Below are 140,007 nucleotides of genomic sequence, written 5' to 3' on the forward strand. Positions count from 1 at the left end.
AATGCTTCCCTCCTCTGTCCACGTGTCCCTTCTTCACCCCATCGTCTTTACCCACTTTGGGGGTTAACGCCTCTTGCTGCTTTCCCAGCTCGCTGGGGGCTAGGCCCACGGCCCACCAAGGGCGTGGGCTCCCCAGCAGCACGGCAGGAGCGAGACTGCGGACACGGCTGCTGAATGGCCAGTGTTAGCAGGGGGCTGTGTCTGCCCAAGGACACTCCAGGCCTGGCTGCCTGCACCTGGCCCAGACACTCACCCCGGGGGATTTGCCATCCTGCAGCTGGGTGAACTCAGTCCGGCATGTCAGAGTAACGCCAGCGCAGGCTCTGGCTTTGAGTGACCTCTAGTGCTTCACCCCATGCACTGCAAGCCCTACACTGGGGGCTGTCCCTCGGGCAGGACCAAAGCAGGAACAAGAGACCCCACTAGTCCCAGCAGGAAGATGAGGGAGGGGTTAGGGATTCTCAGGTGGGCTAGTCCTGCTCACCCCCAGCTCCTTGGGAGGCTGAGTAGAGTCACCATCTTTCCCCACTCAGGCTGCTCAGCGTAGGGCCAAGCGGTCACCCCCCCCGACACACCCACACACACACCCCCACACCACACTGGGCCACGTGACGCCAGTTCTACATTATGAAATTTTATTGCTGACATGCAGGAAGAGTTTTGATGTAGTACAAAAATATGTCTTTATACAAATTTTTTTTTTTTCCATTTTTTACACTAGGATCCTTGTCTACAGCATGTCATATGTCTAATCTACTGAAACCAACCCCAGCAGCTCTCAAACCCGCCCCGGGCACTGCCATCTTTTTCCAGTTTCTTTACTATAAACATGTGATCATTCACTGGTGATTAGTCATTTGCAGGAATACTCAGTATTATACAACTTTGCAGAGTCCCCAGAATATTGCTTTAACTTTGGGAAAAAAACAAAACACGAACAAGTAGCGAGCTAGACCGGGGGGGCGGATGGGGGACGGCGGGGGGGACTGGAGGTGCAACAATCCACACAGCGCTCCTGGGCTCCAGCCTGCCGTGAGAACTGTGGAGGGGAAGAGGAACTGGCAAGAATGGGCCGTCAGGCTGTTGCCCTGAGGCGGTGTGCAGTGCCCAGGTCTCAGAAAGCCCTTCCCGCACGGTGCAGGGCAAGCCCGCAGGGAGGCCTGCCTGGCAGAGCTGTTACGTGGTGGTTGGCTGATATTTTTGAGCAGCCAATGGCAAGGGGCTCCGCATGCCAGCTCTCACGCTGACGGCACTGAAGGGTAGTGGTGCCACACCCGTACGTAGCATCTTTGAACAAAATAAATAAGAGACTAATACGACTTCAAGCTACTGGCTCATCCCGGCGAGCTTGGCGAGGCTGTTCTAGTCCCTGTTAGTGTTCATGAGGAACTTCCTGCACACCGTGAATCTGCTTCAGGGAGTTCGGAGGCAGAACATAATGCCCAAAGCTTACAATTAACATTCCCGCCAAGGAATTTCAGTTCAGCCCCCCAGTGCATCAACAGGCAGAATCCACTGACAGAGGGCTGTAGATTTAAATACAACTGGGAACAGGCTAAGACATCTCCAGCCTTTAGGCAAGAGACGGCAACAAGCTACAAATAAATCCCACGACTCAGGCCATGCTTGCGCTCACTCACGTACTGGGGGAACGAAAAAGCAGGTGCTGGGGACTGCACGGGCTGCGGCCCCTCACTGGATACCCAGTGACACGGGGGCTCAGCCAGCGAGCACCTGTTCCAGGTACTTGGCTGATGTTGCTACTTCTCAGCACAAACCCCTGTATCTAGTGAGAAGTACTTTTGATTTGGCAACCCTGAGCCCAACCTGTGGCCAGCACAATTCCCATCTCCGTGCCAGGGTCCAGGGATTGCCAGCTTCTCGCATCTGTTATTCCAGCATTTCCTCGCACCTGCCCAGCCAGCTCCCAGCTATCCACACTACTGCTTTTTTATATAGCTCCCCTGAAATCAGGTGGTTTCTTTGGTTACCACAACTAAGAGAGACCATTACATTAAAGCTTATTCGCGTGAGTGCTGTGGGGCTCCAAGCTACGGCTGGGAACAGTGTGTGGTCAGGTCTAGGGGAAAAGCAAAACTGGCTTCTGGGTTAATCAGACGCCTGGATCAGGCAGCGTAGGCCATGGGATCTCTCTGGTGAGAACAGTTCTCTGGCAAGACCGGCATCCAGTTCACAAAATGAGGCTCTGAAATGATCTATCCTGTTCTCAACACAGCCCAATGCTTATTTAATGGCATTTGGTGGTGGAAGCTGGGATGTCCCTGTCCACGCTAATTCCCAATGGCCAGACCAGAGGAACAGCACCAGATTCACATGGCAGGACTGGGAGGGCAAGATAAACTAGAGAGCACATACGGTAGAGGCTTTAGCCAACCCCTCCCTCTAATTCGACACAGATTATTCTGGGGAACTTTTTCACATTATAACTCATATTATCTGTGTACCAGGATGAACGGTGAAAATGCTAACAGAATTAATGCAAATTTACTGCACCTTAGATAAGCTACTGAAAAACAGGATCAATCATATATTCTTGAGAGGCTAAAAGAATCCATGAGGGGGAGTCAGGGCCAAGACGGGCTAAATGGGGTTCTGCAAAACCTCTGAATAAGCCTGGAAAGACTTTATAATAGAGCTTTGTAATGCTGGCCTGAAATGGTCATTGGCATCTCCCCCTGGTCCCACTGCTCAGGAAACAGGCTTCATTTCTTAGCTGTCTAAGGTAACCAGGATGTTAATGTTCGTATGATGCTTATTAAAGGCCAAAAGTGCTGTTACGGAGACACCAGCCAGGATTAGACAAAATATATCCAACCCAGGTGTTGTGTTAAAAATAGAACGAAGGTTTCATGCAGATAAGGGGTGGGAGGTTTCAAGAAATTGTTACTTTCATGAAACCCAGATAAAATTAAGCTTATTCAAACCATATGGAGCAAATGCTACCAGCCAACTCTCCATACTGCACTCAGCCACATATCGATTTCACCCTTGGTAATCGTCTCCCTTCCCAGAGGTTTTGCTCCATCCAGAGAACAGCACAGTTAAAAAGACAGAGGTAGATTAAAAAGTCATGATTAAAAGCAGATTAGTCATCCAGGCTTGGATTTAAAAATCGGAGATTCCAAAAGATGCCAAGAGTTTGCTGCTTCCAAAACTACCTTTCTCAAAAGTCTTCTCCCTCCAACAGAGCGAGCATGAGGCGTGTCCCTTAACAGAGCTTGAAGGAGCTGCTACATTAATCTCTATCACAGGGCACAGGTATTGCTGTCGAGCTGTAGTAGCAACGTGAAAGGCAGACTGCAGGATGGTGCTTGTGCTGTTGGATGTGTGGGAAGCTATTTCCGAAGGTATCGCTGGGCCAGGATGGCAGCATCCAAAGGGTTCATGGGCTGGGCATCATGCCCCAGGCGTCGCACGGGCGGGATGTTCCCAAACTGCCGCTTCTGCAGGAAGCTCTTCGCCTCGTGCAGCGTGTTCTTCTCCTCAGCCAGGAGCAGCTGCTGCCTCATGTAGTTCTCAAACTCGTACTGCGAGCACTCTTCGGTCACCTTCGCCTGCAGACAACACAAAGTGAGTCAGCGCTGTGGGAGTGCCAGTCCCGTGGCAAAGCACGCTTGTGCACAGCCAGTTGGTGTGAGCCCCTGAGGCCTAACAGCCAAGAACTCATTAGTCTTGGCACACTCAGCGCATTGATGGGCCTTTGCCAATACCCATCTTAGATAGTCCTGAGCTACCGATAAAGCAGCGAACGAGTTCACCTAACCAAAGCATGCAGGCCTCTGGGCAGCCTGTCTACTAACACAGACACGTGTAGGGTTCCCATGCAGTCACCACCAGGGAAAAGTAGGAATGGGGCAATCATGAGCTGTCCCTTGGCCCCTGCCCACTCAGAATGGGCAAAGGGTGGGCATCTCGCCCCAGAGCTGCCAACTACACTTGATCTGGGAATCTGACCACGAGGTGAGTGGGCCAAGAGGCAGCCACTTTCCCCCAGGCTGGGAACACAGCCCGGGCTGCTCAGTGTGGAGCAGTACCAAGGCTCTAAGAGGTGCGCTGGCGCAGCAAGGTCACCAGCCATCACTTCCCACACAAATGCACTGGCAAAGAGCACAGGATGTTTATTCACGCTGCAGAATACGCGAGAGGTGCAGAGGCCGTGCTGCTACCACTTCCTGGTTCTCCCCGCAGCGACGCTGCAACTCTGGGGACCGCATTTACACATGGGAAATTCAAGCCCAATTGTTGAACAGAAAAGCTAAGAGACCAATATAGCGTGTGTGAGCTGAGCTAGCTGGTGCTGCCAGATGCTTCCTCTGCAAAGCTCCACTGCCACTGCCCTGTTGGAAGGCATCGACAGCTATTCCGTAGAGCACGGGGAGTCAATTATTTGTTGCCAGGGTCCAAATTTCTTGGTCAAGGTATAGTCAAGGTCCAAACTCCAGAGAAAAAAATAATAGAAAATAATGATAATGAGTAAATAAAAAAATTCAGGGGCCGTTCAAAAGCATCTGGCGGTCTGGATTTGGCCCACAGTATGACTGACTACCCCGACCTAGGGTCACTGTTACCGATGGAGACCTGAGAGCTCACGCCACCTTCTGCACTGTGATTCCAGCAGCGCTCCCCTCCCTGTCTAGGGGAGGTGCTGTGGAGGGCAGGGGTCCTCCTGACAAGACGACACAAGGGAAGTGAAGGGACAAGAAAAAGTGGGAGTTGAGGAGAAAGGCAACTGAAGGGGAAGCGTGCTGAGGCCTGGGGGAAAGGAGCTGGCTGTCAGAGCAGGGACAAATTCTCATATGTGCCCACTCGGCAGGACAGCTGGTTATCTGCCCACCACAACCAAAGCCTCCCTATATCTCAACACCGTGTGAAATAAGCTGACCGCCACGCTGCCTTCTTACCTCTTGGGGGGTTTCTGGGTTAGTCACCTGGTCATCAATATCAGGCACCACTTGCAAAGGGCCACTTAGTGAGGACATGGACTGCCTGGGGTGTGGAGAACACAGTGCATTAGCAATTTATGGCACAGACACTAGTGTCACTAAACACACAGACAGGGTACGTCCCACCTGCCACGCAGCACCTGTGTGCTCACTGCAGCTCCAGCTAACCAGGTGTGTCTAGGGTGGGCATCTGTCTCGATGCCTCGCACACTACGCAACGGAAGACGCTACTTCACACTCTTGGTTTTCGCCAGTGCTCTAAGCAGGATGTGGCACTCTTACTGCCTTGTTTAGGCAGAAATGAAAATAGCCCGTGTTCCAGAAATTGCTGAGTTTGCTGCTGACTCACCGGGTGCCCACTCTAGCGCCAGGCTTGGGGCATTCTGCAGCAGAGACTGCACTGCACAGCTGGGGGGGGAGGGGGGGCGGGGAGAACAAGGAACTGTTGCTGGAATGGGCCCTTGGCTAGGGGCTGAGACAGAAGAGCTTCCTCTTGCTCAGTACGTGCACAGTTCTGGAGTCAGATTGATCCTTAAATGGCATCCCTGTGCCCCCCCACGATTAAATGCTCTAATTTAGAACAGAAACATCTACCCTGTGCCCTTTTCAGGGCTCATGCCTGGTTTTACTTAGTTGGACTTCATATCACTGGTTACAACCCGTGGGCCGCCCAAGTCTCAATAGCAATATATTCCTGTTGCACAAGCGAGGTACGCCTGACCCCCAGGAAGCACAAACTCCCCATCCTCCTGAAGCTGGAAGCACTCACCACGATGCTATGATGGAGCTGAGGGATTCCAGTACTTCGGAGGCCGTGAGACGCTGCTGCGGATCCAACACCAGCAGTTTTCGGATCAAACACACAGTGTTTTCAGAAACCCGCCCATCTCTGCCAGAGAAAGGTGCCGTCAGAGCAAGACAAAGGCCACGACGGTTACTCAGCTCAGAGATTGCTGGATGTGGGAGGACTAGCCAGGGGCTGGTGTGGGGCAGGGGACGGGAGAGCAGGACAGCACATGCAGCGCAAGGGCCGTGCTCGGATTCACTAGAGCTCAAAATTAACTACTGGGTTTGATTTCCTTCGGTTCGATTTCCATGTTTCCTTGTTCAAGCTGGGGGCAGCAGTGCTAGGGCCTGGCTCACATTTAGAACAAGGTGCCAGAGCACAGCTCCTGCATCCTTGTAGGGCACTATATGCTGGAACGCTTGCACCCAGCGCCACTGACGCCCAGGGCCTTTCGGTAGCTGGAGCTCCCACAGCCACTGTTCCGCATGCACTAGGGGCTGGGCGTGCCGGGGGCTGGGTCACTCACTCAGGGATGGTGTACTCGGCAGCCTTGATTTTGCGGAAGAGCTCCTGAGGTATGCTGTCATAGAAAGGAAACTGGCCGTACAGCATGGTGAAGAGCACCACGCCCAGTGCCCACATATCGCTGGGTTTCCCACGATACGGCCGACCTGGAGAGAGGAAGGGACAAAAGCAGGTCACGCGATGCTGCGACCTCGGGCTCTTATTCAGTATGGCGCAGCACAGGAACCGTCTCCCAAGCAAGTTCTTCTTTCGGCATTAGATCAGCATGATTATAACCCTTTGGCTCCTGAGCTAGCCAGCCACCTTTCGAAGGAGTCTCCATTAAGACAGTGCATGCAGTGTGCACGTGAACTCCCCTCTGCGGGACGCACACTGATGGGTAAGAAGTCAAGCTGTTCTCTAGCTGAAGCCTTCCCCTGTCTGAGGGGAAAAGTTATTTACCACAGGACCTTGAGATTACATTAAATGTGCAAGTTCTCATGGCCTGACACCATGCAGCACTTCACAGGGGCTTGGGATGTGGCCTATCCTGCTCTCTGAAGATGCAGGTTCATATTCTGGTAGTGCTCCCGCAGCCCTTCCTTTGTCCAGAAGCAGATAGAATGAGCATCTTGAACCCATCTGGGGTTCCTCTAAAGTCCTGTCTCTTCTACATCCTCACCAGGGATGCCCTGAGGGCATTTCTTTTGTTCCCCAACCCCACTGCCATGCACTGATGATCAGTGTCCACCACACTAGGTGCTGCACGTATTGGGCAAAGTACTCCTAGGTGTGTATTGCTCCAACTCCAGTTCATTAGGTTCAGAGGAATTTCATTGTTGGCAAGAGTGAAACGACAGAAGACTAAAGATCTCTGCAATGAGAAGCATGGGGGGGGACTGGGAAAAGAACCTGGAAAAATATCCACCTCAGGTTAGCCCCAATCTGAAAGCTACCACCATACAGCCCCTATCGCCTGGCTGTATAGGACACATCACCATTCATGTGGAGGTGCAGACTCCCAAGCTGGTCACACATGATGCACCCAACTGAGCTGACATGACTCAGCCCTTAGGCGAGATCTGAAATAGATGGTTGCTGAAGTCTGACATTAAGAGGCACAGCTCAGAGAACCTCTCCCCCATGCCTCAGCATCCCGGGAGCCCTCCACTGCAGCCCCCATGGCACTCTGGAATCCGCTAGAGCAGGGGTCGGCAACCTTTCAGAAGTGCTGTGCCGAGTCTTCATTTATTCACTCTAATTTAAGGTTTCACGTGCCAGTAATACATTTTAACGTTTTTAGAAGGTCTCTTTCTATAAGTCTATAATATAGAACTAAACTATTGTTGTATGTAAAGTAAATAAGGTTTTTAAAATGTTTAAGAAGCTTCATTTAAAATTAAATTAAAATGCAGAGCCCCCCGGACCGGTGGCCAGGACCCGGGCAGTGAGTGTCACTGAAAATCAGCTGGCGGGCCGCCTTCGGCCCGTGTGCTCTAGGCTGCCTACCCCTGCGCTAGAGGGAATTGCTGCTTTAGAATCCCTGCAGTCAGTCACCTCATCAATCACGCACAGAAGAGCTTGCAGGAGCTCCTGTTGCTGTACCACAGCACAGGATTAAGGGAACGACTTCCTCTGAGTCACCAGTGAGTCACCACTGCAGCATTTGGTATCGGTACTAATTATTCTTTGCTTTGTGCAGCTCAAGAGGCACCTCACCCTCCTCCTTCCTTGCCGACTTCTGCAGTGACACTGGGTCAGCCATGACATTCAGCCCATCTCTTAGCAGGAGACAGCTCCTTCGAGAGCCCTAAAACAAGGAGTAATGATCCCTGCTGCTTTAGCTCCCCCTCACCCCAGAATATTAGACATGCAGACAGAAGGAGGCTCCACCACACCAAGAACAGTCTCTTAGAAACTAAATGAACATCTAGTTTGGAAGGAAAATCTGATGGCCTTGGGTCTCATCTGCTGCCAGGTTCAGAGGATACTGTGGCCACGGACTGAGTGGTTCCCGAGCTGCATTCTTACTGCAGGCTCCAGCCTGAGGCTCCCGGGGGTGCAGGGTTACACACAGACTCTTCCCTTTCACAGGACTGGCTCGGAAGGTGCTCATGCCAGAGGGATCCATCCCAGAACCACAGGCTTTTGCCTGGGAAGGTCTGCCATCAGTGCTGCAGCTGTGGGCTGTCCCAATATACAAGGCTCTATCCTGCAAGGCCCTTAGCAGCCTCTACTCCAGGGAAGTCAATGTGACTGGAGGGTGCCCAGAACCTTGCAGGGCTGGGCCCACAGATGTGTCATGCCCAAATTTGGCAACAAGGGAGATTTTAGAAGAGCAAAGAAATGCTCCCAGTAGCACTACGCAGCCATGAGTGGCAAGGTCAGGCAGGGCCCGGGCCCAGGCCAGATTACTGCAGAACCCCACCGATGAGTAAGGAGAAGCCCCAGCAAAGCAGGAGGGCTGGAGACAGCAGCAGGGAGTTCCAAGCAACCTCTGTCACAAAGAGCAGCCAATTTTGCTCAGACTGCCCCAGTGCCCTGAAATGTACTTAACTCACTCCACTCACTTGGCCACAGGAGCTCACAATACCTCGAGAAGCAGGCGAGATACTTACAGGCCTGCAGAGCTCTCAGCAGGTTCTGGCCTGCGAGTTTCTCTGCACAGAGGCCCTGGGCGTTTGCTGGCTTAGGACAGATACTGGGTAACATGGACCTATGGGGCTTTGCTTTCTGGAGGCTCACTCGGTTCCTCTGTATCAGGCATTGAGGGGAGAGGATAAGATGAACAAAATTAAAAATCCTGCCCACCTTCCTACCTCCCCCCCTCCGCCCCAAATCTTTGTACTCGCCCCAATTGAGTCAAGAAGCAGCCAGGCATTGCTGCAGCTAGCCACTACATTCTAGTGCAAAGCTCCATGGCAAATGATGTCCCTGGATTACAGCTGACCAAACAATGAAGGGCTCACTTCTCACATGCTGACCTGCTACAATGCTACAGATGTCGCATAAGATAATGACAGGGCCTTAAAACAGGTCCTGGAAGGAAGCAGATCAAATGCCCCAGAGATTTTCAGAAGCCTGCTGTATCTCAGGGCCAAGGCCCGGAAACGTGCAGTGAGGCACCCATGGGAAGCAGACACTCCAGGGTGAACTACCTCACGGCTGTTGCTGATCTGTCTCTGCCCCTGCCCCGGCAGGATGAAGCCAGGGAGAAGAGACTCGAGCCTTGCGGGCAGGACTAAGAGGTGCCTGCTGATAGACAGAACAGCCTGTCTCTGCAGGTTTTGCTGCCTCCGGGAACATAAAAAGCCATTTTTATTGATACTTTAAGAGGGGTCCAACAGAGTCCACAGACCAAGGGAAGTCTCCTAGCAGAAAAAGGCAGAATCCAAACACACAGAAGTCAAGCTCTCTCAAGGTAGTTGTCAAACACCAGCTTGGGCCAGGCCTTGAACCAGCCAGGGCCGACTCGGAAGCAACACCGAACATCACAGCTCACTAAGCCCCGTTCTCTCCAGGCACAAACAGCTCAGCTGTAGTAGCACAGACTTGGGATTCTAGCTTGACACCCTGCTATGTGCCAGGTCCCCTAAACGCTTTAAAGCCGCAGGTCACTAGTGCAGTCACTGCCTAGTCAAACACAACCACCACCTACTACTTCGCTATTGCAGATTCAGCGGCCGGGACGTTGGCCATGGGATCTTTAATTTCCACCAAGGCAGCACCCAGAGACTAAGCAAAAGGGAGCTGTGTAACATCAGACAGCACAGCCAGGGGCAAGTGCTACACTCCTGAGGTATCAGCACTGACTGAGCCCTGGTTCTTGTGTGGGATGTGCTAAGCTGCACAGATCCCTCGCGGGACAGAATTAAGACAGAGCCCAAGAGCTTGTCTACACATGGACTTCGCCAGGATTCCTGACCAACTCCACGTGTGGACATGCTGATTTCAGAGTCAGAGAGCATTGTTCCGGTGTAGCTTAATCCAAGAATTACAAACACTCTTCCCTTCCCCTCCCCACCTGGCTAGTTCTAATATCGGGGTGTAAGAGGATCTTAGGAGGCATGTTACATCTGGGAACAAGACTAGACAGAGTTCTCTTCCAGTAACAAGAGCAGCATACAAATAAAACAAAGCTGACTACATGCGCAGGGCTGTGAACTCCCGCTGAGGAAGGAAGGGGATCGCCTACCACTGAGAACGTCTGGGCTGATGTACGCGGGGCTCCCTCGCTGATCCTTCAGCAGGTCGTCTTCGCTCACTAGGTGCTTTCCAAGACAGAAGTTTGTTATGGTTATTCGGTGAGTCCTGGGGAGGATTACAAGGCATTAATGAGCAAGGAGAGCCAGGTCAGGAGCCAGACAGCGTGAACCAAGGGAATTAACACGAAGGCAGAAACAACTATACTTCTTTGCAGGAAGCCAATAAAACACCAAGCAAAGGCTAGCTTTACATTGGCAGCCGTCGTTATAAACCCAGCCCATTCTGAGGGAGAGGCATTCTAAATATGCTAAAATAGGACTTGGCATCGTATTTGCAAGGGGTAAAGTGCCAAGCTGGACCTCTGCGTTGGGCTTTAAAATCTCTACCACCTCTTGTGAGCACCAAGAAATGGCTGCTTTTTCATTTGAGAAGTTGACCCTCTCCCCCCGCCCCCAATCTTTCCACAGACCCATCTTCAAACAAGTACTCCACTGCAGCAGTGTTTCACAGCACACAACCAGGCTTTCCTGGATACTCTTTACATGGATGTACCCAGTGTGCAGACAATGGTTAATCAATAACTAGGAGTTTCTTTATGGATAACTGTTTCTAGGTAAAGAGGATAAAAACTTTAGATATACACACACGTTTCACACCAAAATACCCTTGTTTCTACAGGATTCCTGATCTGATTTAAGAAATTCTTGGAGTTAAGCTCATTATGAAATTAATTACCTCCATGTTACTTTCAGTCACTTGAACAATCTAAGAATCTTAACATAAAACTCAAAGAATGGAGGCCAAAGCCACTGTCTAGAAGATGACATTATTATACTCTGGGAAAGTATTTCTAATGTAGTGCTGGCAGGTGTGGATTAAGTCAGTCAAAATTATCCATGAAATATTAGAAGAATCAAAAATCAAGTATGGGTTGGCAATGGAGAGAGTTTCCCCATAATTTTTATTTAAGAAACAAGACTGATGTTCAAGAGACTCCCATTAGACTACTGTCAAGAGATTAAAAGTGGAATGTCAAGAGACACGCTGTGGAAGGATAGCAGATCCAAGCTTTGCTAGCGATGTAAAAGGCTCAGTGTTTAGATTAACAGACACGAAGACGTTCAGAGTTGCTTGGCTTTCTTGAGGCACTGAAATCTGATCTGATTTGCAAATGTAGAATCAAGCTGCTGCACTGGCTACTTTGGGGGTGGCCTGAGCTAGCCAGAGGTTTTCATGCTGGGATCGGTTTTCCAGGTGACAACGGCTGCAGTATTTTCATTAGCCTAGGAACGTGATGTCTGTGGTTTGGATTTTATAAAGCGACAGTCAGCCAACTCCACCACTGCAGCCAACAGAGAAAACATGGGTTTTTACAACAGGCATGTCTGGCGCCGAAAGAACATTTCTGATCAGCCCAAATCATTGGCCCTCTCCACAGCAAGCTATTCAAAAGCTTACCTCCCTGCCCCTTTTCAACGACTCGTTGTAGACGATCCAGTGAGTTTCTCTCTCTTCAGTTAATGGCATTCTAGCCATAAAACTCGTTATTTTAGACAAGAGTAAACCTAGCATATATTTGGTAAAACTGTTCTTTATACCCAAGCATCTTGGTGTCACTTCAAATGCCTTTCCCGTCTCGCTAGTAAGGGATGCATGTGCACAGACGGTTTGGTGCCCCCCCCCCCCGGCATGTGATGTTTGTAGCAAGGACCCTTAGGGAAGTCTCATTTTGCCTCTTTCCCGCAACCAAAGGAGTTAAACAGAAAGCTTATCCTGCAGCTGTGATCGTTAAACACAATACAGGGAAAGCAGCTCCTTGCACTGAAAGCCACCAACTCTTGCAGGGGAACCACAGCATTCAGTCGGGGCAGGTAAAGACTTTTCTGTTTGTCTTCAAATAGGAACTGGGAGCTGAGTATACACAGCCAGCATGTATCTAGAGATTCTGCGTGGGAGCAGAAAGGTGGTATTGGGGGAGTTGAGCATAAGACTTTAGATTCCCACAGCTTCTCTCTGATCACATCACCCAACAAGAAAACCAGACAGCCCCAAATCCCCATCCAATGAATCAGATGAGCCGCAGGGCGAGATGGTTAAGAAATGTGCACTCTTGGCCTCTAGCTCAAGGTACAACAGTAGAAGAAATGTGCAAGTGCAGCCCGTGTCATTCCTGAAACTGCTGGATACAGAGCTTCCATCTAATAATCAGCAGGGCAGTAACACACTGACTGCCCAAGCCCCACAGCCCCAACATGAACTACTGAGAATGTGACCACTATTTCCACCCCAAATCAGAGCTTTAGAAATCTGAAGCTGGATAAAAGACATTAATTCTCGACACTTCTGGAAAGTAACTCCAAGGCGTGATGCAGGAGCCATGGATGGCCAAACACATATGAAGCTCTAAGAAGAACATTCCACATGTGGACATTGGAGGCAAGATAGGGACAATACACTAGCAAGGCAACACAAGATGACTACCACAATACTTCACAAAGCTAATGGAAGCACACGCAGAAGTGATGCTCAACAAGTGCCCATTTCCCTGACAAGTTTGGATACAAGTGAGTGTCTGAGATGCGCCACAGCTTGAATGCTGACCATGATATAGACTATGCAGATGAACTATTGCACGACAGTGCTGCCACGAGGTAACAAGAGAAGAGAAGTGGAATAGAAACAGTAGTGTAATCTGAATCACGTGGAAACACGTTCCCCTGGCATCTTGCCAATTCTGGTGAAAGTTGTGACTGGGATTAAGCTATTTTAAAACACTAACACTAAAATCTTAACTCTAAAAGTTACTGTGAAATTCACGTCAGCTTAGTAAAGTGGGAACTCAACTTAGATGGCCATTTTACTTTAAACGTGAATTTTAAACACTGAACTGATTAGTTCAACATTCAGCGAGGTATTTTAAGTAATGGAGCTCACGTTCTGGGAAGATATGCATGGCTAAAAATGAGGAGAGACTAAGAGTGGAAAGAACATGAATGTTTCTCCAAGTTAGTGTATGTTTTGATAGGAATAGCCTAACACTGACGCACAAAGGGAAACCCTAGGGTTTGCTACACAGAATGTGATATACAACTTCTTTGGGCCTAATGAGCACGACTAACTCTTCTCAAAGTGCAAACTTTATTTTCACTATATTAAAAGGCTTGAGAAGTCACCAGCTAAGTTTGTCTTGTTAAGACAAGACTAGATTTTTGGGACAAAAAGAAAGGCCAACAAGGCCGACTGTACGTCGGAATAAAGCCACACGCTGTGTTGGATAATACTATAGGATTGCAGCATTCAGAACTGAGCCACTGGTTACTCAATTAAAGTCCAGTTTTGAATGAGTGTCAGAAAACAGGATTAACTCAAAAGATCCTCCACTTTTTTTTGGCAGACTTTAAGCTTTACTTGGGTTACTGAGACACTGGTGACCAGCTCTTACAATTTAACTGCAGAGAAATGATGGCTTTATTCCCACAAGGCAGTCAATCCCATTCCAACAGGACTGGGAGAGAGAAATAAACGGAGATTTGCATCAGCGCCGTTTGGTTTCAATGAGTCACACTTCAGTTATGAGCCTTCTGGCTGATGGTCTGTTTTTTTCTTTTCTAGGAACTTGGGTTGCACCTCCCACCCATAAAAAAAGAAGAGAAGCTGTGCCAACCTCCCTGGAACAGGAGAGTTCACTTTCTCCAGAGAAGGGGAATGTATCTGGGTGTTTGAATATTTTAGGCTGGGCAGCCCCCTGTTTTTATTTTCCAAACACAACTTAAGGACCAGATCCTGCCCTCTGAGGTATGCACACCACCCGCACTAGAGTTGGTGCACAATGGCTCCAAGATAGAAAATTCTGCTGTTTGGCCAGTGGAAGAGAAATTGAAAGCCTGACTGAAATAAATTATCAGAAGTAATTAACTCCTGGCTCATTTCCACAAAAACAAGGGCCCCTTTCCGCCTTCTTTACACCCACCCAATCCCACTGTCTTCAATGGGGCAGCTCAGGTGCAACTGAGGGCAGAATCAAGTCCCAGAGTTTAAGCAACTTCAAACCAGTTGTGAAAGAAGCAGCAGCAAAATACAATTGAAGCTGGAAAGGGAGTCAGCACAACACCAGAATGAAAGCAGGAAACAGGCTAGGAGCACCCATCTTGCAAGGAAAAATAAGAAAGCACAAACAGGTGTCTGGTGTCAAATACAACTTGGGGAGAGACAGAAGGGTCAGCTTAGCCGGTGAGAACTGGCTGAACATAGATTTTAAAAGGACCACTCAGAAGGCTCCTGGATTGAATATAGAGGGTGGTGCTAGTGAGAAGTGTGACCATGTAAATATGGGACCAATTTACAACTTACTAACATGTCTAGCTCTCTACACATCTTGGGATCTGACTGCACTTTACTGACTACACTTTTACTCCCATTAGCCCTGCAGAACCAATAGGGTTCTAGTCTGCCTTGTGCACCCGAATGGTCAGATAAATCCCAGCTACAGAATCTTTGTTACTAGCGATGAGGTAAGAGGCAATAAAGGTGGATTTTCAGACCGAGGCAGAATATGGTGTCAGCAGTTACCAAAACATCGTCTGATCTGTAAACCGAGCAAGTTTTTTTCCCCTGTAAGTCAGACGATAAAAACCTGCAAAGTAAATGTAGAACTGACTACAGATAACTGTTCTTTAAGGGGGATCTTGCATTAATGCAGTGCTTTTTATATCCTGCTGCAGCCTAGACCCGCACTAATCTATAATTATGAGTGGATCTTATAAAGCTAGTTTGATCTGAGCTATATACAACATGAATAATCCCAGGAGAGGTACAGTTTAGCATCCAAACATCCCAACTCCCACAAAAACCCAGGTGCTTTAGACTTGTCAAACCATCATATCTTTTCTATGCTTACTTGCATTTTGTCTTTACTAGTAAAACCCCAGAACGACAGACAATAACTACTAGCTTACAGGTAAAACCAGCACCTGTTCCCTTCTCTCTTCAATGTCCTACCGAGATAAGATCCATTTCCCAATCCAGTCCCTACCCACTCTCCAGCCTGCAGAAAGGAAGCTGTTTAGAGTCAGAGCTTAAGGCCAGAAGACTGATGTGATAGTCTGGCCTCCTGTCTAGCACAGGGCACCACCACCACCCGCACACTTACGTTCTCCTTGCTATAGACTTTTTCTTTCATAGATTTGTAGAGTTTAAGGCCAGAAAAGACATGATGATCATCTAGTCTGACCTGGTCTTATCGCTGGCCATAGGTTATTGAAAGGTTTTATCCTGCCTTCTATAAAGCATGAAAATAACCCTTAATTGTTTGGCAGTAAGAATGAGATTTTCATGGACTTTGCTCCGGAAGCCTCAGAATTCGTATTAGAGGCTGATTACCCGTTTGAATTTAGCAGTCAGTTAAGCTTTGCTCAAATTGCGCAGCGTAGAAGGGATTAACATTAGAAACTGAAAACTAATCGGCAATAACTCTGCCATGTGTATTAGCAGCCTTCTATGGAACAGCTAAGAATGGAAATTTCAGGCTCAAATCCATCTAGAATTAGGGTATGAAATTCAATCTGGATTATTTGTTTACAAAGTCAAATTAGACAATTTTTGTTCCCCTCGCCTCTCACAAATCATACTCCAAAGGCACTGCCATCAAGATGCAACTGATGGACAGGGACCTGTAACGTAATAATTTAGGAACACTGTATGTGACCTGGTTAGAGAGATTAAGTTATTGTAGCTTGGTTACTCTCCTGTCTGAATGCATGGATCTAGTTTAACAGGGGGCTGTGGGAAAAGCAAGCAGGAAAACAACAACTAGCTACAAATAATCAGCCCCCCAGTAAGGGTTAAGGGGCAAAATTACAGGACAATGGCCTACTTCCAGGCCTAAGTGACACAGCTCTTTCTGCCAATGCTGGGAACTAAGAAATCAAAAAAGACACCGAAAAGCCTCTCTCAGGAGAGGAGGTGGGACCAATTGCCAAGCGCTGTTCCTGGTAATAACAAAGACAGGTCCTGCAAGAGCTGTGGGAGTGTCAGGGAAGTTGGGGAACGGGGAACTCTGAGGAAGGCAGGCAGGCATACCTATGGATTGGTTACTGTTTTCAGATATTTTCTTTTATATGCTTTTGTTCTAAACAAACACTACTTTGCTTTAAGAAGGCTGTTTGATCATTGCTCCCAGAGGGCACTGATCTGTTGAGGTAATCACAGGTGATCTGAGGACGGTGGCCCAAGGGGTTTGGACTGAGAGTGGGAGAATAGTGAGATTCCATGTGGAGAGGGAACAGCCCAAGACCTGAGAGAAATACACTTGAACAGACCAGGAAGGGTAAAAGCTGCAGTTTGCCTATCATCATCACAACTCCCAGGCTCGGAGCACGTGCCACAAGCAGGATCCGGGCACAGGGGTAATGCTCAGTTCTTACACAGGGACTTTCATCTGCAAATCTCAAAGCATGTGACAAACATTAAATCTCAACGTTGCCAATTGGTGTCATCCACATTATACAGATGGGCAAACCGAGGCACTGCTCAGTAGCAGAGCTGAGACCAGAACCCAAGACTCTGCGTGCCTGACGTCTAGACCACAGGGTAACGGCTTGGTGTGGGCAGTGGAAGTACATCTGGGGGAGGGGAAAGAGACTGGGATTGGTTGGGCTCTGCTCACTTTTGGGGGACCACTAAGAACAGAATTTTGGCAGGGGAGGGGACAACAGACAAAAGATTAAACTGTTCCTTCCCCCCTCACCATCTCTGGAATAGCAGCTATGTGTGAACTTAATGATCTGCACCCCTCTGTAGCCCATGAAGGAGATGTCTGCTAGAAAGGAAATCCCTTAAGGAAGCACCAAAAAACAGATGCAAAAAGAAGCCCTCGGAAGGACTTACCTTTTGTTTAGCACCATGTTTCCTAGTTTCAAGTCTCTGTGCACAATATTTTTCTGTAAGACAGATTCCATATTAGATCAGATGATATCATATGAACACAAGCATCCTTAGAATGAGTTCAGTTCTGGCCCCAGCACTCAGAGGATACAAAGCACTAATCCTATTTTAGAGACTGCATCATCCTCCGACTAGAAGAATATTAGAGGCAAATGCTCACACTCTTAGCCTGTTGAATTTGTTATTGTGATATACAATCCAAGAGCTATTCCAGCACACAAGCTGCCCATGGAAGGTAAAGCCTACAATGTAGAGATATAGCTGGATCAGTCTACATTCAGAATAGCAACATAAGTGTCTGCAAACATTGCTGAGGCCCAGTTTGGTATTTTTCAGTTGGTTCTGGGGGTAAACAGCTGTAAAGAAGGCTGTCTATACCCAAATAATATAACCATAACAGTCAGATGTTGAGGGCCCTTCATCTAATGAGCTTGGTGACACCCCCATGAAATTCAAAGTGTTAATTTGCCACTGAGGGTGTATCCAGTGCTCTTGCACTACTCTGTCTGCTTCATTCTTGTTGCCCGGTTCAAAACTGCAGTGTAAGAATCCTGCTAACTCAGGTCTGCTGCAGGCTGCCCAGTCCCGGCAATGCCCCTTTCGACTGAGAAATTCTTCTGAACGTGCATGTTTATTAGCTCACTGGCAAGGCTCTGCTAAGGGAGGCCGGATGTCACTTTTTACAGCCTAACAAGTCAGAAACCTCAGTGGAATCTATTTTTATAGCACAGTAATTTCCAGTTCATTGATCTCAAACTAGCAGCACAGGGTTTTTATCTCACTTATGATTTATATTGCTTCCATGGGAAATGCTTTGGAGTGGATCCTGGATTTGATCAGCCTCAAACCCAGAAAGTTTCTTTTTGTTGAGGTTAATAGTTTTGCTGTTCACCTGATTTACATCTAATCCAACTGCTCTCTCTCCTCAGCCAGCAACTGTTGTGCCATCAATAAACAGCAGGGGAAGAGAGGTGATGCTCTGGTATGGCTCAGAATACCGAGGCTTGCGTAGAGCTTAATGTTTGAAAAGGATTGTGTTATTGGAAAAGAGCTGAGACAGCCATCCTTTGTAATCCTTCAGTTGCTTTTATGAAGTCCAGGATACTAATTTGGGATGAAACTCCCCCAAGACACGTGCACAGGCTACACGGAGACCCTACCTTGTGTAATGCTTCCACCACTCGTACCACATCGTAGAATATAACAACAGTCTCCCGTTCGCTGAGTCTCTTCTCTTTAATGACGTAATGCTGCAGGTTGATTAAATCTGCTGTCTTGTCGCTGAAATCGTGAGCACAGAGACAGTCTAAAACAAGGCAAATGCGCTTCCTCATCTTCCTGACCATTCTGTTGGTTTCCAGATCTTCTAGGATTTCACAAGTTCGGTCCTGCAGTGGCAGACGGAGGGAAGGAATGGAGTTTAAATAAATGGTCTAGTTTGCACATGCAGGGGGCATATGTATTACTTAGGAACAGAGCATTAGAGAATAAGATGGCCTTTTAGATAGTTATAATAAAGTAATAAGCAAAGCACAGATAAGAGATTACCCAGGACACACTTGTTTGATTTAAGATTAGCAACTATAGGGCTTAGTCCGCATTTCCTGGCCTGAGTAGTGCAAAAGCATGGGTACTCGACACAACCAAAACCTACATCAAACGCCAGCATGCTCAGAAACCAGACACGGGACTGGGACTGTAATGTAGCTGGGCCCTCTGGTTTTGTTACAGCATAGACAGAGCCTCAGTTGAAACAGGCTGTTGACAAACATTTAGCCAGCAAGTGAACAATCACCTGCATCAGAGCTAACATCTCTCATCAGCCAACCTGTCACAGACTCAATAAATGACTTATTTCAGAGGTGTTAACAGCCCTGCAATTGGTTCACTTACGGATATTTAATTGCTAATTAGCACATTTACAAATTTATTTTAACATGTTGAAACAGCATCTTGGAAACTTGTCTGCTTCTCCCAATTCAACAACAGACCGATTACTGAAACTGCAAAGCATAGATTACATTCTAAAAAGGCACTTTGCTAATTAGCACAAATATGAAGCAAGGGGCATGGAGCAATTCCATTTTCCTGGCGTGGGATCCAAATTCTAGGTGCTATTGCTATAGCTGTATCATATTAGAAGAGCCTCTTCAGACTGACACTCATGTTTCTAGTCCTTACTTCAGGCTACTTCTCAATGTTAAGCAGCACAGGAAGGCTCACAAGTGCACATATCAAGACCCATGTCCTGTTTTATAATCTAATCTATCACATCACAAGGCTTATTTCATCAGTATTTAACATGAATTGCCTCTGCAATACACTTGCTTGCTTTAAGAGGCACTGATTAATCATGGCTAAGGCTGCGATTTTGTCATGGAGGTCCCAGAATCTGTGATTTCCAAAGACTTCCGTGACTTCAGCCAGCACCATGTGGGAGCTCCCAATCTCCACGTCCCACAGCTGCCCAGGCTACCCATTTTGTCATGGGTAATTTTAGTAAAAGTCAAGGACAGGTCAGAGGCTGCCGTGAATTTTTCATTATTGCCCATGACCTGTCTGCGACTTTGACAAAAACTTAGCCTTAATCATGGCTTGCATGCTGATAATTCTCTATGTGTGAGACTGTCAGTGTGGGTAGCACACTGCACAGAGTAGTAGTTCAGGCCCACTGCAGTTGCTAGTGTCCTCAGAGAGCCTGCGAGGTGGCTGGCGGTACCTGAAAGAGCCCATGATGGTGAACCACTCCATCCTGATTGTGCAGAAGGGAAAGGAGAGAGTACTCTGTGTGCAGCAGCATCTTGCCCTGTCGCTCCTCCTGGGTTTCTATTCCTTTGTCACCCCTTTCCTCCAAGGTAAGAATCTTTGGGAAAGGAGAAAAAAAGCCTTATTCCTTTAGGAAAAACCGAAGTCCCCCCACAAATATTTAGCTACAGCTGTACAAGTTTAAACATTCACACGTGCATTTAACAGCTGAATGGAATTACACCAGTGCTTGATTTATGTACTTGCCACGAAGTGTGTCAACTAACATATGTGCAGAATGATACAGCATGAATTTGATGTGCTGACAGGAAACACACATTGCCCTTTGCAAGCACCCCTGATCCTTTCCCCCTTTGTTGCCAGTACAACAGCTCAGTTCCCTTAGTGGCAGTAGTGCAGAGAGAGCTCCAGAAAGCCACTGGTGTGTTAAGCACAGTTGTTTAACCCTGCTCAGAGCAGCAGCAGCAGCTTTGCTTGAGAGCTAACACTTGCACCAATGTTGCTGCAAGTGGGGGTGAACGGCTGGCAGGAAGTTTTAGCAGCCAATCCCCAGTGTATACAAGGCTTTAGACTGTTGCATTCTCCAGAGATTCAGGCAGTTTCTCTGATGGAGCAAGGGTTAAAAAGTCTCAGAGGATCCACACCCCAGGTGTTTTGCTTACCTTTAGTTGATAGAAGTCATCTGTCCCATCCTTTCTTGCCAAACACTGAACAATACTTGGCACCGGGGAGTTACCTAAACGTGGACCTACCAGCACAAAGCAGAACAGATTGGTTTTCCTTTAAAAAGCTATGATTAATTCAATGTTATGTCAATATTCAGCTGTCATACAGTTTGCATAAGTCTAAATCGAGTTCCTTTTTCAGCAGGGCATGAATATCCACACTGTCCGTTTCTTCCCATAGATTGTATTACTCTTAAGAAAACAAAGGATGCTGGATTCTGAACCTCCGTGGACAATGGTCCATTTGTTCACAGAAGAGCCCTTTGGCAAAACACTGCACAGTGTCCAGCTGTCCCTTATAGAAATACAGATTTCTGCATGCCTAAACCATATAGCTTTTACATTCGCTATCAGCAGCTGTGGCAAGGAATTCTTGAACCTCTGAATCTAGCTGCCACTCCTAAAGGGGCTGCTCAGTTTAACAGTTTATTGAATGCACCAGAATAACCCACTGTGTTGATTTCCCATCTTAACTAGTCCATTTTTAATAACAGATGATCTGATAGGTTTTATACAATGGACTTCACAGGGATATTGGGGTTATGCAAAATAACTCTAAAGACTATACATTATGCAAGTGACAGCCAAGAGCTACTGGGAGGGGCCAGCCAACAGGACACATACCAAGGAGAGAGCAGCCACTGTGTTACTTCAATAAACTGTGTGTGCGCTAATTTAACAGCATATTCAGAGTGAAGTGGGGTTGAACATACACCCCAGGGCTCCTTAGGGGAACCCGTCCTACTACACATCACCCCCAAGAAGAGAGTTTGCCTTTGGATACAATTTAAATATTCAGTCCCCAAATCAATAAAAGCTGGGGTTCACAGTTGTGCCCCTAATGGCTATGCCTGTCCTGCATTACAAACAGCCTTAATTTTCCAGTTACAGGCGCTCCAAGGATTGCTGCTTTGTCAACATCAGATGACGCGAATTTTGCTAGGCACAAAAACCTAGATTACAATTCTGCTTTGACTCATTTTATTGAATCGGTTTTCCTTAAGCTTCGCAACCATTAACATTCCACCTCATACGGCCCAGGGGATGAAGAAAACCTCTTCTGCTTACCTAGGATGAAAGGGCCTGCTCTCTTGGCATTACTTCCAGAAATCCCCGCACAAAGAGCCTTTGCCTTAGCGGATGTTTCCCCAGCTCCTCTGTCTGACGCTCGCCGCTTCATCCTCAGCTCTTGAAAGACAGGGAAGATCACACTTCAGTGAGTAACAAAGCTCTTCTCCTTGCACCAAACCCTATCTTGTGCTGGAAACCTTTGACTGGATGATGCACAGCACCTCTGCCTATTTGTCTAGTAGAAGGCAGTTCCTACTGACCAAACGCTATGGCTCATCTACTGGCGGATGAATTGGGAGCTACAGACGTCATACATTTCAGGAAGGTACAAGGAACAAGGCAGCTTCATTAGAATGTAATGTTCCTAGATCAGTTATTTGACACATGTAATTGGGCCGGGGGGGGGGGGGGGGGAGAGAAGGGGAGAGAGAAGAATCTAAATAATTAAGACTTGTTTTACGGCAGAATAAAGCACATGAATGAACACATTCTAAAAAGCTTCAGAAGAAACTGCCTCTGTTCCTCCAAAAAACTCCGAAGTCAACCCATGAGGCCCTAGGGGTTTATTCACAGAAACACTTATGCTTTAATGATTGTGGCCAACTCACCAGCTATTGAGAAGCACAAGAGTCTTTACAGTTCTCAGCACTTAGCGGAATAAAACTGATCATTTGGCTGAATCACTACATTTCAGCTTTCCCTGGGACAGAGCATTGGGGAGGGAGGGCGCATGAAAGATGCATACATCTCTATTAGTTACTTTGGGATAATTAGCTAATTCATCCACAATTAACAACTTATTTGTAAATGAGAGAGAAAAATTATATACATTTTATAGTTAGTGTAAACTAAAATCCCCCTCTCTTTGTCCTTGTTTACCCTATAACCTAATCTATACTCTTATCCCTTCACTATGTTCATCCAGCTGGACTGAGTTGAATTCAGGCACTTTCAGTCTGCTGTATAAAATCACTGTCTCTCTCGTATTTCTGTGCTTCACACTGTCTAAGGAAAAGCACACTGCCACCAGTTCTCAACAGATATTTTGCGGTGGACAAATTCGTAATGAAAAAACCTGGATGTGAGCTCCCCTGCTCTACCGCCATGCAGGAAAATACTCCTGTCCATCACAGGAATGTCTTGCATGCATCCAAATGTGCAGATAACAGCATTATATATAGGCAGACTGAAGGAATGGATAATCACTCTGGACTAGGCTCTGGAGTGTGTTACCGTCTCCTTATTCAGGTATTGCAGAGATGTTCTGGACTCTTCTCAAATGAACCAGCCTTCTGTTCCTCAGAGCCCTAAAGAAAATGTATTGACGTAGCCCTGCAGCCCCAACAGCTAAAGGTCCAGATTAATCCACGTCTCCGATTGGTCACAATACATTTCTCTCTATAGGGTACAGTCTTGCCTCAGTTCAGTGGCAAGAGAATTTGTCCTCAGGTTGGCTATGAAACTATTGCCGTTGCTACATACTGCGCTCAGTGGGTTCGCTGCTAGTGCAAAGGTCTTACTGCAGCAGCCGTCGTCACTGGCGCGAGCACCAGTCTGCGGAGAGTTCCCCTTACACCGGACTCCCTTCCCTGGCTTAGGAGTCATTTTAAAGAGAATGCGCCAACTCCACATTGATTAACTGGATTCATTCTAACACATTTTAAAAGCAGTTCAAAAAGGAATGACTAAGACTTTCAATAGGAACTGCCTTAAACAAATTCCTTGCAAAGTTTCAATGACTTCTGAGCAGGGGAAGGGGGCTTTGAGTACTTGTTAACAGTGCTGATGTTTAAAAGGTGAGATAGACGGATACATTCTTCCCCCTCTCCAGCCGTGACTAGGTAGAGTGGGAAGTTCACACCTCCGGTGGCATGAACTTTTCACTGACTGCTGACTCAACATGACACCACTATCAATTTATACAAAAGCACTTACCACTGTGCCCAGCAGAGCAAGAAATTTTACAATAGGAAGTGGGATGTTTCCATGAAATCAATCAGCAGGTTTAAACCCCCCCATTACTGACCCATACATATATTTGGCTTTGCCTTTAAATTAAGTATTAACTGAAATTAACTGAATTCAGTTATGGCACCCATAAGGTTTAGTGGTTAGAACCAAGGTCTGGGTGCCACAATGGTCTTAGTTCTGTTCATGCTGCATCATTGACTTGCTACTTGACCTTGCTGAAATCACTCAATTCCCCGCAATGTAATCATTCCAGATGGAAATATGCACAAACAAAATTTCCCCGAGGAAACCCCCAGCTAATACATATGCTGCAACAACTGGTGCTGTGCAATCTGCGTTCATTAGGACTCACTGGTGCACATGGCATTGTCGTAAACAAAATAATCTGAGGACTCACGTTGTAGTTCAGCATCAACCATATCTTTATTCTTCTTCCAAACTAGGTTTTCCAATGCCTCAGGAGACAGCAGGCATCACTCTGGAGAAGGCTGGATGGTGGAAAGGTCCGGGACTCTGTAAATGTAAAAGAGATGCACTTGATGCTATGGTTCTCGGATTATGTTGGACTATGACAACATGGTAGGCACCAAAACTTCTGTAATTTGCAACGTCTATGTTTTGTTTGTCTTGGAATAACCTCCAGATCCCTTTCTAAGATTCTGCTTGTGGACAAGCGAGTATGGCTACCGAAGCTCTGTTACTGGAAAGTTAAATGTACAGATGGTACTGTACAAACTGAAGACAAATACTAGCCTCAAGGATCTTTCTAATGTTATTTTGTGGTGCAAGCCGGATCATTTAGAACTCAGTAAAAACTAGCTAAATGGTTTTCAAGGGATGCCTGACTGTTGAGCTTTTACCTACATAAAAATTAATAATTACCTACCTACCACTTTCATGGAAGGAGAGAAGGAAATGAATTCCTCAGCATCAGCAACTATTTTTGTATTGCTATAAAAGGGTTAATATATGCACAAAGTTTGTACTTCAGACAGTGTATCAAACTTTGTCCTTCCCAGAAACTAAGTTCTTATTGAATCCTGGTTGCACAAGGACCTCTCTTTAAAAGGGCCAAGAAAACCTGTGACAAAAATAATTCCACTAAAATTCAGTATCATTTCCAGTTAATCTGGTCACAACTCAAAGTCATGCTCAAGTAAGGATTGCAATTAGGATTTAGTCAGGCAGTCAGTGTATTAAAAACCAACAGATTATTACAAACATTTGAGGTTTAAATATTGTGTAACACAATTTGTACAGCTTTACTAAACCCCAACAATGTTTTAATCCCCTTGTATTTGTTTAAATAATAAACTGCAGTTGAACCTAAATAAACGCATATGTGACCATATTTGGGACACAACAAAAGTTAATCTCCTTTGAGGCCAGATAAACTGTAAAGTCACAATACATCTGGTTACTGGAACTGGTTTAAAAGGCTACCTGGCACTGTACTTTGAATGTCATCTTCAATTTTTAATATTTTGTCTGACAATGCCAAAGGACTTAGCACTAGGAGCTAAGACCACAATGAACATTTTTCTAAGGGTTGGTCTACACCTAAAAATGTAGGTTGACCTACCATGTTGCTCAGCAGTATGAAAAATTTACACCCCCAAGAGCCGTCGTTAAACCGATCTAAGCTCCAGTGTAAACACCGCTAGGTCAACGAAAGAATTCTTCCAACAATTTAGCAGCTGCTTCTTGAGGGGGCGGATTTAGTATAGCGGTGGAAACCCCCCTTCTGTAGCTGAAGCAAGCGTCTACACTACAGCAGCGTGGCTGTAGACATAGCCTCAGTCACGCAGACTTGTGCCGGATGGGCTGTAGCAGTGCAAAGGAGGCAAGCTCACAAACCTACAAGCATGGTCTACGCAGCATTTTCACTATGAGTTTATCACAAACAGAGTGGGAGGAGTTCTCATTCCTGCCCTGTTAAAGTGACACTGACTTAACGATCACACTCCTGTCAGAAAATTTACCTGCTGTTGTAACAAGCAATGTCCAAAACGGCTGGGACTGAACGATTAAAGAAAATCCTGTTTTCAGTCTGTGCATCTGACAGCACTTTGTCTAGCTTGTTTCTCCCTCTGTAGGGCATTTTGCCTGTTTAGTTTGGGGATCTCACACAGCAACAGGGAAGAGAATAACTTAATAAATAGGAAAATGCAATTGTAAAGCTGCAAAAATTGACAGGGGGACTCAGGTGCAAGGATAGCACCTGAAATTACTTTTAACTCATGTTTTGAAATTGAGAGGATTTCATGTTGAAGATCCTTTAAGCAATGGAACATGAATTAAATCCAAGATAGAAAGAGAAAGTCCCAGAAGTAAAAGGAAGAAAGCCAAAGGCAGCTGCTCTCAAAAATACCGGGAAGATGGTTCCCTTTTCTGCATTTACTGACATTGCATAACCCTGATTAAACCAAGGAAAGTGGTCAAAAGGCCACAGGTTTCATGGTGCAGCTTCTCTCTTAGTAACTGGGGAATGCCCACAGAGACACAGGTTTGTTTCACCTACAACACTGCATTGCTTTGAAAAACAGGATCTAGGGGATGACTCTATTGAGGCCTTTCAACATGAATGCCACTGTGCTGCCTTTACTTGAAAGTGTCCTCTACAGAATGCATCATCATCACAGCCCTGATAAACTGCAATGCAAGAGATTCCCCGCCCCCTACCAAGTCCACAGGCATACAGAACATGCAGATCTGCTAGTGCTTCTGTTTTGTCTTAGCCCTGAGCACTGCCATTATAACGCTCATTTCAAGAGGGGAGCACTTGTATCAAATATTTTAATAATGGGCTCTTCCATCTAGCAGAGAAAGGGATAGCACAATCTCATGGCTGAAAGTTGAAGCTAGACAAATTCAGACTGGAAATAAGGGCATATTTTTAAGCGAGTGAGGGTAATTAACCATTGGAACAATTTACCAAGGGTCGTGGTGGATTCTTCATCACTGGCCATTTTTACATAAAGATTGGATGTTTTCCCAACAGATCTGCTCTGGGAATTAATGTGTTAGTTCTCTGGCCTGTGTCATACAGGAGGTCAGACGACATCACATGGTCCTTTCTGGCCTTGGAATCTATGAATCCCACTGAAACCTGGTCTATAGGCTGCCAGCTCAAATACCAACTATTTAATTATATTCTAAAAAGATCTAAGTGTTAAGTCATATTTAAAGGGACATCATCCAAACCAGTAGACCCTAAAAGTAGATCCAGCAGCTGTGTTTGGAAGCACTGATGCTAATCCTGCACTTTGACTGTATGCTCAGTTCTTGTGAGCACAGAGGACAATGAAAGAGATGGTAATCTGGTTCTGCAAGCACTGCAGAAAGCTAGATAATCTGCAGTCCCCTCCATCCCCAAAGGACTTCACAGGATCCCCAGCCTCCCTTAAAACAATCACAGCTTCCTTCCAGCCAAGGTAGGTTGGTGGTACATGCCAATGGACCCCATCAACACTACCCCTACATCAACTGGAGGAGGTGCCAGAGAGAAACAGGAAGTGTCACAGTTACCGCAAAGGCCAAATTATGTTCCAAACTCCAATTTCCTTTTGGTAGAATGTTTTACCACCACTGATCTGCCAAAGCAGCAAGAGGCTTTCCCCTGTCCTGTTTGCTCACAAGAAGAAAGCAGACAAATCTGAGGATTACTGCATCATGCAAGGATTTCTTGCTCTGCAAAGGCATAATGAACAGGGAACCAAAGAGCAAATGAATAGTAATAATCATGGCCCTGTGTACAATGCAATTATGCAACCATGCAAATTGCAGCATAATTGTTAATTATTTTAAGATTGCTACACAATCATGCTCTAAAATCTACACTTGCTTTAACAGAAAATCAAAGTCTTTAGCATTATGATGGTGAAGAAAGAACCACAGATGAACTTCTGCAATGTCGTCTGCAGATAGTCTCAAACACTGCTTTATAGCTGGATCTCATTCTCACCTCAGGAGCCTAAAGAGATCCATTTTAATAGTACAGGATTCAACCCTAGTTTACTAAACCAAGTGCCAAAATGAATTCTGCAAAAGCTGCCTGGAAATATTTTGACTTGTGCACATTGTGATGGCCCAGCAGTGCTCTCTCTCTCTCCATAAAAGAATGGAGACCCAGCAAGTCACCTTCCTAGGAAACTCTGCATTGTCGTAACTTCTAAATGCCTAAAGTCAGCTGACAAAAGCAGAAAAGGTTGACTGATCTGGGACAAAGATCAAAGGCAAAGGAGACCTGCATGTGCTGGAATTTAAGGATTACAAGACAAGCAAAAATTGCAATTGTACCCAGAGTTTGGATGCATCAGCTACCACAGGGGTGTTTCTCACTACAACAGCTTGTGCTGGATTTAGAATTGAGGATTCCAAATAAAGTTGCTTCATTGGTCTTGCATTTAGTATCCCCAAACCTCCCAGGAGCTGAACAGGCAGTTTTTGAAAGAGTCTCTGAGCTTTACTTGCAGCAAGTAGCAGCCCTCAGAAACCAGGATACCTCCACACTCGTATGTTTTTGCTTTGCTGAAGTGATCACTGAAGTGCCTGAAACTTTTGTATCGTTTCTAAGATGGAAACACTGCAGGCAAAACAAGATAGGTAAACAGAGTTACAAGCGCAGCTCCCAGACTGCTAATTTAAACATGGCACAGGACAAATGAATCATTTTCCCCCGGAGACTCCTGGCAGCTACAATTTGTCATCGAACCTGAAACGTCAGCTAAAGACATAGAAAGGAAGAGACGCCAGTGGAAACAGCCTAAATAAATAAATAAAAATCCGCTCACCACCCCTCCGGCTGCTATGCAGCTAGGAGAGGCTCAAAGCTCCCACCACATATCCCTGGATTATTGATCTCTTCCTCATGCTGAAAGGGACCCTCCGTCTAGGTACAGAACACTGGACACAGATCCTTCTTCCACTGCTGCCAGGAGAGGCCAAAATACTGCTTGAGTGCAAGGCTTTCCCAACACCTACTGCATCAGGAAGGCAAGGAACCCACATTCTGGTTCTCAGTGGAGTTACTAGGCCCTCATGACTGATATTTCAGTGTCCATAGAACTGTGCTTCTCCCTGCAGGATTCAGTCCATTTTCCAAAACAAAAGTTAGAATGGCATTACCGGTTTTGCACCGAGGGACAGAACAAAGGCCCTCAGACCTGTTTATTCATAGGAAGGGGAAGCCACATTAGCATCTCCTTGCAGAGCTCTGCAGCTTTAGAGATGAACTGCACAAGACCCAGCCATTTGCAATGCATCTGGCATCTTAACTTGCTGGCTTTTCCAGCCAGCATTTTGGGCACTTGTTGATGTGCAGCAATGAGCAGGCTCTCTTGAGAATAAGACCAAAAACGATCGGATACTTCCAACACAAGTTACAAGAATTAGCACAAAGGTTACTGTTCTGCTTGCTTCCTCCAATCCACTGATACCAGGCACCTGATCAGACAGGCTTCAATGCCAGTTTTAGATTTTACTGAAATTTAAACAGCAAAAGATGACATTTGAGTCAACAGAACAGGTCAAAAATATATCTGTTTGCCTGTAAATGTTTACCAGCTAAAATTCATTCCCATTTAATCAAGGTTATCAGATGTCTTTTAAACTTGGTGTGCAGAAGAGAGGTTACAATGGACATGACCTTCAATCCAAATGAATGATTTAAACATTTACTGAAGTTTAACACAGTAAAACCTCAAGTATGACTTGATTTATCAGATGGGAGATTATGGTGAGCCACTTCCCACTTGGAAAGAACTTTAGAACTTCTGAGACAAAGCTGCCCAGATCATCTCAATACAGGACTCAGACACCTATTTAAACAACCTCCCTAAAAGCCTGGTTGTTCAAAATTGACTGGACCTGAGATGAGCAAGAGGCCCTGGCTCCTGGGTTAAGGGAAGCTTTGTAGGTCAGATTCAAAGTATGAAGGGAGCATAATAAAGTAAGGAGGTTGCAACTTGGCCTGGTGATGCCAGAGGTCAGTGCAGCAACTTACTCTACAAGCCAGGACCTTTCCTTTCTCCCCCGACCATGCTACCTCCGAAGAATGAATGCAAAGATCAGCTCCACTATCCTTTGGGTGCAAAGCAAGGGCTCGTCAATGGAGACAATCCCCTTCACTACAAGAAAGGTAAGTGCAGAGGGCAGCCAGGGCAGTAGAGACCTTTCTAAAAAAGGAAGTACAAATCAAGTTAGTTCCTCTACCTTACAGAGATGGCAGTAGTTTGGTGCTGATTCAGTTTATATGAACTCAGTTTTAATCAACTGAAATACTAATAAACCTTCAGAAATATAACAATTCTATACAGAAAACTAAATTACATGAAATGAAAACCTGTCAGTACAGATTCAAAGAGCCCAAAGTCTAAGACTAGTCCAGTTATTCAAAAGCACCACTGAGACACACAAAGAACTGTGTATTGAGTTGAAAGCCCTTTTGTAGGAACAAAGCCTTCTACAGAAACATGGCTGGAGGGGGCAGGGAGAGGGAGTCTAGACTCAGGAAGCTTTGGCTTATGCCCTTGGAAATCTGCAGACTGATTCCAGCTCCTCCCCTAACTGAATGATTAAAAGAAAACTTTAGAATTTAAAAGCAAAACAGTTTTTCTGATTAAAAGCCTATAGAAGAGTGTGGAACAGAAGAGAACAGTTAAGGACCGTCAGTGACAGGGAAACATTTTCTTATTGGCTATAAGGTTAGAGGACAGGGCTGTCTTTACACAATCCCTTTCTAACTAGTAAGCTTAACTGTTTAGTGCAGGGATCTCAAACTCAAATCACCACGAGGGCCACATGAGGACTAGTACATTGGCCCGAGGGCCGCATCACTGACACCTTTTCATACAAAGATACAAAAACCTTACCCCCACTCCACCCCTTCCATGAGGCCCCGCGCCTGCCCCGCCTCTTGTCATCCCTTCCCCACCCCCATTCCAACCCCTTACCCAAAGTCCCCGGCCCAACACCGCCCCCTCCCTGCCCTGGCCCCACCTCCTCCCCTGAATGCATCATGTCCCCACTCCTCCCCCTTCCCTCCTGGAAAGTCGGAAGTGAAGGCATTGGCAGGTAGGCTGAGGAGCGGGGATGTGGCGCGCTGGGGTGTGTGTGTGTGTGGAAGCGGGGGGTAAGGGGAGCTATGGTGGGCTGCAGGAAATAACTCCGCAGACGCCGCATGTTTGAGACCCCTGGTTTAGTGCTGGAGACAGATCAAACACATTTCATTTAGTATCCAGGTTTCCAATCCATTCCAAAAATACACGCTTGCAGCCATGGTCTATAAGCTTGACGCAAAACCTATTAGGACATGGTACAATGCGGAGGGAGCGCGTACAAATGAAGTGTTGCTGCATCCTGCAGATGCCTAGAAAGGACAGCCACTGCTGTTTGTATAGCAACTCCATGCCCAGCGCATCCCTAATTCAGAGGGCTGCAATTCACACAGAACTTGCATAAAGCCGTATTTGTTTAAAAAAAATGTACCCATCGCATAAGATGCTTATTACACTGGATTTTATTTTACTTAAGTTACTGTGTGTATTTAGCTGCAGTAAGGCTTCCTTTGCATGCACAGAATATTATTGTATGACTCATGCACATGCTGACATTTTTATTCTTTGCAGTGAAGTGTTGTTGCTGTTTTTAACAGGAGATGTAATATACCCTATAACCCTAACTGGGCAGAAAGAAAACACTTTAGAAGCTGCATTTCAGATTGCCTACAAGGTCCTTATGTGGTACAACCTGACTAATGCAGAGTCTTTTACATGACAGCATGCTTGACACCTGTGTTCCCTCTAAGGTGTGCACCTGCGTGGCGGCACAGGAGCCCATCAAGGGCTGCGCAGCTGATGAGGAGAGCCACGCAGGCGCACAGCCACAGGGGCCTGGAGAGGAAAGGGGTGTAGCATGAGGTGGAATATAGGGAGTTGGGGGGGAGGGCGTGCAGGGCTGCAGGGGAGGGGGGGGGGGGGGGGAGTCCTCTCTCCCCACCACAGCAGCCTGCACCCAAAACCCCAGCCCTCCCCCCCACCCAGAGCCCTCACTCCAACCCTCTGTCCCAACCCTGAGCCCCCTCCCACATCCTGAACCCCCTCATCCACAGCCTCACCCCAGAGCCCTCATCGCTCCCCCTCCCGCATCCCTACCCTGAGCCTCCTCCCACACTCCGAACCCCTCCGCCCCACCCCTGCCACACATCACCTCCGTATTGGTGCAATAACAAAATTCATTCCACACATGGATAGAAAACTTAGAGGGAACATTGCTTGATACCAGCACCATAAACCCACAAAACCTGCATCCTGATTACAACTCACAGCAGAAGGACATTCCTGACGATGAACTAAAATATGGATGGAACTTCAGCAATCCGACCAGCTTCCAAATAGAGACTACACCAAATGGGAGCGTGGTACCCTATTTAGAAAACCCAGAGCATTCCCAAGTCTCCTCTGCAAACAGAGATAACACAAGGCTTATTTAGACTAAAAGCAAAGTGCAGTGCAGCTGAAATCGATAGGGTCATCCTTAATCAAACAGCAGCTAACAATCTACAAGGCTTCCCTTTGTGTGGTCTTTAAAAGGAGATAATGCCATAACATCCTAAGGATAAAAAGCAGCTGAAGATGACGGTGCTTTTAAGCAATATGATTATGTGACCAAATCATTAGTGCGGATGCCACAGAGAAACAATGAAAGGATGTAGCGTTAACACTGCAGAATGAGGGAAATACTTCCTGCATCCTAATGACTGCCATTGCTCAGGGACTGTTCACTAAACAGGCTTTAATACAGGCTCTTCTTCAAAAGGAGAATGTGCCAGAACCTGCCCCTAAGTCTACTTAGACAGAGACAAGTCTGAGCTCCTGTTGTTTTCTTGACCCCACCTAGAGACCACTGACTTCTCCGACCAAATGGCTATTGGACCACAGTTTTGTAATTGGCCATAGGAAAAAGAATCCCTTCTGCAGAGGAACACCTCTGCTCCTGTTGCACTTGATTTTGCTCACTGATGCTTTCAAGTGATGGCTGAAACCTTCCCATTGGTTAGGATTATTTGTTACGTTCATTGGCAAAACTGTCTCAGACGCACTGTAGCAGGGCAGGCTCAAACTTTACTACTAACTAGCCGCCTCTCCATTCGATTTCCAGGAAAGAATTCTCCAGTTAGAAAACGTTTAATGGGAAAGTGAAGACTTGCTCAAGGACTTATTCAGTTAAACTCAGTAAAAATTACAGGTTTTGCACAGCATCTGTGAGAGCAAATCCCACAGCAGAACTTAAGTAGAGGTATGGCCCCTACTCCTGAGCACAGCCTATACTGAACCAGGGATTTACCTGGCCATTACTAGTTGGAAGAGAAAGGGCTCAGGCATGGAGAGCCAGAAGACCAATATTCCATGTAACATGGTCTGTGAAGAATTAGAGAGAAAAGATGTTCAATCTGAACTGCAGTCATTTTAAATCTTTATTTGTAAAGTGATTAGGCTGACAAATGCCTCCACAATTAAAGTACCATTTAGAATGGTTTGATCCAGCCCATTTTCACCTAGGGTGACCAGAAGTCCCGATTTTACAGGGACAGTCCTGATTTTTGGGTCTTTTTCTTATATAGGCTCCTATTACCCCCCACACCCTGTCCCGATTTTTCACCACAGTATCTTGAAAAACAACAACAATGCAGCACCTGACACCTCAGATACCTGCCAGAACATGGATTGTTTTCTGAAAAATAGCCCGCCAGATGCTGGTACCTAGAGATTATGCTATAGTGAGAAGCCACTCAGTAGGAGTTTTACACAGAAACCGAATCAGGCATGAAGCTGCTGATACAGGGATTTACCTACCTACAATGGCAAAATTCAGACCTGTAATTCTCCACCAGTCATGGCAATGGTGGAAGCTGTAGTGCAGCCAGGACTCAGATAAAGAGTGAGTTGACTTGGTGGGTAGAGAGACATGTGCCCTTTCTTCTGGTAGAACTGCACCAGTAGAGAATTATCCATCTGATTTCTCCTCGTGTAGCATTATTAGAGTGTTCTGGCTAGTCATCTAGCATTTAACTCCACTTCTCCTGAAGCCTCGCTGGGCTTACCCTCTGCCCCCTATGCACAGGGACATTCTTACTGAGCTGGTATGCCCAGCCACTACCCTCTGCAAGACCTACTCTCACTGTGACACTGCCAGGAAAGGAGTCAAAGCCACTGAATTTGTTCATACAGTAAAAAGGGTTTTGGCTCCGCTATGCATTACCTGTTGCTGAGTTCTTTTGTCCTCCTCCCCACTGATCTGACGCCCACCACATCTGGTATTAAAATGGAGTCTCTCCAGGGTAGGAGCTATGTTTTATTTGTCCTGTGAGGTGCCTACAATGCTGTTAGGCACTAATATAAATAGTAATGTACATTGAGTCTAATTCTTAAACCTCAGCCATGCTAGCACAATGTTAAAGAGATTCTGAAAACAGTTTAATGCAACATGCCGAATAAATGCTTTAAAAAAGTAAATGGAAAATTTGTTTTGCTTTTTTTAAGCTGCCAAGTTCTGAGTTCAGGATTCTGTACTTCTCCTGCAAAGGAGGATCAATCACAGCACCAAGACATGCAGCTTCCTGGTCTGCTTTCAGCATTTAAGGAATCATCTCCTACACAGAAGAGTCTCATTCACATTCAAGATCAGAACCACTGAGCTAACAAACAAGATAGTGTTAGAGAGAAGAGGAGGTTAGGCAGCCAAAATATAAGAATTACAGACTCTCTCTCGTCATGTCTGAAGTGAGTGGGGAGGGGCACCTGTGGGTTCTCCCAATGACAAATTGAAGACAAGACTGATATTTTATATACTGCAACAACGAAGCATCTTAATCCAAGTTTTACTGTTAAGAGCCACCAGTAAATTACAGAGCAAAATGACAAGGTACCAGGTAGATGAAAGTAAAACGGGTTCTCCATTATCTTATTCAGGTGAATGAAGGGAACAATAGCACAGCCACAGAAACTCATCTTCTACTAGCCTCTATCCCCATCTTTAAAGCTTTATTATTGTCTAAGCAGTTCTTATCCGGCACTGTTCACCTCAACTAAGACAAGTGCGTAAGACAGAGTATGTAAAATTTCTCCTTCATTGCTGGGGCCTGAAAAGGACAGACAAGAAACTGCTAAACACTGATTGAAAACAGAAATAGTGTTACACATGACCTGTTTGTTCCCTTGGCGTGGTCACAATGTGCTACTCTGTTGTATGAATGAGTAGGTTGTATCAATCTAAGGCAAAATTAGTGTTACATCCACAATGAAACGCTTGAAAAGACCAAAAATGAGGAACTTGGGAATTTCATTACTTTCCTTTCATGCAGTCATATCCTATGGAGACCCCCATCAGAGTAAACAATTGAATGGTGCATATAGATAAGTGCACACTACACTTGCCTGGCACCTGTACTGTACATCAGTGTAGAACAGCTGTAGACAAGAACCTGTTAGTTATGATTGAACGGTGCTGGACTGTCTTGTTCTGGGCAGACTCAGGAACCACCAAGATCAGTTAGCAGAGGATAGCTCAAACTTGCACAAACAAGGTGTAGTTGTTCCAACTAATGTCTCACGACAATCTGGATCCTGGAAAAGAGCGGATATTGTGTGTATGTGGGGACACACGTAGAACTACTGAAGTGAGTGTGTACACACAGAAATGTACACTATGCACACCCAGAATTAATGAAGTAAACTGTTCTTCAGTCCCACAAATGTATTTCAGATGTTACTCAAGACAGAAAAAGCTGCTTTTCAAAGTGCCTCACGAGCACACAGGCCTGTTACTGAACAAGCCTATTTTAGAGCGGTTAGTTGTGGAAGGTATGCAAGCTATGCAGGCTTGGTGAGTTTATCTCAGTGAAAGTCAGGCAGCTTACCTCTGACCAAATGTAGGCAAGGGAATGTGGCAACTGTTTGAAGGCCAATGTGCATGTAGTTGCACTTCTGTAGTTTCAGTAACTAGTCCAATAATGATCTAACTGCTGCTACCTTTGAACACATCCTTAAGAGATGAGTCAATAGGACACTGGCTTCCACACCACAAAAAACTGCGCAAGACCAGGAAAATCTCTCTCAGAGATTCAGTGGCCTGGTCAGAAAGAAATTTTGAATGGGAGCATGAAGCCACTTTTCTTTACTAGCAAGTCAGTAGGGGATCTTAAGAGAATCAGGACGTTACACCTCCATTGTTGGGTTTGATGGAAACCTTTACTCAGAAGGCTGTCAATGTTCTCAGAAAGTCATTTCTGTTAAAAGCAAAACTTCCTTTTAAGGTTTTAGCACCGAACTAAAGAGTCACCCATGTTTTCCCTAAAATTCTTCACTGTAAATACCTGCAAAGAAAAAAAAGTCAGACTATGTTTCCATGATTCTAAAGTCAAAGCATTTTCTACAGGAAAGTATCAAAGCTGTTACACAAGTGAGTAAAACTATCATCTAATTCTTTCCTAACAGTACAGATGTAAAACCATCTCCACAGGAGTCCATGAGGTTTTCTGTGCACCAACACCAGAAAGGAACACTTAGCACTGGGCTAGTACTTTACATGCAAGAAGTGCTAAACAAACATTAATACCAAACTTAAAGAACGTTTAGACAAAGACATATAGCTCTAAAATCATTTTTGTGCATACATATTTTTTAAAGAGTCAATGGATTAATTTGGTGTTTATGAAAGTAAGATTAACACTGGCTAGCAGGGAAGCCAGTGTGCAAGCTTCTTTGATCAGCTGGGTAACCACCACTCAACCTAATTCCAGGTCCTTCCTGAACAGCCTGGATCTTCACAGATCAGAACAAAACACTACTAAGGACCAGAGCAGCAGAAAATCAACTACCAGTAGGAGCCTTATCAGGGTTTAAATCCTAAACCTAGATGCGAATGGCTAGAGTAACTTTCAAGCCCCTCCTCCCCCCACTTACCCTTGGAAGAATTCACATGCAAGCTTATCTTTCCAACTCTCACACAGCAGGACAGAAGTACAGACAAGTTCAGCACCTTGAACACCTGGAGTTTCAGTCCCTGAATAATTTCATGATCAAGCACTTCAATCTCTCTAGGCTATTCAATACTTAAACATCTCAAGTACAATATTTGCATACCACACAGCTTCAATGTGTGCATTAATTAACTATTTTCTCCTCCAGCTTTCCATCAAGATTTCAGTGTGGCTTCTTCCTAAGCTTATGTGAAAGCCACAGCGCATCCTAGAAAATATTCAGGCTTTCTCAGCCACCTTAATCAGTTATTGCAGGTTTTAGAGACAACCAGTTATTTACTCAGTTTCTACAGTTAAAAAAAAAACAAGATAGTGAGGCAGTTTCCTTGACCCTGCTGTAGAACAATATGGCACTTACAAAGGCTAAACCAGAGACCCAGCCATCATGCTTCTTTTCTTTCAAATCTGAGAACATGAGTCTTCCACCAAGCATTCCAGCTACAGTGACCACCCCCAACGTGTTTGCACTTCTATAGCACCTGTCATCTAGAGCTCAAAGTAGATTGGAAATATTCATTAGGACTTGCAAGCCCCCTGCCAGACAGGAAGGCACTATACCCAACATTTTACAGATTAAGGTAGAGATGCATGGAAAGGTGATTTTCCTAATGACGCAGTGAGTCAGCAGCAGAACTAAGAACAGAGCCTAGGGCTTATCTACAGGAGGAGAATTAGGACCTATATTTTCCCAGCAGTGCAGTTCCACCAGCTGTAGGAAAGGTATAAGATGTAGTGTAAGTTAAATGAGATGATGGTACAAATATCTGATCCCTGTCTACACTCAGCAGCCAGTGGGGATTATAGGTGCCAATTTTCCTGCAGTAGATGCTGCCAAAAAGTCTCAAGTCCCAGTGACCCACTGAAACTACTAGATAATACTCTCCCTGGCAATACTGTTTACACTGCATGATACCCACTCATCCATTCAGATGTAGCCTCTTCCAGGCCAGGACTCCATTCTCAGCATGTTTATCCTCATCAGAAAACAGTTTGCACATCTGCAATACTATATGACTAATAACAGGTCTTTGCTGACTCTTGTTTCTGTCATCTATGTAGTTAAAGATTTCAGGACACAGCAAGATAAATAAACCAATGCTGCCAGTCACAGGGCGGGCGCTATCTGAAGTGGGTTATGATGTGGTGAGAACACCCCAAATCATATTACATGTTAAACCTGAAACCAACAGGGCGAATCATCAGACACTGGGAAATGCTGCATTTAGCCCAACAGCCTATAAATAATGACAAACCACCATGCAGTAGTCACCTCGGAAACAAAGCAGCCAAGCTGGGGGTGCAGAAGAGGAATGCCCGGATCCCCCTCTGCAAAGTGTCCTGAGAGGCTCCTGGCGAAGGAGCCTGCCTGACAAAGCTATGAAGCGGGGGAGGTCACATTTTACGGGACCAACTTCAGCGGGTGAGAGAGACACAGAACTCTTTCCAGGTGTAAGTCTAGAAACTTTTCTCTCTCACCAAGAGAAGTTGGTCCAATAAAAGGTACTGCCTCCCCCACTTGTCTCTCCAATATCCTGGGACCAAGGCGACTACACCACCATGGCATACAACCCTATAACTAGCCTTTGCCATCGCTATCTGTGCTGGACTTCATTACTCAATTTGCTGGGCAGCAAACCCCAGCACTATAGCAGTGGGAGCACTTTGCGGAGACGGTCACGCGTGTTGCTGTGTCTCTCAGCCACAGGCAGCAAAGCTCATGCCAAGGACCTTCAGAGAAACTTACAAGGCTCTTGGGAGAGCCCTGACAAGCCCATGCACACCTTCCTCCCCCCCCCCCCATAATCTGCCCCACAACACAAGTGAAAGCTTTCAAGGGGGGGACACTATCTAAACACCAGGAGCTCCTGGAGAGGGGTTTTAAGCCCCCATCTCTGTTGGACGAGGGGCGTTTCCATGGTTCCTGGTGGAGGAGCCCTGCTCCATTGCTAGGTAACAGGAGAACAGCAGGGGAGGGGAGTGGTTCCAACCAGAGCAACTGTGCCAAGAAAGGGAGCCCCCGTTCAGCAGGCACGCCCCCGCCCCCAAGGGAGAGAGGCACCTGCCCCAGGAAGGGGGCACAAGATGGGGCACCTGCCCCGGGGGGGAGGGATTAACCCCCCCTCAGGCCGCCAAGGAGGGGGGGCACCTGCCCCGGGGGGGGAGGGATTAACCCCCCCTCAGCCCGCCAAGGAGGGGGGGCACCTGCCCCGGGGGGGGAGGGATTAACCCCCCCTCAGCCCGCCAAGGAGGGGGGGCACCTGCCCCGGGGGGGGGAGGGATTAACCCCCCCTCAGCCCGCCAAGGAGGGGGGGCACCTGCCCCGGGGGGGGGAGGGATTAACCCCCCCTCAGCCCGCCAAGGAGGGGGGGCACCTGCCCCGGGGGGGGGAGGGATTAACCCCCCCTCAGCCCGCCAAGGAGGGGGGGCACCTGCCCCGGGGGGGGGAGGGATTAACCCCCCCTCAGCCCGCCAAGGAGGGGGGGCACCTGCCCCGGGGGGGGGAGGGATTAACCCCCCCTCAGCCCGCCAAGGAGGGGGGGCACCTGCCCCGGGGGGGAGGGATTAACCCCCCCTCAGCCCGCCAAGGAGGGGGGGCACCTGCCCCGGGGGGGGAGGGATTAACCCCCCCTCAGCCCGCCAAGGAGGGGGGGCACCTGCCCCGGGGGGGGAGGGATTAACCCCCCCTCAGCCCGCCAAGGAGGGGGGGCACCTGCCCCGGGGGGGAGGGGTTAACCCCCCCCTCAGCCCGCCAAGGAGGGGGGGCACCTGCCCCGGGGGGGAGGGGTTAACCCCCTCTCAGCCCGCCAAGGAGGGGGGGCACCTGCCCCGGGGGGGAGGGGTTAACCCCCCCTCAGCCCGCCAAGGAGGGGGGGCACCTGCCCCGGGGGGGAGGGGTTAACCCCCCCTCAGCCCGCCAAGGAGGGGGGGCACCTGCCCCGGGGGGGAGGGGTTAACCCCCCCTCAGCCCGCCAAGGAGGGGGGGCACCTGCCCCGGGGGGGAGGGGTTAACCCCCCCTCAGCCCGCCAAGGAGGGGGGGCACCTGCCCCGGGGGGGAGGGGTTAACCCCCCCTCAGCCCGCCAAGGAGGGGGGGCACCTGCCCCGGGGGGGAGGGGTTAACCCCCTCTCAGCCCGCCAAGGAGGGGGGGCACCTGCCCCGGGGGGGGAGGGGTTAACCCCCCCCTCAGCCCGCCAAGGAGGGGGGGCACCTGCCCCGGGGGGGAGGGGTTAACCCCCCCTCAGCCCGCCAAGGAGGGGGGGCACCTGCCCTCCAGCCCCCCAGAGGGGGGGTGTTAACCCCTCCAGTCCCCCAGGGAGGGGGCACCACATCTCCGCCCAGGAGGCAGCTCCCCCGCCGGGTGACCCGCGCCCCCCTCACCGGTCCCGGCGGCCGCTCAGCGCTCCTCACCCATGACCCCCGGGCCCGGCCGGAGGGAATCTCCTGCCGCAGCCCAGGCCCGCTTCGGCCGTCCTCCCCGGCTCGCTCCGCTCCCGGCGGCGGCCACCTGACAACGGAAGTGACGCACCCCGCCGAGCCCCTCCTCCGCTCGGCTCCGCCCCCCAACACTACCCGCCATCTTTTTTCCTGGCGCCTCTGGACACAGCAAAGATGGCGGCTGCTGCTGCCCGGGAAGTCACTTTGATCTTCCCAGAGTCGCTCCTGATTGGAAGGCTGGGCCAGCGCCGTCAATGTTGATTGGCTGAAACCTTAGCCGGGCAGGAAGGGGATTGAGGAGTTTGGAGGGTGTTAGTTGCTGATTGGCTGATCACGGCAGGGGTGGGGAAGGTGACTGGGCAGGGCTGGTCAACTTCACGTGCTGATTGGCTGTGCCCCAGGTGGGCTGGCTTGGGGCATGAGGATTGGTGGGTAACTGGGGGATTAAAAAGCTGCTTGGCTGTGATTGGAGGAGAGCTGGGTAGCTATTGCCAGGTCACCCTTGGGCTCTGTGCAGAGCAGGTGGGGATGGGGCCCCCCAGCACCTGTCAGGCAAATGCCTGGGGGCCCCCAGAGCTCCCCTCGAATGCCCAGGGTGCTTGCACAGAGACCAGGGCCTGTCTGCATGGCACATCACAGCAATACCCCCCCGCACACCCAGTCCTGTCATGGGCCGTGGGGCCCCTCGTGCAGGGTACCGAACGCCCCGACAGCAGCTCGGCGGGCGAAAGCAGCCAAGCGAATGAACTCGCACAGGAAGACGAAACGCCCCATTGCCTGTGGGTTAGGGTGACCAGACAGCAAGTGTGAAAAATCAGGACGGGGGTGGGGGGTAATAGGAGCCGATATAAAAAAAGAGCCCAAAACCGAGACTGTCCCTATAAAATCGGGACATCTGGTCCCCCTACTGTGGGTGGACGTGTCTCACACAGCGACCGTTCTGTAGCTGACCCCTCAGGCCTCATCCTCAAAGGAAACCTGTACAACACTTGCCAAAGACGCGCCTGGGAGCTTAAATGCATAACTTTGCTAAGAATCATGGACTGAACAGAGACAAAAAGAAGAACAGGAGTACTTGTGGCACCTTAGAGACTAACAAATTTATTAGAGCATAAGCTTTCGAAGCTTTTTGCATATGCATCCGAAGAAGTGGGCTGTAGTCCACGAAAGCTTATGCTCTAATAAATTTGTTAGTCTCTAAGGTGCCACAAGTACTCCTGTTCTTCTTTTTGCGGATACAGACTAACACGGCTGCTACTCTGAAACCTGAACAGAGACACTGGATTTGTGGCTTATTACAACAATCTGTAACCCACTAACTGCCCTTTTTGTCCTATGGCTACAGGGATATTAATGGGCCACTTCACCTTAAATGGTCCCTTAAAATATGTGCTAACTATTTATGCTAAACTATCTTATATTTAGCGGTGATACTCACAGTCCCTTTCCCAGAGCTGTGTAGCTGAAAAGCGTGTCTCTCTCACCGACAGAAGTTGGTTCAATAAAAGATATTACCTCACCCACCTTGTCTCTCTAATAGCCTGAGACCGATGTGGCTACAACAACACCGTATACACAAACAACCCATGATTAACCTGGGGAACTCCCTGCACAGGATCCCAGAGAGGCCAAGAGCACAGCAGGGGTCAAAAGGATGGGATGTTTCTATGGATACGGAGAGCCTCCACAGCCCAAAAGCCAGGATTACACACAACCCCCTTCTAGCAGCCTTGGAAGAATCTAGATACTCCTGCTTCAGTGCCTAGGCCAACCTGTCCCTGACAGGGTTAACTCTCCTTGGGGGCAGGTCCCCTGCAGGGCTCCTTCCTGTGAACCACCTGCTCCTGGCTGCTGTCACAGATGGGATTCTGGGCTAGTGATCTGATCCAGTCTGACAGTCCCTATGTTCCTGAGCTGCTCTCCCAGATCCTTGGGCGAGGGCCATGGCCAGCGATTTCAGGAAAACAAGTACAAGAGGGGCACATGCATGAACCCGCCCCGGGGGTTTCTGAGTCCCCACCCCCAGAGTGGGATGTGATGGGGACACCTCAGAGATGGCAGGCAGCCCTTTGTGATCTCATCAGACCCCCAGATGTTTGGCTGCGGGTGATTCATGTCAGGTGTGGTGCTGGAGCAGCCTTTCCTGTGAAGCAGCCCAATAAGCAGCCACGTTCAGCTTGTGCAATCTCTTCCCAGCCTTCGCTCCCTGCCACTCCTCTGGTGAATCAGCTGCACGCAGAGGGCAGCAGCACATGGGTACTCTAAAGCAATTGCATCACGCAGGGTGAATCATGCAACAGGCAGGGCACCCTCCTCCCTCTCTGGATTCTCTCTGCCTCTCAGCAACTGAAGGTGCCTGAGAGGCAACCTCAAAACTCCCAGGAGCATCAGTCAATTACTCCCCTCGTCCTGATTGCACTATCCAGCCACAGGAGAGCAGTGGGTGGAACAGAATGGGGAGGGAGGCAGGGAAGACTCTACTGTATCTGCATTATGCTGGGATATTCCAATGCCCAGTTACTCCACAGCATCGTGCCTGCAGGGGAGCAGAGTGAACCAACAGCCCACATGGTCCTTCCTAGACTGTGCCACGTGAGATGCCAGCGCTCGCATTAATAAGCACCGGGAGAAGGTAGCAGGGGACGGGGAGGGAAGCTCCTGTCTGTGGCCCAACATGTCACGTTCTGCTGCAGTCCAGACCCAGCATGGCTAAGGAGACCAGCAGCTCCCTCCCCGTACACTCCCTGAAGCTCTGCAGGACTGCCACCTGGGCTGGCCCCAGGGCTCCTGACATGGAGATGCAGCTGAGGATCTCACCGCACTGTACAAATGCTGAGTAGTGAAGGCCCCTGGGCTGCCTGTCTCCCTACTGTGAAGGCTTGGAAACTCCCCCAGGCCTAGTTCCTATACACTCCCACTCCTGAGCGGGAAGCAGGTGAGACTGGGATTGTTCGAAGGTCCCCCCATCCATGTGCAGCTGTCTCTCCGGCTGCTCCAGACTGGCCCAGAGTCTGCACAAACAGCACTTCCTGTCACTTCCCTGGCTTGAACGGTACCTAGCCAGCCAATGCTGCTGAGAGAAGGGGCTGTTGTTTGTCCTGAGGACTGTGGGTCCATCCCTCTTCCTGGGAGCTACCTGGACACACCGCAAACTTCCTATGTGTGTGCAGGGTCGCTTTGTCTTTATGAGTAAGGGGTAGATGTGACACACCCTCTGCTGCCCCCATCCTCCAAGGGGACTTGAGAGGTGCATGCAGGTAGGCTGCAGCATCCCTGGCCTTCACTGACACCCCACGCTGCAGCCTGAGATTTCCCATGCTTCTTTGGGCAGCCCTGACCCCAGGAAGGGCAGAGTCTTCTGCTCGTGGGAAGGGCTAGCTGGTTTCTCACGGGCTCTGTCTTGGCTGAGGCTGATGCACAGAGCGGGGTTTAATGCCCAACTGATCTTGCTCATGTTATTCACTGCTGAGAGCTGTTTCCAGACCCCGCTGGCCCCAGAGCGAGAAGGGACAGTGTCACTACCAGAGCCTCTCCTTATCCATTCAACAGCAGCATTGCATGAACGGGGGATGGTGCTGAAGGACCAAATACATCACAGGGAGGGAGCACAGAATCCAGCAGCAGGGGACCCTGGCTCATCAGGGGACAGATACAAAGCTGCAAGTTGTCCCCAAAATCAGTCTACACCCATATGCTGCCCCCATCCAGCCAGCCCCCATCTATCACAGCTCGGGCTGTAGTTAGGATACAGGGAAATTTGTTTTCTTCCCATGCTGTCCAAAGCCGCTGGGATGTTACATCCCTGATGTCATGGAGCCAGGTTGCCTTGGTGATTAGATGACGCACACTGATAGACGTGCTGGGAGGGGGGAGGAGGGAGGGAGGTAGGTCTGCAGGGCCAGGGAGCTGGCACCTTCCCCAGGCCCGGGTGCAATGCCCCACCCCCACCCCCACACATTCACTCACTCACAGGCGTTCTGAGAGACACACACTCGTTCTCCTGTTCACACCCTGCTCACTCTCTCAGACACACACACACACCTGCAGTCTCTCACCACACACCATCTCTTGCTGTCTCTCACACACTCACACCTCCCAGCTCCCCAAATTGGCACGATTGGCAGGCTCTGGTCAGGAGACCACCAGAACTGGAATAGCAGGGGGGCTGCGGGTTGGGATCGAGGGGCATCTGCAGAGCTGGAGTGGGAGAATTTGCCCAGCTCCTGCCAGCATTGCACTGAACACCAGACACACCAGCTTGTTGCTTCACAAACACCAGATTCATGTCCAAATTCTTTATAAAGTGCATGAAAACGGGAGGCTCTTGGCTGGGCCCTGGTGGGACAAGTGAGTGAATCAGGGGCCGATTAACATGGAACTAATTCTGTTGCACAGTCACATCATTATAAATCAATGCCCAAAGTCTGGCTCATCCCTGCTCTGTCTGGATGCCAGCTGGTCCCCTCTTCCCACAGCTCAGCATCTTCCACAGACACAGTTTGCTAAATAGAGCCCTGCCTCCCTGAGCGGCACTGCACAGACAGAGCACGTGTGCCAAGAAAGAGAAACCTAGCTACCGGAGGAGGATGGCACAAACCTCCTTCCCCTCCACCCCAGCTCCCAGGGGCCCTTGAACTCAGAGAAGGTCCCGGTGGCAGCACCAGCCAGCTTGTGAAATCGGGTGTCTCAGTTTTCCAAAAGGTCTGTGATTCTTGCTGAGTCAGGCCATTTTCCACTTAACTCTCTCTAGCTGGAGAAAAACAGAACAGGGGGCAGAATGCATGTGTGAGTGGAGGTCTGGGGGCGGGGGGGGGGAGGGTTCAGATCTGGGAGGGGTGCAACTGGATGTGGTAGATGTGTGTGTCTGTGGCGCGGCTTTGCCCCCTGCTGGACAAGCTAGGTGAGCCTTGGCTAGGTATGTCTTAGCCTAGTCTGGGAACTGCCTTGTAGGAGCCAAGTACTCTGCTGACCAGCACTGGGGGGGGCTATTCACCCCTGGGCCAAGCGGGGGCAAACACGTCCATGGTGACCAGGCAACGCCTCACCCTCTGCACATCCGAACCTGGCTGCAGGCGGCGCAGGGTGATGGGGAATTCAGCTCTGAACATACTCCAGGAGATGGAATGTCGTCCCCCGTGAGGGTCCAGGGAAAAGCCTCCTGCTGCCCAAGTGCTGGTTCCCTGCTCCCTGCTGTCATGAGGCTGCCGAGCAGCAGTGTGGACATGGCAGTATCAAGCCCAGCCCCCCCCAGCATTGGGAGCAGGCTGCTTTGTGCGATCACGCGGCACCCACCAGCAGGGCCTGAACGGCAGCCCAGCATCACGTCCCAAACATACCCCATGTGGCCTAAGGGCAGGGGACGCAGCAGAGGCCAGAGCGTCACAGGCACAGGGAACTGCTGCGCTAACTGGGCTGTCACACCCCCGTCCCCTGTTAGTACAAGGTGCCTGCTCTGCCCCAGACTGCCAGCCGCCCAGGAGAAACAACTCCCCCCAGCCCCAAAGCCAGTGTCTGTTAATGTCCTGCAGACCCTCAAGCCACCCAGGGTGGGGGAAATGGGCTGGTGTCCAAGCTGTCACTTTCATTGCTTGTGCCTGGGGCTGGCCCTGAACCATTCTGGCTGCACCTGACCCTGCAGCAGCTGCTGCCAGAGAGATCCTGGAAAGAGTAAGTAAATCAGCCTGCTTCCCCGCTAGTGCCTTGCCTCAGGGCTTCCCAGTACCACCCCCTCCACAATACAGGGATTCAGCCTCACCCGACCAGGCCACTGATGAGGAAATCAAGCCACAGAGCATCACTGGCAAAGCCAGGACTAGAACTCAGAAGTTCGGACTCCCACTCCCCTGCTCTAACCATTACAGCCCGAGCTAGGGACAGAACCCAGGAGTTCTGACTCCCAGTCCTGCGACTCCGATCCCCAGACCACAATCCCCTCTCAGAGCTGGGAACGGCAGCTGGAAGTCAAGTCTCTGCTCACCGCTCTCCCCTCCAAACCCACACACCATTCCAGCTCCCACACTGCTCCTGCCAGCTCCCAGTCCAGCTCTGACTGTCCCCATGTGTTAGTTACCAGCTGAATTGCGGCAGGTGACTCAGCCAACCCCACACCTGCCCGCTCGGATGATAACAGGAGACAAGGGGTGCGCGGTCATCCTGTGATACAGGCCAGGACTGGGCTGGGAGTGAGTGAAGGGAAGAGACCAGAGCTCCATCTCAGAGGAGCCAGATAGTGTTGATTGGCAAAAAGAGCCCTGTCAAACTAGGATGAAATCATCTATTGCCCTTGGCTGTGACCCAGGCTAATTCCTCCCTGGCTCGAGGGAGCAGCAGAGAGCTGGAGCGCTGGCAGGGACATCTTTTGCTGCGTCCAGAGGGACATTTAGACCGGTGAATCATCAAACAGCAATTCCAGTCCAATTACTTTCCCTGGTGAAAATCACCCCTCTACTTAAATTAGCTAAACCCTCCCTGCCCCCTGATGGCTGGGATCCGCGGCTGGCGTGGCTTTGTTGGGTTAGACAGCCTGTCTCTCGTGGAACCAAACGTCAGCACCACGTAGCACCGATCACTCGCTGTGCTCTGCAGAGGAAGGCTAGGCCGGGACAGTGACTTCTGTGGTAACGCCATGCAGCGCTGGTAGACTGTGTCAGGATGAAGGCAGCAGGGATCGAAGTCCTCTCCCACAGCAGGTGCAAGGCTGGCAAAAGCGACAGACCATGTGCACAGAAGGATCCTTCTATTATTTCCCCCAGTAAGATCCAGCTTCATAGCGTCCCACCCACCTGCTAGCAGGAAATGGACAAGCTCAGCTAGACGCTATTGACACTAGAGACCCAAACCAGGCACAGGGGGTCCCAGCCCGACTGGCCAAGGGGTCGCTGTCAGTCTCACCTGCCTAGAGATCAGTGACAGGCTAGGAGAGCATCGGGCCTGTCAGCTGTTAAACAGGGCATATCTATTTCAGGAGCGACTCCTGTTTGTGCATCAGAGACGGGGACTCATGCCGTTGAGCTATCAGCAGTCTGTGTGCTTTCCTGCCCATGGCACAGCCTGTGCTGCCCACGCTCCCAGGGAGTTCCCAGGGCACCGCAGGGGGAAACCTGAGATGAGTGAGTTTCCAGCTGCCTAGGATGAAAGTGTGAGCTGGGAAAGGGCTGTCCAGAAATCCGGGGTGGATTCAGGCAGAGGCTGGACAGGTGGTTGCCTGGGTCACCACATTCCAGGAAGGAATTCCAGCAGAAGCAGCATGCCGTCCGGCTGCCAGCCTCCATGCTCCAAGAACTCAGCCCTAGGAGCAGCCTGGGAAAGGCTGAAGCCCAGCAGAGAAGTGCCCCTCTCCATGAGGCAGGGAAGAGTAATAAGAATTAAAGGAGGGTGGTGATATCAAATGAAATGGATTAAAAACTGGCTGCTAAGTCTCAAAGTTTAACGGTAAACATGGAATCATCTAGCAGGTGTGTTTCCAGTGTGGTCCCAGAGGTATCGGTTCTTGGCTCTATGCTATTTAATATTTTTATCATTCATCTAGAAGAAAACATAAAATGATCACTGATGAAGTTTACAGGTGACAAAAAATGGGACAGTGATAACAGGGGACAAGGTCATTGATTCAGACCGATCTGGATCACTTCATAAACTGCAGGATGGGGGACTTTGTCCTGGGAAACAGCAAGTCTAAAAAAATAAAATAAAACGTGAGAGTCTCGGTGGGTAATCAGCTGAATGTGAACTTCCCATGTGATGCTGCGGCCAAAAGAATGAATGCAATCCTGGGATGCATAAACAGGGGAATCTTGAGCAGGAATAGAGAGCTTATTTTACCTCTGTATCTGGCACTAGTACAACCACTACTGGAATAGCACATCCAGTTCTGCTTCCCACAATTCTAGCAGGAAGTTGATAAACTGGAGAGGCTTTTCTCTGAACTCATGAGAACAATTAAAGGATTAGCAAACATGCCTTATAGTGATAGACTCAAGTAGCTCAATATATTAACAAGAAAAGATGAAGGTAAGTCTGTAAGTATCTGACGGTCTGCAGAAGAAAGATCACTGGGAATTTTAAATCAAGATTGGACGTTCTTCTAGAATTATTCTAGGAATTATTTTGGAGACGTTCTGTGGCCCATGTAATCTAGGAGATCAGACTAGATGATCACAATGGCCTTCAAATCTATCAATCTGTGAAAGAGAAAGGAGACTAGGGAGAGGAAGGGAAGGGAAGGTGGGGATTTCCAGAGAAGCTTAAAGGCTTGTCTACACTTCAAATTTAAATTCAAACCCTACCTTAATCCAAAGTGCAATAGCTGTTCTTGACTCTGTGTGGAGTCTCTTATTCTAGAATGAGCATATCTTCTTCCAGTTTAACTTAATCTACTTTCAAAGTAGGTTAGGCTAAACTGGAACAAGGCACTAGGAGTGCACCAGGACTTGTCAGGAATAGGAGTTATTCCAGAATAACTCCAAGCGTAGGCAAGCTCTTACGCTGGTAAACTGCAGGCTGGATGCACACACCCTGTGCTGATTGCCACCGACAGAGATTTTCCTGGTTAACTCCTTTCTCGGATTCATGCTACGGCTGCTGTCAGTTACGTTTCAGTTTGTACCTTCCTCCCTTGGGTATGAAATCGTAATGTGCCCGGCCTCTGTCAAAGGGACTGTGTGTCCAGTCCTGTTCAACATCCCAACTTCCCCTCTCCTGGCACCAATTCCTCTCTCCCCACACCTCCCAGGATAAGCCATGCAGAGATATGTCACCAGATGACCCAAAAATAGCAGGCTCCAGAAACCATGGCTGCTTGGTGCTTTCATTTAACCAAGAAACACGTCACTTCTGACAGCCTATTCCTTCCTCCTGCCCTTTGGTCACAACACAGTTATCCCCCGAGGGCTCACACACTTCATGCTCTGAACAGTAAAACAGCAACACAATACAGAAAGGTTCTGAGCTCATCTGCTTGCTCAGCCGTGCTCCCAAGGGTGCAGGCAGTGGCAGGCTACACACAAAAGCGGCCCTCCACGTGCATCGTCAGGCTTTACTTCTTCCCAGGGCCTTGCAGCAGATCACCTGTCAACTGCAAGCTAACTGTAGGCAACCCGACGCTCTACCAATAAGAAATACCTTCGCAGTCGCACAGCTCCATACACAGCCCCCCCAGTCTCCCACTGATTTTAACCCTGTCACTATAGACTGAATTTTGTCTCAAGCGGTTTCTATTATGGATGTTTTTAAAATTACAGCTGCACTGGCAGGAGTCAGAATGAACAAACTATGAAGTCCCACAAGAGCTAAGGCCTTCAAATCATTGAGAAAATTAACAGAGAGGGTTTTCTGGATGGAACACTCCTTCTTAAAGAAGATCGCAGTTAAAAAAGGCCAGCTGTTCTCGAGCAGGTTCACACACAGAGAGATGGAAACAAGCACAGGATCAGCCCTGGGTCCAGAATCTAACTAAATACTGAAGGGTTGGAGCAGAGTCAATGAGACAACGCCTTGCCATTATTCTCTCAACTAGAATAGCACCCAAAGGGCCGGAGCAGATGCCACTAACATCCTGTGCAGCATAGAAGGGCGAGAAATGGGGTGACTTAGACTAACCTGCAGCTGGGATGTGAACTCCCCACAGGGCCCTTGGAACACTCACGGAGGGCCAAGCGGTGCTGCCGAAGCAGCCGCTCTCGGAGATTTGGCAGCTGTTGGGAATAGAGTTAAGCAAGGGGTTCACGTCAGCATTCGGCGTTTTCCTAACTCCAGTTGATCCCTATGTGCCGCAGCAGCACGCAACCAGTGGTAGCTGTGGATACGCTGAGCTGTTGTTGAAGTAAGGCTATCAGGTGGCTCATAGGTCCAGCACACATGACTGGGGGTGGATTTCAAGGAGGGGGTGGAGAGAGAGAGAGAGAGAGAGACCTAGCAACAAGTCAGGAGAAAAAAGGGCTCCTTGTGTGGCAAGACTCCTAGACCAAATGGGCACTACTCCGAGAGGGGCTGTAACTGACCGAAATGGAGCTTGCATTGCTACCCAGAGCCATAGTCACCCCCATGCTGTGAGGCACAGCCAGCATAGCTCATCCGTTGAGGGACACTGTCACTCCATGCCTCCGCTGCTGTCAGGAACTGTTGCCACCTGCCCCCAGACACAGGATTGAATACACACAGCGGAGCAAGGATGCATTCAATGCTCAGATTGTCCCTGTGACTTTCATTTTAAGTCAGGACACCAGAGATTAGAGGGTTTAATCAGCCAGGGAAGGATGGCATGGCTACATTTTTTCCTCGGCCATGACCTAGGCCAGGGGTCGGCAACGTTCGGCACATGGCTCGCCAGGGTAAGCACCCTGGTGGGCCGGGTCAGTTTATTTACCTGCTGACGCGGCAGGTTCGGCCGATCGCGGCCCCCACTGTCCCGGGCCAATGGGGGTGGCGAGAAGCGGCGCGGCGCGGGCCGAGGGATGTGCTGGCCGCAGCTTCTCGCAACGCCCTTTGGCCCGGGACGGCAAACTGCGGCCAGTGCGGGCCACGATCAGCCGAACCTGCCGTGTCAGCAGTTAAATAAACTGGCCGGGCCCGCCAGGCTTACCCTGGCGAGCCGCGTGCTGAACGTTGCTGACCCCTGACCTAGGCCTTTCTGATCTCTTTTCCACTGCAAAGGCAAAACCACTTCTAGCATTTGGAATAACACAAGGTGAGCAATCAGTGGTCAGTTTATAATCCAATTGTCCCTGCTAGCTGGCCCTCTGGCCTGTCTCATGGAGAGAAGGTAGTGAATTCTCAGGTCTGAGCTGGTGAGCAAAGATTAATGAGATAAGAGACATAATCCACCAGCCATTGATCAAAGAATAAAAATACAGTGATGGCCCAAGCTAGCAGGTCAATGGAGTTTGCAAAAGGCACTGGAAAGACCTAATGATAACACAGAAGCAGCTTGTTGGTTTCTGGAAACAGGTTTTATTTGAAAAAAGTTTATTGAACAACCTAAGAATGAGACGGGATCTAAAACCTGCCAGACCAGCAAGAAACACACCAGACGGTCTCACAGAGGCCTTAAAAAATTAAAAATAAACCCCTATGGATTGATCCCTTGTCTGCATTCCGCTCCCATCCCAAAACACCAATGTCAGGAAGCTGCCCAAAGAAACCAAAACCAAAACCCCGTAACAAACAAACAGAGGAGGGATTTGAAAGAGAAGCCCAGGGGATCTTTCAGGATGAGACATGTTTGTTCTTGTCTCTAAAACGGTAACAACAGAGACTGGAAGATTTCCAGTACAGAAGTTGGGGGGGACGGACGGGGGTGTTATAAGGGAGCTAAGAGCTATCGTTTCACATTAGAGCCCCCTGGGGATTCCGGGTAATGCCCAGGAGAGTTTATTTGTGTCTCGCTGTAGGGAATTCCTTTCTCCCTTTGTCTCGGCCTCCAAAGTAGCGCACCTTGTGGATCAGCTGCAGCTGCTTCTCCACTGTGGCCTTGATATCCACTTCGTCAGGGATATGGACATAGCGGACATTCCTGCCCGTCACAAACAGGTCATCCAGCTGGGAGACTCTGCCCTGCCTGTCTGTGAAGGTCACCTCAGCCAGACGAATGTTCATGAAGGCGTCCACATTGGTGATGCGGCCCAGCGCTGTGCTCTCGTCGCGGAGATCGACTGTGGTGACATAGCCGTGGATACCTTGGAGTAGGATGACCAGGCTGTTCTCAGCAATGGTGCGCTCTTTGACAGAGTGGCTGATTTCCATTGTACAGCGCTACCCAACTACAAGGAAAAAAGCAAGAGAACCCTGTGTAACACTTGTGAATTCACCCCATGTTAACGCTCTCTAACAGGTCCTGCTGCTACCTCTGATTGCCCTCTGCCTCCGCTAATACTGAGTTCTGCAAAGTTTGGGACAGTTTATAGGGAACACGTTATATAACAAATATTTACATTGCTAAAGCTTTCAAGATGAACTTAGCACTGGTATATGGGGCTGGCCAAGCAACAAGAATCAGTCTCCAAAGTTCTCTCTGTAACAGGCACATCATGGACATTAGCAGACGCTTCAGACATACACCACCCTCTGTTAACGTGCCTTACTTCTGCCCTCTAAAGGACAAAGGGGATTGTCTCTGTCCCATTCACTCCTTAGCCACTCTGCTGAGACAAGTCAATAATGGGGAATTCAGTGCCTATTGTGGGATTATTTGGGGGGGATTTGTACAGTTCAGAAGGCAGCAAGGTCTAGAAGGCTGAGCAGGGGCCCAGGAGTTGCAGAGTCATAGATTCCAAAGCCAAAATGCATCCGAAGAAGTGAGGTTTTTACCCACGAAAGCTTATGCCCAAATAAATCTGTTAGTCTTTAAGGTGCCACCAGACTCCTTGTTGTTTTTGTAGATACAGACTAACACGGCTACCCCCTGATACTTAAAGCCAAAGTGGATTACTATGGTCATCTACTCTGAGGTCCTGTATAGCACGAGCCACAGAGCCTCCCCAAAATAACTCCGAGAGCAGATCTTCTAAATCTGGATTTAAAATTTGTCATTGATGGAGATTCCACCACAAACCTTGGTAAATTGTTACAACGGTTAAAAACATAACCCTTATTTCCAGCCTGAGTCTGTCTAGCTTCCGCTTCCAGCCACGGGATCACGTTGGACCCGTCTCACTCTTGAGCGGTAACCCCAGACCTGAGACCTCGCTCTGCAGACCGCTAAGTCGCTAAACCGGCCCGCGTCCATTTCTCCACCTGCAAACGGCAGACAGCCGCACCGCGCCCATCACAAGGGGGGTGCAAGGATTAACTTTTGCACAGTGTCTGCCAGGCCAGCAGCCCAGCTGTCCTCAGGCAGGCTGCCCAAGGGCCATCGGCGGGCAGGGCCAGCCAGTCGACCGGAAACAGACTGGCTAGTCCTGGGGAAGGGACGAGCCCGGTCCCTCACCGCGGAGCCGGATGGCCCCAGTCCCGACGGCGCCGCGCTAACCCGCGAGCCCGGCGCACGAGGCTCCGGAACAGCAGTTCATAGGGACAGGCCCGATTTGGGGGCTTTTTCTTATATAGGCTCCTATTACCCCCCCCCCCCATTTTTCACACTTGCTGTCTGGTCACCAGCCCTCAGGAGCCGGACTAACCCCGCCCCGCCTGCACCAGCCGCTTCCACACCAGCGAGCGCCCTGCGCGTGCCACCGGGGCGCGGGCGCCGACCCACGCGCGCGAGAAGGCGCAGACGGGCCCACGCGCGGGCGCGCAGGCTGGCGGGGGCGCGCCGGAGCTGCCCTCGGGGCTGGTTTCGCTCACCGGGCTGCAGCTCCTGGAAGCGCCCCGGGCTGGCCCCGCCCCCGGGCTCCGCGCGCTCCGGGGGGGAACTCGGCCTCTTCCTGACCCGCCCCCGAAACGACCGCGCGCCCAGCGGCGCCTGCGCACTGAGCAACCGGCGCGGCCCGCCCCCTTTCAACGCGTTTGGGGGCAGGGCGGCCGCTGCCCATTGGCTAATGTTCGGGGCGGGGGGGGGATACTACATCGGAGCGCGAGACGGTGAGCCCCGCCCCCCGTAGGCCGCAAATCCGTCCGTCATCTCTGCGTCTGCCCGGCCCCACGGCGCTGTCCGCGTCCTCACCACGACATCCGCCCCCCCCCCCGGCCATAGACCCCCCCATAGCCATGGACCCCCCCATCTCCCCTCCCCCCGGACATGGAACCTCTCCCCATCTCCCCCACAGCCATGGATCCCCCCATCGCCCCCTCCCTGGGCCATGGATCCACCCCGCCCATCTCCCCTATCCCGGGCCATGGACCCCCCCATCTCCCCTCCCCTCCCCCCAGCCATGGAACCTCCCCCATCTCCCCTATCCCCCTGGCATGAGCCATGGAACCACCCCCTTACCTCCTCTACCCCGCCTCCCCGCACAGGCCATGGAACCATCCCCACATCTCCCCTCCCCCCCCCCCCCCCCAGGCCATAGTAGCCCCTGCCGTCCCTTCATGCTGCTTGAGACCTGGACTGGTCCAGCACCAGCCATGGAGACCTCGCCAGCCTCCCGGCCGGATACCTAAACTCCCTCTTTCGCTCATCCACATATTAGGCTTGTTTTACTTTAATGATAAAAAGAAAATGCCCCTGCCCTCACTAGCATGTATGATTTTGGATAAGCTCCTGCTTTATTACCCTAAATCTACTATCAGCATTTTACTGGAACTAAATCCAATACTTATTCGTATTGGCAAGTTAATTTAGCTGAGAGAAGGTTCCTTATTTCTTGCAAACAACAGACCATAAACGTAATCCAGCTGAAAGTTACTTTCAAATTGCTACATTTATAAATAGGAGTATCACTAAAGGGAAGTAAGAAAAGTGGTAGATAGCATTTAGGGCCTGAAGTTTACATTGCTCAGGCCAACAGATTTATTCTAAGGCAGAAAAACCTATGCACTTGGGCAGGGCCGGTGCAAGGAAGTTTCATGCCCTAGGTGAAACTTCCACCTTGCGCTCCCCGTCCCCAGCCCTGCGGCAGCTCCCCGCCCACACTCCCCCGTGGCAGCTTCCCCCCACCCCTGCCCTGAGGCGCCTGGAAGGCGGGAGAAGTGGAGCAGCGATGGCATGCTCGGGGAGGGGGCGTAGCAGAGGTGAGCTGGGGTGGGGAGCCCTGCGGCAGCTCCCCCTCCTTGCCCTGAGGCACACCCACAGCAGCTCCCCACCCCCCCAGGCCCGGGGAGTCGTGCGGCAGCTCCCCACCCCAGCTCACCTCTGCTCCGCCTCCTCCCTAGCACGCCGCCCCCGCTCTAATTCTCCTCCCCTCCCAGGTTTGCGGCGCCAAACAGCTGATTGGCGCTGCAAGCCTGGGAGGTGGGAGAAGTGGAGCGGTGACCGCGCGCTCGGGGAGGGGGCGTAGGAATGCTGTAAAAGCAAATTGGGGGCACCGCTTTTTGGCGCCCCCAAATCTTGGCACCCTAGGCAACCGCCTAGTTTGCCTTAATGGTAGCACTGGCCCTGCACTTGGGAAAATATTTCTGAAGAACTGGAGTTCCCTGTTTTGTGATGGGGGCAGAAACAAACAGTGAAGTATGGTACTGTACCTTACTGAAAAGTGAAAAAAATATACATTAAGTACATAGAAACACAAATAAGACACTTTTTTGATAGTAGGTCATTTCTAGACCTCTCATTTTTATGAATGCAGCAAAAAAGAGGTTGCTACTGTTTAATGGTGGACAGACAGCTAACTACATGAATTGAAGCAAACAAAATCTTCTTTGGCCTCAACTGGCAAAGAGAAGGGACTGTTCCTTCCAGGAGTGCTTAAGAATCGCGCACAAGCTAGTATATATTACACTAAGCTTCACATTTCCCATTATAAATGGTATCTAAAGTATCCAGACTTCCCACAGCAAAGGTTAAGGGCAGAACATGAATGCTCACTTCCCATTTCCTTTAATTACTCAAGATTCTAAATCTCAGGCCTGGAACAATCTAGAGCTTTCACAGGAAATGAAGGAGGCAAATATTGAAAGGTCACATTTAAAATCAGAGTAGTTTTGGTAGAATGTGTATCAATGCCACCCAGACTGATTCTGGGGTCTGAGGCTGGCCTGTGTAATCAGTCATGACACAAACAGACAGGATTTGTAACAGCTCCATGTGGTAGGAGACTAGCAGCAGGTTTCTGTCTGTGTCAAATTGTAAGTGACTAAATAAACAGCTTCTTGTTCTGCCTGTGCCTCTGGGAAGCAGAGTATCATAATTCATCCATCATAGCAAGTAAATCATCTCCCTTGCTTGTGCTCTGTCTGGGCTGATCTGTCACCTCAAACTCTCCCATGATTCGAGCCAGCTCCTCATTCTGCTGTTGGTCCTGTTGAAAATGAAAACAAAACCCCGACATCTAAATCCTTAATTTCACAATTATTGTCAGTGTAACTCTGTTCAGAGAGTTCATCTCAAGATTTAAGGTGCAAAATTTGACTACATTTAGAACTGTCATCATAACCTTAGAAAAGCCCTCAGTGTTCTGAATTTTATGTATTTTAACCTAAAAAGTATGTTTAAGAAAAGATACTTTTCAATTACTGAGAAATTAACTAAACCCCTGATGAACCACCAGTTTTTTAAACACTACAAATAAAAACAAGTGTTAGCTCCCTCCTCCCCCCATTCGTTAATTATAACACTGGCCATTGCTTTTCCCTTAAAATAGCTAATGATGGAGCCTGCCCTTGCAGTTTTACCCCGTGCAGACCACAGGACTGGAATCAGAATACAAAACTCAGGTGACATACTTAAGTATGTGAGGATCTGTAGCTGTAGGGCAATAGGAGCGGGCAAATGGTCCATCGGGTCTGCCTTCTCTAGCCTATGTATTTGTAAAACTTGGTGCTTTGGCAGGTGAGTAAAGGAGATACAGTTGCAAATATCTGCTATATTTCTAATTCTATTACTTCGTAATTGCTAAGTCTGCACATAATTTCTATTACTTATTTGTGATCTTAACTGGGTTTTGTCAAAATACATTAATATTTTCAAAATTTATCAAATTCATCTTTAGGGTAAAATTATTTTCTCAGAAACAAAGAGATGATAAAGATCAACGATCTGAAATACACTATACATACCTGTAAAATGACATGCATCTGACGAAGTGAGTATTCACCCACGAAAGCTTATGCTCCAAAACGTCTGTTAGTCTATAAGGTGCCACAGGACTCTTTGTTGCTTTTTACAGATCCAGACTAACATGGCTATCCCTCTGATACTTGACTCTATACATACCTGGGTTGCTTGGATGTTGATAACTTTGTAAGACAACTCTTCAGGCCTGGTCAATGCTGCATGTCTGATTGAAAGCATAAAAAAAGTTTACTTAATCTCATGTATGATAGATAGGGGAATGAAGGGGAAAACATCTGGTTGGTTATTAATTTACTGAGCATCCTTCTTCATATGGCAACCCCTGCACATCCATGAGATGCTAGTATTTCTCTAATACAAAACACATCCAGCTAGCTTTAACTTTAACTAATCAGACAATGGAATGGCAGCCTTCCCCTGCTCCCCACAGACAGAAAATAAATCCTTTATCAAAGAGACTAGGATGATTAGAGCTGAGAGACCAGATTACCTGAATTGTCATTAAGGCTATAATAAAGCACTTATCTTGTGAAATGTTTATTTGCTTAAAAGGAGCTGGAGGGAGATTGGTAATGGGAGAGTACTTCAGTTCAGGCACAGGTTCAAATCTATCAGGTCACTAGTGACCAAAAGTCATTATCATCCAATGGGGAATTAAGAAGCCTCAGTCACTTTATAGTGGAGAAGACTCCATGTTACAGCTGCCCCCCCCAACCTGTGCTAACTGGATTTCTGGTTGGTAATTTCAGAGGCCAAGGTGTGAACACACCAGAGAGACTGAGCCCCTCTCTTGTCCCTGGAGAGGATCCATCCAGGTCAGGACTGAGCCATAATAGAACGCTTGCCCTGTGCTGTACCTTCGCTTTAGAGAAAGGGCTTCAGTCTCCAGGACTGTCAATGCTGAGCCTCTCCCCAGTCCCAAAACCACACACACAAAATTGCATTGGAATTAAGCATACTCTTCTTCCTCATCTGTTGTGAATAGGTTTAATCGGAATCCCGGCTCACTGCCATTGGGTTTCTTGATCTCCAGGCCTCCCATTAGTCTAGCCAAAAAGTTCAGTTCTTCTTTAGCAAGAGGGTTAGGGGCTGCATTCTCCTGCAGAAAACAATCATGGATTCGTTGGATGGACAAACAGAAAAAGAAGGACTAGACTCGTTTTGCTGGTTCCTGGTATTGTGAAGGACAACATTTTTCAGTGTTATTATTATTTAATATTTTATATTATAGAAGTAATATGGTGGATGACTGATGTTTAGCGCATATGGACTCAAACTGAGGTTACACATACAGGACAAAATAATTTCCTGGCTAAATCAAACAGCTGAAAAATCTGTAAAATGAACTTCCAATTGTTTCAGTAGGTCAAACAACTGATTAGGGAAAACAACAACAAAGATTTTAGCATGCATAAAGATCAGGACAGAGAACAATACAGAAAAAATTATATAACCATGATATAAACCACTGGTAGCCTCCTCTAATATGCTCTGGTCACCCCATGGCAACAAGGACGGTAAAAAATTGGAGGGGGTTCAGAGAAGGCTAACACCACAGAGGCCTGGAAAAACTATCCTATACACAGAGCCTGAAGAGACTGGGATTGTTTACCTGAGAAAGGAAGATGAATAGGAGGGATCGTGATAAAAGTATATAAAATAATGAATGGTCTAGAAAAGGAAGGTTGGGAGCTTCTGTTCTTAATGTCTCAAAAAAGAACAAGGGGAGATTGAATGAAACTAAAAAAGGTGGCAAATCCAAAACTGATAAAAGGACATACTTCTTCACATAATGCGTATTTAGACCAAAATACTTTTTGCCACAGAATGTCACTGACATCAATAACTTAGTAAAGCATGAAGGGGATAGAAGGACATCCGACCTTTGTGTGGGATGCCAAAGTCTTGGATGCTCCTGACATATGCGTCTCTACTGGCCGACTAACACTGTACCTAGAGGGAAAAATAAAAGAATTACTGCATGCAGGGAAAAAACAGTCAGTTCCTGTGCACAGGGGAGGAGCCAGAGAGACATCTCTATCTGCATAGGATCAAAATATGTTTTCTGGATGATAAAGTTATATCCATACATTCTTTTCTGGAGACAGTGAATAATTGGAATGAGCAGTTCTAATTCAGTTTTCTAACAGACTGATTGTGTTAAAGTGCTTGAGTGAAGAAAAGTACAGATGGGCAAAGAGTACTCCTAACTCTTCTTTCGTGAATGGTAAAATTATTCAGAAGAAATCTATGTCATCAAAAGTATTCCCTGAATGCAAACTAAGTGATAATTACATGCAGCTCACAGAACGTGAAGGACTAAACCAGATCCAGTCATTCCTCAACTCTGCTGTGGACAGGAGTTGAGATTTTGCTGTTTCTTTTTGGGGCTATTTATATATATCCATACAGAGCTACTGCTAGTTGTGTTGTTCTCCTCCCAAGATGACATCACTAAACTAAAGGTGTCAAGTTGATAAAGAGCTGCAGATGTGGCATAAACAAGCCAATGAGATACAAAGACTGAAGACATATTTTCCTCAACAAAACAAGAGCCATTTATCTTCAAGGCTGACCTTCAGCAGGTTTTATTAAGAATTTTATGTGTAGTTTCTATGTAGGACAGTTTACTTACATGTTTGTCCCCAGTTTAAGCACTCTGTCTCCATAAAGATCAAATGAACCTTCCCTTTGTGGACTGATATAATTTCCACCATTGGTGAATTCAACCCTTTTAACTTCATCTCCATTGCAATTAAACATCCTTAAAGGAATAAAAATAAATCGTTGTTATCTCAAGATATTTAGTGATGCTCTTTAGTGCTGACTTGCTTTGCTCTTCATACTGGAGGAGGGGGAATCAAGCTCTCTTTTGTCAAATGTTTGATACTACTATAAAAACGACTAAATTGATAAAGGGCAGCGGTGTAATTTTAAAAGAATAAATAAGGGGCACTTTGCTGGAACAGGAGATTACAGAGGGAATACTCAGCCTTTAATTGTCAGATCACTTGTTCCAAATCCTGAGCTATATAAGTAATTAATGCCCAACAGATATTCAATGATCTATGCAAAATGAATGATAGTTTTGGTGCACTTCCCGCTGGACAAGTATTCTCATTACAGTTGGTACCAACTGCTCCTTCGTGGGCAGCCGTGCACACTGGGGGAGCTGCATACATAATAAATAATGGTCTAGAAATCACCTGATGAGTCCTGGAACTTCTGTTCCCCATGGAACAGGACCTGATATAGGCAGCACAAAGCGACCATTCGAGTTTTGTACTTTATCCTTTAGAAAGATGGAGACCTGCAAAGAAACACCCCACCCACAAAAATACCAGTCAAACGACTCCGAATGTAAATCACTTGGAGCCTGATCCTGCAGACTTCCTGCATGGTAATTCCTGCCAAAATTAAATGAAGGCTGATATTTGAAAGGACTGTGGGATTGGGCCCACAGTAGTCATATTCTAGTCATCGCCCACAGACTGGAACTATTAATCTAACTTTAACTGATCATACTCAAATGAATAAAACTGAACCCTTTATTTTATTTAGGAATGTCAAATCCTTCTGTCAATCCCCAGTTTTTCATGGTTTCTTAGTCAAGCCTTTAATTAAAAAGAAAAATGTTTGTCAGTTGAGTTTGTACATAAACAGATATCTTTGGGTTTGTGAAATCTCCCAGTAATGAAACACCCAAGTCCAGAAAACAATCTGTATATTAGTATTTAAAGAACTGCAGCTGAGTATGGGCAGTTGCTTTTCATACCATTCTAGTGAATGGGATGTTCATTTAGTAAAAACTATTGGGCACACTTGTTATTTATATTGTGCTCAGTTTTTAGAGTTACAGAGAGATCAAGCACATCAATGTAAATTACAAGCCCAAGCAGCAAAAACACAACTGTTTCAAACTAATGTAATTATAACAAAATACCTACATTTTATTGCCAGAAAATCAAACTCACTGTTTTTCTTATGGGCTAATGAAATGGGACACTTACCCTGATGTGCATGTCCTGAAAGAAAATGAGGAGTGTTTGCCTGATCAGCTGAAATTCACCAGCAGAGAGACAACTGTACATCTAGAGAACAGAAAAGAAATTATAACTGTGCTGTTTCTAAGCTGTTCTGTGAATGACCTGTCCCATCTAGTCAAATGTGGCCACAAAAATGTCAAAACTGTGTTGCAAATAAAAATCAATAAAGGGCAGTGTGGTATGCAGTCATTGTTAACAAACCAATTCCAAATTCATTTCCTACTGAAGTCAATGGAAAGACTTACACTTCAATGGGAACTGGACTGGACCCTAAATAAATAAATAGCTTAAAGTGAGCAATATGAAAACAACACTGGAATTCTAAACTGCTCAGTCTCAAGAAGTGTTTTTAAAACACTTCAGAGCCTTCCTTCACCATTATTTATTGTTAGATGATATCAGTCACTAAATTCCCTTCCAAAGAAATACAATTTAGGGTTAAAAAAAGTCTTTCACTGGGATAGTTATATTTGTGGTTCCAAAAAGATTAGGAAAAGTTAGTAAGTGAAAACCAAATCTATTTCCCTCAGGTTCAAGAGGGGAGCAGAATGATTTGAGTTGTTCCCTAAGGGTGAAAGAAAAGTTCCACACTCAACGAGCCACTCATTAACGTGGTATTTAGCATCTTTAAAATTATCTGAAAAAAAGTGAAAAAACAAACAGCGGTGAGGTCCATGGTTCATCCAATAATTGGGCTCTTACATCGATCAGCTGCCGAAATGTTTCGTCCACTTGGTTAAGAATATTAGGGGAGTCTCGTATAAAATCCTTGATAGCATCCAGATGATTGAAAGTGACTAGCAGTATGTCTTTGGGTCGAGGACAGAGCAGAACTTGGTATTTGAAAGCCATAGTCATAAGATCATAGAGCTGTAAAATAATGCAGGGAAATCTAGTTAGATCAAAAAACCTAAGTTAGTCATCATCTGGTGCAAATCCCACTGTCAAGTCAAGTTTAATCTGGAAAGTGATTTTGAAAACTCATCCCAATACCTGTATGGTAAGAGCTCTGATCTTTTATTCCTTTGGTAGATTTTATACATACCTGTTACATGCAGAATTTAATTTTTAGTATCTAAACCCATAGGGTAAAGTGTTCACAGGGGCTTCCCTCAACCTCCTGAGTTATAGCCACTGTTATTTGCATGTAGAAATACTCTTTACAAGCACACATTCAGGTATTTGCACATACAAAATTGAGGGTATGAATCTGGAGATGCCCAAATAGTAATAAGCATATACACAGTTATAATTAAGACACATCTAATGAATACCCCAAATCAAACACTTTCACATTATCAAAGCAGAAACAGAGAGTTTGGAATTTGTTGTTGTTTTGAGTTATCTTAATGTGTCTGATACTATAGGTATATTTTCTAATACCTTTCCTGGGAGGAAACTAGGAGGAACTTTTGCAAGGAGGTTTTCTGTCACAAAATGCTTGATCAATTAGAATGATATACAAAAATTCTACTGCAATCAACACCCAGTGAGAAGCAGCATCAAAGAAAGCAACAAATGGCTTCTAATATCTAGAATAATTGATGAGGGGAAGACATTCTTTTTACCTTATCCATGCTCGCCTGGTTCAGCCTCATGATTGAAGCATGAGCCAGCCGGTCATACACTGTTCTCAGGGCCTTCTTGGAATAGAGTTCCTGTGGTTTAAACAGCTCTTCCATGAACTTTTTATTGAACATGGTTGTGATGATATCATTCATAACTGTAAAGACAAAAGAACCCATTCTGTTGATTTTCTATACTGACAGACTTCAGAAATAGCTAATGCTCTATTTTGTTCCACATGGAGGACACAGACAGTTGGGTGTGCGAGGATTCATATGAATTGTTACCTATGCAAACCACATACAGAGCCACAAGAGAAAAAAATACTGGTATACTATACCAGCAAAGCACTTCTAGTGTGGACGCAGCTAAACCAGCCAAGCTGTCCTTTGCTATAGAGAAACAAACTATACTGGTAAAAGTGAAGTTCTGCCAGTATATATGCATCTACACTAGGAGCTTTTGTTGGCACAGCTCTGTGGGTCAGGGATCACACCTCTTCACCCCTGCAAATGACAGAGCTGGGCTGGCAGAAGTCTGCAGTATAGACCTAGCCATAGGCAACAAACAAGTTTTTTCTGATGGGAATAAGACTCTTTTTGGTGCATTGTTTTTTAAGTCATGTCTATCACTTTTATTATTTTTTTATTTAAATTAGAAATGTCTGGTTCTGTGAACAGGCTGATACTGCATCTAATGCCTATTTAGCTGTTATTCTGCTCCACAGGGAAAGCTTTGTGGTTCTAAATTATATTAGACTTTCACATTACCATCTTAAAATAAATTATAGTCAACTGAATCTTTTTCTCCCTTTAGAAATGTAAGAAATCAATTTCTTTTCCTCTTTTTAACAGAAGTCTTTCAAATGATTCAAGGTTCATTGTCTGAAGTTTTTGTGTTGCACAGATTTGGATTTTTGGTGGTAAGGAAAGCATTTCAAACACTGGCACCACTGGAAGATAATACTGAGCTCTTCCACTGTGATTTTCATATGAGAATCTCAAAGCACTTCAAAACATTTATTAAGCTTCACAACAACCTTATGAATAGTACCTTTTTATATATGTATATTGAGGCACAGAGCTGTTAAGTGACTTACTCAAGAGGTGCAGTGACAGAGCAAAGAACAGAACCATGGAGTCCTGCCTCGCAGAGCTTTGCTCTAATCATCAGAGTACACTGCTTTTCTGAAAAGGTAGACACTAGGGACAAATTTAGCAGTGATACAAGGAGGTGCAACTCCACTGTCTTCAATACTGAATTTGGCCCTAAACTTTATATCACATACACTCACTTCTCACTATGGAAATGCTGAATGAAAGCTAATATTGTAGTCCATACCAAGACTACAGAGCAAGGATTAAGCCTCTTCTAAGCAGATGACCACTACCAAAGATAGTGATGCTAGCAAATTCAAACAGGATTACAGAAACCTCTGGGCAGAAGTCAGAGAACAAAGAGATACTTGGTGGTAGTGATTAGTTATATAAATACTGACATTATTTCTTATTGGTAGAGTTAGACATGCACGCTCACTATTGGGGGGGCAGAGGGTGGTGAGTGGGTCTACTGCACTGCAGCAGAAGCTATGTAGCAGCTATTTTCACCTTCTCTGGCGCTAAATAATACTGGAAACTTAGTTAGATATCCAGGGCAGTTGCTAGGTACCATTCAGGTGCCGAGAAGCTGGAAACAGATCATTCAGGGTGCTGGAGCGCAAGTCATTACTGATGCAATTCCCTCTATGCTTGCTTGGAGGTAATATTTACAAAGATTCAAAACAGTATTTCCCCTTGTGGGCATCTTAAGACATTTCATAGGACCCCAATCTATTCTCAGCTTCTAAGAAGCAGTGACCCAAATAAAAGTAACTACGATTAAAAGATTTTTCTTCCCCCCACTGCCTACCTTTGGAATGTACTGTCCATAAAACATTTTATTTGTCAATCCTAGCCAGAATCTTAATCCAACATCCCTTTAGGAATGAAGAAAATCCAATCCAATGTCAATAAGTATCAGTCATTACATATTTTATTTTGCAGCTGGTCAGACATGAAAAAAATCAGACCTTCTGCCCCATGGCAACACTAACATGAATATTTTATAGCTGTTTGCACACATTGCACATTTTGTGTGCCCATCAAGATCCATTAAGGTTACCAAGGCCATTCAAACAGGTAGCAGAACAATCCTATTTAGAGTTGCAACAATACTCAGTCTCTCTATAAGTGTTTTACAATGGAATGAAATGGGATGACTTGTATTAACCACACATCAAGCCTTACATAAATTAATTCCTGCAATTAAAACCATTCACATTTCTTAAAATAGAGCTATGAAAGAAACAAATATTCAATGTAAAAAGGGCACAGCCAACCCCAGTATCATTCAAAAACCAAACACACTTCTGATAGTGAAACGTGGTATTAATTTCTTTATAGGAACTAAAGACCATAGTCTTGGATCAAGCAAAGGGATCCCAGAGTGTAGGTTCTCCCAAGGAGAACATGTTAGCCATTCGAGTTTAGGAAAAAAACAAACAAACCAGAGGTGTGTCAGCCCAGGGATAAGGACACTCTAAGCAGTGCAGCACAAAGGCAGCTAGGCACAGAGGGAGCTGAGCAAGCAGGACCAGGAAAGGGATCCAAGTGCAGACAGGAGACATCCCCACAAAGAGAGAATGCAATGGGCGAGAGAGAAGAGGAGGATTCATAGAGGTTTTTCCATAATCATGTCACATCATTTGTGACCCATACATCTCAGTTTCTAATGCAGTTGAACGAGAGATGGCTCACATGCATGACAGGAAGCAGATCACTTTCTGTCTTGATAAAGCTCATGCTTCCTAGATTACACATTCAAGTCAGCCAAAGGAATAATCCAAGACCCAAACACTTACACATTTTTACCTGCAACAAGTTTCCATTTAAAACAAAATCCAGGTACACAACTGCTGACAACCAAGGTTATAACTGACTCCAACTGTGAACAACAGACACATACACGTTCACATTACAGTCTGCCCACTACTAATTACTGCTTCAGACAACAGTCACTGGGGACATTTGACACCGTTGCAGCAGCTCCTTTAGCTGCTCATTGTGTAAACACGAACAATTGTATATTCATGATAAATAACTGAAGTCAATGAAATAGATGAGGATGGGTGAATCCTGAATCATCAGATCATCAACCTTGTGATTTTGGACTGTTGACCGGTCAGGGATCATTCCTTTTAATAGGAGCATCCAGCAATGGATACAGTATGTTTTTACTGTATAATCCTTGCACATTGAAAGTATTAAAGCTTTACTGATTGATCTATGTGGAATCCACATTTGTGCCTTGACCATATAAATATGAAAAGCAGGTGGTTTTATCCTCCGCATCCCACTTTTGAATGTGTTACAACAGAGCCCTACAGAGCCTTTTGATATGTTAGTACATTTTAAATGCTGCAAGAACATGTAACTGCACAAAACACATTGTGGAGCCACAGAAAAAAACGGAAGCAAACTCCAGCATATTCACATATCAATATCACTTGAACACTTACGTATAGGGCTGTCAATTAATCGCAGTTAACTCACGCGATTAATTAAAAATAAAATCAAATTGTGATTGAAAAAATTAATCACAATTAATCGCACCTATAACATGAAATTTATTAAATATTTTCAATACTGATTTCAATGACAACACAGAATACAAAATGCACAGTGCTCACTTTATATTATTATTTTTGATTACAAATATATGCACTGTAAAAATGATAAACAAAATAAATAGTATTTTTCAATTCACCTCATACAAGTACTAAAGCAATCTCTTTATTATGAAAGTGTAACTTACAAATGCAGATTTTTTTTTTTGGTTACATAACTGCACTCAAAAACAAAACAGTGTAAAACCTTAGAGCCTACAAGTCCACTCAGTCCTACTTCTTACTCTGCCAATTGCTAAGACAAACAAGTTTGTTTACATTGACGAGAGATACTGCTGCCTGCTTCTTATTTACGTCACCTGAAAGTGAGAACAGGCGTTTGCATGGCACTTTTGTAGCTGGCATCAGGAGCGCCGCCAGCTTTTCTGCCACCCTGACATGCCGCCACCCACAGAGGCGGCGGAAGGTCCCACTGCCGAAATACCGCTGCGGTTGACGCCCCCCATATTGTAGTGCCCTAGGTGACCGCCTAGGTCGCCTAATGGGTTGCGCCGGCCCTGGCTGGCGTTGCAACATATTTACATGCCAGATATGCTAAACATTTGAATGCCCCTTCATGCTTCGGCCACCATTCCAGAGGACATGTTCCATGCTGATGATGGGTTCTGCTTGATAACAATCCAAAGCAGTGCGGACTGACGCAGGTTCATTTTCATCATCTGAGTCAGATGCCACCAGCAGAAGGTTGATTTTTCTTTTTGGTGGTTTGGGTTCTGTAGTTTTGTAAACAAGTAAAGAAGCAGGCAGCATCATCTCCTGCAAATTGTAACCAATCTTGTTTGTCTGAGTGATTGACTGACCAAGAAGTAGGACTGAGTGGACTTGTAGGCTCTAAAGTTTTACATTGTTTTATTTTTGAATGCAGTTTTTTTTTACATATTTCTACATTTGTAAGTTCAACTATTGTGATAAAGAGATTGCACTACTGTACTTGTATGAGGTGAATTGAAAAAGAATGTTTTTTTGTTTTTTACAGGGCAAATACTTGTAATCAAAAATAAATATAAAGTGAGCGTTGTACACTTTGTGTTCTCTGTTGTAATTGAAATTAATGTATTTGAAAATGTAGTAAACATCCAAAAATATTTAAAATAAATGGTATTCTATTGTTAACAGCGTGATTAATTGCGATTTTTTAAATCACGTGATTAATCACGATTAATTTTTTTAATCGCTTGACAGCCCTACATAGTGAAGCACCTTAGCTAAATGTACAGAGAAAGCTGAAGGCTTTATTCTGAAAACTGCGAATCATAACTATTAAAAGGAAGCTGCTTAAAGAGGTGTTGGGCCCTGGAAACTGGAGACTAATTAAGATCAGGAAAGGTAGGGGATTAGGGAATTGGGAATATCCTGACAGAAATACAGCTATGCAGCATACATGATTACTGCCTGCATTTTACACATGAACAATGCTCACAGAACTCATGCAGTCATATGCTTGTATTTCTGTAAGGTTAATCAACAAAGACATTCAGATTTGGCTAGAAAGTTCTCTGGTGAAGATACCATCTATTGATATGCACTGCCCTGATTATAATTAATTTTCAGAGGGCTGCATGATTATAAGATATTTATTGTTAAAGGGTCTTTGATTTATTTGTGTTTAGATCTAAAATTATTAATGTATTTTTTAAATAGAAAGTCTTGGTTGAAGAATCACCTGTTTGTGTTCTTGACAATTGCTATAACTACAACACTGCAGCACCAGGGTTTGGAGTGTATATGTGCATATGGGTTTAGAGTGCATATGTGGATATGGTTGTGTTGATCTACTGCATGCAGCTAAAAGGTTACTGTACCTCGTTTCCTGTCCACATCTGTCCATTCATCTACACGAAGCATACAAAACAAAAACATTGGTTCAAGTAGTAAGAACAATACTTGCAAGGAGATTAAAAGAAAGAAATTGGAAAAATCTAGCTAATGGACTTTATTTTCATGTTAGCATTCAATGCTTAACAAGAAAAGGCTGCCTGCCATTTTTACCTTTCATTCACATTAAAAACCAAACACCAATGGGGAAATCCTGGCCCTTTTGAGGTCATTGGCAAAAATCCCACTGACTTCACTGAGGCTAGAATTTTATCCCAAGCATTTAAATGCTCAGCACTTTTGACACCAAGCTGGGAAAGGAAAGAGCTAATGTGACTGGTTGTTTTCAGTACAACAGTTCTAACCAATGATACCACAACATAGCTGTAACCACATCTCAACCAAAATAAAGCCTGACTCTTCTGGAGTGCAAAATGCTGCTACAGTAGTGCAGGTCCTACGTTCTCATCGAGATGTGTTGGAACTTGTTTTTTTGGGTCACTAATTCACACCTCATGTGTCATTATGTTTACCGGCTTGTTTACACTTACAGTACTGCAGCTGCGCCGGTGGAGCTGCGCTGCTGTAGCTCTAGTGAAAACGCTACTTACGCCAAGAGGAGAGCTTCTCCTGATAGCACAGGTACTCCACCTCCCTGAGACTGTCAATGGGAAAAGTCCTCCTGTCGACGTAGTGCTATCTACACCGGGGGTTAGCTTAGTAGAACGACGACTCTCAAAGATGTGGAAAATCCACACCCCTCAGTCACGTAGTTATACTGACATAAGTTGGTAGTGTAGGCCAAGCCTAAGTTTTGTACCTCCAGCCACCTGAACAGTACACAGCGATCTTTGCAATAAGATAGCCCTATCATTATTTTAGCCATTATAATATGAATTGTTAAAAATAGCTTCCCCGTAATATATCCTCTGCTACTGTTAAGCAATTTTTTCAGATTGGGAGGACAGATGGAAATGCACAATGAACCTTTTCCCTGATTTCTTATTGTTATGAAATTTTAAAGTTCCTGGGATTGCCTTCCCTGCCCCTGCTCCATACTTTCATGGTTTGGAGAAGAACCTCTTTTTAATTATAATTTGTTTAATTCTGAAAATGTTACAATGAGAGCTGCATATGCCACTGATTTAAGGTTGGAGCTTTTGTGTAGTAAGTACGAAATCAAAGGGGGAGGTACATTTAATAATGACATGTTACTAGGGTGGGCACAAAGTCCAGTAGTCATATATTTATGTTTCTCTTATTTTTAAAATTGTGTGTGTTTGTTCTTCAGGGACTTTTTAAATGCTTCAGGAAGCCATCTCTGGGTCCAAAAATAACACCTCATCTGCTGTTATTGTGATATTTCAGAACCAGGATAATGAAAATATTGTTGAGACGACCAAATCTTGAGTTATTTTGGTTCCATAAATGGATCCCTGAGGCATTAAGCTCTGAAATTCAAATACAGAGATATTCAAGTTTTATTTGGGTTTCCATGATAACCCAAATGCACAATCTTAGTTTTTTACTTTCTTCTATTGTAGGCTTCTACCCATACCAGCTCTTTACTGTAATAAGTGTAGCAATCTCTAGTATGTAGAAGAAGTGATGATTTTTCTGGAGATGTTGATAAGTAGGATGACTAAGGTTACGATTTAGTCACGAGTATTTTTAGTAAAAAATTCATGGCCCACCGACCTGTCCATAATTTATACTATAAATACCCCCGACTAAATCGTGGGGGGGCAGGGAGGTGCTGCTGAGAGGGAGCTGGGGCTGCTGCTAGGGGAGGTGTCTGGGGGGTCCCACTGCTGGGGAGGGGGAGAGGGGGCATGACCAGCACCACCAGCAGCAGCAGCTGCTCCAGTTGCCTGGGGAACTGTCTGCTTAGGTGGTCCCCAGGGCAGCCGCACTGACCCCACTGCTCGGGCGGTCGCCCGGGTCCAGCCGCACTGGCTGCTGCTCACAGACGGTCCCTGGGGGCCAGTTGCCTGGGGCTGCCTGAGCAGCTTCCAGTGCCGTTGGCCCCGGGGCCACTCCAGTGGTAGCTGGTACAGCTGGTTACAGTGCTGCCCGAGCGGGTGGCTGCAGAGCCGCTTCAGCAGCGGGCAAGCAGCCCGGGGAGCCAGCTGCTTGGGCAGTTCTGGGGTCAGCCCCCCGGCTGCCGCAGAAGTCATGGAGTTCATGGGAAGTCACAGAATCCATGACCTTCCGTGCCAAACATGGAGCACTAATGATAACAGCTTCATGCAGTCATTGCCAGAGAGATCCCTAGTGTAAGATAGCACAAATTTATAATGGGGAGAGTAATTAACAATTGGAACAATTTACCAAGTGTCATGGTAGATTTTCCATCCACTGACAATTTTTAAATCAAGATTGGATGCTTTTCTAAAAGATCTGCTCTAGGGATTATTCTCAGGAAGTTCTATGGCCTGTGTTATACAGTCAGAACTAGATGATCACAATGGTCCCTTCCGGCCTCGGAATCTATTTCATCTATGACCATAATGCCCTGATTAGGAAAGGGCTGTTCTGACTACGTTGTCTTTACAGTATCCTTCTGATACCATAGTAAGTATATTAATAACTCTCCTATATAAATGTAATAGAGGGAAATATCACCCAACAAAAATGACTACATGAGACTAGCTTACTAGTAAACGGTAGATCACTTTGGATCAGGAGCGTGACTGATCATATTCCAGAGTGAAATTGCTAAAAACAGAGGGACACTGCCATGAATGAGCATCTTTGAGTCCATTTTTGTGCTGCAGCAAAGTTGCTTCTTGGTTGACGGAGTCAGTAGGAGAAGGATAATATTTCACCTTATTTTGTACATTCATGACTGGAGTTTTCTCTATTTGCTTCTTAGTCTTCTGGAATTTCCTCAGTTTTCTTTTTTAATTCCCACCGCCCTCTCCTCTACTTTACAGAGATTCAAAGGCAGAGATGTTTTTTAATTCCCACCGCCCTCTCCTCTACTTTACAGAGATCAAAGGCAGAGATGTAGATGGTGCCCTCCACAGCCTGTTTGGGATGTCCCTGGATCAGTGGGAAGGAGTCATTCCCTTCCCCAAAGCAGCAAAGAATGTGTCCTCTGCACACCCAGTAAAGTCTTCCACCTGGGCACATTTTCTCCACCCCATGATGTCATATCATTTACTTTACAATATTCTAGTGGAACTCCTATTCTTTTGGAACATACATTTCCAATACACAGGCTTCCACCCAGGAAGCAACAATGAGGTGTTCACATCTGCCCCTCAATTAAGGGGATCTAGTCAGAACCCTGGTTTCAAACTGGAACCGTTGATTTCAAGGTTTCCATAAAAGATGTAACAGTTGGAAGAAACCTATACTGTATATTGGGTAGGGGGATAGAGCATGACTGTGCCGTACAGTATGGAAACCAAGTACAGAGAGCTGGAGCTTTGATCCACATTCAACAATATCCCCCAACCCCCCACACACTTACATTAGCCAGAATTTTTCTGTTCAAAATGTAACATCACCATTTACATCTATGAGCGTAAGTATCCAACAGTGCTGTGTCCAAAACAGCTTGGCTCAGTATGTACTTACAACAAGCCATTTCAAAATCAGTTTAACACAAAATTTGCTCATGGAGCCTCAGCTGTTTAGAGGGCAGTGTACAAAGCCTCTTGAACAGAAAGCCAAAGATACAAGATCCAAAAGTGTGTGTGAATTATTTGTTGACTCTCTCTAGGGATGAAGCTAAATTGTGTAGCTGTTTAAATATGAACATAACTCTAGAAATGTCAGACATGTAAAGGAAACTGAGTCTTTAGCCAGATATCCACCACCTGCATCCTGAGATGTGATGCCTCCCCATTAGGGCTCTGGAACATAGCCCTAGCATATGACCTACTAGCCAGATGCCAACAAAAAGGCAAGGAGCGAGAGAGCTAGTCACCCAGCAGGAGGAGGGATAATACAGGTAAAAAAGGCACTCCCCTATTTCCCTTATCAACATCTGAGCACCCGGGTGCTGTCTTCAAACTCTGTTCTATTTTTCTATTCTGTGGATAGTAGATATTTGATACATTTGAAGCCCCAGCCCTCCTGGCTTCTGGAAGGGAAAGTATCATTTCACTGCCCTCCAGGGGCCCTTGATTTGTGGGCTTACTGCTCCACCCTTCCCACAGCCTCTGGTGTTCATATCCCTTTCATTGGTGAACAGTGCCAGCCTTGCCTCTGTGGCTCAAAGATTCCTAAGCAGTAGTGTGAAATTGACATAATTGTTTGCTGCCTACAGGACTTTAAACAGCAGCTGTAAATTTGGGTCACAGGCAGAAGACTCCCCTGTCAAACCACAGGGGCAAGAAGTGGGGCTTTAAAAAAAAACCCAATCTGTCTCTAATTTCTGCATAGCGGTCTCAGCTGCTCCAGGGAAAGCTTTACACTGGCTCCATGGAGAGAGTATGTTGAAACCTGCCACAGGGATGGAACTCAAGTCGATCCGTTTCAGAGGCATGGGGAAAAGGGGTGTGTGTGTTAAAGTTGCCTCCTCTAAAGAGCCCTGACCTTCCCACATGCTCCAGTCCCTACACTTCACTCCCACTTTCAGCCTAGGCTGTGATACACAGACTGCAATAGTGGGGTGTGTGGCTCTAAAGCCAATTCATGGGGGGTGGGCAGAGTAGCACCAGGGCAGTCTTGCCACAGGCCTCACTTTTGTGGCCCTTCTCAGGGATGCTCAGGGGAGGTGCGGGGGGGGCTGTCCCCTAGGACAGGGCTGTCACCTTTGTGGGCCTGCTTCATAGGGATGCTATAGGAAGGGGGCAGGGGCAGCCCCCCAGGGATGCTGTGGCAATAGGTGGGGGCGACCCCCTGTGGATGTCTGGGAATGGGTGGGGGGGCAGGAGGGCAGCCCCCCGGGGATGCTGTAGCAGTGGGCAGCCCCTGGGGATGCTCTGGGAAGAGGCAGGCCCCAGGGATGCTGTAGGGGCAGGGGGCAGCCCCCCTGGGATGCTGTGATAGGTGGGGGCGGCCCCGGGCCTGGGCTCTCACCTTTGCGGGCCTTCTCCCCAGGGAAGGGGCAGGGAGGGCGGCCCCCTGGGGATGCTGTGGAAAGGGGCGGGGGTGGCCCCAGGGATGCTGTAGCGGGGGGGGGGGGCGGCCTCCCGGGGATGCTGTGACGATGGGGGGGGGAGCGGCCCCCCGGGGATGCTGTGACGATGGGGGGGGGAGCGGCCCCCCGGGGATGCTGTGACGATGGGGGGGGGCGGCCCCGGGGGATGCTCTGGGAAGGGGCGGGGGGGCCCCCTGGGGGATGCTGTGGCGATGGGGGGCAGTGGCCTCCGGGGATGCTGTAGCGGGTGGTGGGGGGGCGGCCCCCAGGGATGCTCTGGGAAGGGGCGGGGGGGCCCCCGGGGATGCTGTGGGGGAGGCGCGGGGGGCGGCCCCGGGGATGCTCTGGGAAGGGGCGGGGGGCCCCCGGGGGATGCTGTGGCGATGGGGGGCGGCGGCCCCCCGGGGATGCTCTGGGAAGGGGCGGGGGGCCCCCGGGGGATGCTGTGGCGATGGGGGGCGGCGGCCCCCGGGGATGCTCTGGGAAGGGGCGGGGGGCCCCCGGGGGATGCTGTGGCGATGGGGGGCGGCGGCCCCCGGGGATGCTCTGGGAAGGGGCGGGGGGCCCCCGGGGGATGCTGTGGCGATGGGGGCGGCGGCCCCCGGGGATGCTCTGGGAAGGGGCGGGGGGCCCCCGGGGGATGCTGTGACGATGGGGGGCGCGGCCCCCGGGGATGCTGTGGGGGAGGCGCGGGGGGCGGCCCCGGGGGATGCTGTGGCGATGGGGGGGGGCGGCCCCGGGCTCTCACCTTTGCGGGCCTTCTCCCCGGGGATGCTCTGGGCCCGCAGCCGCTGGTCCAGGATGTAGAGCATCTCCCCGCCCAGGTTGAGGAAGAGCAGCGGCAGCGTGCGGGCCGACATGGCCCGTGTCCGGCCGGGGCCGCGGGGCCCGTCCCTCGCAGCCGCCGGCTCCAGGCTCCCGGAAAGGCGGACGCCGTTGCCAGGGCACCGAGGAGGGGCACGAACCAATCAGGGGGCGGTTTATTGACAGAGGCGGGCCCTTAAAGGGGAAGGGGTGATTTGGCCGACAGGAATCCCCCCGAGCCCCCCCCCTCCCCCAGACACACGGCGCAGGACACGGCTCGTTCGGTAACAGCTTTATTGGGCACCAGCCCCCCCGCCCCCGCCGCCGGGTGCGCCGCTCGGGGCCGGGCCTGCAACGAAAACAAAGCCCCGAGTTAGACCGGGGGGGGACGGGACGGACAGCGCCTCTGCTCCCCTCCCCACCCCCCCATCCCACCCCCCTGCCCCTCCCCACCCCGTAACCCCCCCTTACCCTTCTCTTCCCCCTCACCCCATCCCCCTCTGTCCCCTCCCCATCCCGTAACCCCCCCACTTACCCTTCTCTTCCCCCTCACCCCATCCCCCTCTGTCCCTCCCCACCCCGTAACCCCCCCATTTACCCTTCTCTTCCCCTCACCCCATCCCCCTCTGTCCCCTTCCCACCCCGTAACCCCCCCCACTTACCCTTCTCTTCCCCCTCACCCCATCCCCCTCTGTCCCTCCCCACCCCGTAACCCCCCCCACTTACCCTTCTCTTCCCCCTCACCCCATCCCCCTTTGTCCCCTCCCACCCCGTGACCCCCCTTTACCCTTCTATTCCCCCCACCCCATTCCCCTCACATACTCTCCTCCCTCCAACCCAACCCCCATCACACACCCTTCTGTGCCACACACCCCAATACCCCACCCCTATACCATCAAATACTGCCCACTTCCTCATGTCCCCCCTCCTGACCCCCCACAAAATCCATCTCAGCTACTGCAGATCCTCCTACAGACCCCACCCACCCCTGCACTTCACAGCCCCAGCCGGCCCCTCCACCACTCAACGTTTATCAGCCATCAACAAACACGTGCTGATTTTATCCTCTCAGCCTGCAGCCACATCCTCTAATGGAAATATTGCATCCCCACCACCGGAAAGGCGTGAGATCTTTTGGGCAGTCAACGCATGAAATCTTTTGGGCAGTCATGCAAAAGTTGGGGATTGGTCCTGCTTTGAGCAGGGGGTTGGACTAGATGACCTCCTGAGGTCCCTTCCAACCCTGAGATTCTATGAAAAGTTGCTGCCTCTTCCCTCGTGAAGAAGGTCAATGGCGTTGTCTGGGATTTCACCCACCTTCGCAGTGCTCTTTACCTTTAGTGTGGAGAGCGGATGTTCATTTCACGAGCCATTCTGCATACCTCACAAGGGCCACAAAAGCACATTGCCAGTACATCCCTGCAGATGGTTCCCTGCATACACCAGATAAAATGGGAGGGCTATTATCAACCATATCCTAAATCCAATATTCTGTGCTGTTGATTTGAAATGGTCACAGATTTGAGCTTTTATATGGCTTGGAGACACCTGTTGTGTGCTGCAGGTAGGAATTTTGTTTTAATATAAGCAGCTATTTCCCCTTGGCAACACCTTGTCTGAATAATACATCTCCAATCCTCAAAATACTAGGTTTGCTTCAGATTTAAAACAAAATTCCCACCGACACAACCTAATTATTGTATCAGGTGTAGACTTGCGCCGACTGGACTGGACCCGCTTTTCCCAGCTACGAGCCACTTGAGCAGTTTGTCAGGAGGCTGATGGCCAATAGGAACTGGATTGAGACCACTAAAACTCACTTCACGTCTAGGGCAAAGCGCTGTCAGACATTAATGACTTTTGATCATTAACAACCTTGACAATTTTCATCCAGTGCTTTAGAGGTGAGAGGCCACACGGGCCAGTTCTCACCCAGTTCCTTAACAGACTTATTTAGATTTGTTTAAAGATAGCACCAACCCTCCCTTCCCATCAGTGGCTTCCTCAGTGAGGCCACAACTGATGAAAGAACAGCTGCAGTCCTCACTACTGTATATTACTCTACAGGGATGGATTCTAGGCACTGTTATTTGAAGGGCATGGATGATAGCGTATTATTTTCTGAGGTGCCCCATGTGTAGTTGTTAGGACTGTCAATTAATTGCAGTTAACGCACGTGATTAACTCAAAAAAATTATCAGAGGGGTAGCCGTGTTAGTCTGAATCTGTAAAAAGCAACAGAGGGTCCTGTGGCACCTTTGAGACTAACAGAAGTACTGGGAGCATAAGCTTTCGTGGGTAAGAACCTCACTTCTTCAGATGCAAGTAATGGAAATCTCCAGAGGCAGGTATATATCAGTGTGGAGATAACGAGGTTAGTTCAATCAGGGAGGGTGAGGTGCCCACATATCTACACCAGCAACACCATCACTGGACCTAACCAGATCAGCTACAACATCACCGGCTCATTCACCTGCACGTCCACCAATGTTATATATGCCATCATATGCCAGCAATGCCCCTCTGCTATGTACATTGGCCAAACTGGACAGTCACTACGCAAGAGGATAAATGGACACAAGTCAGATATCAGGAATGGCAATATACAAAAACCTGTAGGAGAACACTTCAACCTCCCTGGCCACACAATAGCAGATGTAAAGGTAGCCATCTTACAGCAAAAAAACATCAGGACCAGACTCCAAAGAGAAACTGCTGAGCTCCAGTTCATTTGCAAATTTGACACCATCAGATCAGGATTAAACAAAGACTGTGAATGGCTATCCAACTACAGAAACAGTTTCTCCTCCCTTGGTGTTCACACCTCAACTGCTAGCAGAGCACCTCACCCTCCCTGATTGAACTAACCTCGTTATCTCCACACTGATATATACCTGCCTCTGGAGATTTCCATTACTTGCATCTGAAGAAGTGAGGTTCTTACCCACGAAAGCTTATGCTCCCAGTACTTCTGTTAGTCTCAAAGGTGCCACAGGACCCTCTGTTGCTTTTCAAAAAAATTAGTTGCAATTAATCGCACTGTTAAACAATAGAATACCAACTGAAATGTATTAAATATTTTGGATGTTTTTCTACATTTTCAAATATATCTATTTCAATTACAATACAGAATACAAAAGGTGCAGTGCTCACTTAATATTATTTTTGATTATAAATATTTGCACTGGAAAAAAATAGTATTTTTCAATTCACCTCATACAAGTACTGTAGTGCAATCTTTTTATCATGAAAGTGCAACTTACAAATGTAGGTCTTTGTTACATAACTGTACTCAAAACAAAAACAATGTAAAACTTTAGAGCCTACAAGTCCACCCAGTCCTACTTCTTGTTCAGCAAATCGCTAAGAGAAATAAGTTTGTTTACATTTACAGGAGAGAATGCTGCCCACTTCTTAATTACAGTGTCACCTGAAAGTGAGAACAGGCATTCACATGGCATTGTTGTAACTGGCATCACAAGATATTTATGTGCCAGATGCACTAAAAATTCATATGTCCCTTCATGCTTCAACCACCATTGTAGGCTCTAAAGTTTGACATTGTTTTATTTTTGAATGAAGGTTTTTTTGTACATAATTCTACATTTGTAAGTTTTACTTTCATGATAAAGAAATTGCATTACAGTACTTAGTATTTTTCAAAAACAACAAGGAGTCTGGTGGCACCTTAAAGACTAACAGATTTATTTGGGCATAAGCTTTCGTGAGTAAAAACCTCACTTCTTCGGATGCATCCGAAGAAGTGAGGTTTTTACTCACGAAAGCTTATGCCCAAATAAATCTGTTAGTCTTTAAGGTGCCACCAGACTCCTTGTTGTTTTTGTAGATACAGACTAACACGGCTACCCCCCTGATACTTGACACTTAGTATTTTTCAATTCACCTAATACATTTCTTTTGTTTTTTACTGTGCAAATATTTGTAATCAAAAATAAAGTGAGCACTGTACACTTTGTATTCTGTGTTGTAATTGAAATCAATATATTTGAAAATGTAGAAAACATCCAAAAATATTTAAATAAATGATCTTCTATTGCGTCTGACAAAGTGGGTATTCACTCACGAAAGCTTATGCTCCAATATATCTGTTAGTCTATAAGGTGCCACAGGACTCTCTGTTGCGTATTGTTAACAGTGCGATTAATCACGCTTAATTTTGTTAATCGCTTGACAGCCCTAGTATTTGTTGTCTGACACAAAGCAAAGGGGAAGCAGTTTGTGTGGGCTGAATACCAGAGCTGAGGCGCAACAGTTCTAACTGCAGCCTCCAATTCAGGGAGAGACTATGCTACTGTTCTCAGCCACAGGACATCTCCCCACTTCCTCAGCAAGGTAACAGTGTTTTGTAATGTAACGATTTGCTGAAGAAAAAGAGAAACTGTAGTGTTGAAAAAAAAGAGACCTGCATATCCTTCTCCACAGGGGATCAGTTATTTGTGCTGTTGCATAACAGAACAAACTCATTTGTGTAGGTTTTGCAAGTGTGGTAGGTAAGGAATTAACAGAAGATATTCAAAAGTCAGGGATTTTAACATCACTCTCTATCAAAAGTTCCTAGCAAAGGAGTTAAAATGATTAAGCTGCTGGTCCAAAGCGGGATGAAGTGTGTTGTTTCATAATCAATTCTGTTCTACAAACTGAACCCTTAATCTCCACCAAGCAGATGGACTAACAGGATTTATCCATGTCTAAACACTTCTGATTCTCATATCTGGTTGAACCATTAGACACAAAGGAGTTTCCGGTGAGGGTTGAGTCAGCCAGTGTGATCAGATAGGTCCTTAACATAGGAAGCATTTCCGTACTATGGGTTTAGAATTTGGCTATTTATCTTGGAAAACAAGCTAAGGGGCGGGGAGTCAATTAATCAAGTGGTGGATAATTTTAGAACAAACGAAAGGAATTATAGATCACAAAGTATGTGGTGGGCCATGGAAATTACTGCCCACAGGAAGGCAGAGTTAAATAGTATAGCTGGATTATATTGCAAGCAATAACATTTGAAGTGATCCATGGTGAGAAAAGGGTAATAAAAATCTAAAAAATCAGGGTGCAAGGTAATCATCACAGGGATCAGGAGGGAATCTCTCCTTCCCATGTACCACACTGTACAGTTGTGGAACTGTGTAACGGGGTGGGGTTAGTGGCGTTGGCCTCCTCTGAAACATCAGACGTTGCCCGCCAGCAGACTAGGGTGCAGAACTTTATGGACTTAAACTTTCACCCAATACAGCAGATATGTTCTTATTCTCAGACAATGTGAGACATCTCCACGGCAAAGATTACCCTCCGTCAGTTCACATTCAGTGCTGTTGGTGCTTCCTTGATCCAGTTAGGTCCATTTCACAATCTAAATAGGGTCCTGCTGCTCTGATAGCCTGACCTAATTTAAACATTGCTCACAAGACAGAAAATGCCAAGAAGTGAAACTTTCCAAAAAGCAATGTTACCTGGATGCCATAAGAGAGGCGCATGTGAGTTCGCAGCGCCGTCATGCCTCCAAAAGTGATGCCAAGGCAGCAGTTCTCGCCATACTTGTTTGCCACGTAACATGACAGAAGTGTTGGGCAGATAGTCCCCAAACAGCCTTCAAAACAAGAGTATACACAAACAGCGTACAGGACGTCAGTCATTCATCATTCAGTTTTGCCAACGGGGTAGTGAACCATTAGGAAAGGAACTATATTCCTCCTCCCTCCCTGCACATCTACCCCTTCCCCTGTTGTTCAACTTCCTTAACACGTAATCAGGTCTCAGCCCTCTCCAGTTTCCTATGTTTAATATCTTCCCAGAAATGCTCTCCCAGTGCTTGATGCACATCAAAGAGTCTCAGCAGTTGGCAGACCTATTCCCTGACGCTGAGCGATCATCTGGCTTGCCTCAAAAATGCATCACAACTGCAGCAAGTACCGTACTTACATGTGGCACAGTCTGCACAACATGCGTATCTCCCGGTGCTCCAGTCACCCGTTGGGGACATGATGGCAGACCCCACGGAGCCAGGTTGCTGGATGATCACTGTCTGGGACATGGTCTAGTGCTCAATGCACCCTCTGCAAACAAAGCCAAAGTGCAGCTACAGGTCATATTTGCTCCTTAAAGAACCAGTAAGCTTAAACTTAGAAAAGAGCAACATTAGCCTCTACTTCTCATGTGAAGTAAGTCAGTGTAATCTCCATTTTACAAATGGGGAAATGGAGACAAAGGGTGCATGACCTTATCCAATCTGTGTTGTCTGAAGTCAGCACACAAGATTCATCACAAGTAGAGTTAAGATAGTGTCATAGTTATTTTTAGTAAAAGTCACAGGCAGGTCGCAGGCACTAAACAAAAGTTCACGGAAGCCCGCAACCTGTCTGACTTTTACTAAAAAGAATGGAGAGGGTTTGACTGGGGGTGGAGGGTGGAGAGATGACCGAAGTCCCGGGGGGGGGGGGGGGGGGAAGAGGGGGGGGATGAGATCCCAAGCCCTGCTGTGCAGTGAGGGAAGTCCAGGACCCACTGCTGCTGTGGTGGTTCAGTGCTTCGGGGCGCTCCCACGGTGGATCAGGGTTCTGGGGCTGGTGTCTGGGCACCTCCCCCCCCCCGCCAGCTGCAGCCCCTAAACCTCAGGGCTGAAGTGGACAATGTCATGGAAGACTCAGAAAGTCACGGAATCCATGGAAGACTCAGAAAGTCACGGAATCCATGACTTCTGTGACATAATGTTATCCTTAATCATGAGTTCACAGCTGCAGTCAGTTATCTACAGGTGCTAATTTACTACACATCACTTACGACATAGAACTGTGTGTTAGAAATGCAATTCAGTATTTGAAGATACAGAAAAGTCCAAGTCTCTCTCTTATTTTTTTTATATATATATATATATAAAAAATACACACACACACACACACACACAGAGTGACAGACTGTTTCCCCAATTACTAAAAAAATCCCTCTATATTAAAATATAGAACAGAGGTTCTCAAACTGGGGGTCGGGACCCCTCAGGGGGTCATGAGGTTATTACATGGAGGGGTCGCAAGCTGTCAGCCTGAACCCCAAACCCCACTTTGCCTCCAGTATTTAATGGTGTTAAATATATTAAAAAGTGTTTTAATTTATGGGGGGGGGGGGGGTGTCGCACTCAGAGGCTTGCTGTGTGAAAGGAGTCACCAATACAAAAGTTTGAGAACCACGGATATCAGACTATGAAAAATTTTCAGCTAGCTCTCTGGCATATCAATCAGAACACTTTTCAATCAGACTGCTGACAGGGAAAATAGATATATTCACAATAAGTAAACACAGCATTCCCTCTGAAGGTCTAGAATGCTTCTCAAAGAGGAGCTTTAAAAAGTCTGGATGTATGACAAATTAATATGCACACATTGTACTTGGCTAATATGCACTAGAAATGGTTTCATAACTAAGAGTAATTTAACATGCAATTTATGTACATTTTGAAATGAAAAAAGATCTACTTACCTCAAAGCTTTGTCTTCCACTTTCAAGAGAAGCGAAAGGGTAAATGTATTTAAAGTGTAACTTACAGGGGCTTGGTGTTAAATCACGAGTTGGCTAACTTCCTGAAGCTGCCCCTCCTCTCCTTTATGTGACATTTCTATGGATAATCATTGGTTGAATTCTGCTAAACTCTTGACATCAGCAATATTAGGTAGTGAGTTTTCCAGGTTAACTCTGCATTGTGTGATAAGAGGAACTAGACTGGGGTGGGCAAGCATTTTGGCCCGAGGGCCACATCTGGGTGGGGAAATTGTATGCAGGGCCATGAATGTAGGGCTGGAGTGCAGGAGGGGGTGCGGTGTGCAGGAAGGGGCTCAGGGCAAGGGGTAGGGGTGAAGGAGGGGATGCAGAGTGCGGGAGGGGCTCAGGGCAGGGGGTTGCAGTGCAGGAGGGGTGTGGCAGGGGGTTCAAGGAGCTCAGGGCAGGGGGTTGGGGTGCAGGGTACAGGAGGGGTTTGGGGTGTGGGCTCCGGCCCAGTGCCACTTACCTCGAGCAGCTCTGGGGTGGCAGCGGGGCTAAGGCAGGCTCCCTGCCTGCCCTGGCCCTGCGCCGCTCCTGGAAGTGGCCAGCATGTCCGGCAGTGGCTCCTGGGGGTGGGGTGGGTCAGGTGGCTCTGCCATGTGTTGCCCTCGCCTGTGGGTACCATCCCCGAAGCGCCCATTGGCTGCAGTTCCCCGTTCCCGGCCAATGGGAGCTGTGGGGGGCTGGTGCCTGCTGGCAAGGGCAGCGCACGGAGCCTTCTGCCTCCCCCAGGGGCCGCAGGGACACGGTGCCGGCCGCTTCCGAGAGCGGCATGGGGACAGGGCAGGCAGGGAGTCTGCCTTAGCCCCACTGTGCCACGGGGATGGCAATCCCGCGGGGCCAGACTGAAAGCCCTGAGGGGCCGGATCTGGCCTGCGGGCCGTAGTTTGCCCTCCCCTGAGCTAGACCCCTGTCTAAAGGGAAGGAGCTTCACATCGAAGAAACGATCACTTGCCAACCTACGATGGAGTGGGATCCCTAAAATTAAAGTTTTCTTAGCACAATCAGTGAGGACAAGGCTCAAGAACGCACACTTGACCGTAGCAGCTAAAGTGCCTCAAACTGCTCATTACACCCACTGGGTATTTCTGTTGAACAGTCAGATTTTTTGATCACTCACACCGGATACAGAGGACACACTACACACACCCTCCCCCACACCAAGAAATTGGAAATAGTAGCTTTAAAATCATTTATTGTATTTTGGAGGGACAAATTATTTTTCACATGCAGGCACAGCATGTGAGATCTGCTCAGGGTGCTGCTATACCGGGGTCCCTTCACCTTGCAGCGTCTGCTCCTTTGCGGCCTTTGCTTTTGCTTGCCATTCTCGTCTCTGCTTCAGCCTCTCGGGTGCTTTCAGTTTCTGTACCTCTTTGAAAACCTGCAGTTAGGGGGCAAGGGAAGAAAGAAGACTGTGTACCCCTGTTGAAAACAGTTCTAACATCAGGTCAGGGTCATGCAAGAACTTAGGGAAGATCCGTTAAATCCTAGAGCATCAAGGTTTAGAAGGGACACTACATGTCTCAATAAAAGCAACTGTACCTGACATGCTCGCACCTTCTGGGACTCCAAGTACAAGAATTCCAGTTGATATATTCATTTCCACACAGCTATTCTTTTGCTGGGCCAAAGTACTATATTCCTTTTCAGGGATTTTTAAAAATTTTTTAAATACAATTTTTTACTTCTGTGCTCAGTTACATGAGTGTAGATGACAAGTTAGACTCCAACCCACAGCTGAGGCCCACATCCGTTCCCAGGACCTAACAGAAGTTTGTACTTTCACTTCTACATATTCATTCTCCTAGTGGGACTCTGAAGAAATGGATTTGTCCCAAGTTTGCAACGGAAAGCAGAATCTCTCATTCACAACTCCCACCTTTTCATGCTCTCTGTGTGTGTCTATCTATCTCCTCAATATTTGTTCCATTCTAGGCATCCGAAGAAGTGGGCTGTAGCCCACGAAAGCTTATGCTCAAATAAATGTGTTAGTGTCTAAGGTGCCACAAGTATTCCTGTTCTTTTTGCGGATCCAGAAGAACACGGCTGCTACGCTGACACCCGTCATTCACAGCAATTCAGCAACAAACCTTGAAGCTTTCAGAGAGTTAAAAAGCAGGCTGCCTTGTAGCTCACTCAGTGACTCCAGCACAGAGGTGGGCAAACTACGGCCTGTGGGCCACATCTGGCCTGCGGGACCCTCCTGCCCGGCCCCGAGCTCCTGCCCCCCTCGGCTCACTGCGCCGCCGGCACAATGCTCCTGGGGCAGCGCAGCTGCAGAGCCCGGCCTGACCCGGTGCTCTGTGTTGCGTGGCTGGGTCCAGCCGGGCGGCGCGGCTGTAGCGCCACCAGCCACTGGTGCTCCAGGCAGCATGGTAAGGGGGCAGGGTGGATAGAGGGCAGGGGAGTTCGGGGGGAGTGGATAGGGGTTGGGGCGGTCAGAGGGATTGAATGCGGGCAGGGGTTCCGGGGGGCGGGCAGGGGACAGGGAGAAGTAGGGTTACCATTCGTCCGGATTCCCCCGGACATGTCCGGCTTTTTGAGCTAAAAATAGCGTCCGGGGGGAATTTGTAAATGTCCGGACTTCCCCCCCATGCAGAGCGTGCGTGGCTAACAGGGCAGCCGGCCGGATGGTGCCACTTACATGGGGCTCCAACAGCCAGAGAGAGCATGTCCTCCACGTCCCCCTCCTCTCCCCTGCAGCTGAGAGCACTCCCTCCCTCCCTGCAGTCACAGATCGCCTCCGGCAGTCTGGAGCTCCTCCCCCACTGCTGCCCAGCCTGCCGGACAACAGCTCAGGCCTGAGCAAGCTCACAGAGACATTAGGCGAAGAAAGGCCAACAACAAGGGGGCCAGGGGGTTGGAGAAGGGGCAGGGAGGTTCTGGAGGGGGCAGTCAAGTGACGGGGGGAGTTCGTTGGGAGTTCGTGGGGGGGTTTCCTGGGGGGGGGTGATAAGGTTTTGGGCAGTCAGGAGCAGGGGTCCCAGGAGGGGGCAGTCAGGGGACAAGGAGCGGGGGGAGTGTTTGGGAGTTCGGGGGGGGGGGGGGCTGTCGGGGGGGGAGGTGGTTGGATGGGGCGTGGGAGTCCCAGGGGTCTGTCTGGGGGTGGGGGTGTGAATAAGGGTTGGGGCAGTCAGGGTACAGGCAGGGAGTAGGGTTCTAGGGGGCCAGTTAGGATGGCAGGAGGGGGCAGTCAGGGGACAAGAGGCAGGGAGGCTTAGGTAGGGGGTGGAGTCCTGGGGGCAGTTAGGGGCAGGGGTCCCAGGAGGGGGCAGTCAGGGGACAAGGAGCAGGGGGAGGGGCAGGGGCGGGGCTAGGGCAGGACGGGGGCGGGGCTCCTCCCGTCCTCTTTTTCGCTTGCTGAAATATGGTAACCCTAGGGAGAAGGGGTGGTTGGATAGGGTGGTTGGGGGCAGTCAGGGGACAGGGAACGGGGGGGGGGGGGGGGGGGAGGGGAGGTCGGATAGGGGGTGGGGCTGGGCCACGCCTGGCTGGTTGGGGAGGCACAGCCTCCCCTAACCGGCCCTCCATACAATTTCGGAAACCCAATGCAGTCCTCAGGCCAAAAAGTTTGCCCGCCCCTGCTCCAACACATCCAGCTCCTAACTCACCTTCTATGGAGCTGTTTGAAAAATGAATGAAAATTAGTGAAAGGTCAGAGTTGTCCAAACTCGGATCATTTCCCAGAGCGACCCTCAAACTTCCAACCCTAAACCCAGGAGAGAGCCACAACCTCCCCTCCTCCCACACCTCAGCCCAGTGATCCAAACCACTGCGCCCCTTAGCAGGAAAGTCTGCTCCAGCTGTGCAAACAAGTCCCCAGCCTGCTCCCCCGGACACTCTGCGGAGCTGGGCTTGCTAGTTCCGCTTCCTACCTTGAGGCAGAAAGCCTTCTTAGCAGCCCATCGCCGGGTCATTCGCCTGCAATAGGGTGGCGGTAACGTGTACTGGATGCCCAGCTGTTTGCACGTCTGCTCAAAAGTCTCATAGCGGGTGCGACGCAGGTACTTGAGCAGTTTCTTCCGGCAATCCATGGCCATCAGCATGCGGCGCCGGTTACTTTTGTCCTGGAGAGGATTTCACATTCCGGAGCTGCAGTCAGACTGCAATTCCTTCCCGATACGCAGTTCTCAGCAGCCCGGGTTATTGCGGACGGGGACCCAGTCAGGTTCAGAGTAATATTTTAAGAACCGTTTTCTTTAAAGGATAGAACCGGCACCTCAGATTTTTATACGAAAATTTGAAAAGTCGAATGGCATTTTGCATTCGATTTACAATTTTCTGCTAGAAGGTTAGTTTCAATGTGTGTATTCCCTTTTACTGCTCAATTACACCTTCCTCAGCACTAGCATAAACTGCAATGGCCAGGTGCCAAAGACTGCAGGGGAAGTCTCGCTGGCTAAAACCTCTGCTTCCATTACAAATCCTACAGAAGCATTTGGGACCAGTTTGACCCGGCAGGGTCCATTGGTTCGTCCTTTGCAAAGGAGGTTGGATAATTCAACCATGTTATTAGGGGGAATCTCTGGCTTCAGGGCAGAAGAACTTCCTGCAGGGGTCAGAAGCAACCCCCTCCCCACACTATATGCACAACTCTTGCACACTCTCAGCCAAGGACACGTCAAGTGTTTCTGTTTTCCGCTGAAACACAAGGTACAACTGCTGCTACAGGCTGGATATTGGACTAGCTGGACCCCAGTCCAGGAGAACAGCCCTTATCTTCTCCGACCATGTCTACGCTACAAAATTAAGTCAACCTAACTTACGCCAGAAGGAAATGGGTTTCTAGTTGACATACATAAATGTTAAATAACAAACACAGGAAAAGCCTATCTGCACTAGCAGCATGATTTAGTTTAGCTGTTGATTCAAATGCATCTAGTCAGTGGCTTCCTGCTCCAGGAACATATTTGGACAAATTTCAATCTTTGAAAATGTAACTGTGATCCACAGATTCTCCAGTCAGGTGCACCAAAACTCAAAGCAACGACCTATTGCCTACAGTATCCTCCAGCTTCAAACGCTACCAGTGACCTCACTGCTTTAGAAGGGAGGAGATACAGACATTTTAAAAACTGAATTAGGATCTTCCTCACAATTCAAATCCTCTAAGTCTGAACCAAAGTACAAGACCTCTGGCTGGTCTCAAATTTGTAGATTACATATCTAATGAGAATTACCTTGGGGTGCTTCTGCAGGTGCTCCTGGTGAGTTTGAATCTTGGCAGTTAAAATAGCAGCTATAAAAGAAACAAGAGATTGCATAAAAGCAGCAATGTGTTCTCGGACACGGTTGTTTTCTCAGGCTTCTGACACACTACAGTGGATACATTTTGGATATCAGATTTGCAAAGAACTTTGGGCATTTGTACAGAATTTCTAAAAAAAAAATAAAATGCAAAACAAATCTTCAAATTAAACACCCAAAACCTAAACATCAGTTTAAAATGATTTTGAAATTGTGTATTATGTATTAAGATTATTTTAACAACAATGAGAGCCTGCCTTTACAGCTGAAACGCCTGCTGTCCTGCTTAACTGCTGACGGCTTTATAGTCACTCTGCTCCACTTGGTGTCAACCTCAGAGGACTAGGAAGAAGCCCAGTCTGTTTAACAATACGGGCTATATTCAAATCAGTCACGTACCCACTGCCCCCTACCAATATACATCAGACATGGCCTGTAGGGATTGCCTCTAGAGGGGAGAAGTTCAGTTTCCTTTGCCAATTCAGCCTTTGTGCTGAAACTGCCAGCTGCAGTGGTTTGTGTGATGTGGATGCTTGGAATTGGTTAACCCACACATTGCCTTTGGGGTGTGCGGCACTTCCGCATTGTAACTGGAAAGGCTCCTAGCAGACATTTGTAATGGAAAGCATTGGAAGGAAGGAAGGAGGATACTGTGAACTTTCTAGCACTTTGACTAAGCTTGGCGAGGCAAATCTCTTTTTTCCAGATGGGGAAAGAGGGGACAATGGGTGCCAGATTCAGTGTGGAGCTTTAACACAGGGTCGCGTGTTTGGAAGTATTCAGGTTACACCCTGTCAAATGAATGGTCATGCAGCAGCCTGACCCCTGCCTCTGCCCCCATCCTTTGGGGTTTCATTAAACAATTGGTATGTGTACAGAAAGGAGTTTTATTTCTAAACGCAACAGTGACCTTTCAAAAGCCACAATTCCGGTCATGCACGCCCTCCCCAGAGTATTGCTTCATTCTGATGGGCATGGGACATCACAGTTGCAGAAACAGTGGAGGAAAAACCAGAAGAAGCATATTACTGGAAAAGTATTGCAGCAACATCAACAGCTGCAGAGGAATCCTCCATCCCAGGTCTCTGAAGTACAGAGCTACAAGAATGTCTCTCTATGCAGCAGCCACAGGTATTCATTAGAAAAATTCAAACCGCTCCCTTTGCCAGTGGATAAGCATGTTACATCTGTCACACTCCCAGACCCTGAGGGTCCCCCAGTGCCCTACTGCAGGTGAAACATCTTCCCAGTGTTCCCACAAAGGTGGCTCTTGTAGTTCTCACAGGAGCCTTGGTAAAATGATAGGGGAAACAGCTGGATTAAAGCAAAGAGATGCTCTCCATTGAGGATTTCCCTCTGGCTCTTGGACTTACTTTGTACCTCGAAGGAACCGGTGTCACTGGGAGTCCTCCTGACCTTCTCTATCAACTGCTGCGTCTTTATCTTCACTTTCTCCCTCTGTGGGCAACAGACAGAAACCAAGGCCCTCAGCTTTGTTATTTGGGGATTATTCTAGATGCAAGACACCCCACTGCCTCAAAGCACTGACACCAACCCAACACGCCCAGAGGAAGTGTGGGGAAAAGCCAAGTATTTTATGAATGGCTTTGCTCAATGCATGAGCTTCTTCAGCCAGCAAAGAGTGTAGGGAAAGGCAGCCACTGAGTGTCAGAGTACAGCAAAGAAGAATTCAGGAAGTTCTCAGCTGTAAGCACTAGAAAGACTATTTTTAGGCCTGAAGTCAAGGAACCCCCTTTCTTAAGACACACACAGATGTGGAAAGAAAGGTGCCTGCTCACACTCAAACGCCTTCGTGCCCTTTAGCTGACATGCTCAGAGAGTCATCCAGCCCTGCTGGAATGCACGTCTCCCCTTCAGAACCTTGGCAGTTTCTCTCTAACTAGCTGAAGAGATTTGCTATTAAGCAACACCAGCCTAGGCTTGAAAGGATTAGATTTTTATTGGAAAAGTCGGTAAAGATTGGTATCACTGTACATTCACACACACAAACCGATGAAGAAATATTTCCATCGATAACAGTCAAAATTTACAAATAGGCAAGATAAGAAAAATGCTGCATGAGAACTTATTAGAGTTTGATTTAAGGATATTTACTTTGTATATTTTGACATGTGATGATGACAATGTGCGTTTTAAAGGTTATAAAGCTTTAACTTTTTGAATCTCAACGTCTAGTCGTTAAATAATTATGGTCTGACCCCCCATAATTTCCTGCAACTATGAAAAATTAAATACAAAAATGCTTAAAAATAAACATTGATATTATGCATAAAATTATATAAAAAGAATTAAATTCCTCCAAGTCTAACCACAAGTTAATGTATTTTGCCACCTCACAAGGGTAGTAATACTAAACCAGGGGTTCTCAGACTTTTGAACTGGTGACTCCTTTCACATAGCAATCCTCTGAGTGCGACCCCCCCTTATACACTAAAAACACTTTTGTGTATATTTAACACCATTATAAATGCTGGAGGCAAAGCGGAGTTTGGGGTGGAGACTGACAGCTCGTGACCCCATGAGGGGTCCCGACCCCCAGTTTGAGAACCCCTGTACTAAACGCTTCCCTGGTATTAATATTTGAGCAGCACTTAGACATTTAACAGTTTGCAGGATTGACCATGATCACACCAAAGTGCTCCCAGCTCCTGCCTGTATGATGAAGGACCAGGAACTGGGCCTGGTCTCTCTCAGTGCAGTTGGAGAACTCCACGTTATCTGCATGTGTCCTATTCTGGTTGTACATTTCTGAACGTAGATACTAAGCAGCTCCATGGGATGAGGGCCTTCTCTTGTCTTTGATGTGCCTGCATTTTGGGGCACTTGAAAAATAGTAATGAAACCACGTTTTAAATGAATTTTGACGGTGTATCATTTTCTAGAATAAGCCGATATCATTTGCTGGCACTCAACAGCCCTATAGTTCTTCCTGTGATTCTTCTAGCATTTTCTCACTTCTTTTAATAGATGTAAAATACATGTATGTGCTATTATTTTTTACTAGTATAAATGAGAGAATTTTTTGGTGAATTTCAGGTGTGTTTTGAGTTAATTACCAACAGATCAGGGTGAGTTATTAACCACCAGGTTTGAAGTCACTTGGCAAAACTAACAAACCAGAAGAAGTAAATTATGAAATAATTTTGAGCATATAGACAGATCTTACAGAGACATTGCCACCCAAAGTTCCAGCGTTTACACAAGCAGAAAGACACTAACCTGGCTGGCCATTTCCAGAGACAATAGCCTTTTCACTACATCATCAACCCTGCAGAGAGATCAGAGATTGATTGATAAAAACAAAGCAGAAAATGCAATGTATTTATTTTGTTTTTAACTCTGAAGGTTGATTTAGATTTTCAGAACAGATTAGCATTTCTGTAAATGTTTCAAAGAGCTTTAAAATAGAGTAGGTTAGGCTTTCTTCCAATAAAAAGTAATAAGGAAATCAAACCATTTCTTGCATTCATTAAAAGAAATCACTGCTAAGAGTAGAGGCAGTATGTAGCTTTTTGTTTTAATTGGATACTAGGGTTGAAACGTTTCAATTCACTATGAAGTACTGATACTTCCAAAACCTACATGATGTGCAATCTGAATGCTGAAGATTAGCTTTCCGAGAACATTCAAAGACAAAATGATTCCTATTAAGGCCATGATCCTTCAAACTATATCTGTGCAGCATCCCCCCAGAGTCTGTGCGATTCCATGTGGGCAAGAGAGTCCAGCCACACACATGCAGTTGGGCCCAAATTTCAGAAGTGACCACTAATTTTGAGACACCTCAAGGCCTGATTTCTAGAACTATTAGGAACCCACAGGTTCCTCCTCTGGGTGCCCAGCATTTCTGAAAATCAGACCCCAAAGCATCTCAAGTTGGGCACCCAGAAAGTAAGGTATCTCTAAGGACAGGATGCAGAGAGAAAATTTCTAGACATCATTAATGACTGCTTGGAGCAGCTAGTCCTGGAACCCACAAGGAGAGAGGCAATTCTTGACTGAGTCCTAAGTGTAGCACAGGATCTGGTCCAAGAGGTGAATGTAGCTGAACCAATCAGTAACAGTGACCATAATGTAATTGAATTAACATCCATGTAGGGGGGAAAATACCAAAGAAACCCACCACAGTAGCATTTAACTTCAAAAAGGAGAACTACACAAAACGGAGAAGCTAGATAAGTGGAAATTAAAAGGAACTTTTCTTGTGACTACAAGAGTGAAAGGCGTGCAAGCTGCATGGAAACTATTTAAAAACACCATGCTAGAGGATCAAACTAAACGTGTATCCCAGATAAAAAACAAACACTAAGACGACCAAAAAAATGCCCTGATAGTTAAACAACAGCATAAAGGAGGCAGTTAGAGACAAAGACATCCTTTAAAAATTGGAAGTCAAATCCTACCGTGGAAAACAGAAAGGAATGAACTCTGGCAAGTCAAGTGTAAAAGTATAGTTACGCAGGCCAAAAAAGAATTTGAAGAGCAACTAGCAAAAGACAAAAATAGCAAAACATTTGTAAGTACACCAGAAGCAGGAAGCCTGCCAAACATCCAGTGGAGCCACTGGACCTTGAGGTGCACTCAAGACAGACAAAGCCATTGCAGAGAAGCTAAATAAATTCTTTGTATTGCTCTTCACTGCAGAGGATGTGAGGGAGATTCCCATACCTGAGGCATGCTTTTTAGGTGACAAATCTGAGGAACTGTCCAAGACTGAGGTGTCAATAGAGGAGGTTTTGGAACAAATTGATAAATTAAACAGTAGTAAGTCATCAGGACCAGATGATATTCACCCAAGTGTTCTCACATATGAAACTGCAGAACTACTAACTGTGGTATGTAACCTATCACTTAAATCAGCCTCTGTACCAGATGACTGGAGGATAGCTAATGTAGTGCTAGTAAGCCTAACTTCAGTACCAGGCAAACTGGTTGAAACTAGAGTAAAAGACAGAAAGATCAGACATGTAGACTAACACAATATGTTGGGGAAGAGTCAACACCGCTTTTGTAAAGAGAAAATGCCTCACCAATCTATAAGAATTCTTTAAGGGTGTCAGTAAACATGTGGACCAGGGGGATACAGTGAATGTCCAGTACTTGGACTTTCAGAAAGGCTCCGATGAGGTCCCTCTCCAAAGGGTCTTAACCAAACTAAGCAGTCATGGGATAAGAGGGAAGATCCTCTCATGGATCAGTAACTGGTTAAAAGACAGGAAACAAAGGGTAGGAATAAATGGTCAGTTTTCAGAATGGAGAGAGGTAAATAGTGGTGCCCCCCCAGGGGTCTGTACTACGACCAGTGTTGTTCAACATGTTCATAAATGATCTGGAAAAAGAGGTAAACAGTGAGGTGGCAAAGTTTGCAGACGATACAAGAATTACAAAGGGATCTCACAGAACTCAGTGACTGGGCAACAAAATGACAGATGAAATTAAATGTTGATAACTGCAAAGTAATGCACAGTGGAAAACAATACCAACTATATATACAAAATGATGGGGTCTAAATTAGCTGTTACCACTCAAGAAAGAGATCTGGATAGTTCTCTGAAAACATCCACTCAATGTGCAGTTACAGTCAAAAAAGCTAAAAGAATGCTAGGAACCATTAGGAAAGAGATAAGACAGAAAATATAATAATGCCACTATCTAAATCCATGGTATACCCACACCTTGAAAACTGTGGGCAGTTCTGGTCACCCCATCTCAGAAAAGATATATTAGAAGTGGAAAAAGTGCAGAGAGAGGCAACAAAAAAGATTAGGGGTATGGAACAGCTTCCATATGAGGAACAATTAAAAAAACTGGGACTGTTCAGCTTCGAAAAGAGACAACTAACGGGGGATACGATACAGATCTATAAAATCATGACTGGTGTGGAGAAAGTGATTAAGGAAGAGCTATTTACCTCTTCACATAACACAAGAACTAGGGGTCATTCAATGAAATTAGTAGGCAGCAAGTTTAAACAAACACAAGGAAGTACTTTGCACAACACACAGTTAACCTGTGTAACTTGTTGCCATGGGATGTTGTGAAGGCCAAAAGTATAACTGGGTTAAAAAAAGAACTAGATAAGTTCATGGAGAAAGGTCTATCAATAGCTATTAGAGTTGTGCCCCTGACCATCTTGGCTATGCTCTGGATATCCCTAAACCTCTGACTGCCAGAAGCTGGGGCTGGACGACAGGGGATGGACCACCCTGTTCTGTTCATTCCCTCTGGACTGGCCACAGTCCCTCTGATCTAGTATAGCTATTCTTAAGTTCCTATGTTCTTATAATCAGTGGTCACTTCTGCAAATTTCAGACGCTTACCCATTATTTCAAAACTTCTGCAGTTCTCTCTAGATAAATGACTGTACATTGTTATGTAAGTGCTAGCAGTATTACAGCTACCGCTTTCTGTGGTTAGATGTCTTTAATAATTAAATCTCTGAAGTGATTAAGCATCCCCCCCCCCCCCTTCCCTTGCCTCTGGAACATACTTATCTATTATTGGGACATTGGCATAATCTTTCTTCAGCATGGTAGGAGGAAGGTCATCCAGATGGCTGGGGAGCACTACAAAGAAAAGATCAACATGTGGGGAACAGCATATCAAATCAGGGCTGTCTCACACCTTAGAGAATTTGGAGGGGGAGTGGATCAGAGGGAGATAATTCAAGAGAAAAGAGGGGATGGATCTTTCAATTGTGAAGGGTAAACCAAGAAAGCAGTTTTGAATTGAACTTGAGGGTGGATACGACAGGTGATGGGAGCTGATATGATCCCACTTCCTGGCTTCTGTATTCTGGATTTAGGTTCTGATCCAAACCCACTGAGATCAATGCAAATGCTCCTGTTGACTTCAGCGAGCATTCCCTGTGTATTCGAGACATGACAGTCCAATTAAGGTTTCTGACCAACCTAGCATGCTTGCTGTCTGAAAATTGTTTTTAGGATTTCTGGAGCATGATTTAAATGATCAAATCCCCCCCCCCCCCCCCGCCCTTCAAGTGTCTAATAACACTTTTAGGGTGCAATCCCCCCCGCAAATTGGTGATAATGTTATTAAGAATAAAACATTGTGAAATGTGCTCGAAATCCAGTCTCTACCGTACCTTGCTTCCTCTTTTTGACAGGCCTGGCATAACCTCTGGCTGTCTGAACAAGCGGGCTATAAACTTCATGGAAGAAAGCAAAGATTTACTAGACACATAAATACATTTTCTCTATATGCTTGAGAGAGTTGGTAAGAATATACTCAATAGAACGTAAATAAGTTTGTATTGGGAGATTGCCTTTAGAGCACCCTCTGCCTGGGCTCCTGCGTGAGCTCTCTAGGTCTGTGTCAGAGGCACTAGAGAACATACTTCAAGCGGATGTTCGATTGCACCATAATCCAAGGATGCTGCATGTCCAGAGACGCAGGGCGTCTGAAGGACAGCGCTCTCAATAGCAGGCTCCTGCGGACGTTGTCCATTACTGAGCATTACAGGACCTGCAATTCACCCTCTACTCACTACAACTCAGTGCAGCAGCTCCCTAGGCTGTTAAAGCAATTGTCCCAGATGATCACAGTAACACTCTGGCTGTACTAACCAGCAACTGTCACTTCCTAGTCACGTGTGTCACCAACACCCCGTGAAATGTAGTCTGTAGGAGGTCTGGAGCAGCTCAAGCTCCATGGCGGGACAGAGAAGGGGCAAATAGGAGACCGGCAGCAATGGTCTATCGGCACAGAAGCTTATCTCGGAGGTTGAGGCAGGAATCGGCTGAAGTAGCTGGTAACCAAGCCTGTGGCACCAATACTGGTGCTTGTGCGCGTGCTTGGACGCATACACCACCACAGTGCCCGGGCATCAAGCATCCCTGGCCGCCAACTAAAAAGCCATTGACCCAGCATTTCCCCCCTGCATGGAAGGCTCCTGGCTTTACAGGTCCTCACCTATCCCAACCTGTTAACCCTCTAGTATCCTCTGCACCTTGGGATCCAGCATTCACGCAGCCCTGGGGCCTCAAGTACCCCTGACTCCCCCCAGGGACCAGCACCCACCCTTGGGCCCAATCTCCCAGCTGCAGGATTCTGCGCTTCCCCCATCACCTTAGTCCCAGCAGGGAGCCCGCACAGCATTCCCCCCCCCCTCGGCCCCCCAACCATCTCACATCCCAAAACTCCAGCAGCACCCCCCACTCCGCACAGTCCTCAGCCAACTGCAGCCGAACCTCCCCTTACTGCCTTGGCCTTTAACTCCTGCAGCTCCCCCCTCCAGCTTGGAGCTCCCCACCCCTCCTCTTCCTTCCCCCCAGCTACCCCCTCTTCCCCCATCTTCTTCCTCCCCACCCCCTTCCCCCCAGCTCCCTGCTCCTCCTCCCGACCCCTCTTCCTTCCCCCCAGCTCCCTGACCCTCCTCCCCTGGCCCCCCTCCCTTCCCCCTGCCCCCTCTTCCTCCCCCCATCCCCCCCTCCTTCCCCCATCCCCCTGCCCCCTCTTCCTCCCCCCATCCCCCTTCTTCTTCCTCCCCATCTCCTCCTCCCGACCCCTCTTCCTTCTCCCCAGCTCCCTGCCCTCTCTCCTCAGTTACCCACTCCTCCTCTTCCTCCTCCTCCCCCTGACCCCTCTTCCTTCCCCTCAGCTCCCCACAACCTCCAGCCCCCTCCTCCCCGGTCCCCCCCCGACCCTCCCCGGGCCCCTCAGCCCACGTGCGGGCCTCTCTCTCCCGAACCCCGCAGGCCGCCTCACCCGAGCGCCCGTCTCCCGGCTCCTGCAGGCGGAGGGCCCCGCTGACCCCCCTGCTCCAGCCGGGGCCTGGCAGGCGGCAGCTCCGGGCCCAGCCCAGCGCCCCGCGGAGCCCCAGCAGCAGCATCTCCCCTGCCCTACCGCCCGGCTGGCATGGGCGCCGCCATTTTGGGACAGACCCGGCCAATCGATCGCCGAGCTCATCGATCGAAGGCTGGGCTGGGCTCAGGGTGGGGCAGCTTTGCCCAGGTTAGGAGGGTCATGCCTGGCCCGGTTCCTCTCGTGGCTCCGAGCCCTGCTGGGGTGTGTCGGGGCAGCAGGGCCTGCCAGCCCCTCTCGAGTGCACCCCGCAGGGATGGGCCTGGCTTCCTGCCCCTTTCTCGCAGGGTGGGTGCCTGCAGCCCGTGTCTGGGGGAGGCAACCGGGTGTCCTGGTTTTGAGCGGTTTGCCCCTCTCCGGGCATGGTGTTGTCTGCTGTCACACGCTGCTCCACTCCCAGCAGCGTGGTGTAGGCGAGGTCATGCCCGCGGGCGCTTGGCAGAATGGCGTTCTGTGTGCAGTGTGACCTCACACACAGTGTGCGTGCCAGTTCACCCTGGTAGGGGCAGGGACAACCGAAGGGATGTGCTGTGACCTGGGGATGTGGCAGTGGCCATTCTGCCCCCGGCTCTCTGGCTGTGTCCATTTCCCAATAGTGCTAGCACAAGCAGCCCAGCGGGGTTTGGCACCTGTAAGCCCTTTATCTCTGGGGAGCTGTGCCCAGAGAGTTGATTAAAGTGACCCAAAACCAGCTTCTTCAAAACCAAGCAGTATTTATTCACCCAAAGGTACAAAGCACCTAGAGTAAAAGATAAAAACCATAAAGGTCTATGCACGTATTTTCCCTTCTCTACACATTTATCTTTCCTTGCAAGCTTGGGTAGGTTCCATTCAGCCCACTTACCTCTGGCTCTGGGCTGGGAGAAGCAGACTCCTAGCATCCCCGTCAGCCCCTGACCATCCCCGTCAGCACTCCCTGACACCTTCTGGGCAGCCCCTGACAACCTCCCTTCTTTCCTTGGCCCACATCTTTATGGTTTAGTACCCCCTTTGGTGCATGGCAAAGCCTGGGAATGAGTAGACTAGTTAGAGCCAGGCCGGGGTCTTCCCCCAGAACCCTGGGCATTCTCTGTGAGGCTACCTGTTCTTTGCCATTGTTCTGTTTCCTGTCAGCTTCCCCTTCGATTTAACTCTGTGCGGTCAGGCAGGATAACGTCAGGCAGGAAAACGGAGCTAGACGTGGGATTTATAAAGAATAGTGCACGTCACTCCCTCTTGCCTTCTAGTTACAAGGGTTTGTTTTCCTCCATCGCATTTAGTTTGTGGGAGTTCAGTGAAGGTGCCAGCCAGGCATGGCTGCTGCATTCAAAGGCCATCCTGACAGTGAGGCAGGAGGGGCCCCAAAGGAACGAGGGGCAGGAACAGGGTTACATGTGCAGGGGAGGGGTGCCCATGGGAGACTCTGTGCAGAGCCCCTGGCAAGAGAGGTGCTCAAACGGGGATGGGATGGGCAGCAGCAGATTCCTCCATAGTGTGTTTTCAGCCTCCATCAGTGCACTGATGGGTTCACCTCTGAGGACGAGCAGGAGGTTCAGGTTCCTTGCCCCATTCAGTCCTCAGCCTTGCTACTGTGACTGCCAACAAGAGGGAAATGCCACTGGGAACGGAAGTGAGACCCTCCCCCCATTCATTTCTCCAGGGGGCTGCTGAAGAGCCACCAGATTGTACTGACGCTCAGTCGCCATGGAGCCAGGGCCTGTGCAACCCATTAGGCAACCTAGGCGGTCACCTAGGGCGCTACCATTTGGGGGGCGGGACGGCAGAGGTATTTTGGCGGCGGGACCTTCTGCTGCCTCTGTGGAGGGCAGCATTTCGGGGCGGGTCCTTCCGCCGCCTAGGGCGGCAGAAAAGCTGGCGGCGCTCCTGCGTGGAGCTGGCTTGAATTGGAACTGGCCCATCCCAGGGCCTGTGAGCTGGGGAAGCCTTTGAATAGGATGGCACGTAAACCTCGGCAGTCAAATAAGGATTGCATCGTGGCTAAGTGGTGGCCTTTGCAGCAGGCAAGAATTCAGGGTTCCGAGCTGCAGTGGAGTTATCAGACGATTACTATGCCTGTTCTTGCAGGATGAAGACCTCCTCAGCATGGCTGGCAACCACTTGCATGTCCTCCTGGGTGCTCCACGCACCCTCCCTGTGTCACCCTTGTCAACTTTGCTTCGAGGCTCATGGTCTGAACAACGCCAAACTCTCAAAGTAAAACTTAGAGAAGAGCAGCCAAAGTTCACACTGAAATGCGAGTGTCACTTGGTTTCAACACCAAACGTTTTAAACACCCCAGGGTTATGCAAAGCTGGGAGAGTGGCGTCTATAACGGAAGCTGAGCCAGGTGGGTTTGGGGTGGGTTCAGGTTTCCTAATGTGAGTTTCACAGAAGCAAAGACAAGGTTGATTTCCTGCTGCCCTGTGTCTTATGCAGCCATTTACCCCAGTGCACAGTGGGAGTGAATTGATTTGATGGTGTTTCACACTCACATTGCACAGGGTAACTGATGGCACGTGGAGCAGAGGAATAGAGAGCCCAACCAGCAAATCTCTTTTCTCCCCTTGCTTTGCAAGTGTCTTAATAATAATGATTTTTAAAGTCAGGCACCTGTGGCTAACAGGCCCCGTTCACCCTTGGTGTCATGTCACTTCTCAGACTCTTAGAGATGACATAAAGTGCTTTGAACTTTGAGCTGTGATCTGCCTGCTCCAGCACAGAACTGCTGCTGGCCTGCCCAGTGTGAACATGCCGGGGCCTGGCTTGCCTCTCGTGTCCCTTCCAGAAAACCAGCCTTTTGCAGGAGCGCTGGACTTTGAACATCACCTAGGGCCTGATTTCCAGAAGTGCGGAGCACCCTCAGCTCTCACTGACTTCAGCTGGGTTTGGGGGCTCTCAGGAGATCAGGTCCATACTGTGTGCTCCCCCTGCCCTTTCCAGCAGCTAGATCAGGCCTGGCTTGGAGACGAATAACACCAATGATAGGATGGGCCGATATATCACTCCTGCAGTAGCCCTGGAAGGAACAGAACCCCCCGACCCGCTGCCATCTGCCCGTGAGAGGAGAGCAAGAGGAGACAGAACCATTGCAACATCACAGAAACAAATACACACACCTGGCAAACACTGAATTTCAGAACGTTACAACGACGTGTTCAAAGGAAACAAACCAAGGTAACATAAAAAACAACCCCATAAAGGGAAACCTTCCCTCTGAATGGTATACTACAAACAGAGCCGGAGTCGGGGCGGCTGCTGGGGCAACACGTACAGGTTTGGAATGGTTACATGGCTGTACAACACTTTACCTGTGAAGTATCTCCAGTCCCCACTGCCACATAACAACAGTGCTATTGGCAGCCCGGTCCACCACCCAACAGTCCCATCCAGTGCAATGTTCACAGCAACCGAGAGAACTGCCCACATGCCGAGGCACAGCACACCCAACAAATGGCTCAATTCAAAATCCTTAAAGGAAATAACCCTACTGCTAATGAGTGGAGGTCAGGTGCAGCTTGAGAAACCATTGCCTCGCAGGGTGAGCAGGGATCACTACTGGCTATATTAATGCTTGACTGCTGCTAATGCTGCCGTGAGGCGAGCAGACCAATAACTTCCTGAGCTGACGGTCAGGGTGAGCAAAATGGCTCAGCGTAAAGAAGGATCAACTCTACTCGCTGCCCAAACCCCGACACCGGGGGAGTTTTGAACAAGCCTTAAGAAGCTGCATTTCATCCTCTGGGCTTCTGAGGGTGAGCTGGGGGTGGGTTTGCGGCAGTGCGGCTTACCCCGCAGCTCCCAGTGCCCAGCCGACTCCTTCTGAAGCGTCGGAAAGTCGCTGCGCTCCAGCTCCGACGCCAGCCCAATCGATTCAAAAGGGAAACAGGCTAGTGGCGGTTCCAGTGCTGGGCTGGTAGGCCAGGAGACTCAACGCCTTAATTTACCTGCCATCTACGGTACTGCCTCCCTGTAATGCTGTAATGCTGTGGTATTTGAGCACCTCACAATCCTGTAGGCATTTATCCCAATGACACACCGGGAGGCCGGATGGTGCTTTCAGATGGGGAGCCAAGGCCTAGCGGGACAAAGGGTATGTCTACATTGCATACACAGCATGGGGTCTGACTCAGGTTTGAGCCCAAGTCCCCCTTCTATCCACACACAAATCAGTCTGACTTGGGGGTCAGCCAGCGCTCAGGACCTGGGTCCTGCTGGGGGGAGTCAGAGTCCAAGTCCTGCTGAGAGTCAGGTCCAAGCCCTGTCATTTGGCAGCATGGATGCAGGCCAAGCCCCAGTTCCGAGTCAGAACGGCTGCGTCGTGCGGTATGGACCCGTTAGCACGGCTGTGAGACCTGGGGCCGGCAATTGTAAACCCAGGTTTGCAATGCAGTGTAGATGCTCCAGTGAAGGCTTGGAACCAACGAGTCCACAAGCCCAGGTCCCACAGCCCTGGTTTACACTCCAGAGTAAACAGACCCTTTGTGACATGCCCTAGGTCACATAGGAGTGAGGACGGGAACCTAGCCCAGGTCTACCCCATCCTAGGCTAGCCTCTAAACATGGGATCATCCTGGCCCCCAGCCTGAGCAGCCGCCGGGCACACGTTTCTCACAGCACCCCAAGCCCTTGGCTGGAGGTCCCACCTTGCAGGCTGACCGGGGAGTTCATTATCCCTTTTGGTAACACGGTCCCACTTGGACACCCAGTTCATTTCACACGCCAACCCCTAGAGACCCAGCCAAGGGCCCGACTTGTGGTCACTACGGACCTAGGTTAGGTTTGAACTGGTGGCCTAGCAGTAAACAGCTCAGCGGCTTAGCACCCGTCCCCTGGCCGCAGATATCTCTTGCTGCGCTGACTCAGGGGAACAAGTGAGCATGGAAAGAAGCAAATAAATAGCATAACATTAACTTGGGGTTTCGAAAGTGCAGTGAAGTTTCTCAGCTACCCATCTCTGTGAGGGCCATGTAGAGCCGTGGCTTGGTCCTTGCCAGAGAACCCCAGGGAGCAGGATAATGAGCTTAGAAGACTGTTCATTGACATTTCCTTAGACGATAGGGAGCTTTATAAAGTCTTTAGCCAAGTCTGCGGGGCTCCCTCCCTACCAGGGCAGCACTGGGGATAGTAGCTGCAGAAAGGAGACAGCTGCAGAGCAAATCTGGACTCCAGAGCCTGCAGCCTCTGCATGGGCCCTGCACGCAGCTGATGTTCTGTTTTCAGGGATCCCCCCGTCCTTCCTCTCTGCATCATAGCCACCTTCCCTCAGCTGCAGATGGGTGCAGCTCCTTTAGGAAGTCAGCACTGCCCTGAGCGCTGGCCAGCGGGGCTGCCTGGGATGCTCTCTCCCTCCATAGGGCTCTCTGCAGCATTCCCAGCCCCACCGGCCTGGGGAGAAAGAGACTAGAGGAGCTTTCGGGGAAGGCACTCAGGGCCTGATTGTGTGGGCTGCAGAGCACGCTGCCCTCACTGAAGTCCAGAGCAGACAGCACCCAGCTCCTCACTGCCCTGAGCAGGATCTGGTCGTGAGCTTCCAGCCCCTGCCAGCCAGGGAGCCCGACTCCATATTCCTGCAGGGCGGTGGGATGCACCATCCCTGGGCGGCCGGCCAGCCCTCCGCCTCCCCAAGGCTCAAGTCACGCCAATGCTTTGAGAGTATGTGGTGCAAATGCAAACAGCAGCTTGGTGCCTATTCCATGGAGGTTTGGGTATGGGGCGGGGGGGGTGAGGCTGGCCAGGAGAGATGCATGTCTGTTTGAGCCGCCCATTCTCCTGGCCTCCGCAAGGCGCTAGAATCTCTGGAAGTCATGCAGGTCCTCGGCCCCCTCAATTTTCAGACCCTGCAGCAGGGGGAAGTCGATCAGCGGCCCCTCCAGGAAGGTCTCATCCTCCTGGGAACTCTGGCAGTGCAGCCCCGCCTGTGGGGCCCCGTGGAACCACAGGTTCTCATAAGGCTTGGGGCTGGGCGTCGACTCGCTCAACAGGGGCTGAGTGGAGTCGGACCGGATGTAGAGGGGAGATGGGACGTGCTGCTGCTGGCCCCTGTAGCCTTCTGCAACTACCTTGGCGTACTGGACGGCCCCAGCACCGTTGACGTAGGAGCCCGGCCTCGCCTCTCCCGGAGCTCTGCTGCCACTTGGCAGGCCGGAGCTGCTGGGGTGGATGTAGGATTTGGGGAGGGTCGGGAAGCTGCCAGCAGTTGCTGGGACAGGGTCCTTCTTCCCCCAGAGCGGTGCCTTCTTCTCGGCTCCTTTTTCGAGCACTGTGATGTCAGAAATGGTCACCAGGCCAGGCTCCCTCGCACTGGTTGTCTGGAGAGTCTCCTAGGAAACAGGCGTTTGCTCAGGGAATGCCAGACTGATAGTGGTGAGGTGCGTAGCTTCGGCCCCACCAGCCCCGCTGCAGGGCACAGCCCTCTCCTGACGGCTACCCTCTCCCCTATCGCCCCTTCTCAGCCCCATGGAGGGGGGACACCCTCTGCAGCACCTGCTCACCCCAGCCTTGCCCAGCCCAACTGCTGTGCAAGCCCCCCCGCCCCCGTCGTCCTGCCCCTCTCCTGCCAGGCTCTGTGTTCTCAGCCCCACTGCAGGGCCCAGAAGCGGCGCTAAGCGGGGCCTAATCCTGCAGGGCGCTGAGTAAGTCAGTGTTGGGCATTTTGCAGGATCAGGCCCCATGCTTTGCCAGTTGAGCTGTTTGCTATCTCTGACTGCCCACCAGGGCCGAGCCTGCTACCAGGTCCTACTGGCGGATATGAAGCCAGCTGCTGACCCAGCTGCTAGGAGGGCAGGGGTAGTTTCTCTTCTGTTCCACTCTGGTGCTTAACCCCTGCCCATCACTGTGGTGTCTGGCCTTCTCACCAGGGCACGGTACCATCTCCCAGCCAGGTGCTCAACTGGTGAGGGGTGACTCAATATTGTGCAGTGGAGTCAGCAGTGATGGGGGAGGACTGGCACCTGCCAGACCCTTTCTTACCTGCTGTAGGTCGGCTGGCACCCACTTGCCGAGGCTGCTGTTAGCTGGGTCCGGGACGCTGGGCCAGAACTGATTCTTCACCCTGTTGGTCACATAACAGAAGCTCAATGAGAGGCCAGGGGGATGCTTAATGACAGGGCTGCTGGCCGATCGCTCCGTCAGGGCTTGGGTTCTTGGGGGGATTGGCAGAGACGCAGCTGGCAGGGTGAAATCCAGGGCTTGGGGCTGTGTTTGTGCAGCACCCAGCAGCAAGGGGTCCTGATCCCCGGCAGAGACCTCTGGGGGCTTTCATATCACAATATAAATAATAACTGGAGGCAGTGCAGTTGCCCCAGGGATGTGTTTGGCTCAGTGCCCTTTGCTGCACCTGTCTGAGCCTGCTGGTCCTGCCTCTGTTCAGACACCCACTGATTCGCCCCAGCGGGGGATCTGGCCTGGTGTGAAAAGCACAAAGCTCCCATACTTGTGAGATGTGAGTGTCCCTGAGCCTAAGGGGGAGGAAATGTCTGCCCAGCCCTTTGACTCCAGCCCCCTCCGTTGTCTGGACAGAGATCGGTGCCCGCGCGTCGCACAGAAGGGAAGCACAGGTCACGGCTGCATCACGGGAGGCTAAGTGGCTAATAACGCGCTGCCAAGCCCATGGAGAGCTGCTGATCCCCGGGCACTCACCTCCGATTCTTCAGGAAGCAGACGATGAATAATACGAGCAAGACACACAAGAAGCCAAAGAACAGGAGGAGATACTGGATTTCTTTCCCATCTGGAAAAGAGACAGGAACTGGGTTATTCCAAAAGCTCAGCCCTTTGCATGAGGGAGTGAGGTAGGTGGCATGGCGTGACCTGAGCATTCCCCCCAGGTAGGTGGGGGTTGGGCAACAAAAATAATTAGGGGTATGGAACGGCTGCCATATGAGGAGCGATGAATAAGACGGGGACTTTTCAGCTAGGAAAAGAGACAACTAAGGGGGGATAGGATAGAGGTCTATAAAATCATGACTGGTGTGGAGAAAGTAAATCAGGAAGTATTATTTACTCCTTCTCAGAACAGAAGAACTAGGGGTCACCAAATGAAAATAGGTAGCAGGTTTAAAACAAACAAAAGGAAGTATTTTTTCACACAATGCACAGTCAACCAGTGGAACTCCTTGCCAGAGGATGTGGTGAAGGCCAAGACTACAACAAGGTTCAAAAAAGTATTAGATAAGTTCATGGAGGATCGGTCCATCAATGCCTATTAGCCAGGATGGGCAGGGATAGTGTCCGTAGCCTCTGTTTGCCAGATGCTGGGAATGGGCAACAGGGGATGGATAACAGGATCATTTCCTGCTCTGTTCATTCCCTCTGGGGCACCTGGCATTGGCCCCTGTCGGCAGACAGCATACTGGGCTAGATGGGCCTTTGGTCTGACCCAATCTGGCTGGTCTCATGTTCTTATGATCCTGGGGTGCTTTGTGCTAAGCAGCTGGAGTGGACCCAGGAATTAGTCCCAGTACCTCAGCAACCCCCATGTGCTCCCCTGCCACCTAGGGAGGGGCCAAGTCACATGCAGCTTGGGATCCAGCTGTCCCTAGAGTTCATGTGTACATGTGTGTGTGCGTGTGTGTGCACATGCCTGTCTGTGTGCACATGTGTGTGTGTGTGTGTGTGTGTATGCACGTATGAGGGGTGTGGGTCCAGGGCTATCTCCTCCCCCACCTGCCACCTGGGCCACATAGCGCCTCTGATCACCGCTTTGGGCCCATCCCAAGCGCCGTGGGGTTCCCAAGCAGACCAAGCCCACGGCCTTACCCAGCGCCAGGGTCACCAGCGTCAGGGTTGTGCTGTTGGTGCTGCCGGCTGCTGTGGACGCCATTATGTGCACTTTGTACATCGTCGACGGCAGCAGGCCCCTGATGGTGAAGGTGGTGAAGGAGGTGTTCACAACGGCGCCTAGGAAGCAGGTACGGCTGTTAGTGACCCTGAGCTCCCAATCCCGCCGCGCACTCACACCGCTTACGGACCCGTTCCTCGTCCTGGCATCACCTCCAGGAGCTAAATCTAGAGCCTGCGCTGGGGCAGTGGTCACCGGCACGAGTGGGTCTGACTGGAATCGAGCGCCCACCTCCTCAACAAAAGACAGGACAACAACAGGGAAGGGGGGAGGGGATGGTGATGAGGGAGAAGAGAAAATAAAAGGCTGATCCCACAACGTCACCCCCTTAAACTCTCTCTCCCCACACACTTCCCAGACCTATAGTACAGCCCCCGACAGACACACACCTACACACCTAGAGGAAGGATGGGCACTAGCCTGGGACTCAGGAGAGTTGGGATCAATTCACTGCTCTGCCACCGATGGCTTATGTGACCACGCGTAGGTCATTTAGCCTCTCCGGCCAGATTTGCAAAGGGATTTGAGCACCATAGGATGCAGGTAGGAACCTAGTGGGATATTCACAGATTCATAGATTCCAAGGCCAGAGGGACCATTGTGATCATCTAGCCTGACCCCCTGTACAAGACAGGCCAGAGACCTGTCCCACAATAATTCCTAGGGCAGATCTGTTTAAAAAACAGCCTATCTTGATTTAAAAATTGCCAGTGATGGAGAATCCACCAGGACCCTTGGTAAATTGTTCTAATGGCTAATTACACTCACTGTTAAAAATGTGCACCTTATTTCCATGTCTGAATTTGTCTAGCATCAACTTCCAGCCATTGGATTCTGTTAGACCTTTCTCCGCTAGATTGAAGAGCTCATTATTAAATACTTGCTTCCACGTAGATATTTATAAACTGCAATCAAGTTCCCCATAGCCTTCCTTTTGTTAAACTAAATAGATGGAGCTCCTTGAGTCTGTCACTAGAAGCAGGTTTTCTAATCCTTTAGTCATTCTTGTGTCTCTTTTCTGAACCCTCTCGACCCTTGTTGTTGTGCGGGGGATCACGCTTGGATTACTATCCATCCAGCCCATGGGAAAACGGTGCTGCAAAGCATTGGGCAGATTGACGAGGTCTTAGGTGCAGTGCCAGGGTGGCAGTGACGCAGGCAAGACTTACGGAGCTCATCGTCGGCGGTGCTGGCCCAGAAGATGGTGTAGTTCGTGATGAAGCCGTTCTGCATCTCAATGGGGACTGGGTCCCAGCTGAGCTCGGCGTGGGACTTGCTGATGCTCTTGAGGTGGAATTTAGGGGCACGCGATGGAGCTGAAGTGGGAGAAGAACACGGAAGGTACAAAAAGCAGCCAAGGGCACTGCAGTGCAGATTCCTATAGGCTCCCCAATATGGGCCGGAGAGCAAAGAGTCCTGGATAAGAGCAGGTATTTGTGACAAATCTGACTGCTTGGAAGTTGGGGAGCCCAGGACCCGCACACCTCTGCCACTGAATGCCCTGTGAGCAGTGGGCCAGATCCTCGTGCAGTATGTCAGTGGGGTTACACTGATTTGCCCCAGCTGAGCACCTCACCCAAGGACTCTGGTTGTCTTGTGGCTCTTGCATGGTGATCTCTTGCAGAAGATCATTCTGCAGCTAACCCTCTGTTCTGCCAAATTCCACAGAGCCAGGAGACACTTTTCATAAGAGCAGGGGCTTGGCCCACTGCCCTGGGCTGGACTTTCAGCGCCCCCATTCACGTGTGCTGTTGGGCTGCCACCCTCCACCCCAGAGGTGGCTGCATTTCAGTCATGCTGCCTGGACCTAGTTTGTGAAGCAGTTTGGGGTCATTCAGGATGGGAGCTGCTATAGAAACACTTACCCTTCTCTTTTGAATAGGCCGCTGTGTGCAGGGGCAGCCCCACCGTGTCCGCATACAAGGGGTACACGGAGATATTGTACAGCTGGAAAGGCTCAATATTTTCTGGAAGAGAAAACAAGAGGAGGTGATTAAACCAGCAGGGCTACAAGCACTGAGAGCCCTGTACTCAGTCATCTGAAGCAGGGAGGGCGCCCTCTGCACTGCCAGCATCTCCAGTCAATCAGGCGCAGCGGGTCGGCTGACACATCACATGTCTGCTTCCCGTCATGTACCTGGTACATGAAGCAGCATCCAAGGGGTTTAATGGCACAGCATTGACATTATAGGCATGAAAACAAACCTTGGTATGTACAGAGTAACAGGAAGGGGGGTCGTAGGATGGATACAGAGCAGAGACGGGGGGGTTGGTGGATGGATACAGAGCAGAGATGGGGGGGTCGGTGGATGGATACAGAGCAGAGACGGGGGGGTCGGTGGATGGATACAGAGCAGAGATGGGGGGGTCGGTGGATGGATACAGAGCAGAGATGGGGGGCGGGTTGGTGGATGGATACAGAGCAGAGACGAGGGAGTGGTTGGTGGATGGATACACCGCAGCGATGGGGGGTTGCAGGATGGATACAGAGCAGAGATGAGGGGGTCGGTGGATGGATACAGAGCAGAGACGGGGGGTTGGTGGATAGATGGATACAGCACAGAGATGGGGGGTGTTGCAGGATGGATACAGAGCAGAGACCTGTAAAATTGAGGGGCAGCTCAGAAACATGGGGGGTCAGAAGACACAACCCAGGATGCCCCCCATAAGCCCGGGCCGGCAGAGTGCTGCCATCCCCTCCTGGCAGGTGTCCAGCCTCCAAGGTTCCGTGTGCTGTGGACAGACCTTGGACCAGTGAATCGAAGGGGCGAAAGGCCAGGCACCCACTTTTGCTGCCCCCCCACGCCCCAGGCTGCTGCCCAAAGCCTGCCCCTTAGCGCCCTACCTCGGATTAGTGCCTTGGTGGCACTCCTGTTCCGCTCCATCTGCCAGCTCCCGCTGCGGCTGGCTGGCCCCGGCAAGGATGTTTGGCGCCACTCAAGTATGTACCCAGTGGCTGCGGCTCTGGGCGCCTCCCAGTGCACCCAGAGGCTGTGCTCATCACAGGGTGAAGTGTGGATCCTGGCCAGGGGCTGACCTGCGAACAGCATGGGACAATGCAATCAGGCACAGACCGTCAGGGCCGCAGCCCCAGGAGGCAAGAGGGGTGAGAGAAACTGTGTGTGGGATACGGGGGAAGCCGAGGGGCAGCGGGGGAAGGGCAGCAGAACTGGTGCTGCTGCACTTTGAGCTCACCGCGGAGTCAGTAAAACCAGAGGAGGCCATGGACCCTCTGCAGCCGCCTCGGCTAGCGGAGAGGGAGTGGGGCCTGTGAATCTGCGAGCAGAGGAAGCATCTTCTCTTGCCAAGCAGCCATGAGAATGTCAGGATTCAATGCCTGGTCTGGGGTCTCACACCCTCCCCTTGCTCAGTGCACAGGCCTGGCCATTAGTCGCTCTCTTGTCATTCAAACAGGGGTGGCTCCAGGCACCAGCGCAGCAAGTGTGTGCCTGGGGTGGCAAGCCGTGGGGGGCGGCCTTCCGCCCGCCATGAGGGCGGCAGTCAGGCTGCCTTCGGCGGCATGCCTGCGGGAGGTCTGCCGGTCCCGTGGTTTCGGCAGCAATTCGGCGGCGGGTACGCCAAATCCGCGGGACCGGCGGACCTCCCGCAGGCACGCCGCCGAAGGCTGCCTGACTGCCGTGCTTGGGGTGGCAAAATACATGGAGCTGCCCCTGCGTTCAGAAGGATGGTTCAGAGATTACAGGCCAGCTCCTCTGCTGGTGTAAACTGGTGTCACTCCATTGGCGCCAGTGGAACCACCCTGAGTCACACCAGCTGAGGAGCCGGCCCTCCAGCTAATCACTCTCGTTAGCCAAAACACGCTCCTGGGTCAGTGTGGTGTCTGCCGGGCTTCACCCCCTGCTCCCCTGAAATGTTCTGCGGCCCAGGAACGCACCGGGGAGCCCATCTCGGGGTCGCTGCATGTCTGTGGGATCAATGAGGAGCCCAGAGATCACACTCTGACAGGCAAGTGCCTCTACTGATTACTGGGGCAGTGACCAAATAGAGACAGTCCAACTTCCTGGAGCCAGACAAAGGCGCGACAGGGAGGGCTCCTAGCCCACGTGCAGCCGAGCTGAGAAATCAAAGGGTTTCTGCAGAGCGGAGCCCACCTGAAGGGGCTTTCAGGGTTTCAGAGACATGCTGCTTTGAACAGACTGCAAAGATGTCTAGCGAGCCCCTACCTTTCTTCTCAAGGAAGATAACTTCTGTTGCTGCAGACTCGCCTGCTGAGTTATAGGCTGCGAGATAAACTCTCCTGACCCCAGCCAGCACAGAGAAACTGCACTGCCTCTCTGTCGTGTTGCAGACAGCTGTGAGCTCCACATTTCTCCGTCTGGGATTCAGGGAGACCCAGTATCCCAGGATCCTGCCATTCCTCTCGTTCTGCTTCAGAGCCTGCACAGAGCGGGGAGAACAGTGGTTGGGTTAGCGCGGGGACCCCGGCCGGGGACCAGAGCCCGTTGTGGGGCACCAGGCAGGGGTGATTTACGGTGTTCAGTGCTTGGCTCGTAGGGGGATGGGCCCTATAGAAACACCTGGGGCAGGGGAGAGAAGGATGAGGCAGACTGTCCTAGCAATGGGGAGCCCAGGACACCGACAGGGAGTTCAGATACGGGGCTGTGACAGTCTCAGCGAGCCCCATGATTAAGTGCTCACGTGCCTCTTCCCCCACAGACAAGCCGTGTGTAATAACAGGGGAGCCACATGTGCATTCTGCTGTTAGGGTCATGTCCAGCATTACCTTCCACAGCAGCTGAACCTCCGCTCTCTTCCCAGAGTCCACGGGCGTCATCTTCCACCAAACGTCCAGCTTCCCTGCAGGAGCTAGAGCACACAAGAGGAGGGGTTTCTTTCACCCGTTCCTCACAGCTGCCCTTTACTGGTACAGATGTGACAGACCCAACACAGATGTGCTGGTCTCAGTGGATCAGAACGTTATTAAAATTCAGTCTTGCACCTTCTTCAGCTGCAAGCCCCATTCCTAGGCCTGGTCTACAGTCACAAGTTGTACCACTGGAACTCTGCCGGGGCAGTTACATCGGAACAGCCCCCGTGTGGGTGGGTCTTTTGGTATAAAGGTGCCTGACGCCAGGTTAGTTTCTCCGTATAGGAGAAGAGGAATAGCTGTATCAGGACAAGGCCCCCTTAGCCCAGTATAAACAGATGGATAAAAGATCACACCCCAAGGGACACTACTTTACTGGGACCAAACCTGTGTGCAGAGCAGCACATACATCATGGGCACCTTTGGGCAGAGCCCTTGTCTCCTCGTTGTGCACCGAGCTGGCCCATTGCCCAGCAAATAAACACCCGTAACAACACCTGCCCCAGGGTGGAAGCCAGGCCGCGTGGGAGAGCGAAGCGGGCCTGACCCACACACCAAGGGCTGTAAATGGGCACTGCTCCCAGCACGGGGAGCCTTAGAGACCCACTGCAAATGCCAATAAGCAGGGGTCGGACCCCACGCCCTCAGGCAGCTCTGGGCCTTTTCCTCTGCCCTCCCCAGTGCCGCATCACCAAGCGCTGTGTGTGTCACTTTGTCCTTCCATCCTGCCCGGTCACTCAGCAAAGCCACAGACCCAGGTTTGCTGTGGGATCACAATGCACCAGCACTAGGGACGCTGTGGGGTCCCAGCCCTAGGGCTCGGTCTGTGGTCTCTCTGCTGAGGCTGCCGGGGTGGGTGTATGGGACAGCAGTGAGAATGGTTTCACGCAGGGGCCTCCCAACAGCCCTGGCATGGGAAGGTCTCTCAGCCAGGCCCAGGGTCCCTGAGCCTGAGCCAGTCAGACCCTGCCGGTGCGGTGGTACCATGGTGTGGCTGGTCCCCCTGTCAGGACCCACCTTTCTCGTGGGTGATGAAATTCCACCCTGGGCTCCACTCGCTCCAGTAGCCCATCGCTGTGACCCGCCTGCAGCGCACCTGGAAGCGATAATCCGTCCCAAACAGGAAGCCGCAGTGATGGGTCTTCAGGTTGGGGCTGACAATGTTGGGGACCTGGTTGCAAAGCAAAGCAACATCGTTTGGCAGCTCTCAGAGGCAACCCCATGTGGACTCTTGCTCAGATGTGGCCGGGTTGAGGCCCCGATCCTCGTCCGGCTTGCACCCCGTGCGCCATTCACACCAGGGCAAAGCGTGCCGAAGTGGGTGTGAACAGCTCCCTGGGGTAGCCCCTGACACCCCGTTCTGCTGTGGCAGCCTTTTGTGGATGTAACTGAGGGTGCGAGGGGCCAGGCCTGGGGGAAGCCGGCCCCGCTTCTCTCTAGCTCCTTCCCAGAAAAGCTTTTTCACCCCTCTGTGGACAAAGCTGCCCAGCCCACTCGAGACGGGTCCGAAAAGAAGAGTCACATGCAGAGTGTGGGACCTGATGGGCAAAGTCCACTGCAGCCAGGAGATGGGTTTGGCCCAGTAACGCAGCCTCCAGACCCAGGGGGAATCAGTCCCTGAAACTGCGCCCAGAGAGCCCTGCTCCTAAAGGCCAGGGCCAGGCTCCAGGGGCCTGGTGCCGCACACTCCCCAAGGGAACCCCAGGCCTTTCAGGCGGGGTGGGGGGTGTTACACCGAAGGGAGGGGAGAATCAGCCCAGGAAACTTGTGATCTAAACAAGGGAACTGGGCTGCTTCAAACTAGAGGGACATCTCCAAAGGCAATCTGTGTCGCAGGTTGCCAGGGAGCGGCTCTGGAAACGAGCTGGCGGCGGGAGATGTCTTGAGGGGGCTGGAATGGCAGAGACTAAGGTGTGATTGTTAGTGGCTCCGAGAGGCTGTGTGGCCTGGATCTCTCTGCTCTAGCCTCTGCTTGGGGGGGCAGGCTCTCAGCCTCGCTCCACTGGGCTCCGTGGGCCAGATCCCCAACTGGTGCAAAAGTGGCTGGTGATTTGGAGTCACCCACCGGAGATGCCAACTCCCTTTGTGGCATCTAAGCCAGTGGCCCGGTTGTCCAAAGAGCCCAGAGGGCTGGGTGTGAGCTCTGGGAAATCTGATCGGGGTCACAATGGGAGCTGCTGAGGGTGGGAAATTTGGCTCTGATGGGGGGCGCCGCGCACTTGGAGATGCAGCCCTGAGCTCTCGGGAAATCTAGCCGTCAGTGCCCAGCAGGCTGCCCCTCTTCTGTGCCCCATCAGCAGTGGGCACCAGGGGGTGGGGCGAACCTGGTGATGAGGGGACCGGGGGTCAAACGGAGGTGGTGGAAGTGCAGAGTAAATCTCTGGACTATCCATGCAGCTCCTGAGTGGAAGGATGCTGAATGGTTACAATCGAGGCGCAGATGGCGCATTGTAGGAGTGGGGACTTGAGGGGGACAGGAGAGGTTTCCTTCCCTCCTTCCAAACAGGAGAAAGAAGCCAGTGACTCACTCCTCTCCCCTCAGGAGCCGGCTGGAAGAGCAGCTGGAATCTCCCAGTTTACAGATGGGGAAAATGAGGGGCTCTCAGTCTCCCCCACGGAAACAGAGGCAGGAACAGATCCCAGGCCACTAGACCATACTTCCTCCAAAAGAACACAGCCCTATGGCGCTATACCCCACCAGCCCCCTCTCCCGGAGCCAGTCACTCACCAGAGTCCATCCAGGGTCCTCATGGGTCCTGTAGCGGAGCTCACACTGCTGCTCTATGTGGGAGCTGGTGGGAGCCACTTCCCAGGCCACGGAGACGCAGTCAGTCTGGAAAGGGACTGACTGGATGCTCTTTAGGACAGGGGGATCCAGTTTGGCTACAAGGAAGAGAGAGAGAGAGAGAGATAGACGGGGCTCAGGCAAAGCACACAGCCAGGGCTTGACCCCACTCGCTGTTTGCCTGCACACCTTCTCCTGCAGTCAGTGGGAGTGCCAGACACGGGGGATCCCAGCCATCTGTCTGATTGGACTTAGTGTTAGTCTTAATCCTGGCTCTGGCTTTAAGCCCCAGCGAGGTGAGTAAGAAAAATAAATGGTTAAAAAAATGCAGCATGAAAAGACCTAGGGAAATAGAAATAATCCGACAAGGAGTTGGATTCAATATGCAAATGAAATGAAACAGTCTCCCATGCATGAGCCTCATGGCATTACAGGGAGATTGATCCATAATTACAGAAGGGGAAAAGGGGCCAATCAGAGATTGAGGGAAATGTATTATTATTAATAATTGACAATAACTCATTAATTAATCCTTTCTTTGACATTCCTAGTGTGTCTTTCCCCCGAATCCTCACAACGCACTTTATCCCCCCCTCCCCTCTGGAGAGGAATTACCCCACTAGTGCTGTGATGCTGGGCTGAAATGCAGCCGCTGTTTAGCAGCGCGGCTCTGTGCCGCAGCTCAGAACAGGGCGAGAAGCATCATCCTGCATCAGTCAAAACCGCCTGGAGGGGGGATGCAGTGAGCAATTATAATGGCTGCATGGGAATTTGGCCAGGATGTTGGGGGTTAACTCCTACTTAGTCACCTCCGCCCAACACCCGGGGCTCTGGTAGCAGAAATCCCAGGTACTGATACAGCATATTCGAGTTTTTCAACAGGGTGAGGATTTCACCTGCAGAATTGGGCACTTAGGGCCTGCTCAGTCAATGGAAGGACTCGCCCTGACTTTGATGGGCTTCAAATCAGGCCCTTAAACAGCAAAATAATAGTAATAATGATCCATTGTATTTGATAGGAAGGTTCCATTGCTCAGTAGTTTCCAAAGGGTTAATAAACGACTCGCTGATGAAGGAGACAAGGCCGGGGAGGTAATATCTTTGACTGGATCAACTGCTGATGGTGAAAGGGACAAACGTTCGAGCTACACACAGCTCAATAAATGGTTAACCACCTGTTAGAGGGACCAGTCAGTCAACAGGTTGCTTAGAACCATCTATAACATTTTGTGCTGAGACGCTTGTAACCACCTATAACACATCCTGCTAACATCTGTAACCGGCTTAGAACAGCTAGTAATCCTCCATTAACCCTTTGGAAACCATTTATATATGGAACCTTAAAATAAAGTGTGACCTAATAATCTAAAGCATTTTAATGGGACTTGGTTTAACAGAACGAACTCTCCTTCTCTCTCTCTCTCTCTCTCTCTCTCTAAGTTCTTTTGTCCAGACTCTGATTTGTAGGTGGCTACAAAGGAAGCCCCCAGCTCCGTTACACACCTACATCCATGGGGTCGATGCACAGATGCTCAGACTCAGCTGTGCCCAGGGCATTCTGGACTGACACCCAGATGTCCATTTTCTGGTACAGCTGGAGAGACCTGCGAGGAATGGTGCAGGAGTTCTGGCCGCCTTGTGGGATACAGTCTGGGATCGCCTCCTGGGAAACTTCACACTGGCCTCTGCTCCTGCAGTGGAATGAGACAGGGTCAGTCTGTAGGTCCCCACTAATATTCTGTGTGTTCTCACTGGAGACCCATCAGCCCGAGGTACCAGCCTCACCTTCCTCTCAACGTGCGCCCAGTGGGCACACCCAGGGACACGGAAATCCAGGTTCTGTGCAGGTGCAGAGGGACCCTCTGAGTAACACCCAAAGCTAGGCCAGAGGCAGGGGAAATACAGTTCTTGAAGGGAGAGCTAAGCTGGGCAGGTTGAGCCGGACTGCTGGCATAGGGTCAAGGCTGGCCTCGTCGAGAAGATGGGCTTCTGCCGGCAGCAACTCTCTGAGGTGCAATCCCAGAGGCCGGTGTCACGGGGAGGCTGGGATCAAGTCTCAGTGGCTCTAAGTTTGCTCTATGGTGGGTGCCTATAATCCACTTTGCCATGTGGTGTCAGGAGCTCTCAAACTGGCCCATAGGGGGTGCGGCAATCTGGTCCTGCTCGGGGCTCTGGGAGCCAGTTCCGGCACACAACTCTGAACAATTAGTGCTGCACAAGGTACCAGCGGGTGACGCTGGGACTGTATGGCCAAAGGACACAGCGAGGGAAAGCAACAAGGGGCTTGTACCGAGCAGCCTGCAAGACGTGGTATCCCCCGGAGCACAGATGCCTCCAAACAGTCGGCAGAGGGCGCGCTGGAGGCCTCATTGCTTGGGGCTTTTAAAAGCAGATGGGACACAGCCCTAGATACTTGAGGGGAACATGCTTTACCGGCTGCTGCTGGGTACAAAGGGGAGGAGGGGACCAAAATGGTCCCTCTAATTCCTAGGGCTCTCCATGCGCGGTGTGCAATGGGCAAAGAGGCCTGACCATGGCCCTGCAGATGGATAGGAGGCCATGCATGGGGCTGAGGCTTATCACTTACTTGGAGCTTTTCAGAGTCACTCTGGCTGGGAGGTGTCCGTCCATGCCGGGGTCCCAGCGGCACGTCAGGCTGTTCTTACTGAGGTTCATCATACAGGTTAGATTCTCAGGCTTCGATGGTGGATCTAGGCCAAAGCAAGAGAGAAGTGAGAAGGTATTCAGCGCCAGATCCAGCCAGCCTCTTGGAGACATGGCTGAGGGAGCAGTCCAAGTGACCGTGCCTGCAAAGGAGGTGGTGGCCCCTAATTACCTGCCCCCACTGGGAGTTCAGTTTAACCCAATTTGCATGTGCAAACGCAGGGGTTCTGGTGCAAGGCAAGGGATGCAGGTGCAAATATCAGGAGGAAGGGGGTGTGCTATTTGCACATGCAGGTAAACATGGCCCTTTGAGTCGAGGCCAGAGAAGGGTGAGACTTACAGCCTGCGTGGATCTCTGCCATGCCTATCCGCTGCGGGGTGCCGTTCCACACCACATAGCACCACAGCTTGGCCCTGGTTCGGTTGAAATGGCTGATGGTGAGATTGGAAACTTCTGCTCCTTCAACGCTCTTGTGCTGGCTCCCTGACATGGACTCGCTGTCGAGTCTCCACGTGATCTGGATTTCCTCACCGTCCAAGCCACCGCAGCGGTTGCTTTGGATGGTGCAAGAGGCCGTGACTGTAGATCCCAAGAGAATGGTGGGTGAGTCCACTGCTACCCAGCCACAGGCTCGGGCCCCTGCAGAGGGAAAGAGAACAGCACATCAGGGTGACAGGGCCCTGGGCCTGCACAGAAGGGGCTGCCCCTCTGGCCTGCTCCTTCACTGGCAGGCCAGGGACTCCTCCTTGCAGCCTGAGCGTGTTACTCTTCTTTCCTGAAAGCCAGCCCAGTGTTTAGAAACTTGGGCTCCATCTCGCCCAGCATCTCATCTCCAACACGGGGGAGTGGTGCCAAAACCCTGCAGTTATGGGGTAACCTGCCTCAGGAAGAGGTTTCCCCCAGCCCCTGCTGGTTGGCTGATGCCCTGGAGGAGGAGACTTTATACCCCTTCCAAAGTTATAGGAATTTTAACCCTTTCGATAGCAAACCTGGATGGTCGTTTTAGCTAGATAAATGTCCAAGCCTTGTTTTGAATCCTGATAAACGCTCAGTCTCAAGGAGACCTTGTGGCAGTGAGTTCCACAGCCTAATGGTGCAAAACAGTATTTGGTTTTGTCAGCTTTAAATTTGCTGCCATTAAGGTTGAATTTTTCTTCCCCAGATGGAGATTTTAAGGAGCAGTCACATTGCACAGCAAGGGGCCACGTTAGAGTCTGAAATGGCAAAGGAACAATCAAAGGGCCAGACATGCGGACAGTGCCCTTTGTTAGAATGTGAAGGGTACCAGCGCAGAGACGTCAGCAGCTCCAGCATTGGCTCGGGGGACTGGGATGACGCCACATGGGCTGTGGGACTGGGATGCAGCCCGGGCTCAGGGGTCTGTACTAGAGGATCACATGTTAGGAGTGGGACCCTTGTTTGCTTTTGGGCTCTTGTTGGAGCATCGCCCATGGAGCACGGCTGAGTCATGCTCAGGCCATGGTCACTTCAGTGGGGCTCTTCAGTTTCAAAGCCCTGAGACATCGATCTATTATTTTCACTTGTGGCTGGTGAAAGGCCCTGGGATGGGAAATTCTCCACTTATCTACAGATCCAGGGTCCGGTACCGCCAGGGTAGGGGGAACGTCCCACCACTCTTCTCCAGCCTGACCTGGATTAGCCACCTCTCCGACAGGCTAGTCCCCAACACCGTCACTGCCTGGCCCCCTGTCTCCACTGCCAGGCAGCACCGTTTCTGGGATGGACACTAGCAAAACTCATTCCATGCTGGCCACAGAATTGACCTCAAGTGCATCTGTACGGAGTCAGGGATTTCCCAGCTCCTTGCTGGGAACCACGTCCCTTTGAAACTCACCTCCCAGGAGCAGAAGGAAGAGTGTGGAGCATCCCAGCAGCATCGAGTTCCAGTGCGTGGCCATGATCTGCATTCACAGGCTGAGTCTCCTTTACAGGCCTGGGATGATGGCTGTGGAGATGGGAGTGTGCTCAGATTAACCTGGCCTGGTACAACCCTACATGAGAGACTTTCTGAGTTACATAGCAGGCAAAATGTACTGGGTTCATCTATCTATCTATCTATCTATCTATCTATCTATCTATCTATCTATCTATCTATCTATCTATCTATCTATCTATCTATCTATCTATCTATCTATCTATCTATCTATCCCATTCCACCCCCCCCCCCCACCCGTCTATCTATCTAACATGGACACACATGCTAACAGGGATAAATCTGATACATACACTACATTTGTATTTCACAAAGCAAATTTCATTTTGCACCAGCCCCCTGAGGCTGTGAATTTCTCCCTTGGCCTGAGTCATTTGGTTAATTGCATCAAAGTGTTTCCACACAGTTCACATTGTGGGAGAGCAGAGCCAAGCACAAATGCTCTTGGTGCTACCCATGTTACAGATGGAGGTGGCATGTGATGGGTCCTCTCAGTGCTCGCCCGTGGTACATACAGACATGGGACATGAGGGTGTTCCACGCCCCTCCAGCTGTTCCCATCGAGTATGTTTGGGACGAAGAGGCTCATAGGACACAAGGCCTGTGGTGCCTGCGGCCTGTCACTGCCCATTTTCAGGCCACCTCTCTGTGTCAGAAACACATTCACGCAGCCCCTCCAGCCTGGGAAATACAGTAACTGGAGTGGCTGTGGGTGTGGTGATGCCCAGGGTGAGTGATTGCTCCTTGGCTCAGGCAGAGACTTGCCACCCCCAAGTCTGAGCTCAGACTAGCCCTGCTCCATGCCAGAGCCACAACGCTCACGGTGCTGTTTGTAACACGCTCGCTTAGCCCCGCAAGCGCGAGTCTCCATCCAGGCCGGGAACTCGCTCCTGTGTAGGTACCCCCACAGTAAGAGCCTGTCCCTGCTGCTCCAAGGAACTTGCCGCCTGTACAACCAAACCTTAGCGCTGCCAGACTGCATGGAACAACCTCCCCCCCCCCCCGAGCCTGGTGCTGCCTGAGCTGGCAAAGAGCACAGAGAATGGGAAAGCACCATGGGAGTAAACCAGCCCCATGCGTGGGGAGAGGCTTCAGCCTCCAGCCCGACCCCAGCCGCCAGCTCAGAGCTCCGCTCAGCCTCGCTCAAGGCAGCCAGGTCCCCCGGCTCCTGCAGAGAAGGGACGGCCGCATTCGTGTCCAGATGTGGCACTTCGCGGTGCCGGGATGGTTTCACCTCCCATGCCATCCAGTGAGTGGGTTTAAAGAAACGTGAAAGGTGGCTCACGGCTGGGGCTGTTTATAGTCTTACGAAAGGAATGAGTGAGGAAATGCCTCCCTACTTGACAGGCCACAACTGCAGGCCACTGGGATCTTGCCTCCCCCTCCTCTGTAGTCCGTTCATCCTCTAAACTATTTTTAGTTTCTTCTTCCCAGCACCTCCCTACTCCCCCCTCCTCACCCCTTCCTCTGCTCTGGGTCCCAAGTTCTGACTCCCTCACCTGCTCCTTGCTGCCAATTCTCACCAGGATTGGGGCTGGAGATCCGGCTGCCCCACTGAGTCCCACGAAAGGAGCCCCTGGGCAGGGGGTCACTGGTGTGGGAGCCTGGCTCGGTGGTGTGTGAGAACGGGTTATTCCGTCTCTCCACCCCGCTGCGGAGAAACGAGCCGCGGACAGCCTCAGTTTCGGGGATAACACTTCACAGCTCCAAAGCAAACTTTAAACAGCTGCTGAATGGTTCTGAGCCGCAGCAGCAGGACGGTGCTGAACGCCGGGACCCCCAGATTCTCAAGAACGCATCATTTGCTGCCCGGTAAAAGGGGGATGATCCACCCCGAGCAGCTTTGGCCAAGGATGGAACCGAGCCAGAGCAGCGGGATCCCATCAGAGGTTCTGTACAACCCAAGTTTGAGTCAGCACCCAGCCAGCACGAGCTCCATCCCTTACCTCATCTCAGCGCCTCGTGCGGCACGCTCCGGCTCGCTGCTCCCTCGCAGGACCGGCCCCTGGCTCCCAGGAGAGCAGAGTGTTCCAGCTCTTCTCTAACATGTTGCTTTCACCGTTAGTTCCTCAAAAAAGAAAAAGAAAAAAAAAACAACAACCCACCAACCAGTGCCGTTAATTGCTCTGACTTTCAGAAAAGGTGATTGCAAAATGCTTCCCCGCAGGCTGTATCTGCCTGGCTTTCTGGCAGGAAGGAAGGAGCACATCACACGCAGCGAGTGGCTGGGGAAAGGGCTCCCGGCTCATCCTCCTCCCCTGCCCACCAAGCTTTGAAGGGAGTCCATGAGCGCCTGGGATGGGGCAATAATGGGTTGGTTTGCTGTGACCTGGTGGAGCCAGCTGGGCCGGCTCGGCCTCTGAGAGGCTGGCAGGGGGAATACAGCCTCCAAGGGGCCCTGGAGCAGAGCGCAGCCTTTGGGAGGGGCTGGACGTGCACTTTAAGTGCCCTTGTTTGTACAGCCCAGTGCACCGTTCAAGGCAGCATCACACGCTGAGAGCTCACATCCACCCTGTTCATCTGCTGCATGTTCTCCAGGGCTTTGCCCAGCCAGTGGCACGTCGGGGAGAGCCCCGCCATCCCCCAGTCTCCACCTTTGTTCCCATGGGCAGGCCCTTCCACAGCTTTTGGTGCCAGCTGTCCCCTCACCCCACACCGGAGAATAACCTTCCAGGGTCCCTACTGTGAGTGCTGCCCCGGCCCGCCCTGGGTGACACTCCTGATCTTCCCTGGAGTCTGCTCCTGGGTCCTTCCCAGCAGAGACTGAATGGGGAAGGCCTAAATCAGGATTCTCCAGTAAGAGCTGGTGGAGCGGCCGTGTGCTGGGACACAGGGTCCTCCAAGTCGCAGAGCCATAGAGTTTAAGGGCCGAAGGGGCCTGGTCTGATCATCTGGACTGACCTCCTGTGTATCAGAGGCCACCAAGCCCACCCAGCACCCGCCCGCTAAGCTCAGCTGGCGTTTTCTAAACACCCAGCGTTTCCTGCCCCAAGGTGACGAGCGGGTGGGCCCTTGCAAAGGCTGCCGAGAAAAGGGGAGACCCACCTCCGCAAAGTCCCCGTGGGTTTGAGGACATATCTCCCCCCAGCACAGCATGTGCTCAGCCAACTCCGTTCCAAAGGCCCCAGGGGCTCAGGAGAGCACGCTGCTGACTTTGATTCACCCAGGGACGATGTGGGGTGCAGTTCAGGTGCCATTGAAGTGGAAATCAAGACACAGCCTTGACTATGGCACTGCTGGGATTCACTCCAGAATTCACCTCTCCAAGTCCTAGCACAGTTCTTCGGGGCTCCCTTTGGCCATGATGAGAACTGGCCATCTAATCCTTTGTATCCCGCCTCTTCGCCAGTGTCTGACCCATGACAATACTCTGCCTCGCGCCCCGGGTTGATTTTGTTTCCTTAACAGCGGCTTGCGAGGGGCTTTGTCAACAGCTATTTAAAGTCCAAATCAACTACATTAGCTGGTTCTCCCTCTCCAAGAACTCTAGTAGATTGAAGAGGTGCAGTTTTTCCTTTACGGAGCAGGGCTGGTTTGTCCTTGTGGGATCGCGTTCATCTAGGCCTTTCAGAATTCTGTTTAATTACAGTTTCAACCAGTTTCCCTGGCACTGTGGGAGGATTCTCTGCTCAGTGGTTCTCCTCATGTGAACCTCACTTGCTCCTGGTGTGAAATGGGAATAACACTGATTCCCCACACAGGCTACACTTGCAATGTTTCTGAGGTGCTCAGTTACTGCAATGACGAGACAGAAATACAATAACCCTTAACTCTGCCTTAGCAGGGCCCCTCTAGCGCTCAGAGGGGGGTTATCTTCTGGGCCCTTTCATAGTTTTGCCTTTTTTGCTGAGATATCCAACTGTGGTTATTGAAAATTGTATTAAAATTGTAGGTTGTCACTTTAAATTTCAGATTTTTTCCTTGGTCCTGCTTGCAGGCTAGGGGGTTCTGTAAGGAAGTGTGCAATTGCAGTTGGTCTGGAAAGAACCAGTCTACTGTAAAGTGGAATGAGTTGGGCCTCGCTATTTTAGGGAGCAGCCTGCTTTGTCTCTTCCTGGTTTGGGTTCTTGTCTGTTATTGTTCTGAATTCTAGGAAATTAACTCATGTTATGTTGCAACTTTCTGGTAACAGGATTTGATGTTTTTCTCTAACTTCTCTGTGTGTAGGCGGTGCTATGTTCTGTACCAGTGAAGGTGCTAGTTTGTGGTGGCTTTTGTGCTAGAAACATGCTAGAAACAAATCCTTTACTTGTAGAGGTCTGTGACGTACTTTGGGTGCTAACTGCCTCTTGGGAACAGCCATGCTCGAGACAGGGCATTGGTGAGGGCTCCTAGACCTTAAAATTTCCGCTTTAAACCTCTCTGTTGTTTCACTCACACGTCCTAGGGCAGCATAACATCCCTTAGACCGTGTTACAAGCACATTGCATTTGTTGAGCTGGAGTATGGGAGCGATTGTGTAAACAGAGTATTGCCCAATCCCATGATGCACTGGTGACCTTTCCAGTGGTAGCATTTATTGTGCAAACAGCTGTTTACTATGGGATTTGTAATGTGTTTGTTTACTTGATATGCGTTAGCGGCACATTACTCATGCATCACCCCGCCGCAAACAACTGCTGTGTCTGCCTCTCATAGGATCATAGAATATCAGGGTTGGAAGAGACCTCAGGAGGTCATCTAGTCCAATCCCTGCTCAAAGCAGGACCAACACCAACTAAATCATCCCAGCCAGGGCTTTGTCAAGCCGGGCCTTAAGAACTTCTAAGGATGGAGATTCCACCACCTCCCTAGGTAACCCATTCCAGTGCTTCACCATCCTCCTAGTGAAATAGTGTTTCCTAATATCCAACCTAGACCTCCCCCACTGCAACTTGAGACCATTACTCCTTGTTCTGTCGTCTGCCACCACTGAGAACAGCTGAGCTCCATCCTCTCTGGAACCCCCCTTCAGGTAGTTGAAGCCTGCTATCAAATCCCCCATCATTCTTCTCTTCTGCAGACTAAACAATCCCAGTTCCCTCAGCCTCTCCTTGTAAATCATGTGCCCCAACCCCCTAATCATTTTTGTTGCCCTCCGCTGGACTCTCTCCAATTTGTCCACATCCCTTCTGTAGTGGGGGGACCAAAACTGGACACAGTACACCAGGTGTGGCCTCACCAGTGCCAAATAAAGGGGAATAATCACTTCCATCGATCTGCTGGCAATGCTCCTACTAATACAGCCCAATATGCTATTGGCCTTCTTGGCAGCAAGGGCACACTGTTGACTCATATCCAGCTTCTCTTCCACTGTAACCCGCAGGTCCTTTTCTGCAGAACTGCCGCTTAGCCAGTCAGTCCCCAGCCTGTAGCGGTGCATGGGATTCTTCCATCCTAGACTCTGCACTTGTCCTTGTTGAACCTCATCAGATTTCTTTCGGCCCAATCCTCCAATCTGTCTAGGTCACTCTGGACCCTATCCCTACCCCTCCCCCTAGCTTAGTGTCATCTGCGAACTTGCTGAGGGTGCAGTCCACGCCATCCTCCAGATCATTAATAAAGATATTGAACAAAACCAGCGCCAGGACCGATCCCTGGGGCACTCCACTTGATACAGACATGGAGCCATTGATCACTATCCATTGAGCCCGACGAGCTAGCCAGCTTTCTATCCACCATACAATCCATTCATCCAGCAGCACAAGGGCCTAGCCCTGTGGGCTGAAGCGGGACTTAAGTGGTGGCTCGCTGAGTGAGAGCCTTTTCCACTCTCCTCACTGTGAGGGAGTAGGGAGCGTTGTCTGCTCTGGTGGGGGGCTCCCGGGGAGAGAGGCTGAGTCCCCTTTGTGCTGCACTGATCTGTCTCTTGTATTTCAAGAGCGAGAGCTCCGGGCCCTGCTGGAAAGCAGCCTGCGACCGGTAAGCAGAGCGATGGCTCCGTGCTATCTTGCTCAGCTCCTGCCGGCTTCCACTCTCTAGGGCTGAGTGTTTATGGAACTGTTACCCAGGGCGGGGGGCTCCGAGGGGCTGAGGCAGGGAGATAAGGCTGGAGCTATCAGATGCTTATCTCCTGCCAGAGGAAGTCCCGGTCTGTGCACCAGCAATCCTGCCCTACATTCACTCGCCTCACTTATTTCCTCCCTGTTGATTTGCTTTGCGTCCCACCCCTTAGCGGGGGAACATCACAGCCTGCGCTGGGGCTTCAATAAACCTGAGCTCCCTCCCCCGCCCAGCCCACCAAAAATCCATTCCCTGCCATTATCAGCTTAGCCCAGGTGCTAGACTGGCAGATGGAGTTCAGGGATGGGATTATAAATAAACCTTCCAGTAAATAACCCCTCCCCAGCCCGGCTTTGCTGCTGCCGCTCACAGTGGTGGCTTTATTTTGGTAGGGCCGAGCAGGGATCACCCTAGCAGCTGCTGCTGGACCCTGCCACAAAAACCGTGTGCTAGCTAACAGCAGTGGAGCTGAGCCTCCCATAAGCTGCGGGACTGGCCTGGAGCTGTCCCCAGGACTCCTGAATGAGGAGCATTTCCAAAATAAACCCTCCTTCCAGACTTCAGCAGTTGGTCCCAATCCCTGAACACCAATCAGCTAGTGCATGGTGCATCTTGAGAAGCCAGGTCTGCAGAGATGGTGTCTGCTCCGTCTGATTTCCACAGGTCATCCCCTGCCTGAGCAGTCCCTTTCATGGACACCGGCTCACATTTGTAGCCATATTTAAATGGCAACTGCTCTGGCTTCCTGTGCTTTTGGGAGCTGATTGCTGTCACTTTGTTAGGGGCCAGCTTGAGCCATTCCAGAATGGGCACCATTCAAATCACGATCTTTACTGCACCGTGATATGGACGCATGCCATGGTCCTGTTGGAATTCTCTGGGTTTAGAATGGGCAATACCATGGCAAATGTAACTGCTCCAAGATGGGAAATGCCAAGCTCCCCTCAGCACCTGCTCTGCATGCTGATTGTCCATCCGTGAGTCAAGCCCAGTGCACAAATCTCTTCTTGTAGGGGTTAAAGTTTTCAAATGTAATGTTGGAATCATAGAATTGTTGGTCTGGAAGGGACCTCGAGAGGTCATCTAGTCCCATCCCCTGCACTCAAGGCAGAACTAAGTATTATAATGAGCATCAGAAGGTTCATTTCTGTCAGCTTTTAGTCCTTATAGCGTGTCTGTCACTGCGGACTCTGGCCCCTTGAGCGCATGCATTCCAATAAAGTCTTTCATTACATACCTTGCTAAAAATTGAAAAACACACCGACAGCATTGTACAACAAAGGTCCAGTAATCTGCTGTAAACTGGCGTATTCTAGGATCATCAGTGTAGTCTCTTGTTATACGGGAGGATTCACACAACACTGATCAACGTGACGTACTGCTTGGCAAGAATTTACCTGACGGACAGATGTCATTGTTAGTAGTTTTGACTGGTGATAGTATTTACTTTGAGGTAGCACCTAGAGGCTTGAGCCCCATTGTGCTAGGTGCGGTACATAACAAAAAGATGGTCCCAACCCCAGTTCAAGTGCAATGAGAGCCATCGGCTGGAATCTCGATGGCCGTGTATAACTATGAGAGTGTGGGCATGCTGCCCAGGGTTAGACGCATAGGAGAGGGGCACCCTGTGATGTCTGTTTGGGGGAGAACCAGGGTACTTCGGCCTTGGCAGGTCTGATAAAAAATCAGAAATCCTCTTTCTTCTCCTCATGTTTTGGGTGCCCTTCCGGCCTCCCTGATTGATGCCCGTCTCACCCCATGCCTTTTCCAGCGGTGATTTCCCGCAGACAAGTGATGGGCGCAGAGGCAGGAGCAGATGGGGGATGGGGAGGAGAGACTGTGGTTGCAACATCTTCCCTGAGTGTAGCAACCCGAGCATCTTACCACGGAAACCTGACTTCTTGCAGCCTGTTTACTGCAGAGAGTGGGAGCTCCTTTTCTTGTAACTATGGTGACACGCGTGTCCCCGTGGGAACCTGGGAGGGGGGCTGCTTAAAAGCAACAAACAAAGAAATGGGATTAAGAACAAATGTAGCTGCTGCTCCCCTCCTGTCCCAGGGCCAAGAGGGGGGAACTGAGCCTGGCCATGCCCAGGTGCTGGGACACCCTGGAGGTCACCCCGTGGTGTGCAGGCCGAAGGCGTCACCGAAACCCTCGGCGCAAGGGAGAACTGCAGCCAGAGAAATGCTGAGTATTCTGGGTACACCGAGAGCCCAACCCTGACAGCCTGGCTGCTCCAATGGGTGCTGGGAAGCCAATGCCCGTTCAACATGTTCAGGGGCTGGCCTTGGGGAGCTGACGGAGGTTCGGATCCCCAGCAAAGGGTGGAAATGGGGTCCTGTCTTAGCAGGGGGCAAGTGAACTGCACCCGAGCTTTGGATTTGGTTGGGTTCTGGATCTTACACCATACTGGAGTCCCTCAGCCCCACTCCTCTTGCCTGAAGCCAGCGGTGCTCCGCTCCCTCCCCCCCGCCCCCGGGGGCAACATGCCAATACGTGACTCATTCCTTGAGCTGCCAATAGGTCCCTGACGCCCTCCTCTCTCCCTTTCTCCCGGCCCTGATAATTCCTGTGGCCCCCCTGCCCCGCCCCCCATGGTCTTGGATGTCCCCCAGCTCTGGCAGTGGGTCTGATGGGGTCCCAGATGCTGCCCTGTTCAAACATTGCATGCTCTGGGGTGCTGGTTTCTGCCCCTTTGGTCTGTGGTCCAGCCATTGAGATGGGTCTTGGTGCCAGTACACATGAGCTTTCCCAGCTCTGCCACTGACTCCGTGTGGGTTCTTGGGCATGTCCCCATATCTCTCTGCACCTGAGATCCCCGTCTGTAAAACGGACAATAATTCTTCCTTTTAGGGTGACCAGACAGCAAGTGTGAAAAATCGGGACAGGGGGTGGGGGGATAATAGGAGCCTATATAAGAAAAAGACCCCAAAATCGGGACTGTCCCTATAAAATCAGGACATCTGGTCACCCTACTTCCTTTTCCTGGGCTGTTCAGACTGGGAGCTCTTTGGGCAGGCCTGTCTCTTGCTCGGTCCGTGCCTGGCACAACGGGGCCCTGATGCCTGGCACCGTGGTTTTCCCTAGAGAGAGAGTCCAGAGGCTGGAGTTAACAGGGGTGTGGGGAAGACCCAGGGCCCCAGTGAGTGGGGTTCAGCGGCACAGGCATTTCCACGTCTGCAGTAATACCCCTGGCAGCTCCAGTTACTGAGGGGTGGGTACGGATGGGGGCTGAATGGCACAGTGACTAGCTGCTCCAGGGATGGGATTGCGGCAGGCACAGTCTGCTCCTGAGAATCTCCCCTTGCTCCCTCCCAGCGGGCAGTGCGGGACCCTGCCTCAGGCCCGGTTCAGCTCCCTGCAGTGTGGGGTGTGGCAGGGCGAAGACTAGCGCTCACGTCCCAGGTGCGAGCGGAGCAGGGGCTAGGAGTGAGCGCTGAGTGACAGTGCATGGTGCTCTGTGACGTGGCCCGGGCATCAGGCTGGCTTCGAGCAGACAAGGGCCCTTTGGGAACCAGCAGCCCCGTGTGTGGCTGGCACCGACCGGGGCCCTCGCTGGGCGCCTGGCACAAAGGGGAAGGATGGAGCTGGCTCTGAGAGGGGAAGGTGAGCCCTGGTGGCTGGGGCCGGCTGGCACCCAGTGGTGGGCGCTGGGCCCCACCAGCATAGCACAGAGTGGGGTGCTCAGGGCCGCCCAGTGGAATTGGAGAAGTGAAGGTGAGAGCTGGTGGGAACGGCAGGCTCCTAGTCAATGACACAACAATGCCCTGGCTCCCCGCCCCGTGACACAGCGAGAGCGGGAACCCCAAAAGGGGAAGTGGCCGTGGCTGTTCCTCAGGGCTTTTCCAGAGTTACCATGTGTGGGTGCCGTCTGGTAACCGAGCCTGAAAGCTTCGAGCGAAAGGCAGCTGGGCCCACCCCGGCACTGCTCAGAGCACAGGCTGCTGCGGAAGGCAGAGCTGTCTGGAGGGGCAGCACCATCACCCCGTCCCGCTCGCCCCGCCTTCCTGATCCCGGTGTCCCCGGGGATCCTCAGAGACCCCACAGCTTCGGCCACGCCTGCAGAAAGCGTAACTGTCCTGCTCCGGGCTGCCCCTCCATCCCCAGGGCCCCAGGCCCCACGTCTCCACCCTGCTGCGTCCCCTTTCCCCGCCCAGATCCCTAGAGAGCCAGGAGGTGTCTGGGTTGTGAACACCAGGCTGGGCTTCCCCTTCTCCCCAAACAGCCAGAACCTCTTCTGACTGGGCCTCCACCTGTAAATCTGTGCTGGGACGGCTAGGCAGCCGCTCTGCAGCCTTTCTGCCCACAGCCATGCCAGGGGAGCACATAGCCCCCGGGACACTTCCCCAGAGTGGCAGGGTTGGGAGGGAGCCTGGGCCGTGCCTTACAGCCCTGCGTCCCCTGGCAGCTGTCACCCCCTCAGCAGGGGAAGCTACTGTGCTGAGGTGCACGGCACAGACCCAGCGTTGTCGGGGTTGCCATGCCAGCCCCATGCAGAGCCGCGAAGTGCCCCCGCATGGCGCAGGAATGCTGAGCTCAGGGAGGAGGAGTGGGAGCTGCTGAGCTGAGACCCCGGCTGCCGAAGAAGCATGTATCCCCTCAGACGGTAGGCGATGACCCAGGGAGAGCAAGAAACAGGGCAGGGCTGGCACCCTGGATATGGCAGCTGGTGTCTCTGGGATGCACAGGGATGGGAACTGGTTGCTGCAGAGGGCAGGCGTGAGGGGTGACGTGTGGAAGGGGTCATGTGGGCTAGGAGCCGGCTGGGCTGCTGGCCAGGGCAGAGACTGTAAACATGCTCCCCCCAGCCACATCGCTCAGTGCTAAGCAGGTAATTAAATCCCCACCATCTCTGCCCTGCTCCCCTGACGCCCGCGCTGCTAGCGTGGAGCTGACAGACTCTGATCTAGTGTATTGACATCAAGACCGCCCCGCAGAACAGCACCATTAATAACGTCTCCACGGTCAGCCGCTGGAGCCCGGACTCCCAGCCGCCAGCCAGGCAGCTTGCTGAGAAACCACAGGCCGTGCAGAGAGGGCCCAGAGGCGCGGCCTGACCGCTCAAGATGCCCAGTGGCATGAGGCCGCCCAGCTGCGGGCCCACCAATGGCTCCGGGAACAGGATCTTCTCCCCAAGTGCCCTCACTGCAGCAGGGAAATGACAAGTGATGGAAAGAGAAGAAAGAGCCGGGGGGTTGGAAGACCGGGGGGGCCAATGTGTTGACCCAATTGAGCCAGATCCCCGGAGCCCCGGCCTGGCTGGGATAGGAGCCTCCTTAGGCGCTACCAGCATTGAGGGGAGACTGGCTGCTCCGACCCCCAAAGGCCCCACGTTGCAGTGAGCTTTCCCTCAGCCAAGGGGGCTGGCTGTGTCCCCCGCGAGCTTTCCCTCAGCCAAGGGGGCTGGCTGTGTCCCCCGCGAGCTTTCCCTCAGCCAAGGGGGCTGGCTGTGTCCCCCGCGAGCTTTCCCTCAGCCAAGGGGGCTGGCTGTGTCCCCTGCGAGCTTTCCCCCAGCCAAGGGGGCTGGCTGTGTCCCCTGCGAGCTTTCCCTCAGCCAAGGGGGCTGGCTGTGTCCCCCGCAAGCTTTCCCCCAGCCAAGGGGGCTGGCTGTGTCCCCCGCCAGAGTCCCGAGAGGGCCAGGGATGAGTCAGGACCAAGGTGAGGACTGGGCATCATTGCAACATCGGCCCTCCTCTGCCGCGGAACCCAGCACAAACCCTGAGCTGCAATTGTCTTGTGCGGCTTGGGGGTCTTCCCAGAGCGCCCCCTCATGGCCTGAGCTAGCCCTGCCCCCAGTTCCCTCTTGGTTCCTTGCAACGAGTAAGGGGCCAGAATTCTTAAAACAAAACTCCCCCTTTGTGGGGTCTTGGTGATCTAGTCCTTTCCCAAACACAGCCTCCTTTGGCCCCCTGGAGCCAGCCTCTCCGTTATCCACAGCCCTCCTTTCTGGGGTTCACGACGCCGGGTTCACTGCAGGCTTAAGTCGGCCCAATCAGCTTCCCAAAAGGGTTTGGGTGCTGAGCTCTTTGCCAAGCCTGTCCACCAGGCTCACACCGGACACCTCTGAAAATCTGGCCTTGAAGTAGGTGCCCTGAACAGGAACTGAGCTCTGTAGACTCCGGCCTGGTTGAGAGGGCTCAGCCCAGCTCTCCTGTGAGCCTCTGGCCCTGCCGACGACAGCTTTCCTCATGAGTACGGCCCTACCAAATTAATGGCCATGAAAATCACGGCATGGACCGTGAAATCTGGGCTCCTCCTGTGAAATCTGGGCTTTTGTGTGCTTTTACCCTTTACTACACAGGTTTCACGGGGAGACCAGTGTTTCTCAAATTGGGGATTCTGACCCAAAAGGGAGATGAAGGGGGTAGGGGTCGCAAGGTTATTTTGGGGGGGGGTCATGGTATTGCCACCCTTATTTCTGCGCTGCCTTCAGAGCTGGGTGGCTGGAGAGCGGTGGCTGTTGGCCGGGCGCCCAGCTCTGAAGACAGGACCCCGCCAGCAGCAGCGCAGAAGCGTGGACAGCGCGTGAACCACTGGCTGGGGGAGGCTAGCCCTCAGCCCCGCCCCTTCTGCCGAGGCCCCGCCGGAGCCCAGAGACCCCCCCACCCCACTGCAGCCACTGGCACAGTCCTGCGGCTAGCCCCCAGCCCCAAAAGCGTGCCACAGCTGCATGTAGGGAGCATCACAGCAGGGGATGGGGTCACGCCTGACTGTTTGGGGAGGCAACGCCTTCCCCTGCCTATGCGACCTGCCTCCCATGTGCAGAAGTAAGGGTAGCAGTACCGCAACCCCCCCACAATAGCTCCTTTTTGGGTCAGGACCCTACAATTACAACACCGTGACATTTCAGATTTAAAGAGCTGAAATCATGAAATTTATGATTTAAAAAATCCTATGACCATGAAATTGATCAAAATGGACCGTGAATTTGGTAGGGCCCTACTCATGGGTCAGCAGTCAGGGAAAGAGCTGCACAGAAAATCCCTCAAAATGGTCCTCAATCTCTTCCTTCCTCAGACATGCTCCTCGGCCCCTCGAGGGGCTCGTTGCTATTAAGCCGTATAAAGTACATTTGCCTGCTCATATCAGCTCAGCTGCCTGCAAGAATCTGACTCCCCAAAGAGGGTTTTTTTAATTCCATAAAAAATTAAAATATTGCCAGTCACTTAACATGGAAGATCTAAGTGTAAAAACCTGGTGCCTCTCCTAGTACAGGCTCTCTAATGTATTGGGAGACATGTTTAATTGCCACCCGACATGATTTATTCAAACAAACCATATTGTTCCAGCCCTTCAGCAAAAGAGAGAGTGAGCACTCTGTCATCGCAGACAACAGGGTCCACCCTGTAGCCAGTTCCTCTCTGCAAACGTATTGGCAACTTCCAGCACCATGCAGGAGTGCAGCAAAGCACAGTCCATAAATCAAACCCAGCAGAAGGACAATTGATATGAATGGGCCTTTAGAAAGGGCAGGCAAAACAAGTGGTGTTACAAAGCAATGCAATTTGCTATTCTCACTGGCGGGGACTCGCCAGCGCCATGGATGGGAGAGAAAGAGGCTCAATTAGGGAGGGAGATAAAAATAAAATTCTCTGCTAGGAACTGCTAAAGAAAAACTCCAGTGCATTTAGAGACGGCTATAAGGCCATGAGAGAAGCAGGCCCTCGCTTCCAGCCCTCAGCCTCAGCAACCACAGACAGGGTGACCTCTGTGTACCTCGCTGACAGACACTTGGTAATTCTTCATCAGCTGCGGAGAAGTAGGAGATAAATAGACCTCGGTATGTATTTATGCCGCGCACTTTCCAGGCACAAATTGCCTCGGTTACTCAGGGGTTCTGTGCAGCAGTGACAGCGATAATAATTGTACGTTTATACAGCAACTCTCATCCGGATGGCTCACAGGGGTCTTTAGAAACGCTCCTAAATGACGGTAGTAATGAAAAACAGAGGCCGCTTCACTCTGCACTGAGAACAACATAGCAACGCTGCACGTGAGTTGAGGACAGAAAATGAAGCAGGTTACTATAGCCAACTGAAGGGAACAGTATCTATCTATCTATCTATCTATCCCCATCCACTCCCTCTATCTATCTATCTATCTATCTATCTATCTATCTATCTATCTATCTATCTATCTATCTAATCTTATTATGCTTGAAAATCTGGTCTTGAATGAAGATGCCCCAGAGCCCCCCTTGGCAAGTATCCGGCCAGCACTTTGGGGCAGGGACACTTTGCAGCCCCCTCCTTTTTGTCCTCACCCCTCTGTGTCTGGCTCCCTTGTCTACTCCAGTATCATTATCCTACTCGGCAAGGGTGCCCGCCAGGAGGGCAGAGTCTTGCTCAGTTGCTGGCAGCCCCGGCATGGCCGTCATGCCCTGATCACCGGGATCAGCTCACACTGGAGAGCTCCTGGAAAGATGCGCTGAACGGAGGAGAGCATGCCAGGGCCCTTCCTTCTGGGGCTGGAAGGCTTTTTGTGGCTCTCCAGTGTGTTGCCAGACAGGGTGACCTCCCCCTCTCTCTATGGTAAACCGCAGAGAGGAGGATAAAAGTCCCGAGGCTGAGGTGGCTCAGAGCAGCTCCAGGAGAAGCCGTTGCCTCCCCGGGGTGGTGGGTGTGTCGGCATGGCCCCAGGGATCTTCCACTCGCTAGAACGGAGCTGTGTTGCTTGATGAGCCTCTTGCTGCGCACCTCGTCCTCCTATACCAACTCAGCACCCAGCGTGCCCCCGACGTGCTGGGCTCTGGGGAAAGTCAAAGCTACTGAGTTTGGTATCTACTTGGGGGCTGAGTACTTGGAAAAACTGGACCCAGGGTCTGATCTCCAAGGGTGCTGAGCCCCTGCAATGCCCCTTGACTCCAACTGGAGTGGTGGGTTTCCCAGCACAACTGGAAACCAGACCCGTTAATCTCTCTGTGCCTCAGTTTCCCCATTTATAAAGCAGGGATAATGATTCTTCCTTTCACCAATTCTCTGTTTGTCTTGTCTCTTTAGGCTGTAAGCCCTTTGGGACAGGGACAGGGAGAGTGTCTCACACCTAGCGCAAGGAGCCCCAATCTCAGTTGAGGCTCCTGCAATAATAAATGACATTCACTAGTTAATGTGGGAGGGACGATGCCGTCTTGCTTCTGCTTTATTTTGATGTTGCTTTTCCAGGCCTCAATTACTTTAGCGCCTATTGTGATCTATACAAAACATGACAGATTTGAAATGGCCTTTGATTTGCAAAGAGATAATTATGTTCTCTGCGGAAGGGAAGATCTTTGTCTGTTCCAATCACCGAGCAGTTTCAACTTCTCTAGGCAGGCAAGGGGTTTGTTTCTTAACATCCAGAGCTATCTGCAAAATATGAACATTTTATCCAGGCCCTTTAAAGATGAAAATCACAGACCAAGTCAGAGAGACACTCCGCAGCAGAGGATTTGCTAATCTTCTTTTGTCCGAGGCTGACAGCTGCTAATTTCCTTGTACAGCCATAGCTCCTGGTGATAACGCAGCATACAGCTCCGGCCTGGGTGGCAGCTTCCATTCCCACTGCATTGCACTGTGCTCCGCAGAGACAAACACTCCAGCTGCAAAGGGGAAAAGGAAAACAACAGGCGGATCTAAAGGAGATTTTTGCAGGAGAGGGACAGTGCTCAGGGAGCTGTAGGTGGCCAGAGGTTGTTCCAGGCTGAAGAGAAGGGCTGAGGCTTTAGATACGGCTCCAGTTAAAGAGACTTTGGTTGTATCTTTAGGGATTCTTGGGGAGTAGCTGTGGTGTGAAACGCACACACACACACACACACACACACACAGTCTTAATCCCGTCCCCCTCACTCCCTGCCCTTAAAACACCCTTCATGGAGCGCTGTCCCGCTCCTCCCAGCACCTTACAACTTTTGAACTGGGCCGCGCTGGACGAGAGACGTGGTGTGGCCAGGGCAGGGTTGTGTCTCTCTTCCCACCATGGGGCAGCATCCCTGCCAGCGTCCCCCTCTGCTGGGCACGGAGCGGCCTCAGGGTACACTGGGGGCATCTGCACTTCGGGTATTTGGCCCTGGCTCATGGGAGCTCTGTGGCCTTGACCGGCCCCAGTTACGTGCTGCGAGAGCAGAGAGGGGTGGGAGCAGCTGCCTTTGAGGGCCAACAGGACAGTGTTTGCCCCATTGCAACTTTACTCTGACCCCAGTTAAAGGCTGGTTTGCCAGACTGGAGGCCAATTGACTGGGGCTTTTAAACTGCCGGAGGGATCGATTCTGCACTAGACCTGCAGAGAGGGGACTGGTTTTCTGTCTCTAATTTCCCAGCTTCTCTATGGGCTTTTAGTCCTGGAGGAGGGAGACACACGGGCAGACAGCATGGCTGGCACATCCCGCCCAATCCGCTCCCCCGGTTCGAAGTGCCTGACAGTGCCCCACAGAAAATACGGCAGAACGAAGCGTCTCAGCAAACGAAGGGCTACATGCAGCGCTGCCGGGAGCTCAGGGCCAAGCCGCCATGGTTTGCTGTTGCTCTGTTTGCCAGTGACGCCCACATACTGGGGGAATGCGACAGCGCTGGGCAAAGGGAGCTGAAATCCTGCTGCGGACAAGGCCTTCCACCGATCCTCCTGCCGTCGCCCACTAGATGGCACTGTTCCCCCACCTTTGCCACCCGCGCGCTGTCCGCCTGGAGGATGAACTTGTGTGTTGTGGTTCCTTGGCCGAGCTCCCCATCCAGTCACACAGAGCAGGCTCCATGGCCAGCAATTGGATGCAACGCCTGGCTGTCCTGACCTCCGCGTGCCGACCCCCCTGCTCTGTGCTGGAGGGTCGCTGGGTGGGCTGGGGGCTGGGCTGTGATCAATGAGTGTTTACGTGCTCCTGGGCCTCGCCTGTCAAATGCCATCGAGAGGCTGCCCAGGTAACACTGCCCGGCACTGCAAGGGCCTCGAGGGGCAAAGTGGCTCGGTCGTGTCTCTGCTCCTGCACTGTGGTGCCTGGTGCAATCGGTGAAACCTGCCGGTAGGGTGGCGGAGGAGGAGAGCCACTCACCCCCAGTCAGGAGAGATGGGGAGCTGGATGCCAGACAGACAGACAGACAGACAGACGGCCAAATTCTGACACCCTCACTCAGGCAAAACTCTCAGTGAAGCCAAGGGGAGCTTTGCCGGAGTCAGGACGAAGAGCACGTCCGCGCTGCAAGCGCCGCAGCGACAGTTTCGTGTGTAGGTGCTTCCCGCGTCGCTCGAAGGGCTTTATCCAGCTCCCCAAGAGGTGGTACCAGGTTCACAGAAGATTTCTTCGGTCCAACTCGAGGTGTCCACACTGGGGGTTAGGTCGGCCTGACTATGGCACTCAGGAGCAATGTCGCTAAGTCGATGCATGTTTTCCGTGTGGACCAGGGCTCAGTAAAATCCAAGTACGGTTCTCAGGCCGTGGCTGGGAATAATGACTGAATGAAGCGAGTTTAGCCACTGACTGACACAGAGACCAAAACTGCGTCCGACGTGAAGCTAGGGCTGATGATTGCTGCATTGCCATTCCTTGCTGCAGGTTGGAGTGACACCAGCACTTAAAAGACCTTTCCATTGCCAGGTTTTTGCATGACTCCTGGGACAGCACGGGCCCCATCACTGGCCTCTAAAGACCCCCGGGAGCTGGAAACCAGCTCAGGCTGGGGGCCCTGGCTCAGTAGCTGCTCCTTGCCAGACTCCCCCAGGGTCTCAAGGCATGAGCCTCCTGGTTCCCCGGGCTTGTGCTGGGTGGAATTCGTGCTGAGCGCCAGGACTAGAGCAGCTGATCCCCAGAAGCTGGCACCACCTTGCTTGTGTTTCAGCCGCAGGGTGCCCAGGCACTGAGCGAGCGGAGCCCGCCACATCGGCAGGCAGGGGAGAGTGAGCGCTTGAATGGGAGCCCGGTGGGCCGGACGCTGCGCTGCTAAATGCAAACTGTCGTCCTCTTGGCCGGGCCTGACTTGCTGGGCCTGCTGCTGACCGAGGTGCAAAGGCAAACAGTGCCTGGCAGTGGGGGCATCAGCCAGGGGACCTGGGTAACAATGCTCATAAGGGAGGTAGTGCTGCAGGGGTCCCTGCCTTCCCTGCTCACTCCTCACTCCGGCAAAATTCCCTTTGGCATTGATGAATAAGGGGAACAGGAACTGGCCCATCAGTGTAAATGGAACCAGAACCGGGCTGGACCTTTGCCCAACCTCAGGCTGAATCTTCTGGGAGTTTAAATAAAGTTCAGGCCATTTCATTGCTTTTACTTTAAACTGCCCACGGCTCCCTCAGCGTCTCCTGACTCCTTCCAGCGGGGCCCAGAATCTGAAATACCCAGCCGCCCAGGAGAAACAACCAATCTCCTCATGCTGCTGCCAGGCCGGTCCCGGGGTACGGGGAGATTTTGCTGGAGCAGTAAAAGGGCCGGGGACCACTCCCCAGAGCGTAACATTGGTTACCACACTTGTCGCTAACAGCAGCCAAATGCAGCAGGTCTTAGCAGGCCTCTGCGAGTGCCTTAGCATGACTAAGCCAGGAGGGAAGGGAACCTCTGCTCAACCTTTGCCTGACCCTGCGCCCCTTCCGGATGAAGTTTCTGTTGGACATGCTGGGGTCTGTGTTTGAGGAGAAAAGCCAGAGGCTTATTTATATTTGCCTTCAGGGCTGTTCTGTAGGGGCCTCAAGGCATGCAGACCCGGCAGGAATACAGCTGGCTAATGAGGAACCTGAGGAGACCTTGGGCTTAGCTTTTGAACCTGCTTGCCTAGCAAGTGTTTTTCTTGCCGTGTTATTGTCTACCAAGGATAAATAAGGGAGGGATAGGTTTGGACTAGTGGGATCTCTTCCTGAGTTCCCCAAGGAAGATGGGCCAATCAGACGGCTGCCGCGGTACCAAACTTTGGTCAGTATTGAGGGTTGGGGGTGTTTTACTAACCTGTAAGTGCTTGAGACTAAGTAACGTGAGCGCCCTTGTGTTAGACTGTTTGGGCCAGCGCCCTCTCGGTTGGGCAGCCATGTCTCCACTGAGTTATTTCCTGACACCCCCTCGCATAGAATAACCTTGCCAAGAGCTTTGGGTTGAAAGAACCGTAGGTAACACCGTGGGGTGAGCAAACCTGTCCTCAGGAGAACGCCAGCCTCAGCCCCGTGCAGGGAGGGGGCCCAGCGCCATCTTGTGGGCATCACCCGTATGGGGCAGGAAGAGCAGATGCAAGTGGGGTGGGGGAGCTGGTAGGGAGTCTGCCAGAGAAACGCACTCCAGTTTCTGGGCCAGTTTTTGGCACAGTGGCGGTCTCCACAATAAGAGTGATGCTCGTCTGTGCAGGAGACAGAACCTTCCCCAGGATGGTCCGAGATGGTGCAACGGCTCACAAACCTCACCACTTTCTGCTTCAAGTGCAAGGCACATTTCTTTGATGTCTCTTCTCTAATAGAAACACAGAGCAACAGGGATATTTACCCCTCTCAAAACAAGATTCTCCACTGCACACGCTTCTTCCCCCAGGAGAGGAAGGGAGAACAAACAACACAGGACAGATGTGAGTCACGCTGCTTAATGCACGATTGGAACGCGCTCAGACCCTACGGCGATGGCGCGGGATAAAAACCTACATAGAACAGAATTTTATCCATTACCTCTAGAGTTGGTCGAAAATTTTCTGCTGCCCTTTTTTCGGCCCAGGAAGTGGCTTTTCGTTTAAATGGAAATTTTTCTGAAAAAATTCCATTTTTATAGCAAATGTCCAGGTTTTGTAAAAATGACAATTTTTGGGGTTTAAAATGGAAAAATGTTGAGTAGAAGGGTTCTATGAAAACCTGAACGATTCAGAAGAAAAACGGTAGTTTTCACCAACGTTTTTCGCAGGAAAAAATTCACTTCCTGCCCATCTCTAGTCCCGTTCTCAGTGTGATGCGGCAGTAATGGCAACTCGCTTACAGCCGAGCCCCTGGGCTCCCGCAAGGGCCCCACGGCTGGGAAATGCAGTCAGGTGTCCGGGGCTGAGCCTGCGTCACTGATTTGGCTCAGTTCATTCTCCCCTACCATTACCTAGGGCATCTTCCCCTGCAGGAGCCGGGTTCTGAAGGCTGCGGGCAGACCCAGGAAAAGCTGCCCCTTTTGTCCTGCCCCGTTTGCTCTGGGTTATTCTGTCCTGTTTTCTTCTCTTGCCTGGAGTTTGGCTGTGGGAGCTTCAGGACCTGAGGAGGTCACATTGCATAGTTCCGGTTAGCATGTGCCGGAGCGCCTGCAGGGTGTGTGAGGAAGCAGAGGTAGGAGGGCGCCATGGAGGAATTAGTCACATAGTCAGACTCGGCACCGGAGAGGGATTTTCTTCCTGGAAATCGCCCGATGAGCAGGAGGCTGGCACTGCTGCCTGCAACGCCCCCGAGAGCGACTGATTTTGAACACTACAACTTGTTACAAACTCGGGGCATTTGATTACGGTATTTTAAGAGTGAATTTAGCTGTGGCTAAGATGCTGGCGTGACATCCCTGCAATCAAGTGCCATCTGTTTGCCCACAGACAGTGAGATTTCTCCCACTGCCTCCCTGCACCGTGCCCCCAAAGCTTCCCACCCCCCAGAGCCTCGTCTTGGTCCTCGTACTCACTCTCCTCTGAGGATCGATGGGGGCAACTGCCAGGGAGTGGTGCAAAATGTACCCCGGTCGTCAGCGGATGGGATCGAACCTGGGGTCTCTGGAGGTTAGTGCATGAGCTAGAAGCCACCTGGCTGATAGCTAAGACTGTAGCAGACTCATGAATCTCTCTGTCTTATTCTCAGTGGTCTTGGTGCCACTACATGGGACAGAACACCACACCCAGGAGGTGTGTGGGTTATACAGGCAGAGCTTGAGAGCCAGTCTGTGGTCTGCACTGCTCCAGAACGCCCAGGCTCGGCTCCGTCGCGTCCATCCATTAAGCCTCTGACTCATGACGGAAGCCTAGAAATTAGGAACGTTTTCAGTTACACGGAATGTTGTGCCCAGAGCTGATGTTGCAGTTGGTTAGCAATCTCATTAAGAAGAGTTTATTGCTCTATTAAATTGATTTCCATATGGCAGCAATGAATGCTGGAGAACTGCTGGCAGCAAGCCACTGATGTGGAGCAAACTCTCCCTGCACCTGGCTGGGTCTGACCGCCCAGTGCAGTGCTAGGCTGGGGAGATGGGGGGCACGCCAGCGTCTGGAAGCTTAAGCTGCCCCCGAGGAGGCTGCAGGGAAACCATGTGTGGCCGACGACAACCAAAAGAGCCCAGAACATCTGCTCAGAGACGCCCCCAAACCAATGGCCTCAGCCTTTGCGAACAAGCACCGGGGCAAAGCGCTCACAATTTATATCCTGCACTTGCCTCCGAGCGCGCAGGCTGCCAGCAAGTACCTGCCCTCTGCAGAAACCCCCGTGCCCTGGCCCGGGAAGTCACGGCGCAGGTCCCTCCACCGGGCACGCCGTACGGGGAGCATCTGCCCCAGCAGCGTGGCTGGGATTCGGGCTGCTAGCGACAGCCTGGGCCTCACAGCCCCCAAGGCCAGGCTGCTCCTGGGCTTCGCTTTGCTTTTTGTGGTCTTTAGATTCAGCTCAGATAGTGCAAACTTCATGTGAGTTTATCCACAGCGCGGTGGTCTGTAAATGGGGGGTGAGCCGGCTGGAAAGGGGTCTCTCCCCCCACGCCCCTGCCAGTCTGTCTGGGTTGGAAAATGCAGCATGAGTGGTGGATTGTGGCCGAACCAGCAGTGCAGGGGGAACCACTCCCCGAAGGCTTAGGCTTTGCTTCGTGCTGGGGCCCAGGGCGCAGTGTTTAGCCCGGTCGCCTGGCCCCTGTGCACCAGAACCCCTTGTTTTGGGGGCAGTTCCAGGCGTTGGTCGTGACCTCCAGAGCCCTGAATGGCCAGATGCTGCGCCCATTGGCACTGCCCAAGGAGCTAGGGCAGAGAGCTGCTGTGGCTGAACCTGGCTCAAGAGGGAGGAGGGGAGACCGGGAGCCTGTGAGTCGGGAGGGAACTGCCTGAAACGGGCCGTGCCCCGCCTGAGCAGGAGGCTTCGAATGGAATCAACAAACAGCTGCGAGCTCCTCTGAAGCACCAGGGGCTCCAGCTAACAAGGCTCTGTGGAGCAGTGTTAATCCACCGCGGCAGGGGTACCCGGGAGCGCCGATATCACAAGAGTTAAAAGGAGACTCCGAGCTTGATTCCATCAAAACCGGCTCTGCGTGCCCCCCTCAGAACCGGAACGAGGGGTCAGAGGGAGCAGGGCTTCAAAGAGAGGAGGCTGCGGGGAAAGTGTTGTCAGGAGGGAGCGTAGGCACGGGGTGTGTGTGTGTGTAGCGGGGGAGGGGGGGCAAGGGGAAGTGTCTGAGTGTCTCCAGCTGGAGACTGTTAATGCCTGTCACAGTTTCAGGGTAACTGCGCTTGTTCCCCCACCCCGTGGTCCACTCCAGGTCCCAGGTCTCCAGCCATCACCTGTCTCTGGGCAGGGACTTTATCCCCCTCCTTTCTGACTTGGGGGGTTAAAGCTGCTTAGCTCTCGGCCTTACACTGTGATATCCCCGGCAAGCCAGACTGCCCAATGGCCAGCGCCTGCACTGTGCTGTCTCCCCGAGGGCCATGGCCACTGTCGTCACAAGTCACCACCCAGCCCTTGCTAAGCAAGCACCTTCATTTGTACATTACAGAGAAAACACATCCAAACAAGAAACGCTCCTAGCCACATGCTAAAAGCTCACCAGATGTTGCCCATCAGTCTTATGGGGCCCCGGAAGGCCAAAGTCTTTCCTCCCTTCCTCAAGGGTTGGGACCCTTGGACAGAAGGTCCTGTCTGCTTGCTGGGTCAGAAAGGAGGCCCTGAGTCAGTTTAAACCTTTTTATATCAAAAGCCCTTTCTTTTTCTGTTGGTCTGTGGAAAACCCAGTTTGGGCCCGGCAAGGCACGCCTCTCCAGGGGTCGTCCCTCCTTGGAAGTGTTTATCTCAATCACCCCTCACTGGTTTTAGTTCCCGGAGGTGCTGTTGTGGCCCATTGCCCCAGGAGCTGCATAAACTCTCTAGCGCACAGTGACACATAAACCATTCATAACCTTCATACAATATGGTCCCGCCAAGATCCTGCATGTGGCTGCAATATGTGTCACAGCACCTCCCCGGCAGCAGAGCTCCTGGGCATGACACTGGCAAGTAGGAGATCTTTAGCTCGGGGACACAAGCAGACACTGATGGTGAGTAGCAGGAAGGCCGACCTCTGACCCTAACCCTGTCCCCCCAGGCTCAGAGGACATCAAACACCCTGGTGTGTCTCTCTGAAAGGCGGA

General features: G+C 50.1%; 6 protein-coding genes across 12 annotated transcripts; all 6 read right to left on the reverse strand.

Annotated features, from left to right (window-relative positions):
* Positions 1 to 621: 621 nt before the first annotated feature.
* STK40 (serine/threonine kinase 40) lies at positions 622 to 40,544 on the reverse strand. 2 transcript variants are annotated; one of them, XM_008167109.4, is made up of 12 exons: positions 40,384 to 40,544; positions 24,334 to 24,449; positions 21,963 to 22,082; positions 20,832 to 20,917; positions 20,123 to 20,266; positions 18,564 to 18,791; positions 17,347 to 17,399; positions 10,451 to 10,566; positions 6,278 to 6,422; positions 5,734 to 5,853; positions 4,923 to 5,007; positions 622 to 3,575 (listed from the first exon to the last, which is right to left on the reverse strand). In XM_008167109.4, the coding sequence occupies exons 2-12, from the start codon at positions 24,353 to 24,355 to the stop codon at positions 3,357 to 3,359; spliced, it is 1,338 nt and encodes a 445-aa protein (XP_008165331.2). In that variant the 5' UTR covers positions 24,356 to 24,449; positions 40,384 to 40,544; the 3' UTR covers positions 622 to 3,356. The 2 variants fall into 2 exon arrangements, with proteins under 2 accessions (XP_008165331.2, XP_023959987.2); XM_024104219.3 differs by having other exon boundaries at positions 40,354 to 40,508.
* A 10,790-nt stretch (positions 40,545 to 51,334) lies between these two features.
* On the reverse strand, positions 51,335 to 53,847 carry LSM10 (LSM10, U7 small nuclear RNA associated). 3 transcript variants are annotated; one of them, XM_065577190.1, is made up of 2 exons: positions 53,689 to 53,847; positions 51,335 to 52,166 (listed from the first exon to the last, which is right to left on the reverse strand). In XM_065577190.1, exon 2 carries the CDS (start codon positions 52,147 to 52,149, stop codon positions 51,778 to 51,780), a length of 372 nt encoding a protein of 123 aa, XP_065433262.1. In that variant the 5' UTR covers positions 52,150 to 52,166; positions 53,689 to 53,847; the 3' UTR covers positions 51,335 to 51,777. The 3 variants fall into 3 exon arrangements, with proteins under 3 accessions (XP_065433262.1, XP_008165328.1, XP_023959986.1); XM_008167106.4 differs by lacking the exon at positions 53,689 to 53,847 and adding an exon at positions 53,523 to 53,675; XM_024104218.3 differs by lacking the exon at positions 53,689 to 53,847 and adding an exon at positions 53,500 to 53,649.
* A 2,085-nt stretch (positions 53,848 to 55,932) lies between these two features.
* On the reverse strand, positions 55,933 to 74,412 carry OSCP1 (organic solute carrier partner 1). 2 transcript variants are annotated; one of them, XM_065577191.1, is made up of 11 exons: positions 74,008 to 74,216; positions 68,152 to 68,181; positions 62,628 to 62,782; positions 61,762 to 61,929; positions 61,024 to 61,104; positions 60,220 to 60,323; positions 59,649 to 59,777; positions 58,897 to 58,966; positions 57,973 to 58,112; positions 57,155 to 57,218; positions 55,933 to 56,240 (listed from the first exon to the last, which is right to left on the reverse strand). In XM_065577191.1, the coding sequence occupies exons 1-11, from the start codon at positions 74,117 to 74,119 to the stop codon at positions 56,124 to 56,126; spliced, it is 1,170 nt and encodes a 389-aa protein (XP_065433263.1). In that variant the 5' UTR covers positions 74,120 to 74,216; the 3' UTR covers positions 55,933 to 56,123. The 2 variants fall into 2 exon arrangements, with proteins under 2 accessions (XP_065433263.1, XP_065433264.1); XM_065577192.1 differs by lacking the exon at positions 68,152 to 68,181 and having other exon boundaries at positions 74,008 to 74,412.
* A 979-nt stretch (positions 74,413 to 75,391) lies between these two features.
* LOC101943025 (cornifelin homolog B-like) lies at positions 75,392 to 81,683 on the reverse strand. Its single transcript, XM_008167104.4, has 4 exons — positions 81,555 to 81,683; positions 80,004 to 80,137; positions 79,535 to 79,671; positions 75,392 to 75,496 (listed from the first exon to the last, which is right to left on the reverse strand). The coding sequence occupies exons 2-4, from the start codon at positions 80,113 to 80,115 to the stop codon at positions 75,401 to 75,403; spliced, it is 345 nt and encodes a 114-aa protein (XP_008165326.2). The 5' UTR covers positions 80,116 to 80,137; positions 81,555 to 81,683; the 3' UTR covers positions 75,392 to 75,400.
* A 1,109-nt stretch (positions 81,684 to 82,792) lies between these two features.
* On the reverse strand, positions 82,793 to 95,806 carry MRPS15 (mitochondrial ribosomal protein S15). The gene is made up of 8 exons (XM_008167102.4): positions 95,613 to 95,806; positions 93,991 to 94,053; positions 93,376 to 93,451; positions 90,105 to 90,153; positions 88,238 to 88,322; positions 86,798 to 86,856; positions 85,493 to 85,684; positions 82,793 to 82,998 (listed from the first exon to the last, which is right to left on the reverse strand). Exons 1-8 carry the CDS (start codon positions 95,734 to 95,736, stop codon positions 82,879 to 82,881), a joined length of 768 nt encoding a protein of 255 aa, XP_008165324.2. The 5' UTR covers positions 95,737 to 95,806; the 3' UTR covers positions 82,793 to 82,878.
* A 3,008-nt stretch (positions 95,807 to 98,814) lies between these two features.
* Positions 98,815 to 119,604, reverse strand: CSF3R (colony stimulating factor 3 receptor). Of its 3 annotated transcripts, XM_042853984.2 has the most exons (17): positions 119,442 to 119,604; positions 118,705 to 118,826; positions 116,660 to 116,770; positions 115,144 to 115,443; positions 114,727 to 114,850; positions 113,643 to 113,830; positions 112,083 to 112,237; positions 110,372 to 110,525; positions 109,271 to 109,353; positions 108,711 to 108,924; positions 107,372 to 107,563; positions 106,392 to 106,493; positions 105,696 to 105,842; positions 104,445 to 104,585; positions 103,326 to 103,416; positions 102,657 to 102,738; positions 98,815 to 102,007 (listed from the first exon to the last, which is right to left on the reverse strand). In XM_042853984.2, the coding sequence occupies exons 3-17, from the start codon at positions 116,730 to 116,732 to the stop codon at positions 101,474 to 101,476; spliced, it is 2,580 nt and encodes an 859-aa protein (XP_042709918.2). In that variant the 5' UTR covers positions 116,733 to 116,770; positions 118,705 to 118,826; positions 119,442 to 119,604; the 3' UTR covers positions 98,815 to 101,473. The 3 variants fall into 3 exon arrangements, with proteins under 3 accessions (XP_042709918.2, XP_065433265.1, XP_042709919.2); XM_065577193.1 differs by lacking the exon at positions 119,442 to 119,604 and having other exon boundaries at positions 116,660 to 116,816; positions 118,705 to 118,799; XM_042853985.2 differs by lacking the exons at positions 118,705 to 118,826; positions 119,442 to 119,604 and adding an exon at positions 118,282 to 118,405.
* Positions 119,605 to 140,007: the final 20,403 nt, after the last annotated feature.

This window comes from Chrysemys picta, chromosome 23 (assembly GCF_011386835.1).
Source record: "Chrysemys picta bellii isolate R12L10 chromosome 23, ASM1138683v2, whole genome shotgun sequence".
Taxonomy (NCBI): Eukaryota; Metazoa; Chordata; order Testudines; family Emydidae; genus Chrysemys; species Chrysemys picta.

Bases quoted from the DNA above. Each gene is read 5' to 3' on its own strand.
- STK40 (XM_008167109.4), bottom strand. From the start codon at position 24,355: ATGGTTGATGCTGAACTACAAC. The intron at 22,083-24,333 runs GTGAGTCCTCAG...CTGTCTTTCAAG, and splicing joins GGTTGATGCTGAACTACAAC to AGCTGAGGATGAAGCGGCGA. The intron at 20,267-20,831 runs GTAAGCAAAACA...CCTTTCCCAAAG, and splicing joins ATGACTTCTATCAACTAAAG to ATTCTTACCTTGGAGGAAAG.
- LSM10 (XM_065577190.1), bottom strand. From the start codon at position 52,149: ATGGAAATCAGCCACTCTGTCAAAGAGCGCACCATTGCTGAGAACAGC.
- OSCP1 (XM_065577191.1), bottom strand. From the start codon at position 74,119: ATGTCGGCCCGCACGCTGCCGCTGCTCTTCCTCAACCTGGGCGGGGAG. The intron at 61,930-62,627 runs GTAAAAAGAATG...ATTATTTTACAG, and splicing joins ACCAGGCGAGCATGGATAAG to CTCTATGATCTTATGACTAT. The intron at 58,967-59,648 runs GTAAGTAAACTG...TTTTCCCTCTAG, and splicing joins CTTAAACTGGGGACAAACAT to GTACAGTGTTAGTCGGCCAG.
- LOC101943025 (XM_008167104.4), bottom strand. From the start codon at position 80,115: ATGTCCCAGACAGTGATCATCCAGCAACCTGGCTCCGTGGGGTCTGCC. The intron at 79,672-80,003 runs GTAAGTACGGTA...CTTGTTTTGAAG, and splicing joins TTGTGCAGACTGTGCCACAT to GCTGTTTGGGGACTATCTGC. The intron at 75,497-79,534 runs GTAACATTGCTT...TGGTGTATGCAG, and splicing joins GCCTCTCTTATGGCATCCAG to GGAACCATCTGCAGGGATGT.
- MRPS15 (XM_008167102.4), bottom strand. From the start codon at position 95,736: ATGCTGCTGCTGGGGCTCCGCGGGGCGCTGGGCTGGGCCCGGAGCTGC. The intron at 94,054-95,612 runs GTGAGGCGGCCT...TCTTCCATGAAG, and splicing joins GCCGGGAGACGGGCGCTCGG to TTTATAGCCCGCTTGTTCAG. The intron at 90,154-93,375 runs GTATGTTCCAGA...ATCTCTCTGCAG, and splicing joins AATGTCCCAATAATAGATAA to GGTTGATGATGTAGTGAAAA.
- CSF3R (XM_042853984.2), bottom strand. From the start codon at position 116,732: ATGCAGATCATGGCCACGCACTGGAACTCGATGCTGCTGGGATGCTCC. The intron at 107,564-108,710 runs GTAGGGGCTCGC...TGCTGTTCGCAG, and splicing joins TATCTTCCTTGAGAAGAAAG to GTCAGCCCCTGGCCAGGATC. The intron at 104,586-105,695 runs GTAAGTCTTGCC...CCTGCTTCCTAG, and splicing joins CACCGCCGACGATGAGCTCC to GCGCCGTTGTGAACACCTCC.